We start from the raw sequence: 144,179 nt of genomic DNA on the forward strand, positions 1-144,179 counted from the left end.
TGATGCTAGCTTGGTTAAGGACGAGATTTTTCTTTATTCTCGCGAGCTCACCTGCCATAGAAAAAATTACTATGGGCTGTTCTTTTGCTATGGCTTTTAGCTGCAATAGTTGTTTTGCTACGGAGGCTAAAACTCTCTCAGGCCCATTCTCACTGAACTTCCTCTATGGTAGCTTCCTGTTGATGTGTCAAGAAAGCGATGGGGCCCCTACCGTCTTGGTTTGAAAGAGTTAACATTGCTTCCTCTCCTTGCTCTGAGACGTGTACATGCAAAGGGACTCGGTCGTTTCTTCTTTCTAGCTTGCCGCTATCCAAAGCCATTCTGATTAATTTTAATCTAGCTTTCTCCATCTGTTCAGTCCATTGCCATCTTCCTTCTTTTGTTCCCTGATATAGAACTTTAGCCTCCCTGGAATATTTAGGTATTAACTCTCTGATGTAGCAGCGACTGCAGCTGCATCCTGTTCTTCGGGGGCCCTGCTCTCTCCATTTCTTCCATCTTATCTCTGGTGTTAGTTGTCAGAGATTTCGTATCCTTTCCTAGTTTAAACCCTAGGAAATCCACTTCTCTTTTCCCAATCTCCATTTTCTTCAAGCTAGGTTTGAGTCCGGCCGCAGCTATTCTGTCTAGAGTCCGTTCTAAGAGCTCCAAATGCTCTTTTTCGTCAGACGTGGCTATCAAAATATCATCAATATATACAGTAACGGGTAATCCCTCCAAAATCTCCAGTAGGATCGATTGGAATTCGTTGGGAGCGTTTCGATAGCCCATAGGAAGACGATTATACAGGAATTGCCTACCTCCAAAGGTAAAGGCTGCTTTCCCCCGACTCTCTTTCGCCAGAGGAATACTCCAAAACCCGTTTGCTAAGTCAATCTTTGACAGCCAGGTTTTGTCTCTGCCTATGCTTCCGCATGTCTCATTACAGTTGATCAAATATCTTGTATCAGGCACTGTAACCTTATTTAATGCTTTATAATTAGTTACTAACCTCCAGGATCCATCCGGCTTCCTGATTAATAATGAGTGCTCCGCTCCTGTATCAATTTCAAATGACGTATTATCATACACTTTATACAATTTTTCGTCGATCTCTTCTGTTTTTAACAGGGCGCTTTGAAGGGGAGCCGCGCAGCCCTATGCGAGCCGCTCCTCGGCGCTCCGTTTCTGGTTTCGTTTTCTCTTCACTTTAACCTCCCCAGTATCTCTCTCGCCTGGTCTCTCATACTCTCTTTGGCTGTCAGTTATCACCTGCCCAATTCTTGGAGTGGATCTACCTTTATTCCTTTCGGCCACTACCTGTGCGCGTTCTTCCGCATTCATTTTATCCCACTTCTCCGGGCTAATGTAGCTGTTTCTGCCCTGATTACTTTCGGTTTGCCGCGCCCCCGGTTTGGACCGATCTCTGAAATTTTTCTGCCCCGGGGTCTGATTTCTAGAGTCGTTTCGCTCGGTCCTTGCACGCCCTTTATTCCATCTCTGTTCTAACTTACGATCTGGGCGCGGAGTGGGTCGGTTATCCCTTTCGTAACGATTATACGGCTTTCTTTCTCGGTCGGATCTCCTAGGCTGCTCTTTGGGGCGGGTAGATTTATTATTACTGGCCTTTTCCTTTTCTATTTGAATTATTTCTGTTTTTCTGTCATAACGTATCAGTGCTTTCTCTAACTCCTCTGGGGATGTTTCGGGGCCGTATAATAAAAATTCCCTCGCTCCGATCAGAGCGTTTTTCTTAACTCCCTGGAAAATATGTTTCAAAATTCCCTCGAACCCTTTCGAGGCCACCTCTTGGCAAGCTGATAATGCTCCCACTTTTTGCCACTGCGATTCAAAATTTTCTTGCTCTAATTCGTCTTTATTAGTTGGAATTAATCCTTCCAAAGTTTTAGCTAATTTCCTTCCCCCTTGGAGACCGAACTCAGCTAAAATATGGGCATCCACGGATTCTGCTGAAATTTTCATCTGCTCTGCGTAACGGACTAACTCCCTAACCTTTCCTTTCACGGTTACGTTTTTTAATTTAGCTTTCTTTAATAGCTTCATCTCGTGGTCTCTTCTCATTAATTCTTCTAATGACGCCTCAGCCCTTCTGCCGCTAGGCTCATATTGCCGAGGAGAAGGCGCCTGTCTAACAGAGACATTTGGCCGTTTCTGTCCTGGAGTCCCTAAGTGCAGCGCCTCTAGGTGCTGATCTATTTCATTAATCTCAACCGAGCGCGCCTCATCTTGACCCCTAGAGTAGTCTGTTTCTAAAACTTCATCCCTAAACCTCAATCTCCTCGGAACGGACTCGCTCCTGCTCGGTATGGGCGTCAGGTTACGGGGAGTACGCTCCTCTGGATATATTAATTCCTCATAATCAGATTCTTCGTCCTCATCCTCGTCCTGCTCATATTCTGAACCCTCACTTTCCGGTCCTGAATAATATTCCTCAAACACTCCTTCGCCAGCTCCCTCTCTCACTATTCTCTCCAAGGCGGCTCTATTTGTTAGTTCTTTCTGCGCTAATATTGCCTTTTTAGTGCGCTGAGTCAATTTGTCGTTGGAGAGAACCTCGGCAGCATCTCCCCCGTTTAACAGACACCAAACCTGTCCGCAACTGACTCCTGGAACGTATTCCACATTCCAGTGGTTCTTACGGGCTAAATTAGTTTCTTCCTTTTCTATCCTAGCGTGTGTCGGTCTATATAAACCTTTTCCTAATTGGAATGTCTCAAAGCCTTTATCACGCTTTAATTTGTTGAATGGATTTTCTACAGGATCTTTCTTGCCCCTAGATGTCGATGTTCGCTTTATTATGGGGTATTCGGGGAGAGGTTCTTCTTCTACGGCACCGCGCTGTGTTGCCGGCTGTTCCTGCCTACGAGTCGCCCCCTGGCCCAATCCAACCTTCACCAGCAGTCTGGTCTAGATTCACCCTCTCTGTTATAGCCTTTAACACGGAAGCGTCGGGGTGACAGATTATCCACATTCTTGGACATTCTGTTCTGTCTGTTTTCCTTCTCAACACATTCACTAGCGAAGCCCCCATTACTACTTCGTTAAATCCGAAAATCCCTCCTGATATGATCGGCATCGCTACCATTCTATAACTGTTTTCCCGGTCCAATAGACAGATTTTATCCACTATAACATCTAGAGTGAGCATCGCGGTCAACTCTTCCTCTAATTCGCTCTTACGTCCTTTCTCATGTCCTACAGCATGAAAAACGGGTTTTCCATTTGGTCCTCCTATTTTTTGTAATATCACATCGCCCGTCTGAATAGGATTCTTACGGCTTTGTACGATTCTATAGGATTCATCCTGGAATCTAGGACCTGCTCTTTCTCTTAGCGCGGCGGCTACTCCTCCGTTGTGACTGAGAAATTTATTAGCCGCATTAACTATAACGCATGCTTCCTCTTCGTCTTCTAAATGTCCCTCTTTAAGGACAACTATATTTTTTCCTTTAGCGAAATAGCCCCTATACTGTTCCTCTTCATCTGACGTGAACTCGCAGCTCGGGCTCTCGGGGTTGGGCGGAGGTGGAGCACTTGGATCCAGAGCGCTATCTTCCTCTCTACGGGGAAAAAAGCTCGGAGCCACGGATCCTCTCTCAGATCCGGCGTCTGGTTCATCATAGTCTAAAGAGTCCCAACTTCTCACGGGGATGTGTTTCACTTCTCCCCCGGATTCGTCAAAGACCCTCACTTTCGGAAATCCATCTCTACCTCCTTTACTCGAGTATATAAAAGGTGGACTTTACGCTCCTTCTAGAATTCTGATATTCACGACCGAGGCGAGATATCTTATCTCATTCCACGGTATCAGTCCCGACCCGCATTTCGCATGCGTGGGACTGATCCAAACCAGCCGTTCACCTAAATTTTCTGCCGTTAGTGATATCGTGGACATCTGGCCCATCTAATCACCCCAATTTAGGAACGGGTCTAGTTTTGGACTCACTAGCAATGCTCCTCGTCCGAGCCTTTTTGCTATTGTTTCACTTTTTATTCTCAGGTCTGTTCAAGCCTGCGCGCGCGTTTCATAAGTCCCTCAGGACTTTCACTTTCGAATGTAGGCTACCATGCAAATGCTTTCACTTTCTCGTTTCACTATGTTATCCCTGAGTTAATTAATCCTATATTAATCGAGCCCCACGTTGGGCGCCATGTTGTATTTCTATACCGATTTAAAGGCTGTACATCTAATATCACATCATTATCTCAGTTCCCGAAGGTATCATAATAGACATCTCCATATTTACCTGGTATCCTGAGAGATGTTCAACGATGATCAATAACCTTTACAACCCGGTTTCCGAACCGGCTCAGTCAGGTCCGGGCCTGTTGTAGCTCGATGATAGGATTTTTATTCAAGTTCTGATAACTGGTTATGATGTAATAAAATACTCAGAGTCTGTATATAAAAATATAACGAATCACCAACACCTTGGTTTCGTTTTATTAAAAACAGTAACTCATAAGCAAAATACAAAATAACAACGAGAAGTCTTCACCACGGAATGACGGCAACGTATGAAGAATGCATCAACCTTTTATAGCTTCTCATTCGACACCTTCAGTCTCATAACAATAACCTTCTGTCATTTTCCCTTCAGCCCCCCTTCTTTTCTCCACTCGTGCTCCGAACAGATGTACAACTTCTATCAAAAAAACACTCCGCAGACGGGGGCAAAAGTTCAAAAGAAAGGGTTAATCCCTTTAACTGCGAAGCGTGCCTATTGCTATTTTAATACATAGGATAAGATCATAACACCTTACATACCTTACACATATATGACTAAACCACTATTTCACACCTCCTAAGGTGTAACTAACACTTACGCTTTGGTTATAGATAGAAGGTCCATCCTGCATGCACATGCAAGATGCATCTCCTGATCTGCAACCTTGTTTTTGCAAAGCAAACATTTCTTAGCACGAAACACTAAAAACCTCAAACAAGTGATACCTGTGCTCTCACACTATACAGCACATTCTTTTAACATAACACCTGACCTTTATAGTCCTATAGCTGGAGACTGAAGCTCCATCACTTCTAACTCATTTGTTAACACTTGCAATTCATCTGAGAAATCACATAGTTTAATCATTCCCCTCATTAATTTCATTATTCTTTTATTCAACACTTCTTGTTTCCTCATTAACTTGAGAATTTCCTTCATCTTGAAGAGAATCTTCTGGCCCTGTATCTCCCTTCTTGGCCCCCTTGCGACGCTCCTTCCGTTCCTGTTTCTTGGCCTCCTTATCCTGGCGTCGCCGAGCTCCCTGTACTAAAAGATCATTCAAATCAATTTCTATGTTGTCCAGGTGCTTCTTGTGGGTTCCAGCAGAGGGTTGATCAGGAAATGTCATATTTAATAAGCCACATTCTTCTACAATGTTTATGTTCTGCAGTGTGTGCATGTTTTATTTTATTAATTGGTTTATTTGTACAGGCCATCATTCATCATTCAGCTGCAGGGCATTCTTGGCAGGAGGCTGAAGAGGTGTTCCTCCAGGGCCCCATTTATTACTCAAGGTATGTTTTCAATTTTTGTTTGTACAAAACCTTTTGGATTTTTGTGTTACACAACATTTCTGACAACAGCATTTATCTTTTCTTTTAGTGAAGTTGAGGAATTTGACAGAAGAATTGCTCGAGAAATGAAAAATCTCACCAACAAGAATGTAAAGCATTTATTTTATTTGATGTTATTTAATATGTAATATATAAATTATTAACCCAAATATTTTTTTCACCATTTTTCTCTGCTTTGTTTACAGCTCGATGACTTGTAGGACCTCATGAAAAAGAATACAAAAATAAAGTTTGGTGTGAGAAGACTGGAGAAGTTTCGTGTAAGCACTATAATTTATTGTATTTAAATATAGAGTTAATGTTCATCCCCTAACTCAATACTAAAGAATGTGATATATCCTTAATAATTATCCATAAACAATAAATGACTATGAAAATATTTAAGTAATTGAACAATTTCTATTTACAAATACAATTAATAAAAATAAACCAGATTTAATGCATTAAATCATAACCTAGTATGTGTAATATTTTATATAATAATGCATTCAGTCATAGCGTAATATTTTATAGTAGAAAAATAGTGTAAATTGCATTCTATCAGCAATTAAATTCAGGTTAGGCAATCTTATCTAATCTAATCAGGTTAGATTATCTTCCAAACAGCAGGTGGCACTGTCTGAAAAAACGATAGTTCTGGGAGTGCTGGTCTGAGCATGCAGGTCTGAGTATGCAGTTGGGCCTCCGGGCCTGCAGCTTCATAATGTTGTGAACTTCTTTCAATGGAAAGTAGCAAAAGCCAGTTTGAAAAGTCGCTAAATGTTGCTAGATGGCGTCATACACTAATTAGCATATTCATGATGTCATCGCATCGTATAGAGAATGTGAATTTATGTCACGCCGCGTTGCAAGCTGGGGTGCCGCCGCTATTTTGAGAGGATCACCCTCTGCTGCAAATTATGAAATTAATATGGATACTGCTTATCTATTGTTTTGTTTTTACCTTTAAGTTAAATATTCATTCTTCATTGGATCATTTGCAGGAAAGAGAAACTATATCGCTTTGCAGGAGAATTCAATTTTTTTCTCTTTTTGTAGAATTTCGTTTAACGGTACTTTGATCTGATTAGCGTGAAAACAGTGTCGCCCGCTGGACACGCGCTGCTGCTTCAGCCGTCATATGGTAGTTTATCCAAATAAAGTGTTTGTTCAACAAGGTAAGCTGACAGAAGTCGATCCATTTCTTTGTTGGAAACGTTTTAATGATGAAGTATAATTGTTGTCATTGTAAATATATTTTTTTCCATGGGCCACGAGAATCATAGATTGTGGGTCACATTCGTCAGATAGACACAAGCATACTATTATATTTATTTCAACAAATGACAACTAGAATTAAATCCCTGGAAGCATGAACAGTTTTGTAGCATTTTAAAATGCTGGTTTAATGTAGTAAGACAGCGATGCTGAAAGACATGCAGATGAGGCCAGAATTAACGCAACTTGTTTAATTACAAGTTTTCCTCCCTTTAGAAAATCGTAATGAAGAAAACGCTTATGCATTAAGACAGTATTTAAAGTTCATATTTTGGGTTCATCAGTTTTTCTGCAGATACGCTTTATTATTAAGGTGTGCACTGAATTTGGTCATTTAAAGGGGTCATGCTATTTTAAAGATCATTATTTTGTGTATTTGGTGTAACAGAATATGTTGACATGCTTTAATGTTCAAAAAAACACATTCTTTTTTAAATACTGTACATTATTGTAGTTCCTCTATGCCCCGCCTCTCTCAAACGTGTCGTTTTCTACAAAGCCTCTCCTTCCAACAAATGCAGTCTGCTCTGATTGGCCAACTCACCCAGTGCATTGTGATTGGCCGAACACCACAAGCACACGTCGGAAATGTAACGCCCCTTACTACTTAAACTTTCTCCATTGAACTATGTTTTTGTCAGCTGCCCCAGAAAGTCAAGGAAGAGTGCATCATCTTTCATATCAAATTTTTTAATTTTATTAATAGTGTCACTTAATATAATAAGATGATATAGGGCAAAAATCAATCTTTCCACTGCAGAAGAAACAGAAGTGACTGGAGCGGCATTCAGATGCATTTGCACTGTATGCAAAGTTATTACAGCATAAATAATGTTGTGAGCTCAGTGTTTTAAAATATATATATTTTTAATATACAAATATTAAATGTTGGAAAAAATGCAAAGATAGTCTACTATGAAAGTAAACCGCCAGTTGGTGGCAGCAATCTTAATGAGTCATTAAAGCATGCCTTCAAACGATTTGTTCAGACAGCTGATTCATTCAAGAATGAAGCATGTGCCTTTCCTTATGAATGGACCACTGAATCATTGCATCAGATGATTCAAAATTCAAAAACGTGAATCATTCATCAACAAAACACCGCTTTGGGGGTGGGGGTGCAGACAGGGGCCACTTGTGCTTTTAGGGGGCACAATTTTAAAATTCATCTTAACCTATTTTAAGTATTATTCATTCAGTTATTTTTCACCATGTCATGTATCACTGCTATCTCTAGAAGTAATATATAACAATTTCAAGTAAAATGAATGTTTCATCGTGTTTCATTTATTTGACAAATAATTTTGTATTGTGTCAGGGGCATCATGCACTCATTATTTTTGAGGGGGCATGAGGGAAGGGTTATACCACTGTATACCACTATATAACTGATATAGGCTTATGTCCTTACTGAAAAGATAACATAAAACATCACAGAACATTTTAATGGTTTCCACTACAAATACCATTACAAACATTACAAACCATCAACTTTTAACCATAAAAAAACGGTTTTCTGTAGTGTGTTTTGGGACATATTCCATTAGGATTTATTGGTTTTAACAAGTCACCAATAGAAGGTAACCAATTAGAGACCAACAGGGTCCATTACAGTTTCCAGTAAAACCAATACAAGTCCCATTATAACCCGTAAAACCATTACTAATTGTGTAATGGTGTCTATCGTTTTTTTTTTTTTTAAGCAGGGGTTTTATTATTTATTGATTTATTGATTTATTAATCGATTTATACCCAAAATTTATCATGAAATATCTTGCTTCTTAAATGTGTAAGTAAATGCATTTTGCACCATTATAGATTGATATATTATGGGCGATGGGCAAAGTAGCCTAATACTGTAATCTATAAACTATGCACAAAAGCCACAAAAGTCTTTTTTTCTTAAGTACCAGATATGGGTGTCATACCATAAAATACTCGTAATACAACTGACTTTGTATTTAATGTGAATTTACTAAAAACATTGTAAGCTACTAATTATCATATAACACATTCATTGTACAAAAAGAGAGCAAAGAACGTTCACATTATCAAAGAACACATTCACTTCAGTCCAGCGAGTTCAAGCACTCTCAAAAACTGCCATAATAATCTCTAAAACTGAGCGATGACTCATCTGAACGCCTCTGATTGGTCTTTGCATTCATAAGCTCAACAGAATCGTATGCGATTAGTTATAATGCGCAGTGCTTTAAAAACGTGTGTTTCTGGCTCTGTGCCAGCCAGCGACCACAGATTTGAATTTAGCAAACTGGGCATTTCACCCAAAATTGTTTACTGAGATATGATTCTAAATTTAGGGGGGCCAAAGGGGGGGGCCAAGCTTGTTGACAGAGGGGCACTGAACCGCCCCTGACAATTTGTAATGTAAAAATATGTTAGTATGACATTAAACAAGATTATGACTACATCCAGTATTATAAACCAAAACTTGCACACTGCACAGATGTGCCTGGTACTGGGATGGACACTAGAATTTTTTTTTTTTTTTTTTTTTTTTTTTTTAAACTCCATCATGTATTAATGTACCAACACCTTTAAATAAGTAGCCACAAAAAACAAATAACAACAACAAAAAACATATAGTTTATATTAGAAAATGGCACACTGCCCATGCTATGTTTGATGCTAAAGTAGTAGAAAAATAATTGGAAGTAGAAAAAAGAAAAAAACAAACAAACAAAAAAATAACTTCTTTGGTCAAAACCAACAAAAATGGTCCATTAGTCAAATAATGGGATCCTGGACATTTTTGTCAGTGTCTGAGAAAATTAGCAATGATGGATAGTATATGGCAGTATATCAATCACTATATTCATCACTATATCGAGCAACAAGGTAAAAGTGAACTACAGGGTTAAACTCTCTTCATTCATGTGTCCTGGTTGTCCATTAGATGCAGTACTCTCACCAGGGGTTCCTGCTGTATTTTGGTCACTGCTGACTGTAGTCAAATCAGCTTCACCAGCAGATGATAGTGCTGGGTTGTCTTGGTCATCAGTTGAAGCAGCTTTGAAAAAGCCCCTCTGGAAAATCCAGCAGTGCAAATAAAAAATAATTAAAACATAACAACAACAGATCCACAGGACAAAAAATTACCAGCAGTTCAAGATGAAGTGTGTACTTTCTGTGGCAAAAGCATCACAGAATAGAATTGTAAAACTATAAATACTTGAAACAGGTTTCCTAGATCACCAACATCACACTACTGGTAGAGACTGCGTTACTGTGTTGAGTTGGGGTGCGTTTCCCATACAACCATGTAACTCCCTGATTAACCACCATAGTACGATGCATTGTTGTAGAAACAAACTAGCTAGTCACGACCGTTTCCCGAACACTGTCGCATCTCCATCGTTTGAACCACATTAGTTCAACAATTAAGGGCCATTGTTAATGACGTTCCATGCATGTGGTGGAGGAATAACTTCTGCTATTTAACTGATTAGAGAGCTCTAAGATGCTACTGTATTGAACATGGCACCTGATGACTAATTTAATATATTTTGCTCCCTGTCATTTTGCTTTATTTAATGTTTGATTCATAGCGGGTTCCCTCTTACATCATACTCCAGGGTTCCACGCACTCCTCAAAAACGGCGCTTATTGAGGACGCAGTAAATTTATATTTAGATAGAACTGAATATTTATATTTACATTTATGCATTTAGCAGATGCTTTTATCCAAAGCGACTTACATTGCATTCAAGTTACAGTTTTTACATTTTATCAGCTCTTGCTTTCCCTGGGAATCGAACCCATGAGCTTGGCGTTGCTAGCACCATGCTCTACTATTTGAGCTTAATTGTTGGCGATTTTAATATCATGTCGATAATGAAAAAGATGCATTAGGATCAGCATTCATAGAAATTCTCAACTCTATTGGGGTTAGACAACATGTTTCAGGACCTACTCATTGTCGAAATCATACTTTAGATTTAATACTGTCACATGGAAATGATGTTAGTGGTGTTGAAATTCTACAGCAAAGCGATGATATCTCAGATCATTATCTAGTCTTGTGTAAACTCCATATAGCTAAAATTGTAAATTCTACTCCTTGTTACAAGTATAGAACCATCACTTCTACCACAAAAGACTGCTTTGTAAGTAATCTTCCTGATTTATCTCAATTTCTCAGCATATCCAACAGCACAGAAAAACTTTATGATGTAACAGAAACTATGGACTCTCTCTTTTCTAGCACTTTAGATACAGTTGCTCCTTTACGCTTAAGGAAGATAAAAAACTGAACTGATTACATTTCGTCACTTCTAGAAGAAAACAAACATAATCCCCGGTATTTATTCAATACAGTCACTAAATTAACGAAAAATAAAGCATCAACAGCTGTTGGCATTTCCCAAGAGCACAACAGTAATGATTTTATGAACTACTTTACTTCGAAGATCGATACTATCAGAGATAAAATTGTAACCATGCAGCCGTCAGCTACAGTATCGCATCAGATGCACTATAGATCCCCTGAGGAACAATTCCACTCATTCTCTACTATAGGAGAGGAAGAATTGTATAAACTTGTTAAATCATCTAAACCAACTGCATGTATGTTAGACCCTATTCCATCTAAACTACTAAAAGAGCTACTTCCAGAAGTCATAGATCCTCTTTTGACTATTATTAATTCATCATTGTCATTAGGATATGTCCCAAAAACCTTCAAATTGGCTGTTATTAAGCCTCTCATTAAAATACCACAACTTGACCCCAAGGATCTAGTTAATTACAGACCGATCTCAAATCTCCCTTTTCTGTCAAAGATACTAGAAAAGGTAGTAACCTCACAATTATATTCCTTCTTAGAGAAAAATGGTATCTGTGAGGAATTCCAGTCAGGATTTAAACCGTATCATAGTACTGAGACTGCTCTCATTAGAGTTACAAATGACCTCCTTCTATCATCTGATTGTGGTTTGTATCTCTTTATTAGTTCTACTGGATCTTAGCGCTGCGTTCGACACTATCGACCACAACATTCTTTTAAATAGACTAGAACACTTTGTTGGCATTAGTGGAAGTGCCTTAGCATGGTTCAAATCGTACATATCTGACCGCCATCAGTTCGTAGCAGTGAATGAAGAGGTATCATATCGATCAAAGTGCAGTATGGAGTACCTCAAGGGTCAGTACTAGGGCCGTTACTTTTCACGCTTTACATGTTACCCTTGGGAGATATTATCAGGAGACATGGTGTTAGCTTTCACTGGCCACGTTTCTTGCATCTGTAAAACTGTGGATTTCCATCTCAAAAACATATCTAAAAACATATCTCTCAACGTCAAATGCAGAAATGCTAATTCATGCATTTATGACCTCAAGGTTAGACTATTGTAATGCTTTACTGGGTGGTTGTTCTGCACGCTTCAACAAACTACAGTTGGTCCAAAATGCAGCAGCTAGTGTCCTTACTAGAACCAGGAAGTATGACCATATTAACCCCGTTCTGTCAACACTGCGCTGGCTCCCTATCAAACGTATAGATTTTAAAATCTTGTTAATTACTTATAAAGCCCTGAATGGCTTAGCTCCTCAGTACTTGAGCGAGCTCTTATCACATTATAATCCTCCACGTCCGCTGCGTTCTCAAAACTCTGGCCGTTTGATAATACATAGAATATCAAAATCGACTGCGGTCGGCAGATCCTTTTCCTAATTAGCACCCAAAATCTGGAACAATCTACCTAACACTATTCGGGAGGCAGACACACTCTGTCAATTTAAATTAAGATTAAAGACACATTTCTTTAACCTGGCCTACACATAACACACTACTACATTTCTATTATTCCAATCCATTAAATGATTGTTAGGCTGAATTAATTAGATCAACCGGAACCGGGAACACTCCTCATAACACACGATGTACTCGTTACATCGTAAGAAGAATGGCATCTATGCTAATATTTTTCTGTTTCTTTCTTATTCTGTTTCTCAGTCCGTGTCCGGATCAGATGGTGGATCGGTACCGGGAGATGATGTCTGCGGCCTTGATCGTTGGCAAAGGCCGGACACCTGGATTAGCCCCGGGGACATATCTCCAGTGAAGACCTCAACTAAAAATACAATAAAAATAAAACAAAAATAAAAAAAAAAACTAAAAATATAATAAAATACCTAACTGCATAATACTATTATTGTTAGAAATTGCAACAATATAAAAATAGAAATATAATACATTTAAAATTTTAATTAAATCAATAATTAAACAATAAATAAACAATAATATCCTGGCCAGAGGAGAACTGGCCCCCCGACTGAGCCTGGTTTCTCCCAAGGTTTTTTTCTCCATTCTGTCACAGAGGGAGTTTTGGTTCCTTGCCACTGTCACCTTTGGCTTGCTCAGTTGGGGGACACTTGATTTCTAGCGATTATTGTCAATTTGATTTCACAGATACTATTTAAACTAAACTGAGCTAGACAATGACATCACTGAATTCAATAATGAAATGCTTAGTATTTATGTGAGTGTTTAATCTTATTATTATACATTAGTGACACTCTATCCTCCAATTTGATACTGTTAAGTGCTTTGACACAATCTGTATTGTTAAAAGCGCTATATAAATAAAGGTGACGAGCTACAGGAAAGCTTCAATATTAGTGCTGTCAATCGATTAAGTTCTGGAATGTGATTAATCACGATTAATCGCAAATTTAAAATACTAGGATTTACCTGTAAATGTGTTGAAATAAAGGAATGTAAAGTAAAAAGTAAAGTCGTGACGTATTGTCAAGTATGGTGACCCATACTCGAAATTGGTGCTTTGGCCGCGGTACATTATAAAAGTAGCCCAAAAAAACGCAACCCACGGCACTGTAATTTTTCCCGCGACTGTATTTTCAAAATAGCCCAATTGTGCGGAAAACCGCGACCCTGGCAACACTGGTTCGCTGTACCCTTATATCACATATGAGTATACATATCTCTCCCACAATGTCTCTCTCTCTCTCTCTCTCTCTCTGTCTCGGATACTCGCTCTCTCTCTCTGCGTTCACTTCCCTTTTGGCGAGCCCGGCGCCTTATAATCGCACAATCCCTGCGTCCCAATGTGCATACTACACACCCTATCTGCCCTAAATAGTATTGAAAATTACTAATATCACATAGAATTTAGGATGGATAGTGTGCACATTGGGACGCAGGCAATAATTTCCTTCCATGCTGCGATCACGGCAAAAAGTTGGGGTCAAACCTTATCAAACAATTAATTTCCATAAAAAAAACAAACCCGATTCCAAAAAAGTTGGGACACTGTACAAATTGTGAATAAAAACAGAATGCAATGATGTGGAAGTTTCAAATTTCAATATTTTATTCAGAATACAACATAGATGACATATCAAATGTTTAAACTGAGAAAATGTATAATTTTAAGGGAAAAATACGTTTATTTTAAATTTCATGGCATCAACACATCTCAAAAAAGTTGGGACAAGGCCATGTTTACCACTGTGTGGAATCCCCTCTTCTTTTTCGCCAAATGTTTTCTATGGGTGAAAGATCTGGACTGCAGGCTGGCCATTTCAGTACCCGGATCCTCCTTCTACGCAGCCATGATGTTGTAATTGATGCAGTATGTGCTCTGGCATTGTCATGTTGGAAAATGCAAGGTCTTCCCTGAAAGAGACAACGTCTGGATGGGAGCATATGTTGTTCTAGAACTTGGATATACCTTTCAGCATTGATGGTGCCTTTCCAGATGTGTAAGCTGCCCATGCCACACGCACTCATGCAACCCCATACCATCAGAGATGCAAGCTTCTGAACTGAGCGCTGATAACAACTTGGGTTGTCCTTGTCCTCTTTAGTCCGGATGACATGGCGTCCCAATTTTCCAAAAAGAACTTCAAATTTTGATTCGTCTGACCACAGAACAGTTTTCCACTTTGCCACAGTCCATTTTAAATAAGCCTTGGCCCAGAGAAAACGCCTGCGCTTCTGGATCATGTTTAAATATGGCTGTTTTTTTACCTATAGAGTTTTAGCCGGCAACGGCGAATGGCATGGTGGATTGTGTTCACCGACAATGTTTTCTGGAAATATTCCTGAGCCCATGTTGTGATTTCCATTACAGTAGCATTCCTGTATGTGATGCAGTGCCGTCTAAGGGCCCGAAGATCACGGGCATCCAGTATGGTTTTCCGGCCTTGACCCTTACGCACAGAGATTGTTCCAGATTCTCTGAATCTTTGGATGATATTATGCACTGTAGATGATGATAACTTCAAACTCTTTGCAATTTTTCTTTGAGAAACTTCTTTCTGATATTGCTCCACTATTTTTCGCCGCAGCATTGGGGGAATTGGTGATCCTCTTGCCATCTTGACTTCTGAGAGACACTGCCACTCTGAGAGGCTCTTTTTATACCCAATCATGTTGCCAATTGACCTAATAAGTTGTAAATTGGTCCTCCAGCTGTTCCTTATATGTACATTTAACTTTTCCGGCATCTTATTGCTACCTTTCCCAACTTTTTTGGAATGTGTAGCTCTCATGAAATCCAAAATGAGCCAATATTTGGCATGACATTTCAAAATGTCTCACTTTCAACATTTGTTATGTTATCTATATTCTATTGTGAATAAAATATAAGTTTATGAGATTTGTAAATTATTGCATTCCTTTTTTATTCGTAATTTGTACAGTGTCCCAACTTTTTTGGAATCGGGTTTGTATTAACGCATTCAAATTTTTAGATTAATCACATGCGTTAACACATTAACGTTGACAGCCCTATTCAATATATAGATTGTACTGCATGTTAGCTTGCTTATTGTGTCCAAGAGCATATATATTTCAGCCCATATGTCTGACTAAAAAGAAACTATGCTTCTAACCACAGGTCGAGAGCTGTAGTTCCAACCACATAAGTTTGCGATGCTGTTTGCGAATGCTCATTTGAACTATGGTTTCAGGAAACACAGAATCGTTGAACCATGTTAGTAATGACGGAACTTGCGACGATAGTTGTCTAACGATGCTTTAGGGAAGCGCACCCCTGGTCGGGTGCTTAAATAATTTTTGCAGCCCATAGACATTGTTTACAACAGGGGTAGTAACCAACCCTGCTCCTGGGGGGCTACTATCCCTAAACAAACAAACCTGAACCAGCTAATGTGTTCACGATTACTTGGAAATAACAAACACGTGTGGAGCAGAGTTGCAATTGAAGTCTGCAGTAATGAAGCAGTAAGTTGGAATGAACCTTACAGCAGGGCTCTTCAACTTCAGTCCTAAAGGGCCTGTGTCCTGGAGACCAAAACCAATTTAACCCATTAAGCCCCATATATAATATGTAAGTAATTTTGGACACCATAATTTTGGGTATGTTTTGTTCGGGTCAGAGATTCAGCTATCCAGAATCTCAGCAGGATTACTGGAGCTAGATTAAACTGGAGTTGAAGAGCTCTATATTACACTTTGTAATATTAGTACAGAATTATATTATTACATGTTACATGTTATTGTATATATTATATTAATACATATTACATGTTATGAACACTGACTTTATACAGCAGCACAAAGATGATCGTCATAGCGATGAGTCCAAAAATGACAGACAGTGAGGCAGTAAGCACTGTGAGAGCCTGAGACGTGACCTCCAGCTCTGTCACAATCTGCAGACACAGATAAACAGAGCAGATGAAAACTGACTCCCACAAGGTCAAACATGCCCCTCAAAAGGCCCTTTACAGTGGAAATATTTGTGTGTGTGTATAGTTCCTATTTTACAATGTCAGCAATGCTCATCCAATCAGAGTTTAGAGTCAGGACTTTTTTATAATAAAAAAAAAATAATTTTTATAATCAATGTTAGTAGAATGTTTTGTTTTTCTTACAGAGAGCTGGTGAGAGTCATCAGAGGGATACTGGATGTACCTCTCAATGTCAAATGAGAGAAACGCCCAGCTCATGATCCTAACCTGCAAACCAGATCCCTGAAAAACAAGATTAGATGTCAATCATGTAAAAGAAGCTACTTTGGAGACTATAGTGTATTTTTTATTCTTATCTTATTTTTATTGTCTGTGTGTCATTGTTGTCTCTGTGAACTGGAAGCTTATGGCACTAAAACAAATTCCTTGTATGCGCAAGCATACTTGGCAATAAAAGCTCTTTCTGATTCTGATAAGAAAATAGGTTAGTACTAATGCATTTGATATAGCATAATACAGTATTTTACCTGGTTGCCTGAACTGATATTCCCAGTAAACCTGAATCTGATTTGTTGATCAGGAAACAACTGGATGGAGCAAACAATGAGATGACATGTAGAAGCACTGTAATGCTGCTGAAGAGAAAGATACAACTCTAGTTAATTTAGCAGAAAAACTCCAACAGTGGAGTTACGGTCTTAAAAATAAGAAAAAAAGCTAATCTCACATTTGTCAGAAAGGACCTTTTGCCACTTGTGGAGCAAACTCTGTTTTCACAAGTTGTATTGGTTCCATTCTGGCTCACACACAAAAAAAGGGAAAATGGCAATGAGTCTTTCACAACACATACAATTATATTTTTTCTTTCAGTTTGACTTTCAAAGACTCATACAGTTCAGATAGCAGAATTTCTCCACTTGAATCCAAACATTTGGTTCTTTTAAAATTGAATGGCCAAAGGGAAGTTTAAAAAAAGTCTTTCAGGGGAGGTCAATGATTTCATCAAGAAGTCATCTGCTACTTGATGTTTGTAATGCTTTGTTTCCTGTCCCCTGATGGTTTCAAATAACATCTTGTGATGTTTTTGGCTGATCATGAGGGTATAGTCAAAGTTAGAACGATCTTACCCTACATATGAGCAACTCTGAGCTTCTCAAAATTTTTATTTCAGTGGCTATCTTTTGAAGTTAAAGAATCTTTAAATCTTTAAGATCCTTGTTTTTTTTCACAAACATTTGTGGGTAATTAGAGTATGCTGGGTAACACTTTAGAATACTGTTCCATCATTAATGAATAACTACACAAGAACATGAGAAACACAATATAAGAACTCTAGTAACTACTAGGATCTATCAAGTAACTCTGATTAATGAATTAGTGAATAATAGTGTTTAGTGGAATGTGGAAGTTGTAAACTTTTGAGGGTTTTGTAAAGTATTGGATAGTATTTATTCATGTGTTACTAATTCCTTCTAAAGGAATTAAAAATTTTTTTGGATCAGTATTCTAAAGTGAAGTTCATGATAACTCTCTATAATTACTGAAATCATTGTAAACTTTTGAGGATTCTGTAAGGTTCTAGCTAGTAATTCATGTTGCTAGATTTGGTAACACTTAAATCATTAATAGTGGGTTACCGTGATCTTCACTTTAGAATACTGATCCTAATAATTAGTAATTTCTTTAGAAGGATGAAGTAACACCTTACATATACCAACACCTTACATATACCTCAAAAGCTTACAATTATGTCAGCCAATATTAGGGAGTTGTCATAGTAGTTCCTACTAGTCGTTACTTTAGAAGGATTTGATAGTATTTGAGTCATTACTAGTGGGTTACCATGATCTTCACTTTAGAATTAATTATACATTATGCATAATTCACATTAATTATGAACCTGTATACAATAGTTATTAGCAGTTCTCCAGGATACATGAAAAAATAATAGTTATTCATTAGCTAATAGTGAACTACCAGTTTCAACTGAGCGCTATTACTTACTAAATCAGAGTTTTTTGTTCGCTAATAGTAGTTACTAGAATGGTAATAGTGCATTATTAATTTCTTTCTCTGTAGTTATTCGTTAATGATGGAACAGTATTCTAAAGTGTTACTGTGTGCTTGTCACGAATTCAGCCTCTGTGGCTCCCTCCGATCGCCACCAGAGAGAACCCTCACCTGAGTTCTAACTCTCATTCTGACTCCATTTCCCATGCACCCCGTACCTGAGAACTGATTACCTGCACAGGTGTCGCTCATTGACTCTGGACTATTTAACATGCTCTCCCACTCACCTCTGTGCGAAGTCTTGTTCTTGCCATGCAGACAATTCTGAGCGGTTATCCTGTGTTTGATTTCCTGTTGCCGACCTGGGCTGTTTATCCGTTGCTGAACGAACTCTGCCTGCCCTATCTGACCCTGCCTGTTTTGTTATCTGTCTGCCGCCTGCCCTGACTACTAGCCTGAATACTGTTGATGATTCTGCCTTATCTACGTTGATCCTGACACTGGAGTGTGATTTAAGCCTGTACGACCTGTTTGGTGATTTAATAAAGCTGCACATGGATCTTAACGACTCAGCCTCCGCGTTACAGTGCTGTTGTCCAGGATGCAGAAGGACACATTAGTGTTTATACTCCAAATTAGATGAATGAATCCCCATATGCATCCCTGACCACCTCTGAAGGTAGTATTAGTGTATGGAATTGCAATGCATTTAAAAGATGCAAATTAAACTTTTTAATGTTGTGCACTTGTGATCAAATCAACTTTGATACCAATTGTAAATTGAGTTAAATGCCTGTAAATGGCCTGTCACAAACTCACTATTTCAGGAAGAGATACACTCCATGAGAAACCTAAAGCCATCTTCACTGGAAACACAAAGGAAACATTCACAGGTACAGACAATTTTCCAATGTTCTCCACCTAGTTTTATTTTTTTGAGGATAGAGAGAAAAAGATTATCATTTATGAAAAGGCAAGAACTGGTTGTACAGAAAAAGGAAAAATTGAATGAGCTCAAATTTAAAAGTCAATATAAAACAACATCTGGCACCCATTCTATTTTCACAATGTGACATATTTTGCAGAGCGAAACAAGAAAAAATAAATAACGAATTTATTTGACAGCGAATGTAAATTTGGAGGAATGCCCACACACCCTATAACAGGCACCTACAACATTCTAAAACAAAGTATAAATAATGATGTGGTTCTGGTTAACATTATTTTCTCTGCCGGTGTGACCTGGTAAACAGGATAGTATAACTTTTCAACTATTCCTTAGGTAGAGTAGCTTATTTACTCTCTGGTGAAAAGTACAAAATTACAAAGACAATAACTTTTTTCTTTGGAATAATGTAGACTCATGAATAATGCACAATAAGACTTAAACACAGTCAATTTTCATTTTATGTTTCAAAAAGCACATATTGTGGAATTAATGATTTACCGTATACACATGCTCAAGTTGTGCACAGTTAGGATATTCAACAAACCGAGTTGACCCTCCACTGAAACATCAAAAAAGTAACATTATTAAGAACATGCACACTAAACTAAAACCAAAACCTCAAGTAACTAGACTAAACTTTTAATAACTGCAAAATGTTAACTAAGAATCACTTGCTGCACAGACTGTACAGTAAACACTCATTGTGAGAAAAGAAATTTGACACTTACTCATTTACCACAATATTAACAGGAATTTTAACCACCACAGATGTAGTTGCGCGATTATCTTGGGATGTGTCATTGTTCTCATTCTTACTGTGATGGGCAGAAAAATCTCTGGTTAGTTCAGAAGAATCACCCAAATGAAACAATATTTTTTTATTTAGGTAATCAAGGGTGAAGTGTATACATTTTAAAAGTTAAAACTTTTAAACTCTGTAGCACAATCAAAAAGTTGCTCTGTTTGAGCAGTCTGACTCCGCAACCAATGGCATCACTTTGATGTGGGATTGTGTGAATAATGTTGGAGAACAAATTTATTATTATTATTTTTTTTCAATTCAGTTCCTAGTCATGCAGAAACAATGCATTTCACCTTTAGAGTTTCACCCAATAGAATTTGTCTCTCTGACCTTGTGACTGATGCATTGACAACCAGATGCTCTTTCACAGCAAAGGGTGCAGACAGCATGAATGACGCCATCAGCGTGGTCTTAGAAAAAAAAATTGAAATATTATTATTAAGAAATATTAATATTATATTTATTATTATTAACTAAATATTATATAATTGAATAATATTGAATGATTATTTTGTCTGAAAATTGTACAATAGCTTGTCACTGCAGTGCCCTCAAAGCAACTTTGTATTTTATTAAATAAATAAGTAAATAAATAAATAAATAAATATATATATATATATATATATGGTTTGGGTGCCAACATTCTTCAAAATATCTTCTTTTGTCCCAGGTTAACAAAGTACACTTCCATAATGTGCTTTTAAATGCTCTATTTCCACACTCTAATTTTGTACTTAACATACTAAAAAATATTATTTAGTACTTCTTAAGATAAACTTAAGATCAACTAAGTATACTTAACCGTGCTATTTTGGGACACCATGAATATGAACTAAAATGTGCTTTTAACATAGTATCTCTTTATTTAAAAAAAAAATGTATTTAGTTACCACTTGTAGTACACTTGAACCAATCTTTCATACAGATTGTACACTCAAGTGTACTACATATTCATGGTGTCCCAAAATAGCACAGATGAGTACACTTAGTTGATCTTAAGTTTATCTTAAGAAGTACTAAAGAATCATTTTTAGTTTATTAGGTACAAAATTAGTTAGTGGAAATAGAACACTTTAAAGGGGCCATTTGATGCGATTTCAAGTTTTCCTTCCTCTTTGGAGTGTTACAAGCTGTTTGTGCATAGATAAGATCCCTGAAGTTGCAAAGACTAAAGTCTCAAAACCAAAGAGATAGTCTTTATAAAAGTGAAGACTCGACCACGTCACCCTAAAACAGCTCATTCAAACACGTCCCCACATGTCTACGTCATGGTATGGGAAGATTTGCATAACACCGCCCAAACGTATACGCAAAGAAAGAGGGCGTGATTTTTATTCTCTCTGTAGTATAGTTGCTGCAGCCGCCGCCATGTCCTGGAGACGCTGTGTTTCATTGTGAAAGCAAAAGTACTCTGTTTAGGCTTCCAAAAGAGGACACAACTAGAAATCAGTGGTTAAGTTGTATTTACAACACTGTTCCAGGACAATACAATGCAAATATTAGAGTGTGTGCAGCACATTTTACGGAGGACTGTTTCCTGAACCTGGAAGAGTAGCCGACAATGCTGCCTTGCACAAAGGCTGTTTCTATAAAGTGGGGTAAATCCAACTTTGCAAGGACAGTCTGGCTCTTCTGACTCACAGCCTGTAAGTATGTTTTCATATTGAAAGAATTTGCCACTGACGATTCAAATGCGAGTTTTGAGCTGTGTAGAGTAGTGCTTGTTGTTTGTCGTTTCTCCGATCACAAATGCAGACATGGTAATGTTGCAAATGTAAAGACAGTATAAGTCATTATAATCAGTAATTATGTCCCCACTTGATGCAACAAATGCCTCGTTTATAATAGGTTTATAATTGGCCAGCTATCTAGTGTGTTGTGATTGGCCGAATACTTCAAGCGTGAGACGGAAATGTTACACCCCTCACTGTATAGTGATGCCGTTTCCCACCACAACGACACAAAAACAATAAAACCTATTATAAACGAGGCATTTGTTGCATCAAGTGGGGACATAATTACTGATTATAGTGACTTATACTGTCTTTACATTTGCAACATTACCATGACGTAGACATGTGGGGACGTGTTTGAATGAGCTGTTTTAGGTTGACGTGGTCGAGTCTTCACTTTTATAATGTTTTTGAACATTACACCAAATACACAAAATAATGTTCTTTTTAGCAACATCATATGACCCCTTTAAAGGGGTCAACGGATGCCCATTTTGCACAAGTTGATATGATTCTTTAGGGTCTTAATTAAAAGTCTATAACATACTTTGGTTAAAATTTCTTAATGGTAGTGTAAAAAACAAATTTTTTACCCTGTCAAAATCAGCTCTGTTCCCTTTCAGTCGCTCACGTTCGACGTAACGTCGACGTGACGATGTAATTGGGATCACTTCAGAGAGCCCTATCTACTTCGAGTATCTACAGAACAAGCCAATGAACGTTGGCGTGCGTGAACGCGTCACGCGCCCCCGCCCCGCGGGTATAAACAGGAAGCGGGCGCACGCACACATTGTCTTTCACTTCGGAGCCGAGCTTTGCTTCATTCTACAAGAAGACTGCCTTAAAGAAGAGGACTCTCCTTGGTGTTGGTGTGACGGCGCGATCAGCGGTGGCTGCGAGCAGTGCAGCTCACAACTGCTGTTCTCACAGCACTATTGTCTGTGTGTGTGTGTGTGTGTGTCGGTCTGGTGGGCGTTCCCTGTGTGTTCAGTCACACCGCGGCTACCCCTGGGTGCCTCAACACTGAAAGAGTTATTTTCTTTTTTTGTTTTCTCTAAAAGAGCAACACAAGCGTGAACCTGCGTCTTTTTCAAGATGTCATTCCGCTTGTGCGTTTCTGGATGCAGTCGTTCCCTGGCGCCAGCAGATGGCCACAGTAGTTGCCTCTCGTGTTTGGGCATTCAACACGCTGAGGCGGCTTTTGTGGATAGTTCGTGTTCCCATTGCGGGAATATGATTATCTCAGCGCTTAGATCGAGACTCGCTTACCTCAAGGGAGGTGCAGTCCCCTCGCTTATGCCCCGATCTAGTGTTTATTCTGCCCCGCAGTATAGACCTACTTCGGTGCATGACCAGGGTGATCTGAGGATTACCGTGAGGGCTTCCCCGTCGAGTCAACGCCCCTCATGCCTCACAAGTGCTGCTGCCATTGGAGTCCCTTAGCGAGCGTCTTGGTCATTCTCCGGAACGACCGGCCGTTTCCTTTGGGGCTCCTCCTGACGACCAGATGTCGATCGCAGCATCGGAGGGGGAGCTTCAGTCCTCTGGAGATGATGACTCGGCTGCGTTACCCCCCTCGGGTCGTGTGGCGTCCGAGCCGGATCCAGAATGGGCGCTATGCTTTCCCGGGCCGCCGAGAAGGTTGGGCTTGTGTGGAACCCTCCACCATGTCCCGAACCTTCTCGGTTGGACGATTGGTTTCTCGGGGCGGGCCGTGCTGGTTCTCAGTGCGCCGCCCCGGTACCTTTCTTTCCGGAGGTGCATAAGGAGCTTTCTAGGACGTGGAAGGCACTGTATAGTGCCCGAATCCGTTCTAGTGGCTCCTCCCCCCTCGCCACCCTCGACGGCGGGGCAGCTGAGGGGTACGTGGATATCCCTCCAGTGGAGCGGGCCATCGCGATGCAACTGTGTCCAGCGTCCGCTTCCTCTTGGCGGGGTAATCCGCGCCTCCCGTCCAGGGCCTGTAGGTTCTCGTCCGGTCTAACGGCGAGGGCTTACAAGGCCTGTGGACAGGCTGCTTCCGCCCTCCATGCCATGGCGCTCTTGCAGGTCCACCAGGCCCAGGCGCTCATGGACATGAACGAGGGTGGTTCTGACCCAGAGCTCCTTCGGGAGCTCCGTGTGGCAACCGACCTCGCCCTCCGGGCGATGAAGGAAACTGCACGTTCAGTTGGTCAGGCGATGTCCACCTTGGTGGTCCAGGAGCGCCACCTTTGGCTCAACCTGGTGGATATGAGGGACGCCGATAAATATCGGTTCCTGGATGCCCCTCTTTCCCAGGTTGGGTTGTTCGGCGACGCGGTCGAGAGCTTTGCCCAGCAGTTCTCGGCCGCACAGAAGCAGACGGAGGCCATCCGGCACATCCTGCCCCGGCGGACCGCTGCTGCTTCCTCCCGTCCGCCGGCCGCAGATCCTCCGTCTACTCATCGCCGAGGTCGGCCTTCTGCGGCGTCCTCCGCTCCCGCTAAGCCCCAGCAGCAGCAACCATCCAGGCCTCAGCGCGGAGCAAGCCGTAGGAAGCCGACCCCGCCCGTCCAGGCCGCTGCCAAACCAGGGGGCAAGCGACGGTGCAAACGACCCTGAGACGGGCGGCCCAGAGGTGGATCAAGTTGCTCTTCAGGAGATGGCGAAGGCGCCACTCCTTCCCCCGGTGGAGGGCCAGGTGGAGAATCTTTTGTTTCCTTTTCCTTTGGTACCCACATTTTCAAAGAAAGAGCAATTTCTGAAACCTCTGGGCCCCAAGAGGGCGCGCTTGGCAGTCGACGACGCCACCATGCCTTGTCACTCCCGAGCCCCTCTTTCATCGCCAGCGGGCAGCAGTGGCTGTGTCCTGGACGCACTGACGCCTCCGCACACTCTCTCTGCCCTTCGACGGAAGCAGGTATGTGCTGCACCACACACTCAGACCCCACTTCGGGCCGCTGTGCCGTCCGAGTTGGGTCCCTGCATTCCGCCGCGCTGCCCCACCCCGGGTACGTCTGTGGTGCCCTTGGTCCCGCTTGCTCGGTCCCTGGGAGCGTGGGTAGCGCTTCCCAGCCCGTCTCGCTGGCTCATCCGTACCATCAGACTCGGCTATGCGATTCAGTTCGCCCGGCGCCCCCCTGCTTTCAGGGGTATTCTGTTCACCCGTGTTCTGACAGACAGTGCCCCTGTGCTCAGGGCAGAGATCACAGTCCTACTTGCGAAGGACGCGATCGAGCCGGTCCCTCCAGCCGATATGAAGACCGGCTTCTACAGCCCGTACTTCATTGTACCCAAGAAAGGTGGTGGTTTACGGCCAATCTTGGACCTGCGCGTCCTGAACCGGTCCCTTCACAGGCTACCGTTCAAGATGCTTACGCAGAAACGCATTTTCAAGTGCATCCGTCCCCAGGATTGGTTTGCAGCGATCGACCTGAAGGACGTGTACTTTCATGCCTCGATTCTCCCTCGACACAGACCGTTTCTTCGTTTTGCGTTCGAGGGACGGGCATATCAGTACAAGGTCTTACCCTTCGGGCTGGCCCTGTCGCCCCGCGTCTTCACGAAAGTCGCGGAGGCGGCCATTGCTCCCATGTGCGAGCGGGGTGTTCGCATTCTCAACTACCTCGACGACTGGCTTATTCTAGCCCAGTCGAGAGAGCAGTTGTGCGAACACAACTGGGCCAGTTGTCCTGGCCCATTCCTCTGAGAGAAGACCTGCTCTCTCAGAGACGGGGCACCCTGTGGCACCCGCGCCCAGACCTCTGGAAACTCCATGTCTGGTCCCTGGACGGGACGCAGAGGTTCTAGGTGACCTACCCCCTGCGGTAGTTGACACCATCACTTCCGCTAGAGCCCCCTCTACGAGGTGCCTCTATGCGTTGAAGTGGATCCTGTTCGTTGACTGGTGCTCCTCTCACGAGGAGAACCCCCGATCTTGCTCGATCAGAGCCGTGCTTTCCTTCCTGCAAGATGGACTGGAGCGAAGGCTGTCTCCCTCCACCCTTAAAGTGTATGTTGCCGCTATTGCTGCACATCACGATGCGGTTGATGGTAAGTCTCTTGGGAAGCACGACCTGATCGTCAGGTTCCTGAGGGGAGCGAGGAGACTGAATCCTCCTCGCCCACTCTCTATACCCTCTTGGGATTTGTCTCTGGTCCTTTCGGCACTTCAGAGACCACCCTTTGAGCCTCTGCAGTCAGCTGAGTTAAAAATTCTGTCCTGTAAGACAGTACTCCTGGTTGCATTGGCTTCTATCAAGAGGGTAGGGGACCTGCATGCATTTTCGGTCGATGAATCGTGCCTAGAATTCGGCCCGGGTAACTCTCACATCATCCTGAGACCCCGGCCCGGATACGTGCCCAAGGTTCCTACCACTCCCTTCCGGGACCAGGTAGTGAACCTACAAGCGCTGCCTTCGGAGGAGGCAGATCCAGCCCTGGCTTTTCTCTGTCCCGTTCGCGCTCTGCGTCTGTACGTGGACAGAACGCAAAGCCTCAGGACCTCAGAGCAGCTCTTCGTCTGTTACGGAGGCCTGGGAAGGCTGTCTCCAAGCAGAGGATGGCCCACTGGATAGTGGATGCCATCGCCTTGGCTTACGAAGTCCAAGAAGTGCCCTGCCCACCTGGGTTGAAAGCCCACTCCACTAGGGGTGTCGTTTCTTCCTGGGCGCTGGCACACGGTGCCTCTCTGACAGACATCTGTAGAGCTGCGGGCTGGACGACACCTAACACGTTCGCTAAGTTTTATAGCTTACGTGTTGCGCCGGTTTCTTCCTGTGTGCTCGCTTCTTCTAGCCGGTAACACCGAAGCTCCCGCTTAGTGTCGGCTTGCTGCGCCACTCCCTTCCTAGGAATGGATACGTGCGCTTTTTACTCCAGTCGAGTTCCCCACTTGGCGAACCCTGTGAGTTCCTCCGCACCCCTTCGGCAGTCGGACGTTGCGGAGCGTCCGGCGCCAGGCCTAGTGTTCGTATGCTTGTGTAACTTGGGCTAGGCCGGGTTCCATATGTGCGTTCCCTGCGGCGATCCCATATGTGTATTCCTCCACGACCAGCTCCCTGCGGTGAGCCCGTGTCTTCCGTTGGCAGAGTCTGCTCTGCCGTCACTGTCCGGTGTGTCTCCCCCCCCTTCGGGTGGAGCCACCCCGGTGACATTCCATATGTTGCACTGCCCCCTCGGCCAGTCCATATGTGTACTCTCCACATGTTACCTCCCTTCGGGCAGGATGTGGCTCCGCAGCGTCCTTTTCCCTGGAAAGGTATGCTTTCCCAGTGTTATTAAGAGTTCACTATGTGGGGGGTAATGGAACAGCAGTTGAGCTCCCTCTACGCAGGTCTTCCGCCCCAGCAGTTGGGGGGCTGAGAGTCTTGCGTAGGGCGCTGGATGTGGCAGCAACCGTGGCGTTTTCCATGCGATCCCAATTACGTCGTCACGTCGGCGTTACGTCGAACGTGAGCGACTGAAAGGGAACGTCTCGGTTACTGATGTAACCCTCGTTCCCTGAAGGAGGGAACGGGAGACGTAACGTCCCGTCGCCACTGTTGCTGACCATCGCTGCATGGCCGTCACAATCTCGGCTCCTCAGTGTGTGTGCGTGCGCCCGCTTCCTGTTTATACCCGCGCGGCGGGGTGGGGGCGCGTGACGCGTTCACGCACGCCAACGTTCATTGGCTTGTTCTGTAGATACTCGAAGTGGATAGGGCTCTCTGAAGTGATCCCAATTACGTCGTCACGTCGACGTTACGTCTCCCGTTCCCTCCTTCAGGGAACGAGGGTTACATCAGTAACCGAGACGTTTTCAGCAAGCTGTTTTTTAGTCCATGTTGCTTTAAATGCAAATGAGCTCTGCTGACCCCACCCCTCTCTTCTGTGGGGTGACGAGCAGTACTGTTTACTTTAGTGCGAAACTGGCTAACTATCACATTATTAGGAAAGGCGATTTGCAAAGATTCATAGAAAAAACGCTTATACTCACTTTTGTAGGTTATGCTGGATCACGAATGATTCGCGAGAACATAGACACATTTAGACAGATTGGGGATCGGCGCATTCCCTTCAAAGCAAAAGTAACGTTAATCCTCTGCGTCTTCAGCAGCTCCGATGTCGGGAGTAAATGACGACTGCTATATTCATTATTACATCCAACAACAAAACACCTCAATCGCTTAATCTGAGACATCTTGTCTTCCCCTGCACCGGAGTCGACACAATGGCGGACTGTTTACAGCTCACTCAGCTCACTCAGGACGGGTCTAAGGTAAGACGGCCTTGTCAATCAACTATCGTGGGAGCGGCCTGTACAGAGCTACGTCATTCTGACTGGGCTCTCAGAACAGCCTGATTTGAGAAAAAGGATTATAAAACAGGGATTTAAAACAAACCCCTGGGTGGATTTTTATAATTATAGGATGGATGTGTACACACACTTCCAACACACATTTATGTTCAAACAACTTGAAAAGTAAATTTTGCATCCAATGACCCCTTTAAGTACATTATGGAAGTGTACTTTTCTTAAAGTGTTTAACAGTTTGGAACAAGTGGAGGGTGACATATTACTATTATATCACTAATATACATATTACTGCTCTAAGGTACTAACCACCTTGGTGGGTAGGTAAGTTACAAAGTTGTTCCTCTAATGGTACTACCACAGTAATGTAAAAAGAAAATCTGATAATTAAGTGTAACCTTTTTGTATGAGCAATAGTAAAATTCATTTTAGCAGTAATTTATCACGTGTTGTGATGTATTCTGAGAATTACACCAAAATAGACATAGTAAAAGGTTCATGGTGGCTTCAGTGTTGACGAAGCTCTTCTGTATGTTTACCAACCTTTGCTTTCTGGCGGAAAAGTGTTGCCCCAAGCTTGCATGCTGTGCATGTAACGTTTGAGAGCTCTATGTGACTGGACTCGCACCAAACCTGTACACCGGACTAAATGACAAGAACAAGGTTTCAGTTATGGCACTGGAGCTTTTTTTTCTATAATGCATGTTACCAGAACATGGACTAGCCATCTATCCAGGGTCTTTCCCTGCCTTGGCCTGAAACGCTGGAACACACACACGGAGCAGTGCACACCACTTTTTGCTGCAGCACCAGGGGGCTTAGTGTGGAAGAGAGCTCTGTAACTGTTCATTCACTCCCTCCTGTCGATATAGACCATTTCAAGGATGTAAACAATAACAAAGGTGTTGGAACGCTACTGCGCATGTCTGGTCCTGAAGCATTTCCTGTAGCGCCATTTTTCAATCTCAGATCTATAAAAACCTACAGTGCATCCTTTTTAAGTCTAGCGAAAACGCAAGTTAGGTATTTAAAAAAAAAATAGAATTACCCTTTAAATATGACCGAGGTGCAAACTTACAAAGAACATTAAAAGTAGTGTTCCGGATGGCTCTGATTGATACTGTGTACATGTACACGACAGAGGGCGGTAAACGTGTATCGCAGTCGGGATACTTACAATTAACTCCTTAGCGGAAAAGATGGGATCATTTGTTTGTACAATGGATGACATCAGTCTTACGTTCGGTTAAACTGAAGCAAGACAAACAGTGTTACTTACAATCTTATCATGGTTTGTGCTAAGATGTCCGGGGAGGTTTTTGGTGGACATTTCACTTGCATTGCTGGGTCAGTCTGTATGTCTACACATTCATTTTTATTTGTACAGCGCTTTTCACAATACATATCGTTTTACAGAACATGCATGTTTATTAAAATGCTAAATGAATGCTAGTAAGCTAATCACTTCATGCCATTATTACTGATTTCATTAGTTTTATAATGTGTGCTTAGTTTGGTCAAGTTTGTTGTCTCTAACAGACAGAGAGACGCCACGTTGGGCTCAAGTATCTAAAAAGGACAAAATTATACTAGTTTCTGCTATTGGACCAATATACTGGAAAAACACTATATATATTATATTCACAACATATATTAAGGTTGTCACGACATGTATAAACTTTACTGTGTCATTGGAAAGTATGATATTGTTGTAATCTTCTGATGCATAACTTCACCTGATGCCTAGTGTTCAGTTCACATGCTGGATGTGTTTATGTAGAATTTAGGATCGTTTAATCGATGCATTAACCGTGTAATGAATACCAAGGATATATGTATTTTTGAGCATGTCAAATACGTGGTGTTTAGTTTGAGATGAAAGCTGATTTCATTAATAGTAAGCTGGTGTGGATGAAATTTGTTTGTTCTCATCAATGCATGATTACAATACGAATAGAAATCTGCTGTCAATAAGTTTTTCATGTCATAAATAACTGAACAAATAATGTATGCACGGAAAAGGGGCTGTGCAGGGCGGGGCTCCGCCCTACAGGAAGAATCCGATTGGGTCAGTCGCCCGGGGGGCAGATCCCAAATCGGCCCGTTAAAAACAGATACTCAACTGTGTCTTAAGTTACGCCCCGCTCAGATGACGGCTGCGTCACAGCTGGCAGGAGAGAGCGCCAAATTCAAATAAACTATATTCCGCTTTTCGGAGACTTTTTTTTTCCGTGGACGGTCTCATTCTGTTTGTAAAACTGTATGCTACAACACTGTGTTGTTTTTTACCACCAAGACGCTGTTTTTGAGCGTAATTTATTCCATAACAGACGCGAACAATAACTCTCCCGAAGAAATGAAATGTAAACAAAGGAAGATTAATGATATTCTTTCACGTTAAATTAATTCATAAACATTAAACTAGTGGGGAAAAAACACTTTAGTGCGCCGTAGCTCTGGTAAACGTTAACAGGTTAATTGAATCTTAAGAGTGATTCCCTAAAATCTAAAGTTAGAACAATGATTCTAATGATTACTACATATTTATGGTGGAGGATTTTAAGCTGGCATTAGTTTGATTTGAAAATTCATAGCACATTCATAAATAATACATTTGTGTGTTTTTCTATTTTTAACCGGAAAGAAATAGTGGATACACAGAAAGTCAAAGTTGTTTTCACTATACTGTACACGTACTTGTGGCAATGTGTTTTGAATGAAAGTGCAATGTGTGTTGTTGTTGTTTAAGAAAATAGGAAACTGCAGTAAAATTAAAAGGTGTCCGTGAGACATAATAAGTCGCTCCGAGCGCAGAGAAAAAATAAAAGGAGAGAATTTAAGCATGTTCCTTTGTTCTCTTTCCATAAGGCCTTCATAGTGTTGTTATAGTTTGTGCGTGTTCCACTTCTATTCACCTATGGTTAATAAATCTCCCTGGCCAGAACATTAACTTAGCTACTTAATGATTGTCTGCCATTTGTGATTCACTAAAGAGTGAACTCAGCGCGCGGTGCAAAGAAGGAGCGGCCGAAACACGTCTGTAAAGGAGTACTGCATTGTTGAAAGACAAATAGTGTGATAGGAAATCCACTGTGTTTTGTCTGTGAAGTTACACAGAGAACTACGGCCCGCTGCGGCCAAAGTGTTAGATTGAAAATTAATCTGTGGGTTAATTTAATTCGGTCTAAATGAGTTGAGATTATTAGTGCTATAAGAAAGAAACGAATCTAAATAGTGCTTTTGTGGCTGTTTAAACCTGAGACACCCTTAGACTGGGTGTGTCACCATGGTAACGGCCTGACCGGAAGTCGTCAGAGACTCTCTCGGAAATTTTCTTGCAGCCTGCGAGCGCCATTTTGAAGCTGTTTGTAAACAAATAGCATAGCACGGAGCTAACTGAAGCTAGTAAGTAGCATTGAAGCTTAGCCAAAGCTGGTAGCATTGAAGGCTAGCGATTAGCACCTAGCATTTTGTAGCCTGTGGGTTGAATGCAGTGTATGCTGTGCAGTGTGTGTGTTAAACGGTTAACTCTTTTACTGCTGAACTTTAACTCACACTAAGAGTGTTCACATAATTTCTCTCTCTCTCCTTTGCATTTACTCATGCTATACCTCTCCCCCCATTTGAAAGGACAAATGCAGACTTAGATAAACCATTGCTAAGCAAGGCAGCTAATTTCTATAAGAATAAAGGCATTTAACGTTAGTCAGGATTGGTCTTTCCCCCTTTGAGTTAGACAGTTAATGTTGGACCTTAGCCTCATTGCTTTGATAGGAAGATAATTAATTTAATTATAATTGCGCTCGATTTTTAAGGATATCAGCGGGTGAATCGCTACAAAATATTTGAAACTGATCATTTGATTTCATAACTAATCCCAGATGTGAAATTAAACTCATTTCATTAAAATAATTTCAGCTCCAGATTCCATATAGACTGATTGAGATAATTATGCGTGCTTTGATAATTTAACAATAACATTAAGATCTTAATTATCAACTATCAATGTGTTTGATTGTCGGTCCGGGAAAATTTTAGAATTTCGTTTACAAATTGAGATAGTAAAGATTAATTTGTTCTGAAGGTTCTAATGACACAAGGAATTAGTAACCTGTGAGATTTAGGGATGTGGAATTTGTAATTTAATTTAATAATTAATTACGAATTTGAAAATTCTAATTCAATTTAATAATTAATTACAGTTCCTGTTTCATGCGCTTGTAATTTTAATGACAAACATCATTAAGATCTTAATACTTAACTGCCAATAATACTCTGCGACTAGGAAGACCATTATAATATTATAATAAAATTATATCCCTCTGAAAAGTTAATCTGAATCAATCCTATCAATTTTAATGATGACATCATGAAGAATTTAATTAGGAATCACAATTTATAATTTGAAATTCTAAATTCCATTGGCAATTAAGTTGGTTCCATCTGCCTTATTTTAAATCTGTTAGTTACTTAATTAACACAGAAGTTAATTTAAGTATACTTTTGCTTAGGCCTAATAGTCAATAGGGCATAAGAACTTAAACTTCTAATTAGCCAAACTCCAAAAGAAAATGAGGTTTTTCTCAAAACTTAGACCAGTGCTTTTTACCCCACTAAAATTAGCAAAGCCAAACCCCTAGGGGTATCGACTCAACAGCGCCACCGCGCTGCCATACTTAATACTAATCCTGACATTGGGAGGAAATCCTCACTCTTCTTCTTCTCTTTTCTCCCTGCCACTATCTGCTAAATTGACTACTGCTACTGGTTGCTGGGATTTTGCCTGAGGGAAAGCAAAAGCAGAGAACTTTCGCTATTGAACAGGTATTTGTGAAACTTGAGAACAACGTTTCAAAATTGTTTTCCATTTACCTTCCTCTTTGGGAAATCCTACCCCACCAGGCTGAAGCAGGTCAACAAAAAGGTAGGCGTCGGCAAGATTTCCAACACGCACGAGGAACACGCTAACAAGCGTTGTGGTGTCAATCTTGTCATTACGGGACCAGTACTGTCATTGTTATTATTTTCCTTCACCCCGGAGGAAAATATTAGCAATCACAGACTTACATAAAAAAAACATTTCCTTTTACAATCCTCTGACTAAGAAGAAACCTTCTGATATCAGACTTAACAAAAAAAAAAAAGGGGAAATCTAATATCAGAAAGAGATATTTTGTTTGTGTCCCTCTCCCTCACTTTGGCTGAGCCTAACATTCGCCCTTGAAAAAAAAAGAGAAGGGTTTTCCTTTACAGGAAAAAGGTGAAGCATCCAATTATTACCCTGTTCCTTGCTCTGTTGGTGTTTTTCCTTTCTTTGTCTGTTCTCTAGCTGTGTTACCTGTGTGTGTGCTCAATTTCTCACCACAGAGGCCACGAATTAGAAGCACACCCCCCAGAGGATCACAGTCACAGAGAACCACACTCAACACTAGTACACACTCAACAGTGCATATCTACACCCCTTGTTTGTTTGATTTGTTTTGTTTGGTTTGTTTTGTTTTGTTTTTCTCTTCAAGGTCTGTGTCAGTTGCGGTTTGAGACCTCCCTAACCCTTCAGAACATGTCTCGCACGACAGAACATGTCGGTCACTGGGAGGATCTGGAAACATGGCTAAGTGTTGCGACAGATAGCCTCCTCCCTAAAGCCGCTGAAGCACTGAAACACCAGACACAGGACCAGCTGAATGAAAACATCACAAGTCTCATGGCACAAGACCCAAGTCAAAGCTACAGTCACAAAGAATTAGCCAAGATCACAGGCTCCTTAAGCCACACACTCATCGCGACCTTCAAGTTGAGCGACAAGCACGCTGCACAGCTCCAGCAGGAGTTGAAGAGGAGATCAAAAGGCTTCAAGAAACCCTAGTAGCTACTAACCAAGAAATACGACAAGTCAAAGCAGACTACGCTGATCGGTCCGACAAGCTTACAGTATGCAGAACAGCTGCTAGAAAAAGCAAAGGCCGACTTCAGAGACAAGAACGGCAGAATCAAAGCCCTTGGAGCTCACTTGCATGAGTCAAGAAACGAGATTAGCCGTCTAACACTACAGCTAGACTACGTCAAAGAAGAAGCTGATAGTTTCCAAGAGGAACTCAAGCACGCTTATGAACTGCGCCGTGAGCCATCAAGGACACGAGACGCACCGACCTCACCCTTGCCAAGCAGGACTGGGTCACCTGTTCTGGGTCTGACACGTGAGAAAAAGGTGGAGGGCGTGGTACTGAAACATTCACCACCTCCCTCTGGAGAACTTTACCTCACTCTACCTCAGCCAAAAGAATCTGCGGCAGCCAGCCACAGCTCATCGCACGGCTTGGACCTAAAAGACCTCGACAAGCTCGCTAGGAACATTGGCAAATTCACCCCGAGCGTGCCAACTAGCCAAAATGTCCAAGCGTATCTCCAAGACCTCGATTTCCATCTGGAAATGCGACCTAACGTTACGGACAAAGATAGACTCAAAGATAGACAAAGATTTACTCCGAACGACATCCAGTTCTGAAGTTCGCAGCTTCCTGGACAGGCAGCCTGCTTACACAAAGACTGACTACCAACTGCTCCGAGAAGACCTCATTAAAGAGTTCTCCGACCCTGAGTCCGAACAAGGCGTAGTGGCTGCCCTGGAGACAAGACAAGGACGTCACGAACCTCCTCAAGCCTACTACAGCCAACTCAGGCGAGCATACTTTGGAACTCGTAACCAACCCGACATGGAAGACGAACTAAACTTCAAAACTCTCTTCCTAAGGAACCTTCACCCCGGCGTAAGCCACCATCTTGGTGTTTTCGCATGCCCACAAACAATGAATACTCAGCAGTTAGGCGATCTCATTGAGAAAGGTATAGCAAAAAGGTTTTACCTCTCCATCATCATTGAACAACACATCAGAGTCGAAGCCCTTCTGGACACAGGAGCCGACATCACTCTAATGTCCACCGAGCTCCTCGAAAAGGTCCAAGAAAGAACAAAGAGTACTAACAGAACCCTCAGACTCCAGAGGTGTGAGCTGAACCTCCAAGCATATTCGCACACGGGCCTCCAATTGAAACATGTGGCCCCAATCCACCTAACGGTGGGATCAATGGATCTCGTCCATCCAATATACGTCTCACCACTCAAGACGTATCCACTTCTCATTGGGAAAGATCTACTTAATCGCTTCAAACCGCTGATAGATTTCAAGCACCTAAAGATGTGGATACAAGTCCGCGAGCCTCTGTGCTGCCAGTCATTAGACTCCAACGAGTCGCAGTGTCAAGTCACAGACACAGACCCTAATGCACTGACTGATGATGCAGAAGCAAAGCCTGTACCTGGATCAAGCACAAGCAGCAAAGACCAGGACCCTTTCCTCTGCTCACTGCAGGAGCCTGAATGAAACACAGGCCCCCTTCAAATCACGACGGCAATAGATGTCCAAGGCACATCAGTGTGCGACGCGGCACTAGCCCTGTGGGCAGAGAACTCAGCCATCAGCCTGAATCAATTCAGAACACTGAAGCAAAAACATCCGAGTCTACCACATGTCGCTAAGCATAGCCGCTTCCCTCTCAGTCCCTGGTTGACAACCATGGCCACCTCCAAGATCATCTGCGCTCTGGACATGCGATGGAACAACAGACATCTGAGTCACTACTTCCTCGTCATCCCAGACCTGCCTCATGACATCTACATTGGAGCGGATATCATGGTCCGGCTCAATGCTTGCATTGATACCGTGAACAACATCATATGGGCTCCTCTGTCACACCAACTAACTATGTCAGTCAACCTCAAGAACCTCCAATCTGGTCAAACCATGCCCGACGCATGCGCAATGACCACGGAGCAAGAAGCCACAATACCTGCCTACAGTAAGAGTGTCAGAGTCCGCCTCAACATACGACCTGGCCAAACTCTCAACAGTAAGCTAGGCTTCTTCCAACCTTCCAGGACCTGCCTAAAACTAGGACTGACCCTGGAAGCCACACTTCTCATCGAAGTGTCATCTCGTGCTGTGTATGTGTTGTTCAACAACTGTACGGCCCAAGACATCCACGTTCCCAAAGCCAATCACCTGGGATGGCTCATCAGCCAGGCATTCCACGACTTTGAACTGATGGTACTTGTCATAGGCCCTATACCAGCACAGCTAATGCCAGACGAATACGACGACACCGTAGCATTCAAAAAACCTCATGAACTCATCGCCATCACTTCCATCCTGCGAAAGATCTGTCCAGAGAAAGCATCTGCCGTTCAGAACTAACAGATGACACTCACCTCACTGTCTACGCTGTCTCAACACAGCCTGCGACAGAAGCACCTACACAGGTGAACACCGGGGCCCAAAGCCCCTCAAATGACTTAACTGCAGAAGAACCCTACGCCGGATTCAACGCACAAATTCAGCAGATCTTGAGTGAGGCGGATGCCCTCCACGACGAAGTGGATCGCCAAGGACTCAAAGCGGTTCTGCATAAGTACAAGGACTCCTTCGCAAAGGATTCCCTGGATTGTGGGCTGACCAACATCCACACGGTGCGCATCCCAACAAATCCAGATGCACCACCCACATTTGTGCGACAGTACAAGATTCCAATAGCGTCATATGAACCAGTGCAAGAAATTGTTGACTCCATGCTGGAAAAGGGGGCCATCCGGCCCTGTAACAGCACATACTCTGCCCCGATATGGCCAGTCCTAAAACCCAACGGAAAATGGCGGCCTACCATCGACTATCGCAAGTTGAATCAGCAAGTACCATTGTCACGATGGCCTATGACCCAATTGGATCAAGAAATTCCAAAAATCATAGGCTCAACGATCCTGTCAACACTGGACGTCGCCTCCGGGTTCTGGACGATCCCTGTCCACCCCGATGACCAACACAAGCTAGCATTCACCTTTGGCAATCGACAATACACCTTCACACGGTGTCCCTTCGGCTATGCCAACTCACCAGCTGAATTCAACATCTTTCTAAACAAAGCATGCCCTGACGCCAGAGCCAGAGGCAACCTCTGGACTACGTAGATGATGTTTTGATGAAAAGCTCAAGTGTGGAAGACCACCTCAAGGAAATTGATCACGTCCTAAACCAGCTGACAACGGCAGGAGCCAAAATCGCCCATCACAAAGGACAGTGGTGCAAAACCAAGGTGAACTATGTCGGACTGCTTGTCGGAAGAAACGGCATCGAGCCACAGTCTAACCGCACCCAAGCAATCCAAAGCATAAAAGTGCCGACTAACATCTCTGAGCTGCGAAGCTTTCTGGGAGTGTGCAATTACTCGCGACAGTTTATCGAAAACTATGCTGACATCGCCCGACCACTAACCTCCCTCCTGAAAAAGGATGAACCCTTCGTTTGGACGGAAGCCCAGGACACCGCGATGAGCCAGCTCAAACAGCGCCTGTGCTCTGCTCCATGCCTGGCCTACCCAGACCCTGGAAAAGAATTCTTCCTGGACGCTGGTTTCTCCAATCATTGCCTTAGCGCAGGCCTATATCAGCTCCATGACAAAGACAAGCGATTGGTCGCTTATGCCAGCAAAACGCTGCTTTCCCCAGAATGCAAGTACTCAGACTGCGAAAAAGCTTTACTTTGCACTGTGTGGGCTATCCAGCGTTTCTCTAATTACATCGGTGCACAGAAAGTCATCATCGAGACTTGTCACCAACCTGTCACCTTCCTCAACAGTCAACGCATCCGAGATGGCGTGGTGACCAACGCACGCATAGCTACATGGCTAATGACTCTCCAAGGACGGGACGTTGAGGCAAGATAAGCCCAAAACTACAAATCATCATTGGGCAACGGGCTAGCAGCCTGCCAAAACTGTTCAACGGACACGCTGCACACACCAGCGGAACCTAAAGAACCACCACAACTTCAACTGACGAATTACAGGTACTTCGAGGAGAATGCGTGTGAAGGAATGCCCACAGCACGTCGATGGCTGCTCCTACAACCACAAGGGCAAATTACAAGCTGGAGCGGGAGTGGTCTGGCTCAACAACGACCCTTGCCCACTGCAACAATTCAACTTAGGCCCTCGCTCATCACAATATGCTGAAATAGCAGCCATCCTCATTACACTGCAAATGGCCGCATCCCACAACATCAAAGAACTCCTCATCTGTACCGATTCAAACTACGCCCGTCTCAGATTCCAACCTGTGTCGAGCCTTTTTAGTGAAATGCTCAATGTTTTTTTCCCTGCAACCGCAGACTTTCACCACAGAGGAGTCCAAGGTGGAGTTAGTTCTCACCCTGCTGTCTGGGAAGGCTGCTTTATGGGGAACGGTGGTGTGGGAAAATCATCATTCCTGCTGTTCCTCGTTCCACGCACTCTCTGAGGAGATGAAGAGAGTCTTCAATCGTGCGGTGGTTGGATGAGAAGCAGCGCGCAAGCTGGCCGATCTCCGTCAGTGTGAAAGATCTGTCTCGGACTTCTCCATTGAGTTCCGAACCCCGGCGGCCGAGTGCAAGTGGAACGAGGAGGCGCAGTGAGACATGTTCCTGCATGGGTTGGCTGACCGGGTCCAGAAGGAAATATTCATTGTGGAATTGCTCACCAGCTTGGATGGATTGATTGACTTAGCTCTCCGTGTAGATTCACGTTTACATCAACGTGACCAGCAAGCTCATCATCAGTTGTTACCAGCATTTCCTGATTATTCTCCTGTCGAGTCTGGACGTACGGTCAACCAACTGTCTGACAGCGAACCCATGCAGGTTGGTAGAGCTCGGCTTTCTCGGGAGGAGAGAGAGCGTCGACGGACTAGAGGATTGTGTTTATACTGTGGTGCGTCGGGGCATTTCCTGGCAAAATACCCAGTAAAAGCTCAAGCCCGACAGTAGAATTGAGGTTACTGTCGGGTGGAGTATCATTTAACCAATCCTCAACCACCACGCTCCTCCCGATAAAACTGCAATGGGCTGTCGGAAGACATGACGGTTCGGCTTTGCTGGATTCAGGGGCTGAGGGAAATCTTATGGACCGAAAACTGGCGCACCAGCTTCATATTCCCACAACCTCACTCCATCACAAGATTGTTGCCATTGCACTTAATGGACAATCACTTCCCGACATCACTCACTCCACCATACCTGTTACACTCATTACGTCAGGCAACCATACAGAGACGATTGAGTTCCTATTGACTGATTCACCTACTACACCAGTGGTACTGGGACACCCTTGGCTCGTCCGACAGAACCCTACAGTAAATTGGGGCCAGAGTTCCGTCTCTGCGTGGAGCAAGAACTGTTACGCTTCTTGTCTTGTGTCTGCCTGTTCTCCTGTGTCTTGTGTTTCGTTGCAGGATGAGGTGGTGAGTCTGTCAAACGTGCCCGAGGAGTATCTTGACCTGAAGGAGGTGTTCAGTAAGTCCAGGGCTGCTTCTCTTCCTCCCCATTGTCCCTATGACTGTGCCATAGATCTAGTTCCAGGTACTTCTCCGCCTAAGGGCAGGTTATACTCGCTTTCATTTCCTGAAAGGGAGGCCATGGAGAAATATGTTTCTGATTCTCTAGCGGCCGGGTTCATTCACCCTTCTTCTTCTCCAGCGGGGGCAGGTTTTTTCTTTGTCGCGAAGAATCCTTTACCGTTGATGTCTTCTGCGTTCGAGAGGTTGCAGGGAGCATCCGTCTTCACCAAATTAGATTTACATAACGCCTATCATTTGGTTTGCATAAGGGAGGGAGAGGAGTGGAAAACTGCCTTTAATACAGGGGGCACTTTGAGTCTCGGGTCATGCCGTTTGGGTTATCCAACTGTCCCGCAGTTTTCCAAGCACTCGTCAATGACGTGCTGAGAGACATGTTAGATCAGTTCATATATGTTTACCAGGATGACATATTGATTCTTCGTCTCTCCAGGAAAATGTGCAGCACGTCAGGCGAGTGCTCCAGAGGCTGCTTGAGAATGGGCTTTTTGTCAAGGCGGAGAAGTGCACGTTTCATGCACAGTCGGTTCCCGTTTTAGGGTACATTGTCTCGGTTGAGGGAATTCGCATGGACCCCGATAAGGTTAAGGCTGTGGTGGATTGGCCAACCCCTGATTCCCGTAAGGCCCTGCAGAGGTTTCTGGGGTTCGCCAATTTCTACCGACGTTTCATTCGTAATTTCAGCCAACTAGCCGCTCCTCTGACGACCTTGACCTCCCCCAAGACGACGTTCAGGTTGTCCAGTGCAGCTGAGGCTGCATTTGCCAAACTGAAACGCTGCTTCGTTTTGGCGCCCATTCTTATCGCTCCTGATCCCACACATCAGTTTGTGGTGGAGGTCGATGCATCAGAGGTGGGGGTAGGCGCGGTGTTGTCACAGTGATCTCCCTCAGACGATAAAGTGCATCCCTGCGTGTTTTTCTCCCATCGATTATCTTCTGCCGAGTGCAACTACGACATTGGTAACAGAGAGTTGTTGGCGGTTAAGTTAGCATTGGAGTCACTGGTTAGAAGGGTCGGGGGTACCTTTTGTCGTCTGGACCGATCATAAGAACTTGGAATACATCAGATCCGTTAAACGCCTCAACTCCAGGCAGGCTCGGTGGGCACTTTTTTTCGGTCATTTTGATTTTTCACTGTTGTACCGCCCGGACTCCAAGAACATCAAGCCCGATGCGCTGTCTCGTATTTTTGATCGTTCCGAACGCCCGTTGTCTCCCGAGTGCATACTATCTGAGAGACTCTTTGTCTCTACGCTCACTTGGGAGATCGAGTTCGCACAGCCTTAGAGGGGATAACGCCTCCTCCTGGGTGCCCACCGAATCGGTTATTCGTGCCGGAGGGGTTATGGTTCGACGTTATTCGGTGGGGTCATGGTTCCAATGTGGCTTGCCATCCAGGAATTGGACGCACTAGGTTTCTAGTTAAACAACGGTTCTGGTGGCCCGCCATGGCTCGCGACATTCTGGATTTTGTTTTGGCCTGCTCAGTCTGTGCTCGTGGTAAGACTTCCAATCGAACCCCAGAGGGGTTACTTCAACCGCTGTCTGTCCCTTCGAGACCCTGGTCCCACATTGCGTTAGATTTCGTCACAGCCCTCCCGCCCTCCCTGGACAAGACGGTCGTTTTGACCGTGGTGGACCGGTTCTCGAAGATGGCTTATTTCATCCCCTTACCCAAATTACCGTCTGCTAAGGAGACAGCGCTTACTGTCGTTGATCACGTCTTTCGTATTCATGGCCTCCCGATGGACGTGGTTTCCAACAGGAGACCCCAATTTGTATAAAAATTTTGGACAGAGTTTTGTCGTCTGCTGGGGGCGAGTGTCAGTCTGTCCTCTGGGTTTCACCCTCAGAGCAACGGCCAGACGGAGCAGGCTAACCAGGATCTGGAGAGAGTGTTGCGATGTTTGGTTGCACAGAATCCCACTTCCTGGTGTCAACAACTCTCATGGGTTGAGAACGCACATAACTCATTACCAGTGTCGTCCACGGGCCTCTCACCATTCGAGTGTAGTCTAGGGTACCAGCCACCTATCTTTCCTGGTCTGGAATCCGAAGTCGCGGTTCCCTCTGCCCACGCCTTCGTCCAGAGGTGCCATCGCACCTGGATAAGAGCCCGAGAGACTCTTCTCCGGGTGGGAGCGCGCACTAAGGCTCAGGCTGATCGCCACCAGTCAAAGCCTCCCGTATACGTCGATGGTCAAAAAGTGTGGCTTTCTTCTAAGAACTTTCCACTCCGCTCCATCTGTAATAAACTTGCTCCTAAATTCATTGGTCCATTTCCTGTCACCAAAGTTCTTAGTCTGGTGGCAGTCCGCCTCAAACTTCCTCCAGCGTACAGTTCACCCCGTGTTTCATGTTTCTAAAATAAAACCCGTATTTCGTTCACCCCTTAATCCGCCTACCCCGGTTCCTCCACTGCCGCATCTCGTAGACGGGGAACCAACGTATTCTCCGGGTGGGAGCGCGCACTAAGGCTCAGGCTGATCGCCACCAGTCAAAGCCTCCCGTATACGTCGATGGTCAAAAAGTGTGGCTTTCTTCTAAGAACATTCCACTCCGCTCCATCTGTAATAAACTTGCTCCTAAATTCATTGGTCCATTTCCTGTCACCAAAGTTCTTAGTCTGGTGGCAGTCCGCCTCAAACTTCCTCCAGCGTACAGTTCACCCCGTGTTTCATGTTTCTAAAATAAAACCCGTATTTCGTTCACCCCTTAATCCGCCTACCCCGGTTCCTCCACTGCCGCATCTCGTAGACGGGGAACCAACGTATTCTCCGGGTGGGAGCGCGCACTAAGGCTCAGGCCGATCGCCACCAGTCAAAGCCTCCCGTATACGTCGATGGTCAAAAAGTGTGGCTTTCTTCTAAGAACATTCCACTCCGCTCCATCTGTAATAAACTTGCTCCTAAATTCATTGGTCCATTTCCTGTCACCAAAGTTCTTAGTCTGGTGGCAGTCCGCCTCAAACTTCCTCCAGCGTACAGTTCACCCCGTGTTTCATGTTTCTAAAATAAAACCCGTATTTCGTTCACCCCTTAATCCGCCTACCCCGGTTCCTCCACTGCCGCATCTCGTAGACGGGGAACCAACGTATTCTCCGGGTGGGAGCGCGCACTAAGGCTCAGGCCGATCGCCACCAGTCAAAGCCTCCCGTATACGTCGATGGTCAAAAAGTGTGGCTTTCTTCTAAGAACATTCCACTCCGCTCCATCTGTAATAAACTTGCTCCTAAATTCATTGGTCCATTTCCTGTCACCAAAGTTCTTAGTCTGGTGGCAGTCAGCCTCAAACTTCCTCCAGCGTACAGTTCACCCCGTGTTTCATGTTTCTAAAATAAAACCCGTATTTCGTTCAACCCTTAATCCGCCTACCCCGGTTCCTCCACTGCCGCATCTCGTAGACGGGGAACCAACATATTCGGTTAATCGTATTCTGGACTCAAGGCGGAGGGGACATGGATTCCAGTATTTGGTGGACTGGGAAGGTTATGGTCCGGAGGAGAGAAGTTGGGTTCCTGCCAGGGACATTCTGGATCACTCCCTTATTGATGATTACAATCTATGGGTAAGACTGGCTGGGAGCGCCAGGGGGCGCTTCTAGGGGGAGGGGTACTGTCACGGTTCATTAAATCACTGTCTCATCCTTGCTTGTCTGTTGTGTGTATGGTGTGAGTGGGTGTGTCCTAGCTCGTGATCACGGGCTGATCTGTCACAGCTGTGGATCATTACTGGGTCTATTTAAGATCTACTCACGCTCCTCTCATTGTCAGATCCTCAGAGTTTCTCGGTGTTCCTGTTTCTGCTTCCCGATCCGTCTTCTGGTCTCTCTGCCCTGTCTTCGGAGGATTCCTCGGCTGGTTGTGACTGCCCATTGTGTCCCTGCGTCCTATTCCATCCACGCTGTGCACAAGCTCCACCATTCTAGTGACTTTGTTTGTTCTCTCAATAAACTGTTGTTTATCTGCAGTTGAATCCTTCTCTTGATTATTCATAACAGTCACATGATCCTTCAGAAATCATTCTAATATGCTGATTTATTATCAGTCATGGAAAAAGTTGTGCTGCTTAATATTTCTTTATAAACTGAGATAATTTTAGTATTCTTTGAATAAAAGAACAGCATTTATTTGTAATAGAAATGTTTTGTAACGACATGCACTACTGTTCAAAAGTTTGGGGTCAGTATTTTTTTTTTTTTTTAAGAATATGAATACATTTATTCAGCAATTTTTAAAATTGATTTTAAAAAGTGATAGTAAAGACATACTGTTAGGAAAGATTTCTATAATTTTGAAAATTCCTGTCAGGATTCAATCAATCAATCCTGTATAAAGTATCTGTAATGTGACGTCTCTCCAAAGAACACAGGAATCGGGAATTGACCGACAGTGACTTTTAATAACAGAGAGCAGTTAGGCAATGTTTACAAATAACAGAAAGTTACTTTAAGACTGGACAAAGACTACAACGAAACTGAATGCTTATAAAGATCAGGAAACAAAGGAGTAAACAACATGATTAATACAAGAATTGGATGATAATTAACTAAACAAGGACAGGAAATACCAAATAAGAACAAAACGGAACTAAATGGAAACTGACACATGACAGATATCAGGGGGCGGGCGCCCTGGAGGCTGGAGCAAAGCCAGGACAGAGAGGAGACAAGCGTAGCCTCCAGGGTGGGTCAGGGCACTCCGGGAGCCATGGCGGATCCGGGGACTTGGGAGGCCGTGGCGGATCAGGAGACTCGGGGAGCCATGGCCATATTATTTTTTCAGGAGGCCATGGCGGATCAGGGAGCTCCGTGGCCTTGGCTCTTGGCCCGGCCACACAGGCAGTGACTATATGGCCCTCCCCAAAATTTTCTTGGGGAGGTTCCCCTCAGGGAACAATTTAGGAGAAGCGGGCTCTTGGGGTCGCTCTGGAAGCACGGAGCTGGACAGGACCAGCGGAGACATAGGAGGGCGCTCTGGCAGCACGGACACTTGGGGACGCTCTGGAAGCGCGGAGCTGGACGGGACCAGCGGAGACATAGGAGGGCACTCTGGAAGCACAAACACCTGGGGGCACTCGGGCAACGCGGAGCTGGACAGGACCAGCAGAGACATAGGAGGGCGCTCTGGAAGCGCAGACACTTGGGGGCGCTCGGGCAGCGCGAAGCTGGATGATTAATACAAGACAGGTGAACTGGATGATAATTCACTAAACAAGGACAGGAAATACCAAATAAGGACAAAACGGAACTAAATGGAAACCGACACGTGACAGTATCACAGCTTCCAGAAAAAATATTAAGCACAATTGTTTCCAACACTGACAATAACCAAATATCAAATCAGCACATGAGAATGATCTCTGAAGGATCATGTGACACTAAAAAATAGTAATGCGTCCAGACATTTGACCAGTACGGCATATAAACAAAAGATAGAGACCGTTTCCAGCATATTTATTAACATGTGATCAATATCAAAAGCAGCAGGCTGACCATAAGCAGCTTTGAGTACTACATTGCATTTCATACTCAAGTTCTCAAACACATCTGAGTGTTCATATGGTCACATGTGGTTTGGCACTGTCCTGTCTCCCTGTAGCACTCACTGTCTTAGGTGTCTTACATTACAGATGATGGCTTTGCTAAAGACAAAAGTAGACCAACAATTATTTTATTTAATGCACAATATTTACAAATAATACTATTATTGTTTAATGCATCAGTACATGTTGGAATTAACATTAGACAAGCATAAGTGATGAAAAATGTTTACCGTTAGCTTTTGTAAACTGCAGTTAACTGTTTCACTATACAAAATTCCTTTGTGCCGTCCTTTCAGAAATACCAATCTACAACTACAACACCAGTTTTCTGGAGGTCTTTTGCTGTTATCCTTGTTATACTGGTAACACTTTAATTACCATGAATTCATGCATAAATTAATGTGTGAATTATGCATTACTTCAGGCATTGATATCTCATGAATTATCAGGAACTAACAAGAGTTCAAAGTCTTTCATTCATGACTTCATGGATGAACAACACCTTAATTAAGACATTAACTAAGGTGAGTACATCATCATGATTTATGATTTATTACGCATGATCATGGTGTTTTCTTTGTTCACACAAAAAAAAACAAGGTCTTTACTATCCATTGTGGATAAAGCTATGCTTATGGTACATGATTCAAAAAAGCATTATTTCGTACATATAAGACTACTTGAATTATTAAAGGAATATACAAAAATCCACATTACCTCATGCATGCATACAGGCTAGAACAGTATATCAATTAATGTGAGAACTAATGTTTTCATTAAATATAATATGAGTTATCAAGCATGTTCATATCTTCTTCATAGTAGCCTGCAGGTAAATGGACAGACCCCAACATTGGCCAATCACAGCACATAGTATGTGAATTCTGTTGACATCCAAATACAGTAGTCATCATTAACTAAGCATTAACTTCTCATGACTTCATCATGTGTGTGGCCCCTCAACTAAAGTGGTGACCAGACCCCAACATTTGCCAATCACAGCACATAGTATGTGAATTCTGTTGACATCAAAATACAGTAGCTATCATTAACTAAGCATTAACTTCTCATGACTTCATTGTGTGTGTGGCCCCTCAACTAAAGTCAAGTGGCTTGCTGCAGCCCACAAGATCCAGGGAGCGTGGTTGGATCCACATCTAGGGGGTGGAGATGGATAGGTTTAGGTATATGTAAGGTGGGAGGAGTTGGATCTGGATCCACCACGTCCCCTGGATCTTGTGGGCTGCAGCGAGACGCTCCTCACTAAAGTGGTGACCAGACCCCAACATTGGCCAATCACAGCACATACAGTAGCTTGTAAACTCTGTTGACATCCAAATACAGTAGTCATCATTAACTAAGCATTAGCTTCTCATGACTTCATCATGTGTGTGGCCCCTCAACTAAAGTGGTGACTTGTTCCTTTGGAATACTGATAAACAGGGCGTTATTAATCATGGCATAATTGTGAAATGACATGAATATGAACATGAAATTTCAAGCTTTTGCACACAATGTACTGTGGGCACAAAGGGACTTTGATTATAACTTTCTGCTTTATTCTTAAACAGTATAACCCAGGTAAATCAACAGCAATGCCTGGGAAGAGCTGAGAAGGAATTCAGTACATATACTGTACCATGAACTTTAAGTGCCTGTATATCTTAAAACTCTTTACAAAACCATAAAGGATTTACAAAACAAAAAAAAAATATTTGAAAAAAATGAAAGATGAAACAAGGTTTCACAAACAGCTTGGTCTTTTTTAAGGTAAGGAGACACCTTTTAGTGTAACAAGCTACTGATGTGGACTCCTCATTAAAAATGTAATGTTCAATAAAAATAAACTGATCAAATAAATAGCACAAACATGGCAGTACATATACAAGCTTGTCCTTTGTAGGGTATAGAGTGCAGAAAACGGAATTATATGTTAGTTGCAGGGGGTTTTATAAGCAGGAGCCTACAGCTTCAGCTATCTTAAAGAAAAATTAAAGAAATCTTTTCACAAGAGTTTTCACATATAAATGCACTTAAAGTTCATGGTATATGAAGTCACCACTTTAGCTGAGGGGCCACACACATGATGAAGAAGATATGAACATGCTTGATAACTCATATCATATTTAATGAAAAACATTAGTTCTCACATTAATTGATATACTGTTCTAGCCTGTATGCATGAGGTAATGTGGATTTTTGTATATTCCTTTAATAATTAAAGTAATCTTACATGCACAAAATAATGCTTTTTTGAATAATTTACCATAAGCATAGCTTTATCCACAATGGATAGGAAAGGCCTTGTTTTTTGTGAACAAAGAAAACACCATGATCATGCGTAATAAATCATAAATCATAATGATGTACTCACCTTAGTTAATGTCTTAATTAAGGTGTTGTTTATCCATGAAGTAATGAATGAAAGACTTTGGACTCATGTTAGTTCCTGATAATTCATGAGATATTAATGCATGAAGTAATGCATAATTCACACATTCATTTATGCATGAATTCATGGTAATTCATGTACCCTTACCATAAAGTGTTACCGTTATACTTATTTTTTTTTTTTTATTTTTAACCTCTTTTAGAATTGGCTGATTTATTCTTAGAGTGATCTTTGCTGGACACCCACTCCTAGGGTGAGTGGCAACCAGTGGCGGCTACTGGTCTTTCAAAGAGGGGAAGCTCATTTTCGGCCTACATCATAAAAATTGTCCATTTATTTATACGTAAATTCTGCCATCGTGTGCAGTTTGCTAGCTGGCTAGTTCACCGCCTGGCCTACTGTATGAATGAATGAACAAACGATGTAAAAAAACATATTAAACTCGATGGAGGAAATGTGGGAGTTAGGTTAAACTGAAACAAGGAATGTGGTGTATAATTGTGTGAAATGTATAATGAAAATTGGCCAGCAATTTCGCCAAGCAAATATCAAGAAATAGTTGCAGCAGTTTGTCTTTTGACTACACTTGCAAAGTCCACTATGGGACTGAGCTCGAATCAGTGTTGCCAACTTCTTTCGATGGAAAGTAGCTAAAGCCAGTTTGAAAAGTCGCTAAATGTCGCCAGATGACGTCATGCGCTAATTAGCATATTTATGACGTCATCGCATCATATTGCCTTTTACATTTGTTTGTCTCTCTGTGCTCATACTGTATTTTGATGTAGCCAAATTCTCAATAAAACTGTTTTCCTTTATATATTTTACTGTTTATGTTGTCAGTCAACGGGATAAATATGAAATAGTGACTGAAACGCAGCCCTTTAAGAATACATAACCAGCTCTCCCTCCCAAGAAGTTAGTCTGCACAAAAATCCTAATTTATAATCGTGCCGTCGTCTGATGAAATCAAATATTACACACAAGATAAGACAATTCCTGTGCTGTGGTTTCGGCTATAAATTAGATGCATGTAAAATTAGAGAAGCAACATAATATCTGTTTGAACTGAACGCACTGCTCCTCTCAGCCGCTCACTGAACAGAGAAAGAGGTGCGTGCGCGCTCACCTCGTGCCGTTGCGGCAGTACCAGCGATCACAGACACTCACTAAGGTTTGTCAAAGAAGTCGTTAGATTTGTCGCTAGTCGCTTTTGGGGAAAAAGGTCGCTAGGGTGGTCTGAAAAGTCGCTAAGTTGGCAACACTGGCTCGAATAGCTTCAGCATCAGCGACTTCTTATAGGACACAATCGCTGTCAATCAAAAGGAGATGCAGTCTTTCGACAGACCCTCCAATCATCACGCAGAAGCCCGGAGTCCAGCCCCGCCCACTCCTCCATTCACCCCCAGAGACGCTGAGCGTCCGTATAATCGCAGCATTTATCCAATGACCGTCTAGTTTTGAAGCACTGAAAAAAACTGTTCAAAGCAGCCCCATAGAAGTCAATGGACGCCAGGCTTCAACAGGGAAATACACTGTGATGCTACGGGAATATACGAGAAGGAAATCGAGTCAGCTGCTATATGTAGCTGATTCTGAACGAACTCGTCTTCGAGATGAACGTGTTCTAACGCATTTTTAATCAATAAAATGTTAACACAATAGTACATATTTGACCATAATTTTTTTGACATTATAGGGGAAGCCGAGCTTCCCTTGCAGTCTTAAAGAAATCCCCACTGGTGGCAACAGTCCAGAGTTTTTGTAGACAGTATCTTAACATGGATTCATGCACACCCAAGTCATTAGCAATGCTTTGGTTCCCTTTTCCAGCTTTGTGTCACTCTGTAATTTGTTTTTATGGTACTGTGGAAGCTCTTGTGTTTGAGACATGTCTCACACTAAATAATCTTTCTTGAAAACCGATTTGTTTCCCCCAACTGCTCCCCGGGCGCCGCAGCATAAATGGCTGCCCACTGCTCCGGGTGTGTGTTCACGTTTCCAAACTTATCTCTTTAACTCCAGTAAATTAATTACTATGGAAGTCAGTGGAGACCAGCAACTGTTTGGGTACCCACATTCTTCAAAATATCTTTTTTTGTGTTCAGCAGAAGAGAGAAATTCATACAGGTTTGGACAACTTAAGGTTGAGTAAATGATCACAGAATTTTCATTCTTGAGTGAAATATCCCTTTAACTTACTTTTCCCAGCCTGCCTTGTCATTGGTCACTCAATGTCTTAAAATACAGTTTTGAAAAGTACAATTGTTGTGTGCTTTTAGTTAAGTCAGATTGTGCTTCACTCTAATTGTGTTAATATATGATCAAACCATGTTTTTTGAGGAATCAATACAGAAATCCAGATAACGCCAAAGAGTACAAAAACTTATTCTTGCCACTGTACCTGTGTAAAAGGTATGAAAAAGGTTGTAGCCTGGTTTTAAAGAAACTTGTTTAAAGGGTATCTGACCGTTTTGATGCGGGTGAAGGAGAGGATGGTGGGATGATGAAGGAAAAGCTCTGTGTCTGTGGAATCTTCTCCATTATTGGATACCTCCACTGAAAGATTCACTGGGTAACCAGCAGCACTCACTACAGTATCCCTGGTGATACAGAGACATATATGCATGTGACTCTGGACCACAAAACCAGTCTTAAGTAACACAGGTGTATTTGAAACAATAGCCAACAATACATTGTATGCGTCAAAATTACCAATTTTTCTTTTATGCCAAAAATAATTAGGATATTAAAGTAAAGATCATGTTCCATGAAGATATTTTGTAAATTTCCTACCATAAATATATCAAAACTTAATTTTTGATTAGTTATATGCTTTGCTGAGAACTTCATTTGGACAACTTTAAAGGCGATTTTCTCAATATTTAGATTTTTTGCACCCTCAGATTCCAGATTTTCAAATAGCTGTATCTCAGCCAAATATTGTCTTATCCTAACAAATGTCTCCATTAAGTATGTAAGCCTCGTTCCCTGAAGGAGGGAACGGAGACGTCACGTCAGTGACCGACAAATTGGGATCTCGCTTAGAGAGACCAATCCACTATGAGTGTATCTAAACGAGCCAATGTACATGGGCATGCGATTATTGCATCCAGCTGCCGCTGATCACAGCGTGAGTATAAGTAGGCAGCAGGTACAGCGCATGTTCAGGTTTTCGCTGAGGAGCCGAGCCGGTGACCCGGATGCTCAGCGGTGGGAATAACACTGGGAAATGTACCCGCTCCGCCACGTCTGACTGCCGAGGGAATGGAGGAGCTCAACAGGGTCTACAGTACAGACTCTCTTGAGCAGTTTTAGCAAGCCGACCCGAAACCGGAGCTTCTCAGTGCTTCTACCCGTTTGAGGTGAGAACACAGGAGGAAACCGGTTCCACACGAAGGCTATAGAACCTAGCGAACGTGTGGAATGCCGACACCAAGCAGAGGATGGCCCACTGGATAGTGGACGCCATCACCCTGGCTTATCAGGCACAGGGTGTGCCCTGCCCGTTCAGGTTGAGAGCCCACTCTACTAGAAGTGTTGCATCTTCCTGGTCGTTGGATCGTGGCACCTCGCTGGCAGATATTTGTAGAGCTGTGGGCGACCCAGCTCTACAAATATGCAACAGGAAGATGCAACACTTCTAGTAGAGTGGGCTCTCAACCTGAACGGGCAGGGCACACCCTGTGCCTGATAAGCCAGGGTGATGGCGTCCACTATCCAGTGGGCCATCCTCTGCTTGGTGTCGGCATTCCCCTTCTGCCGGCCTCCGTGACAGGCAAAGGTCTGAGTTCCTGAAGCTTTGCATCCTTTCAACGTAGCATCTCAATGCTCGGACGGGACAAAGCAAAGCTAGGGCTGGGTCTGCCTCCTCCGAGGGCAGCGCTTGCAGGCTTACCACCTGGTCCCTGAAGTGAGTAGTGGAAACCTTGGGCACATAGCCAGGCCGGGGCCTCAGGATTACCTCGGGGTCAGCCGCCCCAAACTCTAGGCACGAATCGTTGACAGAAAATGCGTGCAGGTCCCTTACCCTCTTGATGGAGGCCAATGCAAGCAGGAGCAGAGTCTTCATTGAAAGAAACTTCAGCTCAACTGTCTGCAAAGGTTCAAATGGTGTAGTGATGTAGTGCTCTGAGCACTAGAGACAGGTCCCAAGAGGGTATAGAGGGGGGCCGTGGAGGATTTAACCTTCTTGCCCACCTAAAGAACCTGATGACCAAGTCATGCTTACCCACCGACTTCCCTTCCACGGGGTCGTGGTTGGCAGCAATCGTAGCCACATAGACTTTAAGGGTGGAGGGAGACAGCCTTCGCTCCAACCCCTGCTGCAAAAAGGACAGTACGACTCTGATTGGGCACTTCCGGGGGTCTTCTTGGTGAGAAGAACACCACTCGATGAACAGGTTCCACTTCAAAGCGTAAGCATGTCTCGCAGACGGCGCTCTCGCCGAAGTGATGGTGTCAACTAGGGTAGGTCACCTAGAACCTCCGCGTCCCGTCCAGGGACCAGACATGAAGTTTCCAGAGGTCTGGATGCGGGTGCCATAAGGTGCCCCATCTCCATAAGGAGTCAGTAGATCCTTCCTCAGAGGAATCTGCCAAGGAGGGGCTGTCACGAGGAGCATAAGTTCTGGGAACCAAGTCCGAGTGGACCAGTACAGTGCCACGAGCAGGACCTGCTCTTCGTCCTCCCTGATCTTGCACAGTGTCTGTGCGAGAAGGCTCACGGGGGGAACGCATGCTTGCGAAGGCCCCGCGGCCAGCTGTGTGCCAGTGCGTCCGTGCCGAGTTGCGACATGAGACGGGAGCGTAGACCACCTTGTCGGTTGATGTACGCAACGGTCGCAGTGTTGTCTGTGCGGACCAGTACGTGCTTGCCTCGTAAGCACCTCCTGAGAAGGATCAAGGCCAGGCGTACTGCTAGCAACTCTAGGCAATTGATGTGCCAGCGCAGTTGAGGGCCTGTCCAAACCCCCGACACTGCAAGCCCGTCGAACATGGCGCCCCAGCCGGTGGTGGAGGCATCCGTGTAAACCACAGCATGCCTGGAGACCTGTTCCAGGGGCACCCCCGCCCGAAGAAACAAGAGGTCTGACCATAGGGTGAGGGTTCGGCGGCACGCCGGTGTGACTTGGACCCGGTGAGTGCCGCGTTTCCACCTTGGGACTCAGCCACGGAGCCAGTGTTGAAGCGGTCTCATATAAAGCAGCTCCAGAGGCGTGACTGCCGCTGCAGCTGCCATATGCCCCAGGAGCCTCTGAAATTGTTTCAGTGGGACCGCTGTCCTGTTCTTGAAGGCATTCAAGCAGTTCAACACTGACTGAGCACGTTCCTGCGTGAGGCGTGCTGTCTGATTGACCGAATCCAACTCCATAACGAGAAAAGAGGAGCGTCGGGGAGAGTTTGCTCTTTTCTCAGTTGACCCGAAGGCCCAACTGGCTGAGGTGTGAGAGCCCCAAGTCCATGTGTTCGCACAACTGGTCCTGAGACTGAGACAGTATGAGCCAGTCGTCGAGGTAGTTGAGAATGAAAATGCCCTGTTCTCTCATGGGAACAAGGGCTGCCTCCACAACTTTCGTGAAGACACGGGGCGACACGGACAGCCTGAAGGGCAGGACCTTGTGCTGATATGCCCGTCTTTCGAACGCAAACCGCAGGAATGGCCTGTGATGTGGAAGGATCGACACATGGAAGTATGTGTCCTTCAGGTCGATCGCTGCAAATCAATCTCGGGGACGGATGCACCCGAAGATGCGTTTCTGCGTGAGCATCTTGAAAGTAAGCTTGTGAAGGGCCCGGTTCAAGACGCGTATATCCAAGATTGGTCTCAACCCACCGCCTTTCTCCTAAGTTCTTTCTGAACTTGGGAGGACGCCGGGTGAACTGAATCGCATAGCCGAGTCTGATGGTCTGACGGATCCAACGAGACAGACTGGGAAGCGCTAGCCAGGCTCCCAGAAACCGTACAAGTGGCACCAGCGGATCCACCGACGTACTCGCAGTGGGGCAGCGAGGGGGAATGCAGGGACCCTGCTCGGGCGTCTCCTTGCGGGTCCAAAGCGGGGTCAGCGTGTGTGCAACACCAACCTGCGTTCTGGCTGAGTAGTACGATTGACTGTTCACTCGAACCACCCACAGCTGCTCACAGGCGAGAGAGGAGGGTGAGTGTGAATCAAGACTGGTAAGACCAGTCCGGCTATTGTCAGAAGCAGCGCTACCCCGGCTGCCGCCAGGTGGAGCCCTAGATCTAGGCAGATCTATGGCCGCTTGCAACACAATCAGGGGGTAGTGCAATCCGATGTGTGCAATCCACTTGAAAGGAAGGAACCACCGCTGCTGAAGCGCTGTGACACCAGCACAAGAGACCTCCGGAGAGTGTGCTTGACTCGAAAGGCTTTGTCAGGAGCAGAACGATGAACCGCTTGGCTCCGAAGCGAGAAGCTGAATATGCGCTGCACCTGCTGCCTACTTATACTCACGCTCTGATCAGCGGCAGCTGGATGCAATAATCGCATGCCAATGTGCATTGGCTCGTTTAGATACACTCGTAGTGGATTGGTCACTCTTATTATTCTGTCACTGACGTGACACGGAGTGACCGACTGATAGGGAATGCATAAATCAATGGAATGCCTAGTTATTCAGCTTTCAGATGATGTAAACATATCAATTAAAAAAAAATTACACATATACCATATTGTTTTTGTTTTTTTGGAGGTGGAGGAATGGCCTACTGCCAGTAAATATTGTTTTGATGCCTTAACTTCATTTGCATGTAATATGCCAGATTGTAGCTTTATTGCTATAATTTAATATTGTTAATAACTTTATTGTATTTTTTGTATTTTATAATTGTCTTACTGTATGGCTGCTACCTTAGCCAGGTCTCTCTTGTAAAAGAGATTTTAAATCTCAATGAGACTTCCTGGTTAAAGGTTAAATAAAAATAAAAAATAAAATATTGTGAATACTGTATTTAAATTTTTTTTTACTTCCATATGTTTGGCAAAGTATAGACATACAATACTGAACATTGTATTTATCACACATAACATGTAAATAATGATTTGTATTGGCCAATTATTGGCATTTTATTGGTATTGGCCATATGTGCCCATACATATGTCCATATTTGTATATTGGTCTCTTGAAGGCATCTATAACAAATATGAAATCTAATTGGGTTACACTTTATTTTTATAGTCCACTTTAGACATTGTACTAACTATAAGTAACTTTGTAACTACATGTCAACTACATGTAAATTATTTCTCAGTAGAGTAGGTGTAGGGTTAGTAGAATAAGTTGACATATACTTGCAAAGGTTCTCATACTCAGTATGCTGTATGTTGTAGATCCATCAAAATAAAGTATTAGAGGATATTAAGCAGACAGTTTACAAATACTCTAATGCTAGTTGACATGTGGTTGCAAAGTTACTTAATGTTAGTACAATGTCTAAAGTGGACTATCGAAATAAAGTGTTACTGTTACGGGGCTGACGAGACGTGAGACGTGCGGATCCATGTGCAAAGCTTTATTACTAAACATGGTCAGAAAGCAGGCAGGGTCAGACAGTGGCAAACAGGTATGGCAAGGGCAAGACAAAGCAGTCCGTGGAGCAAGCGTGGGTCAACGATCAGCGAACAGAATCCAAAGGGGCAAGGCAGAGAGATAATCCAGAGTCGAGAGCAATAATCCAAACGGGGAGCGAACAGAGTCCAAACGGCAAGGCAAAGGGTAAATCCAGGAAACACGGGCAGGGTCAGACACGGCAGGAAAACAAGGCAAGACTAAGGCTAAGACAATGGCTATATGGCTCTGTAAAGTTGCTATCTCTAGATGAGTGATATACGCTAACAATACTCGGCCCTGAGCTAGAGCAAGTCCCAGGTTAAATAGTGTGTGTGATGGGGTGATCAGTGAATTCAGCTGTGTGATCAGTGTAATCAGCTGCGTGTCGTCAGTGCAATGGATTGTGGGTATTGCAGTCCAGAGAAGTGTGGTGTGAGAGTCAATGTGGTGAGTGAGTGACATCTGGTGGTGATTGTCCGGAAGAGCATGGACCAGATTCGTGACATAGCCCCCCCCCAAGGAGCGGCTTCCAGACGCTTCCAAATAATCCAGGAGGGCGGTGGAGCGGAGGCGGAACAGGGGGAGGGACGGAGGGCCAGGTCCGTGAGGAAGTGGGAAGACCGGGGACTGAGGCAGAACCGGCAGAGCAGGACACCCCGGCGGAACCGGAGACCAGGACAGAGCAAGAGCCCACCAGGGCGGAGCAGACGGACCAGGAGCCCACCAGGGCGGAGTAGATGACCACCAGACCGGAGTAGAAGACCACCACGGCGGAGCAGACGACCACCAGACCCGAGCAGAAGACCCCCACGGCGGAGCAGACGACCACCAGACCCGAGCAGAAGACCACCATGGCGGGGCAGACGACCACCAGACCCGAGCAAGAGCCCACCAGGGCGGAGTAGATGGACCAGGAGCCCACCAGACCGGAGTAGAAGACCACCACGGCGGAGCAGACGACCACCAGACCCGAGCAGAAGACCACCATGGCGGGGCAGAGGACCACCAGACCTGAGCAGAAGACACTCGCCAGGAAGCAGACTGGGCAGGAAACCATGGCAGAGTCTGAGATCTGGGGGAAACGGAGACAGACAACACCGGGAGAGCAGAGACAGATAATACAGGGAGAGCATTCATGATCTCAGGGGGCGTGGCAGGGCAGGACGAGGATTCATAGACTGCGTTTTTAGCCGTGACAGGACAAGGCGTGAGCTCACAGACGGCATCTTTAGCCGTGACAGGACAGGGCGAGAGCTCACAGACGGCCTCTTTAGCCGTGACAGGACAGGGCGAGAGCTCACAGACGGCCTCTTTAGCCCTGACAGGACAGGGCGAGAGCTCACAGACGGCCTCTTTAGCCGTGACAGGACAGGGCGAGAGCTCACAGACGGCCTCTTTGGCCGTGACAGAACAGGGCGTGAGCTCACAGACGGCCTCTTTGGCCGTGACAGGACAGACAGTGAGTTCAGGGGCGGCCTTCATGACCGTGACAGGGCAGACAGTGAGTTCAGAAACGGTCTCCATGGCCGTGACAGGGCAGACAGTGAGTTCAGGAACGGCCTCCATGGCCGTGACAGGGCAGACCATGAGGTCAGGAACGGCCTCCGTGGCCGTGACAAGGCAGACCGTGAGTTCAGGAACAGCCTCCGTGGCCATGACAGGGTAGACAGTGACGTCAGGAACGGCCTCCGTGGCCATGACAGGGCAGACAGTGAGTTCAGGAACGGCCTCCATGGCCGTGACGGGGCAGACAGGGAGTACAGGAACGGCCTCCGTGGCCGTGACAGGGCAAACAGCGAGTTCAGGGACGGCCTCCGTGGCCGTGACAGGGCAAACAGTGAGTTCATGAGTGGGCGCCACCACCTCGGGAGGTTCTGCAGCGGAAGCTGCCACCTCTGGTGGTTCTGCAGTGGACGCCGCCTCCTCTGGAAGTTCTGGGGCAGACTCGTGGACTGAAGAGGCCTCAGGAGCAGACTCGTGGACAGGAGAGGCCTCAGGAGCACAGTGTGCAGCCCACACACTCAAAATGGCAACCGCCATAACGGGAAGTACTGAGGTCAGGGGAACAGTCTCTGTAACAGACAGGGTTGAGGCCCTGGGAATGCCAGCTACTCGCACTGACATCAGTGGTGGGTCCATCACACTGGATATCAGACAGGGAACTTGAAGGACTGACCTTAAATCCTTGGGTGTGACAGACTCTGGCTGGAGCACTGTGATGTGGTGTGACTCTGGCTTGACAGCGGAGACGTGAGCAGACTCTGGCTTGACAGTGACGACGTGAGCAGACTCTGGCTTGACAGCGACGACGTGAGCAGACTCTGGCTTGACAGCGGAGACGTGAGCAGACTCTGGCTTGACAGCGACGACGTGAGCAGACTCTGGCTTGACAGCGACGACGTGAGCAGACTCTGGCTTGACAGCGACGACGTGAGCAGACTCTGGCTTGACAGCGACGACGTGAGCAGACTCTGGCTTGACAGCGACGACGTGAGCAGACTCTGGCTTGACAGCGACGACGTGAGCAGACTCTGGCTTGACAGCGACGACGTGAGCAGACTCTGGCTTGACAGCGACGACGTGAGCAGACTCTGGCTTGACAGCGACGACGTGAGCAGACTCTGGCTTGACAGCGACGACGTGAGCAGACTCTGGCTTGACAGCGACGACGTGAGCAGACTCTGGCTTGACAGCGACGACGTGAGCAGACTCTGGCTTGACAGCGACGACGTGAGCAGACTCTGGCTTGACAGCGACGACGTGAGCAGACTCTGGCTTGGCAGGCACGACGTGAGCAGACTCTGGCTTGACAGCGACGACGTGAGCAGACTCTGGCTTGACAGCGACGACGTGAGCAGACTCTGGCTTGACAGCGATGACGTGAAGGGGTGCTGTTGCTGCCGCCATTTTGTGAGTGAGTGCGGTGCCGCGTTCCTCCGCGACACCCACAGTGAACGGAGAGCCCACACACCTCAAAGCATAATCCATGAACTGACTAAGAGATGAACGGGGACCCTCGCGGATTAACTGAGCCTTGAGCGGCTGATTAATGCCCTCACAGAAAAAGTCTATGAGTGCGTAGTCCGGCAGATCAGAAAAATAGGCGAGGTCTAAATACTCCTGAATATAATCCTCGAGCGGTCGCGAGCCCTGCTCGAGGGTTAATAACAGTCGTGCACAGTCCATACCTGGCCAATGTCCTCTTGAAAAGCCGCTGGATCCTTGTGTGGCCGAGTATTCTGTTACGGGGCTGACGAGACGTGAGACGTGCGGATCCATGTGCAAAGCTTTATTACTAAACATGGTCAGAAAGCAGGCAGGGTCAGACAGTGGCAAACAGGTATGGCAAGGGCAAGACAAAGCAGTCCGTGGAGCAAGCGTGGGTCAACGATCAGCGAACAGAATCCAAAGGGGCAAGGCAGAGAGATAATCCAGAGTCGAGAGCAATAATCCAAACGGGGAGCGAACAGAGTCCAAACGGCAAGGCAAAGGGTAAATCCAGGAAACACGGGCAGGGTCAGACACGGCAGGAAAACAAGGCAAGACTAAGGCTAAGACAATGGCTATATGGCTCTGTAAAGTTGCTATCTCTAGATGAGTGATATACGCTAACAATACTCGGCCCTGAGCTAGAGCAAGTCCCAGGTTAAATAGTGTGTGTGATGGGGTGATCAGTGAATTCAGCTGTGTGATCAGTGTAATCAGCTGCGTGTCGTCAGTGCAATGGATTGTGGGTATTGCAGTCCAGAGAAGTGTGGTGTGAGAGTCAATGTGGTGAGTGAGTGACATCTGGTGGTGATTGTCCGGAAGAGCATGGACCAGATTCGTGACAGTTACCTGTAATTGTACACTAACCTCATAAAAGATAGAGACACATTTAAATCCGATGTACACACATGATCTTCCCCGCACACTTTTTCCAGGACCACCTGAAAAACACAAACATGTTCCTTAATAAGGTAACACAGTATACCATTGGGGTAAGATAATGATGATGCATCAGCCAATGTGTTATTAAATGAAATAAATAGAAACGTTTGTTATTTTATTTGTTATAGCACAAAATGTAAAATATTAAATGAGGGGTAAGATGCTTTGATAAACTTTGATATTCAACATACTACAATGTCATACATCACTATTTTCTACAGAAAGAAGAAAAAAAAACTCAATTAACATTAAAATTTATTTGACTGATTAAAATCACAAACGTTGATATTCAGATGAAATTACAAAATTAAAAACAGTGTAGAGCTTGGTAGACCAGGACACACAGATAATTTGGGACATTCCTGAGCAGGGATCAAAGCTCCCACTCCCAGCATTTGACTGGCTGGCCGATTTCCTGCCCTAAATCTCCTTATCTCAGGAGAAACAGGAGATATCTGAGAGGAACATCTGGATGTCTTTAAAGAACAGAACCTTCAATGTTCGTGACTGCTTTACTGTGGCTTTCTTACCACTTAAACATAATTCAACCAGCAACAGGGCAAAGACCTTGTCATCTGGAAAGGATCCAGCACAGACCAGTCTTGATAACTCCTGATCCTGTAATGCAGTAATTCAATGATGTGTTTACGACACACGTCCGAGCTAAGAAGATGTCCAGATGTAAAGTTCCTTGCTTGCCTCAGGTTGAAGTTAGAGCATTCTTGAAAACCAGCATTAGAACCTAAAACTCTCTTCAGATCAAAACAATTAATTGCCTGCAATTTGTGTGTGTGTGTTTACGTATTCTGTTTTGTGTTATTTAGCTTAGTATTGTGGAAGAGTAGTGAAATAAACTTTGATTCTATTAAGAAATCTCTTGTCTGTAACTATTTGCCAAAGATCGCGTTACCTATGCTAATTTTACCTATGCTAAAATTACCTAATATCAACATTACCTAATCAATTCAGTAGTACTGTGGCCACAGAAATAATCTGAATTGTGAATAATCGCATACTGGTTTAATGCTTGCTGGACAAGTCGTTAATGAGGTATCATTAATAAGGTATAAGTTGGACATTTTGATTAATATCAATTAAACATATAAATATCGAATCTTAAGAATGATTCCCTAAAAGCTAAAATTAGAACAATAGTTCTAAAGTTACTACAACAGTGTAGTCACTCATCAAAAGTTCTGGAATGAGATTTTGAGACATCTATGGTTAAGAGAATAAAATTATAATATTCCACACACCATCTCTGTAAATGCAGGCCAGCAGTCAGGGCTCAGCACTGGCCTCAGACCTTCTGTTCCTGGAATAACTTCTGTTGTTACTTTCATTTTCCCAGAGAGAGGGACTTCATGGTAGTCTGAAATACACTCCTGTAGTGAACACACAACATATACACAAAAAGGAAATATAGTTTTCCCATAATGCATAACACACTGTTCTGTATGTATTACATTTCTGTACATTTTTTTATATTTTACATTAAAAAGCCCTTACTAATACGATTTTTTTCATATCTTTTGATGAATTATTTTATGACATACAATTATATTTTGTCTGTTTCACACTGACCGGGATGCTGATATACAGAGTAGTGCAGACAGGAGAAATGCTGCTCAGCTTGCCATTGAGGGTCCAGAGAAATGAGGCTGATTTGGGACCAAATAACAGCCGAGGAGCTCTGACCCAAGGGTCTAGCTCCAGCTCCAGAGCCATTGACACCACAGAACCAAAGGGACCTGAACCAATGATATGTACAGTATATATATACTGTCAAAAATGTATAGGCACTGTATACAGTACATGCAGAACAGTGTTATGCTTTGTGGAACAACAAAGATTATTCATGAAGTTCAATATTTTTTCTCTTTCTCTGAATAACTTACCTTGTATATCACCCTTGACAATCTCTTTTACAGTGACACAGATTGTAACTGTGGCAACAGGGGTGTTGCGATCAATCGGGGCAGAGCAATGAAAGAATTTCTGACTGATGATTGGTGGGTCAACAGTAACATTTATAGGCAAACACATGACAGGCTGAGACCTGTTAAAATGTAATAGAAAAATTAGATTCATTTATAAATTCGTACTATTTGATTTATTGTGTGGAGCAAGGAAGAGTAGAGGTGAGGATCTATTCACAGCACTCACTGCATGAAAAGGGTAAAATCTGTTAATATCTGGTCATGGTAAACTGCAGTGTTATTTCAGGTTTGCTGGATGTAAAATACCTGAGCCAAGTTATACAGAATTGCACAAATGACACATTTCCACAAACAAACAAACAGATACTTGGCGTATACAGACATTTATAAGAATCCATGAAGTTTCATGGACATACACAACTGAAACACTGCTGGTTGTGAGTGCTAAAGGCTGTCAGGTGTAAAGACATTTCATATGTTAATGACCGGCAATTAAGGCGTGTCATTAAATCCGGTTAGTGATCTCAAGTCCACTCACCATCAGAGGTCGCTCTTCCATCATATTGACTCTCACACCACACAGACTGTTACATATTACCCTGGACTGCATTTCCCATCATTCATTGCACTAAGTACACACAGCTGTCTCAATCACACGCTCACACCTGAGAACTATAGCACAATCACACACCCTACATAAACCATGGACTTCCTTTCACAGATCGCCGAGTATTGTTCTGCGTATAGCACTCCCCTAGTGTTAGGTGCCTTACCGAGCCATTCTGTGTTTCTGTTTAGTCTCATGTACTGTTCTGAGTTTATCACTCACCTAGTGATAGCTGCTTTACTGAGTCTAGTGTACAGCCCTAGTTAGTCTTGTCATTCTGTGTTTCCTTGTTTCCTGTTTCCTTATTCCTGCCAGTGTATCTTGGATTAACCCTTGCCTCACCGTTCGGACACTGATTGTACCTCGGATTATTGCTGACGTTATTGGATTACCCCTCTTCTCAAGCCCGCTGGATATTGTTTGCCGATCAAAGACCCACGCTTGTCCTAGGATTACTCTTCGTCTTGTCTGTGTTATACTTGTTTGCCGATGTTTTGAACCTGCCTGTATTTTTGACCATGTAACATTTGGACCAATCAGACACACAACAATTTTTTATATTTAAGAAATAATCTCTTATGCCCCCTCACCTAACCAAAAGGCCAACTATGAGGGTCTGTGGACCCTTCCCCCCGAAATGCATCTAACACCTAAGAAGATAGAACAGGCCTCTGGTTCCATGGCAACCCATCCGATAACACTTGCTTTATTGCTCAAAAGAATGCGGGAACTCACTTCTTTTCCCCTTAAGAAAGAGACATGGCCTCTTCTCTAATTAATTCATAGAAAAACCTTTCTTTGAATGAACACACATATCTTCAGGTCACTGTGTATATTATTACAGTTCTTGTATATGTTTTTGCGTATTGTATCCTCTTTTATGCATGATTATGATAGAACACTAGTTAATATTACCTCATGTATATCATGTTTGGTCTCTATCAGTTCGTCTTTGGGTGATCTAATTGAGAGTGTATACTATATGTCGATACCCATGCAACATATAAGTGTTCTAAGAATCTTTAATAGTTTGTATATCAACGTCCAATCCGGTTCATATGCAAATTACCATGCATGGAGACAAAGAGATGTAAACTTTCCCTCCAAAAGTTCAAGTCACCATAGGCCCTTTGACTCCAAGAGGTGTGACCTCTATAGCAGATAAAGCTCTCACGTAAGTGAGGCCCCGGCAGTCTGTGGTTCTGTTAGATCCCAGGAGGATGTGAACTAAAACTCTTCTGGACACTTAAGTTTTGTGCCAGGCCTTGCGGCCTTGTCTTTTCATTCAACCAAGATCCTTGGACCTCAGCAGATCTCTTTCTTAGCTCTTTTTCCACTCACTACTTGGAAGAACATTTCTACCTCTGAACATCTTTGGAATTCATCACTCTTCAACCCAGAAGAACGTGATCGGGAGTCCAAAACTTTGATACCATTAAGACTTTCATCTGAGACTGCATTCCGGACACTCGACCCGACCAAAGGCAGTGCAAGTAAATGTAACTAAACGAAACAGAGGTTTAGTATAAGTTATAGACCCCATTATAAATGGTGCTGATGGTTTTACTCAGGTGGTTAAATGACTTTCTCCATAACTGCATTCTCTGGTTTTCCTAATGGTTTCATCCATCAACTCTCATTAGCCCTTTCCCATGTATGAGTGATTGTATGTTTGTTTGTTAGACTAGTCTGCATTAGTGTTTAGTTAATAAACGTTGTGTGCACAAATTACACGAGTTTCTGATTCTGCCTTGCATATTAAATGTCTCTTTATGATTTTGACCCTCGCTACATGCTCTAATGCATTAATAGGAAAGTATTTTTTGTGGCCAAGGAAATATCCTTTCTTAGCGTTGATACAAACTTACACTGAATGTTCGCTGGACGGACAGATCAGCTGATGGCAATTTAATTCTGCGACGTTATTACTGTCAGCCGATATAAATAATTGTAATTAATCATAATTAATTGTAATTATTTATATACAATTCCCTTTTGAGGCTATAAATTGTTACAACCACGTCTGGAATTAAAGCTTGCACATGGATTCGTACGCCTCACGTCTCGTTGGCTTTGTTACAAGGCGCTAGCTGTGTTCTCAAAGTGTGGGAGCGAATGAGGGAAGTTTCACAAAACAGCTTCACAATAATCTTAAAATTATTGAACTGAAACATAGATAACATTTTAATTTTTTTGGGCAATTAGCCTTTAGAGAACAATCTATGTATGATTTATAATTTGAATACAAAAAATTAATAATATACCATTGATGAAATCACAAAGCTGCTGCGGAGGTATGTATAATTACAATGTAAAGTCATTATGATTGTTATTGTTATTAATATTTAGGGTGACCACCTGGTTATTACTCTGTTACAGGATGTAGATGTGATTTTGCAGGACATTATTTGAAAAGTGTGTTAGCGATATATTTACTAATATTATACTACGTATATATTGATTTACATTAGTTGGAAGGCAGAGGGTAAATTAATGGCAGGGCAAAGCTAAAAGAATCCTAATGTTAGTGCAATCTAGCATATCCTAAACCCGTCTTTTTAGGCAAGGTGCCTACCAGATATGGGTGGTATACCATAAAATATTTTTAAAATGACTGAATTTGTAATTAACGTGAACACATTTTAATGAAAACATTGTAAGTTGCTAATTATAATGCTTTCATTTCCGTGGTTATTCAAACATCGAGTAAATTATATACAGAAAGAGAGTAAAGAACATGATTAAATAACATTATCACTGACTTCAGGCTAACGCAAGTTTAAGCATTTTCAATATAACTCTATATAATTAATGAAGTTGTCTACACTGTTAAATGAATCTCTTATTATATCATACGTACATCTGCATTTTGTTGTTTATTATGTGAGAACTCATGAGAGTGTATAATTCCATCAGCGAGCATGCACACTGAACAGAACTCTGATGTTTCAGCCATAGATATGTATAGCTAGATGCGCTATTAGTGGCTGTTGCTATGGGCCGCTATAAGTAAGCCATGTGCCAAATTGGATGATTGTGCACTGCAACTGTAGTTCAGTCATGACAACTCTTGGAATAGTTTGTGAAACATTTAATTAATGTAAATGAAAAATGTACATAGGTTTGGTATTGGTGGACTAGATCTGCTACACTGCTGCTGCTCGAACGACTCATCATAAAAGAAAGAAACACCATTCCAGTTGTTAAGCACGTGGTTCCAAAAGCGTAGATCGGACTGGCATCCTTCATCTAAATAAATAATTGCATGAAGGCTAGTGGCTGATTTTGACAGCTGCAATAATCTGGAAATGAATGCGTGACTATGGGGAATGTTGCGCATAGTGGAATTAAGATGCCCTAATAAAGACAAAATATCACGCAAAAGGTTTCTGCTATTTGAAAAGATGACATAATTTGCTGAATGCGGTTAAGCTTAACTTCGGGAAGAGAAGCTTTCATGGCTTGACTATCGAGTGAAAAGCCCAAAAATTCAATAGAGGTTGAAGGACCTATTGTTTTCGCTTCTGACAGAGGAACATTGTGGTTTGAGAAGAGAGCTTTTAATGTGGAGATACAGCGATCGGAAGGAGAATCTAGTAAATGAAGAATGAATGGAAGTTTATTTTCCAGCATAGCGCTTCTGAGAGAGAATCAAAGATTTTTGGACTACTATGGCAGCCAAAAGTTAGTCGCACAGAAAATTACAAATTTGACCTCCACCTGATGCCAAAAAGATGCCACTGGGAGGGGTGAAGCGGCATGATTTTAAAAGCGCCAGTGATGTCGGCTTTGCCCATCCATGCACCAATCCCCGCTGATTTAATGAACTGAAAAGTGTGGTCAACTGAGGCATAAGCTAAAGAAAACACGTCATCAGGGATTAAACTATTAATGCTAGGAATTTTTCCATTATGGGGAGAAGATTAGTCTATAATTAATCTTTTCTTCCCTGAGTATTTTCTGGTGGCTACCCCTATGGGATTGACATGGTATGCGTTAAACAGGGAGGTTTGGAAAGGACCAATTAAATAGCCCTTGTCCAGTTCTTTTTGAATTAAAGAGTCAAGTACCTCAGGTTCTCTTATTGCGGACAACAGGTTTTTGCATACCTGAACACCTGGGGGAATTTAACTTTAACCTGCCAAAAAACCTTGTATAAGTCCAGTAATAAGAAAGTTAACGAAGCATGGGTTAGGGTGTAGAGATAAATGCTTAGATAGCTCGTGGACGTTGATAGGCGTAGATGGATGTTAATTCATCTTTTCGAAGACTGGGTTGGAGGTAGAGGTCTTCATGGAGGACCCCAGACCCAAGGACCCGGGAACCGTACAGGTTCGGGTCTATATTTTAAAATGGTCAGCTGGGTCCGGGTCGGGTCCCAATCTATTACTTCAGGTCCCGGGTCTGTTTAACATTATGTGTAATTCCCGAGTCGATCGGAGAATACCGCACCCGCCAGAAGCAGAGCGCGGGCGGAGTTAATGTAGTAGCCTGCAAGCGGACAGTGATCATGGATTCCTTCATGAGTGACATGAAAAAAAAAAGCTGAAACAAAACTGAAGAGATGCACCTGTTATCGAACACGCACGCAGTAAAACACTTCTTGTTCTGTGCATTTTTTTTTTGTTGTTGTTGGGGTTTTTTTGCAAAAAAATAATTGCTCCGAGTCTTTATTACAACCAACAAAAAGTTATTGTAGGTTAGATGAAAAAAAAAAAATAAAACTGCGAAGTTGCATTAGTCATCCGTCACCGACCGTAACAGCAAGTAAAGAATCTTAGGGTGTATTCACACCAGGAAAGTCCGTTAGTTCACTTGCTTTGGTCCGGACCAAATAGAATGTTTTTGTTTTTGTTTGGTGCGGTTCGCTTTCACACTGCCCTTTTTTCAAGTGAACCAGTAATTGTAAACAAAACCACACGTGTGCCAAAAGGTCATCAATTCATTGGACAGAAATTCTCAAGCAGGGAAAAGCAGGAAGTTCGAAAACAGGCTAATCATGGAGATTTTTCATAGTGCAATTGTTATTATTGTACTGATTTTCTTTTATCAGCTACAAACGCAATATGCAGACACCTATGAACATCAGATGAGACAATGTCATCTATACCATGTTGTAACAAGGATTTTGCGAAGACGAAGAAGTGCTGCAAGACGGTTCCGACGGAGAGAGCATGCTTTTATGTGCGCCTACCATGGCATACTGACAGTAGCACTGCGCAGAACACGGATCAGGTATAAAGAAAGCGAAAGTGAAACCTAAAAAAAAAACGCGCATAGGAAAGCGATTGCAGGCTTTCGCACGTGTAAGCTAACTGCACGATCGCCCGAAAACACCACCCCCTGCTCAACGTGATTTGTGGCCCCTAGAAATTTAAATTGTTCATATAATTACAATCACTGCTATTATTATTGCATACTAATATATAGGCATTTCATCAACCCTAATTAAATAGTAAAAATCATGTTGCACTCTGCTTAGGCACACAGTGCTTTTTCACCATATTTGGTTCGTTTGGAACCGAACCGAGACTACCTCTTCAGCTGGGTCTCGGTTTGGTTGTTTGACCAGAGTGCAATTGCTGTATTCACACCTGCCCAAAAGATCCGCACCAAAGGGGGAAACGAACCAGAGTTCGTTTTAATCTAACCAAACAAGACAGGTGTGAATACACCCTTAATAGTTCTTTAAAGCTAGAATAATGAGTGGATTAAGAAGGCTCTTTCCATCAAAAAGAGAGAGAAACAACCTAACATGGATGGAAATTTATTGGCAAGGAGGATTGTAGCCATTCCAGTCAGGGAGAAGGCTAACGGTTAAGGGATTTTTTTTTTTCGCTAATATTTTATTGACTTAATAGCAGTTTGCTGTGCAGTATGTGCCGATCGGGTCTGTCTTCCCAGCCGGGTTCGGGTCCAACTTTCGAGTAATGGTCGGGTCCACGTCGGGTCCAGGTAGTACATTAAAGGCATTTCTCGGGTCTGCACGGGTTCGGGTCCCACTTTCAAATAAAATACGGGTCCGGGTCAGTTCTGTGCAGCACATTTACGGGTCTCTTCGGGTTCGGGTATGAAATTTTGGACCCGTGAAGACCTCTAGTTGGAGGTGCTTTGAACCTGCGAGGACTAACAGCTCTTGGGTGACTGTCACCACAGATAGCACAGCAATGTAAAAATTTACACTTGAGGTAAGGACACACAGACTCATTGAAATTGATACATACAGGAAAACCAGAGCCTTTAAGATTTCTTGCTTGCTTTGAAAGCGTGCAGAGAACTTCTGGTTTGAAAGGCAGATCAACTTTCCCTTGAGATTTTTCATAGGCAGTTCGTAGGCACAGGTTTGCAGAATGAGAAAAGGAGCCACAATCAGAGCAAGAAATTGATTTGCGACCGGTAAAATGTTGACTATGGACCAAGCCACTTTCAGACTGAAACGCTGGATGTACATAGCGGCTTTTGCAGAAAAGAATTTGTGGTACTCAAAAAATAGAGAACCACCATAGATAATAGCCAAATCTGAAATTAGCGAGGTAGGTGTCTCAGATCTCCTATTTGTAAAAACCTCGCAAATAATGTCTCTGTGAACCCCGAAAGCGACATTGAATTCTGCAAGTGACAGGCTTTTATAAAGTCTAGGGTCACATTCTTTCAAAATAACGGAAATGTCCCCACAGTCAACAATTCTTTTATCAATAACTCCTGAAGAGCATAGCAGGATTTTAACGAGACTGATATTACCTGCCAAAATCTTGTTTCTTAAGTTCACCGGAATCTCGGCTGCCGGAGGAATGAAGGAGGTTAAGCTTGGTGATGCGTAATCGCTGAAGCCAATGTATGACGTGGGGACACGTCATTCTGGGGAACCGAAGAAGTGGCCGAAGAAGAAGACTTTTCTAGCAGTGACACTCTGGCGTATATTTTATTTACTTTTTATTAAACTTTAATGTCGAGGAGGGCTGCAAGCACAGGGTCTTGAGTATCTTGAGGGATGTTGTAAGGCTTATTGGCTGAAGGAGCAGATGGAGTCGTGTGCTTGCTCTTAGCTTTAGATTTAGCTGTGGCTGGGTTGGACTGAGAAGGCGGATTCTGATCTGTGTCAGAAGAGGCGAGGAAGAGAGAAAACAGGTCTTTCCGCTGTCACAACCCGAGGCAGAGGCTATGAAATCCTACATTCAGGAGGAGCTCGCCAAAGGTTTCATCCGTCCCTCCACGTCACCCGCATCGGCAGGATTCTTCTTTGTCAAGAAGAAAGATGGAGGTCTTTGTCCTTGTATCGACTACCGATCTCTCAACAACCTCACAACCAAGTTCCGTTATCCTCTACCACTCGTCCCCGCAGCTCTCGAACAACTCAGGCGAGCAAGATATTTCACCAAACTGGACCTTCACTATGCTTACAATCTCATTTGCATTCGCGAGGGGGATGAGTGGAAAACGGCATTCTCCACCACAACGGGGCAATATGAATATCTTGTTATGCCATTCGGCCTGTCCAATAGTCCTTCAGTGTTTCAGGCATTCATTAACGATGTTTTCAGAGACATGCTGAACCAATGGGTAATTGTATACATCGATGACATCCTGATTTACTCCGAAACTTGTCAACATGGAACATGTCAAACACGTCAGAGCAGTCCTACAACGCCTCATTCAACACCAACTGTACGCCAAAGCAGAGAAATGCAAGTTCCATCAAGAGACCATCTCCTTCCTTGGGTATGTGATCAGTTCTGGAGGGGTCGCCATGGATGAGCAGAAGGTACGAGCAGTAGTCCGCTGGCCTCAGCCTACCACTCTCAAGGAACTACAACGCTTCTTAGGATGCGCTAACTTCTATCGACGGTTCATCCGTAACTTCAGTACAATCGCTACCCCCATGACGTCCATGATAAAGAAGGGAACCCAACGTCTCACCTGGTCTTTGGCGGCTATAGCAGTGTTCCGTTCACTGAGAGAGAGATTCACAGAACTATGACGTGGGCAACCGCAAACTCCTCGCGATGAAGGCAGCATTTGAGGAGTGGCGTCACTGGCTGGAGGGGGCAAAACATCCATTCACTGTTCTCACTGACCACCGTAACCTAGAATATCTGAAATCAGCCAAGAGACTCAACCACCGACAAGCTAGATGGTCACTCTTCTTCACCAGATTCAACTTCAATGTTACTTATCATCCTGGCTTTCAAAATACCAAGGCGGATACTCTCTCGATTCCATGAGTCCGACCTTCAATCCCCAGATCAGGAACCCATTATTCCATCCACCATTATTCTCGCACCCGTGCAGTGGGACATAATGACCGAAATCACCAAAGCCCAGGTCACTGATCCACCACCGGCTGAAACTCCACCTAACCTCACGTACGTTCCGCAGGCCTTAAGACAGAGAGTAATTCAACTAGTCCACTCCAATCCTAGTTCCGGCCATCCAGGTATTGCGGCTACACTACAGCTCCTCAACAACAAGTTCTGGTGGTCCTCTCTATGATCTGACACCATCACGTTCATCCAGAACTGCACCATCTGCAATACATCCAAATCTGCAATACATCCAATTACCTGCTGGCCTACTTCATCCATTACCCATCCCACAACGGCCGTGGTCACACATCGCCATAGACTTTGTGACTGACTTACCATCCTCTCAGGGCCACACTACCATCCTAATTGATCGTTTCTTCAAAGCCTGCAGGCTGATACCACTTCCCAAACTCCCCACTGCCCTAGAAACTGCTGAAGTTCTCTGCAATTATTATTTTGGTTCTACGGACTACCGGAGGATGTGGTTTCTGATCAGGGTCCGCAGTTCACCTCCCGCGTCTGGTCCACCTTCTGTCAACAACTGAACATTAATGTCAGCCTCACCTCCGGATACCATCCTCAAGCCAACGGACAAGTGGAAAGATTAAACCAAGAACTCACCCGTTTCCTTCGCTCATACTGCTATAAAAATCAGTCCGACTGGAGTCGCTATCTGCTATGGGCCGAGTATGCTCAAAATTCACTCAGCAAGCCATCTACAGGTCTCACCTCCTTCCAATGCATCCTAGGCTTCTAACCCTCATTGTTTCCGTGGTCAGGCGAACCCTCAGACTTACCTGCAGTTAACTCATGGTTACAACGCAGTGAGGAGACGTGGAACAATGCTCATGTCCATCTACAAAGAGCAGTTCGTCGCACCAGAGAACAGGCCAATCGTCATCGAAGAGCCAATCCCAACTACCAGCCAGGTTAATGGGTTTGGCTATCCACCCGTGACATGTGGCTCCGGTTACCCTGCAAGAAGCTCAATCCCAGATACGTGGGCCCTTTCAAAATAATCACCACAGTTTTTTTTAGATTAGCCTTACCTGCCCATTATCGTATCTCACTCACTTTTCATGTCTCTTTGCTCAAGCCCGCTGGTGGTCCGAGAGGAGAGGAGGTCCTAGACGAGGCTGGTGACCAGAGGGCTCCTCCCCTCATCATCGACGGCCAGGAGGCATACCAGGTCCATGAAATCCTGGACTCTCGTCGTCGGGGCAGGTTCCTCCAGTATCTCGTGGACTGGGAGGGATACGGTCCGGAGGAGCGGTCCTGGATCAATGCTGATGACATTCTATACCCTTCACTTTCACACCCTGATTTTCATAGAGACCACCCGGACAGACCTGCCCCAAGACCTCGAGGAAGACCCCGGCGCCGTTTGCCTCCTCGCGTCAGGAGGGGAGGGACTCTGTCACGAACTCAGCCTCTATGGCTCCCTCCAATCACCACCAGAGGGCGCCGTCACCTGAGTATTAACCGTCATTAAACTCCATTTCCCACATACCCCGTACCTGTGGCTGATTACACTCACAGGTGTTTTCCATTGACTCAACTTGTCTTGCCATGCAAACATTTCCGAGCGTTTATTCCGTGTATGATTCCCTGTGTATGACCTGAACTGTTTATTGGACTCTGATTCTCTGCCGCCTGCCTATTCTGATTCAACCTGCCTTGTTATTCGTTTTCCCTGTGTGTTTGCCGCCAGCCCTGATCTTCAGCCTGAACTCTAACTTTGATTTCAAAGTCTGATTTGATTTGAACGTCACTGACTCCTCCTTACAACTTGCTTGCAGCAGCAGAAATAATCTACAACTAGAGCAATAACCAACAGCAGCAGCAATTCAGAAGCAGCAGCGTAGCAGATCTAATCCGCCAAGACCAAACATTGACATTAACATTGTCATAACCATTATCATGCTAAAATCTTACGAGAGTTGTCATAATTGAAATGAACAATATGCAATATCACACAAGTAGCCTAGTCACAGCCATACTGATATACGTAGAGTGATATCACATGACGAGTGTGATATCAGATTTGAGGAGCAGAAAGAACTGTTGTATAACAATACATATGCAATGAAAAAGTTTGTGTGACAGCTCTCCAAAACACAGTATATGTCAGTGTCTGAACTGCTCACTTCATTTCGTTCACTCCTTTCTGATATAATGCACTCAAATGTTATACACTATATAGGAATTAGTGAATGAGTGAGTAATTTTGGACACAGCAATTGACTCCCTTTCTGCACATTCTTTTTCATGAATTGGAATGAGTACAAAAGATTTTGAGTGATTGTAGGATGTAAATGTTTCACTGGATGCATCCTTCAAACTATGCCAAATAAAGTACACAAAATGAAGGCTGCCTTCCCAGCATCCTTCATATTGAGACACCCACAGAAACACCCACTGTCTGATGCATGATGTTGACAGAAATGGGAGGGAGGTGCTTGACAATATCACAAGCTCCAATCAGACTGTCTGATGCATGTTTTGGAAGTCAATGATAAGAGGTTTTTCCTCAGTCAGCCAGAATGACTAATAATGGCATCCTCTACTTACCCACCACTGAACATCACTTAAAACCAAAATAAACTGTGACTAGTCACTATACATGTTAGTATGGCCTTTTGTTGACTAAGTTGGCAAGAATAATCTAAAAAATACACAGAAACATGTAAACACACATACACACACACACACTTGCCTTAGTACTGTAACTGCACCTCTCGAGCCCACCACTACATCAGTAAGAGCGTCTGAGGTCAGATCTCCCGCAGAGTGGAGAGCAACTCCAAAATACTGCAGCCCACTTCCCACAGCTGCTCCACTCACTCTCTAAATATGAATGAGAGAAAAGGTGTGAAAGAGAGGTGTGCTCTGCTATATGGTCATAATCATCAATAATTGCTGGATGATCTAGATAAAATCTAGATTTCCCTGCTGAAAAAATTGATAGCACTTTATTTTACAGTCCTGTTCTGCAAGTACAGAATATTGTATGCACTTATTATAGTAATTACAGCAACTGGGTAATAACTAGGTCCTAACCCTAAACCTAACCTTAACCCATGTAGATACCTTATTTACCCAGTTATTTTTTAGTTAAGCGCACTACATATAAGTAATGTAAAAATGTGCAACCAGGAAATCTTTATAAAACAAGATTAAGTTGTTATTTTTCATGGTTTATATGGTCTATTTGTCATCTGTGGTCCACAAAGGGGCCATTCCCATAGAATGTATTTATATGTATCGCCTGTAATATCTTTTTTTTTTTTTAAATGTTTGTCAATGTACAACTAGTAGACAGACATCTCGTCAATTCTGGTCTAGATAGTTGACCAGTTGTTAGTGGGGACATGTATGGATTTGTAGACCATCTTATTCAACCTGGTTTGAGTGTGCAGACCATTTTGGAATAGCAACAAAACAGCTTGCCCACCTTAAGATGCTATTACAGCAGGGGTTGCATAACTACAAATTATTTAAAACTACAAATGATCTCTTACCTGACTGTATTCTGTTCTGATACCACCTGGTTGTCCCAAAAATATGTAAATGGCACCCTTGCCCTTCTCCTCTTGAGGTGCCCCCACTGCCAACTCTTTAAAGCCATCTCCATTCAGGTCCTGTATGGCTGCCAGAGAAGTACCAAACCGGCCAAACTCATTCCCCATCACCCCACGCAAAATCGCTGAACAGTTGAGTTCTTGGATCTGGGGAGTTTTATGTAATCATATTAAATAAATGAAAAGTTATTAGTTCTGATTATGAGGTTAAATTTGCTAAAGCACATGTAAAAAAAAATTGCATTAGCTATGTTTTTTTTGTAATGTGCGCCACACAGTAACTAGTGGATATTGATCAACTTCTGTATTTATATATCTGTATTGTTTGTGCTTTGATCTTACTGTAGTGTTTAGTGAGCATATCCGGACCTCTCCTCCCACTCCATGAGCATGATAGAACGGAGCTCCGACTGCTAACAACTCAGAAACGCCAACCACACATAATTCTGCCCCAAAATATGAGCCCAGCTACAAAGAGACAAACAAATTAGGAAAAAGAATTGATGAAAAAGAGAAAAGATGAAAGAAAGCAAGTATGAAAGATTTTAAAGATGGGGGAGAGAACTGTCATAAATGTGTTGGTATATATAAATAAAAGTACTGAAGGAGTCTCACACACACACACACACACACACACACACACACACACACTGTGTCAGCCCTAATTAATGTATGTTATGTATAATGTGTATACTGTATATTATGTATTGTGTATAATTAACTTTACACCTGTGATCCGTATATCCTATGACTGATGGTCCAACTGTGGTTCCGTTTGTTCTGTGTAAACCCCAGCACCAGCCCTGTGTGTCTATGCCTTGGTGCTCCCGCAAAGTACACAACATGACCATTTACTGGCGCCACAGCAACTGAGTAACCTGCAGCACACAGTGTAATTACTTCACCATTACAACTTATTTAAAAACAAAAACAAAAAAACTATTATTAAAAAATACTTTCTTTTTTTCTTTTTTTAGTGTTTGTAGCATGTTGCAATATATTCAGGGTTCAACAGTGCACTGCTGACCCAGGGACTGTGTTATTTGGTTTCAGCCATTACAAAAAATATATATTTCTAAAATACTTTTCACAACGCACATTGTTTCAAATCAGATTTGCAGAAAATCATGATGCTAACATTTTAACATCTTATTGTTGCATTTAGCAGATTTAGATTATGTTTATTATATCTAAATGTTTTCATGTCTTATAGTCACATCTAGCAGATCAGAATTGTTTTCTGTGATTTGTTAGATTATTCTATTATTATCCGCTAGGGCTGGGCGATTTTCCCGATTTTATCGATTAATTTGAATTTAATGTGCCACGATTTTATTTTTTAGAAATCGAGGAATCGCGATTTTGAATAGAAATATTACCAAACGTTAGAATTAGACACTTTGACAATATGCCAGTGGTAACAGTAAAGAGAAAAGAACGATCCAACCACATGTCGGTGCATGTGATTAACCGCTCACTTGTGACTCGCTCATATTGCTAGGCGCCATTCACACAGAATGCACTTTTGTGTTGACGAAAATGTGACGCAGGGAGTGGAATAGGAAAAACATGCAAGAAGATTAGAGTTGAACTTTTAACATTTACATCATGTTGACAACTTCATGTATGGTGCACTTGGAATAGAATTTCTTTAATTAGAGGGTTAATAAAGAAAAAGTTACTCATGTTGAAGGTACATTTTAAAGCTGACTAGTTAAAAAAAAAAATCTTAAAAAAACAGATTTAAATCGCCCACCCCATATCACCCAGCCCTATGATCCACACATGGGTAGTTAAATAAAAATCGGACTGTGTCCTATGGTGTGACATGTAGAAAAAACAAAAACACTTAACATACAAATAACATGAGAAAAATGTATCTTCATTCTTACAATTACAAATAGCATGAGAGAGGTTTATCTTCAATGTTAGATTTTTTTTTTTTTTCTGCATGTCACACCATAGATAGAACACATTGATACATCAACTACCAACATGCTGATATCTGGTTTTGTCAAGCTGTGAAACAGAATAGCACTGGTTGCAGCACGTGTGATATCTGTGGTGATATCTGCAGTACATATATAACTGCTCACAAATGCATTTCAGGATATGGAAACATCTGCTGTTAGCTGAGAAACAAAAGACTTACCACAAACAGTCTCCAAAATGAGACCACTAAACAGAAATAAGACGTGTAATGACTAGAATGAATATATAATCAAAAATCCATGCTGAACTATTTAAAGTAATTTGGTAAATTTAAAACTAAAATGTGTGGCTAAGTGAACAACCTTTGTTATGAAGTTTCATATTAAAGAGCACCATTGTTAATGTAAATTCCAGTAATACACAAATATATTGACTTGTGCTTAGCACACTCTGATACACAGTGGATACAATGTCATCTGACTTATATTTACACTTTCACTACATTCCTTTCTCTTTTCTCCTACTGTAACTTTCAACTACATTCTTACATTTTCTGCAGTTGCTTTGTTTTTTTTCTACAAGTTGAAGTATCATGCATGTCCTTAGCTTTACTGTGCAGCCCATGTTACCCACAAAAGGTTAACAATGAACATTAGGGTTTGTTTGAATGTCAGTTTCGAAAGTATGTGCAGTAGTACACCATAAGTAATGATTAAAAAAGGGAAGAAAGAAGTATTTAAAAAAAAAATCAAATAAAGAATGGCACCATACCCAAATAGGAATCTTTAATGTCCTCCTCCATATTTGTGGCATTAATGAATGATGAATTGAGCATTTGATGAGTGAGATCCTGCAGTATTCCTCCTGACCAGGAGTATGCCCCAACCACTCCAAACATCCTTGAACCCTACAGTAACAAAGAGAAATTACACTTTATTTATTTATAATTTGTTATTGCTATAACTAGGAAATAACTCTCATGAAAATGCTCAAATCTGCTTGTGAAAGTAGCTGCTTTTACATGGTTTCCAAGATAGTCCAAGTTTTATGAGAATTAAAATGTATTTTATTTATAGTCATTAGTGAATACAGAGTGGTCTAGCCCTTATGCAGTGTTTGGGATATTTCAGAACCACAAATTACATTTGCTTAAATTAAAACAATTTTCATTTAAATGGCATTAGACTTGATGACTTTTCTCATACTTAATATATCTACAAAAAAACTGGTTGTTTATTAAAAAAAAAAAAAAAAAAAATCACACTCAGGATGTTCTGGGGGTTTTGACCCAACACAGGAAATAGTGTGGGAGGGGGTATTGATAAAAGTGACACTTTAAAAGAAATGCTCACATGCTCACACACACCGCACCCAAACACCATTTGTCAATTGAGCTGAAATCTAGAACACAGAAAATGAAGGAAATGAAGGAGTGACACCATAACACATCCATGATGGAGAACAAACACACACACACACATTTTTTTAATTGTTATAATCAGTGTTGGGGAAAGTTACTTTTAAAAGTAATGCATTACAATATTGCATTACTCCCTAAAAAAGTAACTAATTATGTTACTTAGTTACTTTTTATGGAAAGTAATGCATTACGTTACTTTTGAGTTACTTTTTAAATCTGGGCAGGGCTTGCTTGTTTGTTTTTAATATAAAAAATATCTTCTTTTACAAATGTAAAAGAACTAAAGTGAAATGAATACACCCCAGGCAGAAGGAAATGTAAATTCATGTCCGTACAGTAGTGCAGCTCAAACAAATTGCATGAAGAATATGACGCAGGAGAAAAAAATTCAAAACTATTCAGCAAAACCACGCTGCTGAAGCTCGGGGGTCTTTGAGCAAATTTAAGTGAGTAACCTCATTTTATTATCCCCAAAACCCATTTTGACATTCCGGGGATAGCCTGCCAGGTCTCGGCCCATGTGGCAAGGGGTTGAATTGATTTGAGTGGCTGGCCGCTGTGAGGGGACCTGACGCTCATGATAAGTGTGGAAAGAGCAAAATTGCTCTCTTTTTGAGTGTGTTTGATACTCAAGACTTAGCCCCTTCCTCTTCCTGTCTACTAAATCAGGAGGTGCAGGAGCCAGCGCTATCTTGGAAACACAAATGTGTCATTTTTGCTTAGTATGGTTGAATTGGATAATCGATGGTTAGTAGCAAAGACATTGGTTAATAAAATGGGATTAAATACATAAACATTATTTGTCTTATTTAACATATCTAATTATTGCAGGTTTACATAATATTCTGAGTTTGAACTCAGTGCTCGGATGCAAGTGAGCTCACAGCGGCGCAGGCCCCACGTGCCTCACTCTCTCCACACAGAGAGGCTTCTCCCATTCTTTTCACCCTTCCAGGCCAATGTCCCTCTGCCATCGCGAGTGACTTGGTCTTGTTCGGGGGATCTGAAGATCCCCTAGATGACAGCATGTCATTGGCGGCATCAGATGTGGAGGATTGGACAGGTTCAACGATTGACCCTGCCCCCTTGCTGTCTCTGGAACCCATCGACGCTAAACCTGGGATGGACGTTGATCTTTACTTCCAAGGAGTAACTTTACTCTTTACTCGAGGAGCTGGGTTTAAAGTGGTCTCCCCCGGAGAAACCTACTTTATCAACTCACAGTCACAGTCTGTCAGAACTCACAGTCATCTGGATGAATGGTTCCTGCCGGGGCGCCATCAGACCCCTCGCCAGCGAGCTGCTCCATTCTTCTCAGAAGTCCAGGACTTCTCGGAGTCCTTAACTCCCTGTTTTCCCCTACTGGTCTTTTTGGACCTGTCATCGAGGGCTTTGAGGAACTTCCTACCCAAGTGTTCTAGCTTTGCAGCTGCTTCTAGTTGCCCCAGGCTTGGGCCGACTCAGCAGCCAGCGAAGCCTGTGCCTTCGATTGCTCAGCCTACTCCACAGCCTGAGCCTCAAGATAGCACTGGATCCTGCACCTCCTGATTTAGTAGACAGGCAGAGGAAGGGGCTAAGTCTTGAGTATCAAACATACTCCGCACTTATCATGAGCGTCAGGTCCCCTCACAGCGACCTGCCACTCAAACAAATTCAACCCCTTCCCACACGAGCTGAGACCTGGCAGGCTATCCCCGGAGTGTCAAAATGGGTTTTGGGGATAATAAAACGAGGTTACTCACTTCAGTTCGCTCTAAGACTCCCGAGCTTCAGTGGCGTGGTTCCCACCTCAGCTCACTGCTGTGCCCCGGGGTGATGAATTTAATGGCAAAAGTAGCCATAGAGACAGTTCCCCCATTTCAGAGCGAGTCAGGATTCTACAGCCATTACTTCCTCGTCCCCAAGAAGGATGGTGGCCTCCGACCTATCCTCGACCTCAGGCACCTGAATCATGACCACATGAGATGGTCGTTCAGGATGACTACTTTGAAGCAGATCCTCTCGCAATTATGCCCAAGGGACTGGTTCTTCTCTCTGGACATGAAAGATGCTTACTTTCCCATCCAGATAGCCCCCCCATCACATTCGGTTCTTGTGATTCGCCTTCAAGGGAGTGGCATATTAATACACGGAAGGCAGACCGACCTCTGGCTCCTGGTCAGATGAGGAAGGTCGGCTACACATCAACTGCCTGGAAATGTTTGCAGTTTCTCAAGCCCTTCAGATTTCCTGCCAGACCTAGGGGGACACCACGTTCTGGTCCACTCAGACAGCATGACAGTGGTGTCCTATTTAACCCTCTGGGGTCGACAAATGCACCGGAGCATTTTGTGCTATTTCTTCCTCTTAAACCCTAAAGGAACTTAAATTATTCAATAAAGTTTAATCATACAGATAGGAGCAATAAATCATTTGAATTTGTAAAGGGTCTACTTTTATTTGTATACACTCATAATTAGAGCCCTGCATTTCAGCCCGGGCCCGATGGACCCCGACTTTTTTTTATGCCTCTAGGGCCGGGCCTCGAGCCTGTTTTAGGCTTCTCCTTATTTTTATATCTTAGACATCCATAAATTAGTGATGAAAAAAATACCGCGCTGGTGGAAATAACACGAGACCGTGCCGTGCCTGTCAAGAGCGGCTCAATAGTGTTTAGAGTCCAGCAGCAGCATGCGTGCCGTCAGAGCAGCTGAAGAGTTCTGTGTTCAAATGCATGCAATAGGCTAAAGCTTGCCGCAAAGGAGATATTTGAATTATTTACTAACAAACCAGATGAACCGGATGAAGTTGCTGATCCTGACTCGCAGGATCCTCATTAGATGCGCCTTTAGAGAGAAATGCATTTTTGGATTATAATGAAAGAGTTTTTGTTTTTGAGTTGTTTTATTTCATTAAGTAGTAATTTAAAGCTTTCTATAGATATATTTATCATGTCTGAGGTATGTGACCTTGGCGGCTGGTCTCGTTTGCTCTCGCGGTAGTTTGATGGCACATGTGATTGTAAGGTGGCTGCAGCGCCGATCAAAGTCGGACAAATGTTCTAACCAGAATGCATTGCTTTTGTCAGGTGGCAGCCAATCATTGTGGCGCCGCTTCAAGTCGAACACACCTAGTAGGTGCATTCGACTTCATGCAGCACTTAGCAGACCGATCGGCTGCTGACCTGAAGCAGTGCATGCCGGTTAGAAATTTAGTCCGACTTGAGCCGGCGCCGACCACACGTCACTGTCACGTGTGGCATCAAAGTACCGCGATAGCGTTTCGAGAGCAGCCGGCTGACTCAGCCGGCGCAATTTCTCCAGAGCGACTGCGGGAGCGCTGATGACGACACAGCTGTTTCACGATTGGCCAAATTCACCACATGACAACAATGACGTGTGTTTCTAACGTCTTCAAATCCAATACAGCTCACAAATCTGTTTTTAGAGCAGTAAAAGCTTTTTTACTGTAGTCGCAATGTTATATTGAGTCACGTTTATCATAAAACACTGATGAAAGCATACATACCCCCACTTTATTAGTATTTAAATAGTTTATGTTGAACTTTATTCTTGAGCAGATGGCACTGTATTAAGCAGTATATAAAAAGTGTTTCTGTTGCTCATGAAAACGTTTCTGAAACGTCTGTGTATTTGACAAATATTGCATTTTATTCACTTCATCTTTGATAGAGTATGCAAACACCACGTGAGTGTCACTAACGGGAGCAGAAAGTGTCCAGCTTGACACATCCGTTTTCAACTCTGCCCCTGACTGCAAGCGGCTACTCTCGTTGATCGCCGTCTGTAGCCATGCTTCAAGTCGAACGCACCTAATGTCTTGTCATGTGATTATTAGTTCTGTCTGCTCATTGGTTTCTTTAGTTATGTGTCTTGTCTCTCATTGGTTGGTTCTTGTCACGTGACCCTCATTGTTTGATATATATAGCCCTCATGTAGCCTCTGTCTTTCGTCGTGTATTAATGTTTTAACCTGCTGTTGGTGAGTCTAGTTTGTTTATGCCAAGTCAAGTCTGTTCATGTCAAGTCTGTTCATGCTCAGTCAAATCTGTTCAAATCAAGTCTCTGTTTGGATTTTAAATTTCACTTTGTTTAAATAAAACTGCACTTGGGCTCTTCAACTTGCCATCAGTGGACTTATCATTACAGATTCTCATCTGAGAAGACAAAGGCCCACATAATGAGCTGCATAATGAGCCTTTCAGTCAGGTATGTTGTTACAAGAAAGAACGTGAGGACAAAATAAATTGATATATTTTTTGTTCGTAGTTTATTTAGAATATATTTAACTATCACACAATATAACTTAAGATTCACTTGCGAGTGGAGGTAAACAGTTCATTAGGAACAATCAAAGCTGAATTTTTAGCATCATTACTCCAGTCATATGATCCTTCAGAAATCATTCTAATATTCTGATTTGCTGATCAAAAAACAATTATTATTATTGTTATTATGTTGAAAACAGCTGAATATAATTTTTTCAGGTTTCTTTGATGAATAGAAAGTTCAGAAGAACAGCATCTTTATATATGTATATATATCTTTATATATACTTTTACTTAGGTACTGTGGGCGACGCTCCTCTCGTTACTTTATCTTATTGCAATACGTAATAATAAAGTTAAAAATGCTTCAGTTTATTCCAAACGCGCCGTCTACTTTTCTCTGGGCAATGAACGATGCCAATTCGCGAATGATTCATTCTTTTGAGTCAATTCTGTTCGAAGGCTCGAACAAACCTGTTCGCAAACCAGTGAATCGGTTCGTGAATTAGTTTGAATGATTCGTTCAGTGTCGTCTGAAGCGGTTCTCTCTCAGATAACAGAAAGTTTAAGAACATCAAGAGTGATGAAGACGTGGCTTTGGATCTACAGTCAGGTGAAAGCAAATCTGAAAAGGCTATGGTTTGCTAGCTATGAAGATCTTTATTAGATGAACAGTGCTGTCGGTTCCACAGGTATAGATTCGATTGGACTGACTACACGACCACTATGACATTACCAGTTAGTTATAAATGTACCTTATACATTAAATACAATCCAGAATTTATTCATTAAATAAGCTGTCACAGAGTATGAAATGAACACCCGCCAACCCACATGGAAAGAACCTATATGAGGATATATGCGCATATATGAAACCTATATGCTGTATATATGCACATATATGATAACATATATGCTGCATATATGCGTATATATGCCACATATAGGCAAAATTGAGGTGCATATATGTGCATATAAAGGCCATATAAGTCTCCTGTATTGCTTCTTTATATCCACATATAAGCCCTATATGTACATGTAAATGTAAATTTCGACATTTTGGGCTTTTATTTATGTTGTCTAGCAGCTATGGATTTGAATAATTTTACTAATATATAGGTAAACATATAGGTGCATATATGCACACATATATATACATGCATATATGTACCTATATAGGTACATGTATGCACGTATATGTGTACATATATGTATGCATATATGTGTACATATATGTGTGCATATATGTACATATATGTACATATATTATAGGAAAACGGCCAATTTTATATATGTCACATATATTAAAAACATATATCAAAACCTATATGTTTATATAGGTTATTTCCGTGTGGGAAACCCGCGTTAGTTCCAGGAGGAATGCCTTTGCTTAGACACAATTATTATTGATATTTTCACAATATTTATGTCACGTTCCCTCTCGGGACACAAGGAGCGAGGAGACGTAGGAGTTCCAATAATCACATTTATTTGGAGAGACACACACAAGGAGACGAGGAGCTTGGGGAGAGACGAACATCAATGACGTTAGACCGGACACAGGGGCTAGGAAACACAGGGCTTATAAACACAGGGAAATTGGCAAGGAAGAACAGAAACAGGTGTGGGGCAATCACATGCAGGGCTGGGGACACATTAACTATTAATTAAAGGAACGAGGATGGCCAGATAGGGACACGAGAGGGGAAACACAAGACAAGGACTGACATTACGCCCCCCTCCGGAAGGCGTGTCCTCACGCCTAACACCATCCAATGGGGAGGGCGGGTGGGCGCTCTGGAGGCCTCCAGGGCGGTGCCCGTTCCAGGGGCCATGGCGGGTCAGGGGACTCGGGAGGCCATGGCGGGTCAGGAGACTCGGGAGGCCAGGGCGGATCTGGAGACTCGGGAGGCCAGGGCGGATCTGGAGATTCGGGAGGCCAGGGCGGATCTGGAGACTCGGGAGGCCAGGGCGGACTCTGTCGGGCGCTCTTGCAGCGCGGACTCTGTCGGGCGCTCTTGCAGCGCGGACTCTGTCGGGCGCTCTTGCAGCGCGGACTCTGTCGGGCGCTCTTGCAGCGCGGACTCTGTCGGGCGCTCTTGCAGCGCGGACTCTGTCGGGCGCTCTTGCAGCGCGGACTCTGTCGGGCGCTCTTGACGAGTTGGGCTGGACGGAACCAGCGGGAACTCAGGAGGGCTGGACGGAACCAGCGGGAACTCAGGAGGGCTGGACGGAACCAGCGGGAACTCAGGAGGGCTGGACGGAACCAGCGGGAACTCAGGAGGGCTGGACGGAACCAGCGGGAACTCAGGAGGGCTGGACGGAACCAGCGGGAACTCAGGAGGGCTGGACGGAACCAGCGGGAACTCAGGAGGGCTGGACGGAACCAGCGGGAACTCAGGAGGGCTGGACGGAACCAGCGGGACTTCAGGACGGCTGGGCGGAACCAGCGGGACTTCAGGACGGCTGGGCGGAACCAGCGGGACTTCAGGACGGCTGGGCGGAACCAGCGGGACTTCAGGACGGCTGGGCGGAACCAGCGGGCACTCAGGAGGGCTGGATGGAGCCGGCACGGGAGGGCACGTGCGTGGAGCCGGCACTGGAGGGCACGTGCGTGGAGCCGGCACTGGAGGGCACGTGCGTGGAGCCGGCACTGGAGGGCGCTCTGGAAGCGCGGACACTTGGGGGCGCTCGGGAAGAGCTGAGCTGGACGGGACCAGCGGAGACGCAGGAGAGCTGGGCGGGACCCGCGGGGACGCAGGAGAGCTGGGCGGGACCAGCGGGGACGCAGGAGTCCACCTGCGAGGAGCAGGCACTGGAGGGCGCTCTGGAAGCGAGAGTTCGCGGGGGCGCTCTGGAAGCGCGAGCGGCGGCGGGCTCGGGAGAGCCGCGGACGACGGCGGGCTAGCTCCGACTCGGACCCGGAAGTCTCCCAGACACCGGTATATTCCTACCCTCCAGGTCAATCCTGTGGTGTCTGGGAGGTCCATGGGGTAGTTGTAACAGGCTCCGAGCCGGAACAGGTGGAGGATGGCCGCGTCGTGCAGATCCGTCACCGCGGCGAGCCGGTAGAACTCCCCGGTGTACTCCACGAATGGGAGATCCCGCATAACGAGTGCGCCGAGGCGGGCGGTAAACTCCATCGCCATGGAGGGAGCGGGAAAAAAGGAGCTAACAAAAAACTTTCAAAAACGGAAAAAAAAGGCGGGGGTGGAAAAGCGCCGCTTACTTCTGTGTCGGTCCGGTCTTCTGTCACGTTCCCTCTCGGGACACAAGGAGCGCGGAGACGTGGAGGTATCAATAAGCCTGTTTTATTGAAACACACACAAAGAGACGAGGAGCTTGGGGAGAGACGAACATCAATGACGTTAGACCGGACACAGGGGCTAGGAAACACAGGGCTTATAAACACAGGGAAATTGGCAAGGAAGAACAGAAACAGGTGTGGGGCAATCACATGCAGGGCTGGGGACACATTAACTATTAATTAAAGGAACGAGGATGGCCAGATAGGGACACGAGAGGGGAAACACAAGACAAGGACTGACAATTTACACTTGCAGAAATAAAGGCCACATTTGTTTACATTTTGCGGAACAGACGGAAGAAGATCCATCATATGCATTTATTTCGTTATGTTCAGATGTTTTGTAGCGGTCTTGTGAGAAGATTTCTCTCTTCTCCGTGTCAGAGGTTATATACATATATAAATAATACATAATTAATAATTCATTAATAACAATTAATATACTTTAAAATATAATTTAATTCATCTTTATCAAATCTGAATCTTTATCAGCTGTTACTCCAGTTTTCAGAGTCATATAATCCTTCAGCAATCATTCTAATATATTGATTTATTATCAGTGTTGTTGAAAAAAACAGCATATGCTAGTTAGGTATGTTTTGAAGCTGGGATGCTGGTTCTTGCTGGTCATGTGCTGGTCTTAAGCTGGTCGGACCATTAAACCAGCTCAAACCAGCATCCCATGCTTCAAAACATACCTATACCAGCATATGCTGGTTTTTTCAACAGGGATTTGCAGTTTTTTTTGGAACGTGACATTTTGTTAAGGATTTTTTTTTATGAAAAGAAGGTTAAAAGAACAGCATTGATAATAAATCAACATATTGGAATAATTTCTGAAGGATTATGTGACACTGAAGACTGGCGTAAAGGCTAATAAAAATTAAGATTTGCATCACTGAAATAAACTACATTAAAAAAAAATATTTTGAACGGCAGTGTATATGTATATATATATATATATATATATATATATATATATATATATATATATATATGTGTGTGTGTGTGTGTGTGTGTGTGTGTGTGTGTGTAAATTGTATCTAAATATCTATATATCTAAATAAAAATAGACTATATTCAGTATATGATCCAAAGTAACTAGTAACTAACTACTTACTTTTTTACTCTTACTCAAGTAACTATTCAGACTATTACTTTTACTTTTACTTGAGTAAATATTTCTACTAGGGATGTAACGGTATGGAAATTTCTTATCACGATTATAGTGACCAAAATTATCACGGTTATCAGTATTATCACGGTATTGTTAAAATGTGCTGGAAATGTTCAAAAAGTACCGACACATAAATCACTTCAAGTTTTATACTTAAAAATCAACAAACAGCAAATAAAATGACTGATCTTAAGCCAACTTAATGACTTTTTGTTTGCATAATCACTAAAACAATAACATTACCAATGAGGTCTGGATTTTAAATGACAACTTGACTGACACCAGTTTAATAGCATGTTCAAATAAATAATGTAAATGTTCAAATAAAGCTTTGAAAAAATTTCATATAAAGGTAAACCTCACATTTTAGCCTTTAAAGGAAATAGTTAAGTCAAAATGATAATTGATTAATAAGGGGAAAGGGAGGGGGGAAGTGGTGTGTGGCCAAGTATGGTGACCCATACTCAGAATTTGTGCTCTGCATTTAACCCATCGAAGTGTACACACAATAGTGAACATACACCCGGAGCAGTGGGCAGCCAATGCTGCGGTGCCCAGGGAGCAGTTGGGGGTTCAGTGCCTTGCTCAAGGGTCTCACCTCAGTCGTGGTATTGAGGGTGGAGAGAGTGTTGGTTATTCAGGTTACAAGTCCAACTCTCTATCCACTTATCTGCTCCATAAATAATTCTATATAGCTTAACTGAATTCTTTAAATGTGTAGAATCCACATAAGCTTGTTTTTCATCAACCGGTTAAAATTTACAGCAGGTCATGCAAATTTGGTCCGTTTTTTGGCCAGACAGAAACTGCACACAGGCTGAATGTAAATAAGTGTCTGTAAATCCACTCTCTAACAGCAGGTGGCGCTTTGTATGGAAAAGCTGAATTACAGCTGATTCCCGTGAACTCCGCGAACAAAGCAGTATTGTGTTTAAGAACACTTTCTTTAGGTATTACATGGAGCTGAGATGAAAACAAAATGCCATCGAATCGTTATTAAATCATAAGAAAAAGGATCAGTCAGATCCTTCAGAGATACATTCATATAATTAATTCACTGATATATTCATTTGTATAATTCCCTCAGCACTCTTTTAAAACCTCCCAGCTTTTCCGCCCTGTTTTCACTCATAAAGAAACTACTCTGCTGCCGTGCGCACGTGAGACTATTACACTCTGCTTTATGCTGGACAGTATTTATTTATCGTGAGTTGTTCAGATCGCGGTAATCGAATATGGTTTTAATGATAATTAAAATATGAAATGGTAATACTAACCGTGGGGAATTTTATCATGATTTATCGTCAAACCGGTAATCGTTACATCCCTAATTTCTACAAGTACTTTTACTTTTACTTGAGTACAGTTTTTGGCTACTCTACCCACCTCTGACCATAGTAGCCTGGTTCTGTCAACTCTGCACTGGCTCCCTATGAAACATTGTATATGTTACGTCCTGAGTTGTATTTTATTTATGATTGTTCTGTGTGTCTTGTGGTGTGCTTTCTTTTGTTATTGTTTTTTTTTTTTTTTTCATGTCTACTGCTGTCACTGTCGTGGAGGTGATTGGATTCACCTGTTGCTGATTTGCTACCCATTCAACTCAGGTCCACTGATTGGTTGCACTCAGGATGAAGCCAGCATATAAAGCCAGCACTGTCTCAGAGCAGACTGAGAGGGAGGGTGTTGCAGATTGTAACTTGTCACATGGACTTTGTGTTGCTGGCTTCAGATAGCGTTATTATTTTTGTTTCTACTGAGTGCTAACCATTGGTGCTACTGTGGATTTAGTTGGAGACTTGTAAATTTGTTTAGAATTTAAGTGTTTTGTAAGGAAACTTGTAGGGAGGTGGGTGCCTTTTTCTTTAATTGCTTTTCTCCTTCTCTGCGTAGTCAAGGAGATCGGGAAGTTCATTTTGTTATTCAGTTGCTTTTGGTTTATGTATAGGTAAGTTATGGTTAAAACGGAGTTAGAAATCTTTTTGTTTATGTTGGCCTTTGCCCCCTCCTGAAGCTTATGTTTCCCTTTTATCTTTTTCTTATGATTTAATAAAAACCTAAGTTCTTTTGTTTGGAGGTGTGTTATTGGGGCTGGAGACCAGAGGTCCCTGTGCTTTTTCTCTCCAAAATTTGTTACTGCTAAGCCCATTACCTCTAGACTAAAAGAGGGCTAGCACGTAACGTATACAATTCAAAATCTTGCTAATTATAACCTTAAATGGTTTAGCTTCTCAGTACATGATTGAGCTCTTATCGCACTATAGTCCTTCACGTCCAGTGCATTCTCAAAACTGGCCATTTGATAATACCTAGAATATTAAAATCAACTGCGGGCGGCAGATCCTTTTCCTATTTAGTGCCCAAACTCTGAAACAATCTACCTAACATTGTTTCGGAGGCAGACACATTTTGTCAGTTTAAATCTAGATTAAACCCCCATCTCTTTAACCTGGCTTACACATAACACATTAAACCTAAAAGGATTGTTAGGTTGCATTCATTTGGTCAACTGGAACAGGGAAGCCTGGAATTAAACTGCTGGTTTCGTCTGGCCAGAGGAGAACTGGCCACCCGACTGAGCCTGGTTTCTCACAAGGTTTTTTCCATTCTGTCACCAATTGAGCTTTGGTTCCTTGCCACTCTCACCTCTGGCTTGCTTAGTTAGGGACACTTAATTTCCAGTGATATCGTCAACTTGCTTGCACAGGTACTATTTGAACTGAATCAATGATGAACTGACTTTAACAGAACAGTAATTGAGTGTTTACTGTTGTCCTTTTGTATTATTACACACTTTTTCCTATTTAATATGGTAAAGCTGCTTTGACACTATCTGTATTCAGTGTATTGTTAAAAGCGCTATACAGTGGTGGCCAAAAATATTAGAACACTAGTATTTTCACCAGCTAAAACAATGTTTTTCTTTAATAGCTAAAAAAGTCAGTTATTTATATATTTTGCTGCAGTTTGTTCTGTTCATGTCATTCCAGACAGACTGGATGATAATGAGATCAGATCTCTGTGTGGAGCACTAGCTGTTGTCAGACTCCTTGTGCAAACAAAAATCTCACTGTATAACTACAATTAATGGTAACATGCATGTTTGGAAATGTAAACTGATATTTCCTACTCACAAACTACAGCAAAAGATAGAAATAACTGACTTAAAACCATTTTTAGCTGGTGAAAATACTAGTGTTCTAATAATTTTGGCCACCACTGTATAAATAAGGGTGACTTGACTGTGTTTCAGCGCGTTATGGGAAGAGTGCATTCACCACAGAAGTAACACGTTATGGTTAGCACACAAGTTAGTTCAAGTTCACTTCTGCCTTTGTGTCATTTTGTACATCCTGCAATAATATAGAGAAAAAACAATATAGGGAAATGCTGCTGACCTCTGAAAGCGCCACACTGAAACCCCCCTGTGATAATTCCATCTGAAAAGAGCTGAAGTTCCCTGTGTCAGTTCCTACAGCAACAGAAAGAGCATGTAGAATTTCATTCAGTGGGAAATTTATTTAGATATTTTAGATCTCTACTATTGCCCAGTACCTTCAATAGAAAATATTTTTTCCCTTAGCTGGTTTAGTATCAAGGTGAGAGCACTGAAACTCTCTGTCTCAAAAACAAAGTGAGGAGATGAAGCGATCAGCTCCAGCTCAGGATGAGAATACTCCTTACCAACCTGACAGACAAAAAAAAATAATAAAAAAATCACTCATTAAAAATATCCAACACTTAGTAAACAGAATGATGTTAAATGTTTTATGAAATCTATTCAAAGGAATATTTTAGGTTAAATTCACAAGCCATTTTCAGACAATAAACCCAGAAAAATAACTGGAAAATTACTGGACTGACTTTTTCTGTAAATACACACAAGCTTTCAGTCTTATTTTTTTTAAATACTCTTCACACATCAGAACTAAAATACCAAGTCTGTGATGTCAATAATTGGAAATGACATTTTAAAATCTGCGCCATTTTCTTCATCTACCCACATAAAGACAAGTACTTAGTTTCAGTGAGTGCTTCTCAAATGTAAGGCTCCATCATAGAGTGGTCATTTCAATTCAAAGGATCCTTGGAAGGCAGCCTTCGCTACATGTCATTCATTATGTGTATTTTGAATGGTGTATCAACTATATTCTTCCGGTCTTCTAATCATAATTACAATCCTTTGCACACATTACAATTAATGAAAACAGAGCTGTTTTCGGCAAGGTAAAAAGGGTGTTGTTTTACACTACCATTGAGAAATTTTAACCAAAGCATGTTATAGACTTTTCATTAAGACCCTAAAGAATCATATCAACTTGTGGAAAATGGGCATCTGAAATGACCTCCAAATGGTCTCCAAAATGTCAATTCTAGAAAACAAAAAATGTATGTGTGAAAGCTCTAAGAGACGAGTTCTGTACTGACAGCACAATACAGTTCCAGCTGTATTTAAGCTGGAATATTACTTTTATTTTATTTTATTATTTGTGTTTACCCCAATGGCAAATCGTGTGATGTCTCGTTCATTGGCTTTCAGGATGACATTCTTAAATTCCTCTTTGGGGTCATTTGATTTTCCATCAGTGATCACCAACAATAATTTCTGAGAGTTGCTTCGCATGCCCACCTTCTCAGAAAACATCTCTTCTCTGAGGGGGGAATAAAAGAGCAATACAAAGAAATAAACTGAAAAACTGGTGTTTGGCTGAAGTTCATATCATAGCAGAACTCATATATCTATACAGTGTGTAAGCAATCAAATTAATATACATGATTACAATTACTGTTGCACTCACATTACAAAACGTATTGCAGAAGGTGTGTATGTATCTCCCTGTGCCTGGGTCACATCTTTCATTAGTTGTTCGGGGTCTTGATTCACTGCAAAGTTCTCAAAGTGAAAGACAGCTGAAACTCTTGTGGAGAATTTGGCCACTGCCACCTGAGACATAGAAACAATGTGAATATAATATTATATTAATATAACAAATGAAAGCTTTTTTTTTTTGTTTGTTATGAAATATTTTTATTCAAACTACATAACATTTAAAATCTGAACAGATTTGAAATCATTAATAGGCATCATTCACTTGCATTCACAAGTTTTTAAATAGCTACAGAGAAATAATGGCATGAGCACATACACACCTGTGCTCGTGTATCCAAAAACATGGCAATTAAGTTCTTGATGAATCTGATCATTGTTTCAAAATTTTCTGAGGTGATACTGCCAGAGTCATCAAACAGAATAACTGTATCCAGAGGGGGAATAACATGACACTCTGAAATACATGAAAACAAAATCTATAGGTTGACATAAAACTGCATTGCAGTAGTGTAATAAGTAATGCATAATGTGTAATCTACCAGAAAAAAAACTAAAAAAACCCTCATACTAGTTGCAACATAATATGATTTGGCCACTAATTGTAATCCTGCACTTATTTAGAGTTGTATTTATATAGAATGGATAATATAAGGATAATAGGACACAGGGTTTGTCTATGAAAGGGTATGTCAATAAATGACAAATTCAATGTCAAGGGGATAAAAGAACACAAATTAAAATACACATTTTAATTGAAAATAAAGTAATAATATTACATATTGTAACAACATAATATAATATTATGACATAATAATATTATATAATAACATAGTATTATAACATAATATAATTATACATATTTGTTGCTTAATGGATAAATAATAATTCTATTTTTATTAGGTACTGTATATAGACAATGTAATGCATAATTTTACTAGAACACAGCATTAGAAGGTTAATATTGTGAATGTTGTAAGGTTGCCTTATCAATAAAGTTTTGTAATACCCTGGAAAGCTGGCTTCAGTGTGTCATCAGCAGTGAAGTGTGGGTTGATCTCCACACACTGACCATTTAGATAGTTAAACCCCTCACATTTATGCTTCAGACGAGGACCACACACCTGGAAGAGGGACAGAGATTTAAAGAAGAGTTTGAGCTTTTCAATTAAGAAAATAATTAATTTTATAATTTTAAAAATTCATTTAATTTACATTAGAGTTTATATAACTAATATCAGTTAATTAGAGCCCTGCATTTCAGCCTGGGCCCCGAATTTATTACGCCCCTAGGGCCAGGCTTCGGGCCAATTTTCACATCATAGTTCAGACACAGGCCGGGCTTCAGGCCTGTTTTAGGCTTCTCGTTATTTTTATATTTTAGACATCCATGAATTATAGTGATGAAAAAAATTGCTGCGCTGAGGTAAACAACACTAGACTGTGCTACCGCGACTGTCAAGACAGTGTTTAGTGTCCCGCCAGCAGCAGCAGCGAGTGCGAGTGCCTTCAGCACAGCTGGACGAGTTCCATGTTTAAACACGATAGGCTTGCCGCAAAGACCCAGCAAAAGTAGTTTCCATGAATGTGTCGGGGGAAAATAGCAAACAGATATTTGAATTACTTATTAAAACTAGTGTTTTCTGAGTCAGTGTCGCAAAGATGAAGTTGCCGATCCTGACTTGTCATCTCTTCATTGGACGCGCCTTTAGAGAGAAATGCATCTTTATGGATTACATAGTGAAAAAGTTTTGTTTTCTATTTGTTTTATTTTGTTAAGCAGTAATTTAAAGCTTTATATAGATAGGCCTATATTTATCATGTCTGTGAGGCATGTATTCGCTCAGTTTCGGTTAATTTTTGTGAAGCACTCCTGTTAAAGACCGAATTACTCTTACCTTTATGAGCAAAAATGGTGGCATATTTACTCAGGAACCGCACTCCAGTGGTTTGAGTCTTACCTCTCTGATAGGTCCTTCAAAGTATCTTGGAGAGGTGAGGTATCCAAGTCGCAACATCTAGCTACTGGGGTGCCTCAGGGCTCAGTTCTTGGACCACTTCTCTTTTCTGTCTACATGGCATCACTAGGTTCTGTCATTCAGAAACATGGCTTTTCATATCACTGCTATGCTGGTGACACTCAACTCTACCTCTCATTCCATCCTGATGATCCGACGATGGCTGCTCGCATCTCAGCGTGTCTAATAGACATTTCTTGCTGGATGATGGACCATCACCTTCAACTCAACCTAGCTAAGACAGAACTGCTTGTAGTTTCAGCTAACCCATCACTTCATCACAATCTCACCATCCAGTTAGGCTCATCTACCATAACTCCTTCAAAAACAGCCAGAAACCTTGGAGTTGTGATTGATGATAAGCTGAATTTCTCAGACCACATTGCTAAAACTGCCCGGTCCTGCAGATTTGCATTATACAATATTAAGAAGATCAGGCCCTTTTTTCTCGGAACATGCAACACAACTCCTTGTTCAGGCTCTTGTTCTGTCCAGACTTGACTATTGCAATGCTCTCTTGGCAGGTCTTCCAGCCAATTCTATTAAACCTCTACAATTAATCCAAAATGCCGCTGCAAGATTAATCTTTAATGAGCTGAAAAGAACGCATGTCACGCCTCTGTTCATCAGTTTGCACTGCCTACCAATAGCTGCTCGCATTAAATTTAAGGCATTAATGTTTGCCTACAGAACCACCACTGGCTCTGCACCCCTTTACCTAAATTCATTACTTCAGACTTATGTGCCCTCTAGAAGCTTGCGTTCTTCAAGTGAACGACGCATTATTGTACCATCCCAAAGACACACAAAAACACTTTCACAGACTTTTTCATTAACTGTTCCCATCTGGTGGAATGACCTGCCCAACTCAATCCGAGCAGCCGAATCCTTAGCCTTCTTCAAGAAATGGCTAAAAACTCATTAATTCCATCTTTACTTGACCCTCTAACTCTAGCACTCTCTATTCTAATTTTATTTTCTCTATATGTCTATTTATAAAAAAAAATAAAAAATAATAAAATAATAATAATAATAATAATTATCTGTACTGCGTTAGGCTAACCAAGACTTGTAATAGCACTTGCATGTTGTTGCTCTTTTGTTGGTTTTGATTGCTTCTTATGTCCTCATTTGTAAGTCGCTTTGGATAAAAGCGTCTGCTAAATGACTAAATCAATAAATCAATATTTTAAGTTGTTTCCACTAAAAAAATGCAAGTGATCACGTTTGTGCCTCCATGTCCTGCAACGTGCGCTTGAGCTTCCACTCTCTGCACAAACGATTGAATATGCGTCTAACAGCGCAAATTTATCTAGGTTTAAAGTTTAAACTAACATTGTTATATGCTTGAACTGTATTTATATCTATAGCCTACATTTTATTTTAGGCAAGTCGTGATGATTTGAGAAGGCTAACTTGATCAAACATAGGCTATGATGAACTCACTGTCTGCCGCTGGCCGCTTGGTCGTTACTTTAAAAAACAAAAACTTATATTTAACGAACCAAAATGCTCCAAACTTAATAAAAAATAAAAATAAAAAAATAAACTAAATATAATCACTTTGCCATTACATACAAAACTGAACTATTAATAGCTGAAACGGTAGTATAAGCTGCTTTGTGAGAAAAAAAAAGACGGGCTCGGGTCGGACTCGGCCCAAGAATTCTAAATTGTCGGACAAGGGCCGGGCTAGGGCCTGTATTTGAGGCCCGTGCAGGGCTCTACAGTTAATAACAAATAATCTCTCGATTTATTTGTTAAATCTATAAGGTTTACCTTATTACTTCGAGGAAATTTCAGTTTTATATTTCCATAAGATAGCATTCGTAGTAACATCTAACTCAGTCACTTGGATCTATCAATCTTTTGCATTTTATCCATTTATTGTACCCATTTAGTAGATGTTAATTACTCTTGTATATCTTTTGTTAATAAAACCCCTTTTATTACACGTGTCTTTCTTGTGTTGATAATACTAGTTAACAATATCTCTCAAATCCTTCAGGTTGGTCAGACTATAACTTCATCCAAATTATGTAATTCTTAGATCTAAAACATCACATTTAGAGGTGCCCCGTGTGAGGCTATCTTACGTTGAAATCACTACACATGTATGCTTTATGATATAACCACTAGTTAATGGAACCTCATCTATACCAAGTTTGGTATCTGCAAATTCATATTTTGATGATGTAAATCAGGGGTCTCCAACCTTTTTTACACCACAGACCGGTTACGATTTTTACGGACCGGAGGAGGGGGGAATGAAGGGCATATATATATATATAATTAAAGAAATATATATAATTAAAGAAAGAGAACTCAATTCGTTACTCAGGCACGCACAAGCATAGAGACATGTTTCAGACAGCGTGGAAATACCGAGTTGCATTACCAAGTTGCGAAATACCATCTCCCTGCATTTAAGATACATAGGATACACATAAATTATAAAGAGCACCTTAGGTATGTAACCATGCCTCGGTTTCAGGACGACCTTAGAGTCACCAGGCCTGAACTCCAGGCAATTAGGGTTCACAGAGTGTGCCTGTAATGGTGCTTTTCCACTGCATGGTACAGCACGGTACGGTTCAGTACAGCTCACTTTTGGGGGGGTTTCCACTGGGAACAGTACCTGGTACTTTTTTTAGTACCACCTCGGCCGAGGTTCCAAGAGAGCCGTACCGTTACCAAGACATGACGTGTAAACTCTGCTGATCACTGATTGGCCGGAGAAAATAGTCACTGCCTGCGTCATTGAACTTTCGGCACGAGACCCACTAGATTTCAATCAGCACAGCCAGCGAAGGTTCGAACGCAACTATTTTGAATGAGCGCACCTTTTTTAACAACCAAAAATGGCTGTTTCGTTGTCTGTTGAGGAAGTACAGACGATCCTCTCGTTGATAGCTGAGGAGTGGATCCAGCAAGAGCGTGATGGAGCGACGCAGAATTAAAAAGTTTTTCAGGAGTCATGGCAGTAGAGGCGGCGCAACTATAATGACACGTGAATAATCCTGCCTACTCTAAAGTGGTACTAAACTGCAGTGGAGTACCACGCAGTGGAAAAGCGCCCTAAGTCTCCCATTCGTTTTATTAATGCTAACGCTAGTAGTAGAGCCAACAGACCGCAGTGGCTCAAAGGGAGGACCCTTCAGGGCCCTCAGAACAGTAGGCAGGTCCCATGTAGGGACAGTGAGGGGAACAGGGCGGATTCAGCCTCCTGGCCCCCCTCAAAAAACAAACAACAAGGTTGTGTCTGCCCACCGACTGGTACGCTATAGGGGCGTGAGAAGCCGCTATCACTGCTACATAGACTTTGAGCGTGGATGGGGAGCGCCCCTTATCCAACAGCTCCTGCAGGAAGGACCATATCACTGATATGTCATAAACGAACAGGTCCTCAGAACACCAGGCTGGACAACACAGACCACTTAATGGCGTAGAGGCGTCTTGTAGCCGGAGCTCTAGCCTGAGAAATGGTGTTCATAGCACACTCCGGGAGGCCTGCAGGCTCCCATCAAGTGGCTGAAGATGCAGAGCCCACAGCTCTGGCCAGGGGTGCCATATCGTTCTTTTCGCCTGAGAGAGGAGATCCAGTGGAATCGGCCACGGGCTGCTATGAGCAGCTGCAGCAGCTCTGCTAACCAATGCTGGTTTCTCCAGAGTGGGGCTACTAACAGAACCTTGTGTTTCTGTTCCCTGATTTACCTGCGGGATCAGGGCAATCGGGGGAAAAGTATAAAGGAGGACGTTGGGCCATTCGTGGGCCAACACATCCCTGTCCTTCGAAAAATAAGTTGGGCATTGAGAGTTGTCTTCTGAGGCGAAGAGGTCGACAGATTTGTTGGAGCGTTTGTGGGTGGAGCATCCACTCGTCTGAGGGGACATTGCTCCGAGATAGCATGTCTGTTCCTTGGTTCAGCCTGCCCGGCACATGCGCTGCTCTCAGCGAACACAAGTTGAGCTGAGCACATTCTAAGAGGCGCTCTATCAGAAGGAAGAAGCGCTTTGAGGAGAGACCACCCTGGTGATTTATATAGGACATCACCGTCATGCTGTCCAAGTGGACTAAAACGTGGTGTCCCCTTAGGTCCGGCATAAAAGATGTGAAGGCCCCAACACACCGCCAGCATTTGCAGGCAGTTGATGTGAAGCCGACCTTCCTCTTTCGACCAGTGGCCGAAAACCGGTGTTGGAAGCATCTTTCGAGACCACCTTCCTTCTGCAGACCATTCCCAGTGGAACGCCCTGTTCCATCCACTGAGGGTCTTTCCAAGGGGCCAGAGATGCCACGCAGAGGTGTCCGAGACGCCAGGTGTGGGACGGAACTCGTGGTTTCAGTCAGTACTGAATGGGCCGCATACGAAGCAGTCCCATCTGAAGTACTGGAGACATGGAGGCCATGAGGCCCAGCATCCTCTGAAATGCTTTGAGAAGGCGAGAGGCTCCAACTTTGAATGAGGCCGTGAGCTGCTGAATGGCCAGTGCATGTTCTGGCATGACTACCGCCCTCATTTGGGTCGAGTCGAGAACTGTTCCCAGGAATGATATCTGTTAGCTGGGGGACAGCGCACTCTTGGCGAAATTGACACTGAGTCTTAGACATTCTAAGTGGCTGAGGAGGAAGGATCTGCGAGTTGTCGAAGTAATTCAGAATGTGGATTCCCATCTATCTCAGTGGGGAAAGAGCTGCATCCATGCACTTCGTAAAAGTGTGAGGAGCTACAGACAGTCTGAAGGACCATGTATTAATATGCCACTCCCTCCAAGGCGAATCTCAAGAATCGTCTGTGGTGGGGGGCTACTGGCGTCTTTCAGATCCACCGAAAAGAACCAGTCATAACCAGGGATAGGAACCATAGGATATCAGAACCAGGGCATATTTGCGAGAGGATCTGTTTCAATGCAATCATTCTGAACAGCCATCTCATGAGGGCACGATTCAGGTGCCTGAGGTCGAGGATGGGCCTTAGGCTGCCATCCTTTGGAGACGAGGAAGTAAAGGCTGTAGAAGCCTGACTCACTCTGACCTGGCGGAACCTCAGCCCGTGGGGCAAGGGGTTGGACTGGTTCGAGTGGTGGGACCTGACACTCGCGATGAGTGGAAGAGGAAATTTGCTCTCTTTTTTGAAGATGTTTGGGTTTTATTTTTCTGTTATAACAGCGGTTGGTTGTGTGGGCACTATTGAACGGGCCCAGTGTTCACAAACGTAATTACAACAAACACACTGACATCAGCACACGGAATTGAACGGGGTGCTTGGAGACATGAGAGAGGCTGTAGTGTTTTTCTGGACTCAATGCTCTTGCAGCTAGAGCAGTCAGAACAGGTGCGGGCCAGACGTGTCCAACCCTGAAGCTGTCAGTGATAATACAATCACTAGAGACAGCATTCTCATTAAATCCCCCTAAAAAGATCAAACCATTGGTAGCAGAGGGGCACTGAAGATCCTTATGTGTACACACGCTGGCAGATCAAAGGTGCTGCGCACATCCTCTCAGATCCGTTCGTAGCAGACGAGGAGAGGGGCAGGGCCGCCTTCATTGAAGGTGAACCACGAGCAAAGCAGAGTGAGACACAGACTCTCGTAATGAAAGCTGTCTGTCTAGTGAGCACAGCCTCAGCACGTGCGTGGCCCAAGCACACTCAGATAGAAGCTGTCAGCATTTTTGTAATCATAGGTGACAGCATTTCCGATCCGCTTTGAAGAATTAAGCTGCTCCACAAACAAGAGGCACCAATCTTTGGGGTGAACACATTGGCAGATCAAAGCGCTGTGAGAAGAGTGAAACACACGGGTCTATACCGGCACAAAAAATCACTCAACCCTGATCGCTCAGCCCCGCGATTTTTACCATCTTTTTCTCCGAGGTGACTGGGAGAAGAGATTCTACGATCCACCTAGAAGGATTAAGCCACTTGATGTAATGAGGGGCGCTAATCCTCACGTGTTAACACACGGTGGCAGATCAAAGTGAGTGCACGGGACATGCTAGCATGCAATCGCTCAAGCCTGATCTCTCAGCCTCGCAAGTTCACCATTCCTTTCTCCGAGGTGACTGGGAGAAGAGAAACATGAGAGAGGGGGAGATGGGGCTGCCTTCGTAGAGGATACGTAAGCAGATCAGGGACAGACTGATCGAAGACTGTCTGTGTGAGCGCAGCTTCAGCGATGCACACACAAATGCTACTCCGCTCAATGTAACGAGGGGCGCTAATTCTCACATGTAAAAACACCAGCAGATCAGAGCATGCGGGCTCTGGCCAGCGTGGGATTACTCAAACCCGGTCGCTCAGCTCCGTGGCTTTGTTGTTTCATTCTCTAAGCTTTGCTGAGAGAGGAGAAATGGGAGAGCGGAGCTGCCTTGGTGGTCAGCGAGTGGAGAAAAGTGAGACTCGTGAGAGCATTCCGTCTCTGTTAGCATGCAGTCTCTGTGTGGGCGTACCCAGACAGGTGACATGCTCACTGCCCTTCTGCATCGTGCACACTAGCAGTGTGACATTTGCAACAACGTCGCTGGAAATTTGCTCTTTAGAAATGTGCTATTTTAGAACTCACCGGAGAGCAGCAGGGGACGAGCTGAGAGCTGCGCGGGAACTGAAAGCGGCTCGGGTTGGAAGCATGGAGCGAGAACAGCAGAGCAGCGCAGGTCTCTGAATCAGCTTCTGTCTGCGGCGAGGCGTGTCATCGGCGATTGGCTTCAAGTCTCGTAGATCAGCGAAAGAGAAGATCGTCGCTGAAGGAGAAGAAATCTGAATGCTAAGGCAAAGGCCGCTTATATAGCCAGATGGCCCTGCCCATTCTGGCAGGCTTTGGCGTGCCTCGTGGCCATAGGTTCGTGCAGCACTGCTGTCGAGCTATTGGTTCGTCTTTAAATGTACTGCATGAACCGATGGGTGCGCAGTTACACTGCGTGATTGAAAAAAGGTTTAATAAAAAATAGCGTTCCATAGCGTCTTAGCAGATGCAGTACGAGTATATCGATAGGGAACCCGTTTTAAAGGGTTACTCCACCACAAAATAAAAATTTTCACTTACTCCCATGTTGTTCCAACTCGTAAAAGCTTAATTCGGCCTCGGAACACAATTTAAGATATTTTGGATGAAAACTGGGAGGCTTGTGACTGTCCCATTGACTGCCAAACAATTAACACTTTTCTGTGCCTTGACAGTGTTAATGCCATGAGTGTCATGCCATAAAATATATTTTAATACGACTGACTTTGTATTTAATAGAAACATATTAATTTACTAATAACTCTTTCATCGTACAAAAAGCATTTGTAAGCACTCTCAAAAACTTTCATTATATTCACTGAAGCTGTTTACACTGTGAAACAGTAAAAGACATGGAATAAATTTGTCTGATTCGGTCTCTGATATCCTACATAGGTGTGCCAATAATTGTGTCCAACATGTATTTGAGAAAAACATTTATTTCATAATGATATTTCCCCCCATTTTAAATTCTTATTATCCAATGAAAGGTTAGATTTTTCAAAATCAAAAGGATTAACAATGCAGATTAATTTTCACAGCCTTCTTTGATCATATTTACCAAGGGTGCCAATATTTTTGGCCATGAGTGTACATGTTTGTTGATTTCTACATCGCAATGCTAATCAGAGTTGTTTAGGTTGAAATCCACCCACTCACCGCTCCTGTTACGGAGCGAACAAGACGTGAGGCGTGCGGATCCATGTGCAAGCTTTTATGAAAAGGCGAGGTCACAAAACAAACAAGGTTCATACAATGGCAAACAGGAACATCACAGGCAAGTAATCCTAGAGCAAGCGTGGGTCGACGATCAACAAACAATATCCAACAGGGCAAGGCAGAGAGATAATCCAGGTACACGACCAGTAGTCCAAGAGAGGTGCAAACTCAGTCCGAACGGTAAGGCTAAGGGTTAATCCAGGAAACACGGGCAAGAATTAAAACACTAGAAAAGGCACGGCTATGATAACTGAGAGGCTCCGTAGAGTAGCTATCACAAGGATATGCGCTATACAATACTCGGCAATGACAGAGAGGAAGTCCAAGGCTTATAAAGCGTGTGTGATTGTGTGATCAGTGAAATCAGCTGTGTGTGTCGTCGGTGCAATGGATCATGGGAACTGTAGTCCAATGGTGACGTGCCAGTAGTGTAGTGTAGTGCAATGGTCTATGTGGTGAGCGGGTGACCTCTGGTGGTGAACGAATGGAAGTTCGTGACAGGATTCGTGACAGCTCCAGTCACCGCTTTTTGTCCAGAGCTGAATTCTATCATGCTCGTAAATTCTTTCTAATAAATCACATTAGTCACATTCATTGGTTAAAACTAAATTTTGTGAGATCGTGATGAATGAGTGACAGTTTTTAATAAATTTAAAGGGAGCGCTCTTTGCATGCCGTATATGATAATATATTCAAAATTTAAATAAAACTTGCATTTTTCATGCTTGACAAGTGGCCACCTACGACACAGAAGATAGCTAACTATTAGACTAAATAGATAAAGATAATATTTTCAGAAGCACAGAGTGATGTGATTCTGCAACAGAGCCTGGTCCAAACGCAGGATTTTGGTAAGGAAACTAAATCATGCACACCTGCTTGCTTTTCTGTTTAATTTAACAGTGTTTTATGAACATATATGCTTTAATAACAAATAATTTGTATTATTATATTGTAAAACACTTTACAATAAGTTTCCATTAGTAATTGTTAATGTATTAAAGTGTATTAAACTGTTAGTTTTATGTTAAGGCCATATGCTTTGATGTAAAAATGTTTGCACTTGCAGTACTTGCTTTGTTAGGATGAATAAGTAACAACTGTGAAAGTTAGATATCTGAGTTTGATAGTGGTGAATAAAGCATGTTGCAGTTGCAACTTCAAGCGGACATGAGCCAGATGAAGACTAAGAGGAAGAGGAAGAGGAAGAGTGCTAGACAGACAGAACGTAAGCAACAAAGGAAGGACATTCATCATGAGTCACAGACATTGATGTGTAATTGTAATTACCCAAAAAAATTGTATATAAGGTCTGAGGAGCAACCACTCTTCACATGCTGCCTGCATTAAGTGCGAAGGACACCTGATACCCTAACGAGGAGCGCTTAACAGCATCTCCAGTATTGCTGCTTAGAGTTTGATTATAGAACTTGTAACTTCTAGCTGAATTTTGTTTTATTTTTGCATTAACTGCTTTTTATTGTAACCAATAAAATAAGAGATTTTATTGTTACTGTTGTCTCTCATGATACTTTTAACTATAAACTGAGCCTCAAACAAGAACAACCACAAAGGGGGTCTTCTACATCATTCCTGAAGCACTTAAACCTGCGGGCGGGTGAGTACTTTATGGAGCTGTTTACACCTGGTCACTTCATGCGTTTTTTCTGATCGGATAGCTATCCGATCCTGAAAAGACCAGGTGTAAATGCCCTCCGAAACACATTCGAGACGGATATAAATCCAATCACTCAAACCACTTTAGGAGGTGGTCTGGCGGCGCATTCCAGACGAAACTGGACAAGTGTAAATGCATCTGGTTGTTGAAACCACATATGCTAGTTTTACTCCTCCCGAAATATTAAAAAAATAAATGTGTGAAACTGTTTTATAGGCTATATGGTATGTTATAGTCTGATATGACAGCGATAATGCAACAAGCATCACCGCAGATGAGTAGCTGAGTATATCAAACTGCTGCGAATGAAACTGAAAATAAGACGCAGACGGTCAACACACAATCATCTTCATTAAACGTAGTGAGACTAACCTATCTTTCCAATGCTGACGCCTTGCTCTCTCGTTGCGGTCTCTGATATTGAAATGATCTGATAACGAATAAAATGCAGTGCATATCAATTGCTTTCATTGACGTGAACTCCGTTAAATTTGCATATAGCGCGGGAACGGATTTATGTCCGTTTTGCGAAGACACGTTTATGTGGCTAAGTGTAAATGGAAACGTTTTAACAAATCAGATAGATATCCGAGCAGAGAAAACGCAAGAAGTGACCAGGTGTAAACAGGAACAATGGTTTAGGCTAGATTTGACTATCTGTACCCTACCTGAATAATCATAGGGTTAAAGGTGTAAGATAAAAGGACACACTAACAAGATCAATGTCACTTAAACGATTCCTGATCTTGCTACATGCTCTAATGTATTAGTACTGTAAGAAAGATATTTTCTGTGGACACGAAAATATAATTTCTTAGAGTTGATATGAAATTACACACGCTCTACCCTGGACAAACAGATTAGTTAATGGTAATATTAATTCTGCAACAGTTGCTACTGGCAGCTGATATAAATAATTGTCATCATTACATTTCCCTTTTGAACTAATTTGCAACACTTTTTTTTTCTTTTTTCTTTCTATGTGCTCTGCTGTCATTGTCTCAACCCCACCCTACATGTTACATGAATGGGTTCATTTGCACCACCTGTTCTCCCTCGTTACCCTCCTCATTTCCTTCCTTATTTATTACCCTTGTATCCCTAGTAAAAAAGAAAAAAAAAATCACACAATTTATTTTAAATACATTAATTTCATACAAAGCATACTTCAAATCATGTAAGGTCTGTTTGTGGTTCTGTTTCATGTTCTTGTTTTCATGTTTTTTATTTTGAAGTTTAGCTATGGTTCCTGTTTGTGTCTTGCTTCCCTTGCCCTCATGTCTCTTTGCTATTGGTTCCCTTGTTCAATGTGTCATGTTCTGATTGGTTGTCCAAGTCATGTGTCTTGTCCCCATTTGGTTTGTTCATGTATTGTGACCCTCTCTGTTTGCTATAAGTAGCCAGGTCCTTGCCTTTATTTCTTGTTGTGTATCGATGTTGTAACCTGCTGTTGGTGAGTCTAGTCTGTTCATGCCACGTCTGTTTCATGTCAAGTCAAGTCTTCGTCTGTTTGGATTATGTTTGGATTTTAGATTTCACCTTGTAAATAAACTGCACTTGGGTTCATCACTACGCTCGCCTTCAGTGGAATCATTACAGAATACACGACCGCTACCATGAACCCAGCAGATTCTCACCTCCTCTGCCTTCGTCAAAGTAACTGGGCCATAGAGGAATATGTTGAGGATTTTTGTGGATTGTGCCATTTAGTGGGTTTTAATGATGTGGTGTTGAAAGACATTTTTTCGAGTGGGTTTAAATGAATCCATTTGCTCAAGACTGCCAGGGGGTAAGATTCATTGGTCTCTGGAACAATATATTGATCATGCTCTGCTGTTGTCTGGTTCATCGTATACTGTGGGGGTTGCAGAGGAGGAACACAACAATCCTCCAGTATCCACCAAGCCAGAACATTTTTATATGACAACCGTCAAGTCAGCACCTGCTAACGTCATGTTTGCTACGCCAAAGCCTGCTAATGTCAAGCTTGCTACTCCAGGACCTGCTCACATCCTGCCAGTTAAGTCAAAATTTACTTAAATCATGTCTACTAAGTCAAAGCCTGATCACATCATGTCTGCCAAGCCAGAGTCTGCTAACGTCATGTCTGCTACCCCAGGGCCTGCTCATGTCATACTGGCTACTCAAGAGATTCTTCACAACATTGCTGCCATTCAAGAGCTTCATTGCAAGATGACCGCCACTCAAGAGTCTCTTTGGAAAATGGCCGCTGTTCTAGAGTCTCATCTGATCTTCCAGCGTCTCATCATAACATGGCCACCATTCCAGAGTCTGCTCACGTCACGCCTGTCAAGCCAGAGTCTGCTCGCGTCACGCCTGTCAAGCCAGAGTCTACTCGCGTCACGCCTGTCAAGCCAGAGTCTGCTCGCGTCACGCCTGTCAAGCCAGAGTCTGCTCGCGTCACGCCTGTCAAGCCAGAGTCTGCTCGCGTCACGCCTGTCAAGCCAGAGTCTGCTCGCGTCACGCCTGTCAAGCCAGAGTCTGCTCGCGTCACGCCTGTCAAGCCAAGAGTCTGCTCGCGTCACGCCTGTCAAGCCAGAGTCTGCTCACCTCATGCCTGTCAAGCCAGAGTCTGCCAGAGTCCCTGGCCAAGATGGTTGCCACATCAGAGCCTTGTCATGCCACAGCTATCACCAAAATTTATTATTTTTATTTTTTATTTTAATTATTTTTTTGGGGTGGGGGCTATAATACCCAAGCTCCTGCAAATTTGAAGCTTGGGCCTGGACTTAAAAGACTCATAGCTAGCGTGTTGGACCCACCACTGATGTCAGTGCGAGTGGCTGACATCCCAGTAGTCTCTATGCTCACAAGATAAGCAGACATCCCACTGTCTACCGCACTGCCCGTAATGGCGGTCTCCATTTTGAGCATGTGGGCTGCACACTGCACTCCTGAGGCCTCTCCTGTCCACGAGTCTGCTCCTGAGGCCTCTCCTGTCCATGAATCCACTCCAGTGCCTCCAGAGGTTGCGGCGTCCACTGCAGAACCTCCCGAGGTGGTGGTGCCCACTTTGGAACTCAATGTCTGTCCTGTCACGGCCAAGGAAGCCACTCATGAACTCCCAGTCTGCCCTGTCACAGCCACAGAGGCTGTCCATGAACTCACGGTCTGTCCTGCCACGGAGGCCGCTCCTGAACTCACTGCCTGTCCTGTCACGGCCACGGAGGCTGTTCCTGAACTCACTGTCTGTCCTGTCACGGCCACGGAGGCTGTTCCTGAACTCACTGCCTGTCCTGTCACGGCCACTGAGGCCCCTGCTCTGCTTGCTCCGCCATGGCTCCCTGCTCTGTCTGCTCCACCATTACTCCACGCTCCAGGTCCTGTTCCCCTTCGTGGGCCTGGCCCTCCATCCCTCCCCCCATTCTGCCTCTGCTCCACCACCCTCCTGGACTTTTTGGGCTCTGTTTTTGGTTTTGTTAGGGCGTCAGCAGCCGCCTTTATTTACCTTGTAAATACATTTGGGTTCATCACTATGCTCGCCTTCAGTGGAATAATTACAAATCCAATAACATTTAATAACAAATCACTTAAGAATGAGTTTTTTTTTTCTTTATTGTACAATGCACATTTCTTAAAAGTATGCATAAAAGGTGTTTTAATATCACTATGAATAAGGATTGTATGATCTCCGTATAGTGTCAGTCTTGAAATGCAAGATTAAAACTGTAACTGTATTTCCAATAGTTCCACTTTAGCACAATCAAATATACTTGAGTATAGCTTTACTTGGACCTCAGCACTACTTCTGCACAAATAAAGTGCATTAAGCACAAAATTAGTTGTTCCAATTTAGAAGACTTTAAGTCAGGTGCGTCAAACTCAATTCCTGGAGGGCCACACCACAGCCCTGCTGAGTTTGGCTCCAACCCTAATTAAAGACACCTGATCCAGCGAATTAAGTCCTTCAGGCTCAATTGACAACTACATGGTTTGTGTGTTGGAGCAGGGTTGGAACTAAATTCTGCAGGGCTGCGGCCCTCCAGGAACTGAGTTTGACACCCCTGCTTTAAGTATACAGTTTAATACATCAAAAGTACAATTTCAGGATATTATTATTAAAAACATAAATGTGTATATTTATCTTTAGTATACTTAGCACAAAATAAATGGATTTCATATACATTTTAGTATATTTATTTATGTTCACAAGGAGTTCCATTCCTGTGCTAGATTATTGTCAATGGTTTTCTGGTAGGTGTTGATGTGTATTTTGTCCTGTCATGACTTGCTTTACCGTGTATTCATTAAAATCTTATTTTACATACATTTGATCTTTATATATAAAATTATATGGACATTAATATTTACATATGAGACATAAATGTCAACATACTGTGTCGGGTCTCTGGTCTGATCACTTGTTCTTTCCTGTCTCTGTGTTCAGGTGTTTTGTACGTGGCGTTGTTTTGACAGCTCGCCACGTGCGCATTGTCAGCGTGATTGTTTCCCTTCCCTCCTTGTTTCTCTGCTCGTTAGCTCATCTTGTATTCACACCAGGTTCTAGTCATCTCATTAGCTTCCCCTTTATAGCTCTCTTTGTTACTCTGTCTTTTGTCAGACTGTTATGGTAGTTCCCATTGCTCTGACTGTCTTTAGTGTGTATCGCTTACCTCTACGTCTTGTCTTGTCCCGTTCAGGCTCCAGTGCTCGTAGCTGCTAGTGTGTTATCCTGCTTCTATCTGTGCGTTCAAGTTTCCCGTGGACTCTCTCCGGCTTCCGCCGTACCTGGGTCTCTGCCGACTCAGTTGAGGCACGCTCCAGCCGCCACTATCCAGCCTTCTGTGCGGTAGGAATTCCTGATCCACGCAAGCTGTCTCCGGAAGCGCTCCTCGCTTGTTGTTATTTTCTGTTCAATAAAGCCTCTGTTGTACCCGCATCTGAATCCAGCCTATTCCCTGACAGAACAGTCTGACCAACGATGGATTCAGCGGGATCGGATCCGCTTCGTTCCGCCCTCGTGCAGCAAGGAGTTTTACTGGGGCAACATGCTACCCAGCTCAACGCCACAGCGCAGGAGGTTGACGCCCTCAATGCCCGAGTCGCTGAGCTCCTCACGCGGGTCGATGATCTTCAGCAAGAGGCGGTTGACCGGGGTCCCGTACTCTGCGCTGTTACTCCTCTGGAGCCTGAACCCCATGCCAATAATCCACCGGTTTACGATGGCGATTCCAACGCCTGCCAAGCCTTTCTCTCCCAGTGTTCACTGGTATTTTCACTGCAGCCTCGCCATTACGCCACTGAAGAGGCTAAGGTCACTTACGTCCTCACTCTTCTCTCGGGTCGCACCCGTGAATGGGGAATTGCCGTGTGGAGATTGCGGGCTTCCTGCTGTGCTTCTTTTGCGGAGTTTCGCCAGGAGATGGCGAAGCTGTTCGACCGATCTACCCAGGGAGATGAGGCGGTGGCTCAGTTATCTTCATTGTCTCAGAGGAAATGCTCTGTCACCGACTATGCCATACAGTTTCAGACTCTAGCGGCGGCGTGCGGCTGGAATGAGGGCACGCCGCACGCGCGTTTCCTCGAGGGACTGGATTTTGCCATCGCCAACGAACTAGCTGCTGTGGATCTCCCTCAAGGGCTGGATAACTTCATTAATCTCGCGCTCCGTGTGGAGTCCCGTCTCGACCGTCGCCGCCAACGTCGTCTATCCACCACACCGTGGCGCCACCTGGAATCCTCTTCGTCTGATGCGGCGAGTCCTCAGTCAGCTGAGGTTGAGCCCATGCAACTAGGTCGCCTCCGGCTTACGCCGCAGCAGAGGCAGGAGCGTCTTGCTCAAGGATTATGCCTGTACTGCGGCAAGGCTGGCCACTTCGTACTTCAATGCCCGTTAAAAGTCAAGGCCCACCAGTGAAGCGGAGAGTCCTGGTGGGCGCCTTTCCCTGTTCAAACTCTCCCAATACACACACTCAGCTTCCATTTCAACTCTCATTCCAGGGAGGTTCACACTCCGTCCACGCCCTTCTGGATTCAGGAGCTGAGGGGAATTTCCTGGATTCTGCCTCGGCTCACAAGTGGAACATCCCGACCATTCCCCTGACCAAGCCCATTACGGCGTGGTCATTAGCGGGCAGTCCCCTCACCACTATCACCCATGTCACACCATGCGCAAGCTTTTCCCTCTCTGGCAACCATTATGAACAGATTGAACTGTTAATTATTGACTCCCCCAGGGCCCGTTAATTTTAGGACATCCATGGTTGCTGAGACACAACCCACATATTGATTGGGTCAGTAACTCTATTTTAGCCTGGAGTCAGTCTTGTCATGTTTGGGTGCTGCTTTTCCTGCTGTTTCTGTGTCTTGTGTTTCACAGGTGGATCCCTCTGACTTGACCGGCGTCCCGGCGGAGTATGGTGATCTTCGTGCGGTTTTCAGTAGATCCCGGGCCACCTCGCTACCTCCGCATCGTCCCTACGACTGTGCCATAGACCTTCTCCCGGGCACTTCTCCGCCTAAGGGTCGTCTATATTCCCTTTCTGGTCCTGAAAGAGAGGCCATGGACAGGTATATTCATGAATCACTACAGGCTGGGCTCATCCGCCATTCCTCCTCTCCCGCCGGTGCTGGATTTTTCTTCGTTCAGAAGAAAGACGACTCCCTATGCCCTTGTATCGATTACAGAGGTTTGAATGACATTACGGTAAAGAATAGGTACCCCCTACCCCTTATGTCTTCTGCCTTTTAATTGTTGCAGGGAGCCCGGGTCTTCACCAAATTAGACCTCCGCAACGCCTACCATCTGGTGCGCATTCGGGAGGGGGATAAGTAGAAGACTGCATTCAACTCCCCCTCGGGGCACTACGAGTATTTGGTTCTTTTGTTTGGTCTTACCAATGCTCCAGCCGTTTTCCAGGGTCTCATCAATAGCGTTCTGGGTGACATTATTAATCAATTCGTCTTTGTGTATTTGAATGATATTCTGATTTTCTCCCCTTCTCTCCAATTACACACTCAGCATGTTAGACGGGTCCTCCAGCGTCTGTTAGAGAACCTGTTGTTCGTCAAGGCGGAGAAGTGCGAATTCCACGCCGAGTCCGTTATGTTCCTTGGCCATATCATTTCTACCAGGGGGATCAAACCTGACCCTGCTAAGATAGAGGCTGTCGCCAAGTGGCTAGTCCCCGACTCCCGTAAGGCTCTGCAGCGTTTCTTGGGTTTTGCCAACTTCTATCGGCGCTACATCAGGAACTTTGGGCAGATTGCTTCACCTCTCACGGCCTTGACCTCCACCAAGGCTTCCTTCAGGTGGAACCAGGATGCGCAGGTAGCCTTTGACACATTAAGGTCCCGTTTTATCTCTGCACCTGTTCTGTTGGTTCCAGATCCTGAATCCCAGTTCATTGTCGAGGTTGACGCATCAGACATCGGGGTTGGCGCAGTTCTGTCTCAGTGCTCCCTCCGTGATGGGAACGTGCACCCGTGTGCATTCTTCTCTCTCCGCCTCAGCCCTGCAGAACGTAACTACGACATCGGCAATAGAAAACTGCTGGCGGTGCAATTGGCCTTGGGTGAATGGCATCACTGGTTGGAGGGGTCGGCGCAGCCCTTCTTGGTCTGGACAGATCACAAGAATCTTGAATACATCCGTTCGGCCAAGAGGCTGAGCTCGCATCAGGCCCGCTGGGCGCTCTTCTTTGGCCGATTTAACTTCACCCTCTCATACCGGCTGGGGTCCAAGAATGTCAAGCCCGACGCTCTCTCGCGCCTGTTCGGGCCCCCAGAGGGGGAGCTTACGGCCGAAGCCATCCTTCCTGATGGGGTGGTGGTCGGGGCTCTTTCTTGGGGTATCGAGCGGCGAGTAGAGGAGGCCGGTCGAGGGGTGCAAGTGCCAGGAGGGTGCCCGGTGGGTAGGTTGCCGGTGCCGGTTGCCGGTGCCGGTTGCCGGTGCGGGTAGGTTAACTTCACCCTCTCATACCGGCTGGGGTCCAAGAATGTCAAGCCCGACGCTCTCTCGCGCCTGTTCGGGCCCCCAGAGGGGGAGCTTACGGCCGAAGCCATCCTTCCTGATGGGGTGGTGGTCGGGGCTCTTTCTTGGGGTATCGAGCGGCGAGTAGAGGAGGCCGGTCGAGGGGTGCAAGTGCCAGGAGGGTGCCCGGCGGGTAGGTTGCCGGTGCCGGCTGCGCCCTGAGGTCCTTCAGTGGGGTAATGCGTCCAGGCTGGTCTGCCATCCAGGGATTCGGAGAACGTTGTTTGCCATCCGTCAACGCTTCTGGTGGCCCACACTGGCCGCAGATGTCAGACAGTTTGTGTTGGCCTGCCCCACATGCGCCCAATGTAAGCCAGTGAATCGCCCTCCTGATGGTCTGCTCCATCCCCTTCCCGCCCATGGTCACACATTGCCCTTGATTTTGTCTCTGGGCTTCCCCCATCGAAGGGTAACACTGTGATTTTCACTGTGGTGGATCGCTTTTCCAAGGTGGTTGATTTCATTCCCCTGCCCAAATTGCCCTCTGCCCGGGAGACCGCCCAACTGATCATGGACCACGTCTTCCGTCTCCATGGATTGCCGGTTGACGTGGTTTCAGATAGGGGGCCTCAGTTCGCCTCCCGGTTTTGGAGAGAGTTTTGTAGACAGATCGGGGCCTCTGCAAGTCTGTCTTCTGGGTTCCATCCTCAGACCAATGAGCAATGCGAGCGGGCCAACCAGGATCTCGAAAGAATGCTCCGCTGTCTGATATCAAACAATCTGAGTTCCTGGTGCCAACAGCTCTCCTGGATAGAATACACTCGTAACTCCCTTCCAGTGGCGGCTTCAGGTATGTCCCCTTTTGAGTGTTCCCATCACAGGAACCCGATGCTGCGGTTCCATCCGCTCTGGCTTTCGTTCAGCGCTGCCGCCGCACCTGGGAGAAAGTCAGAAGGGTTTTGGTCCGAACCTCTGGAGGAACCAAGGCAGCAGCTGATCGCCGCCGGTCCTCTCCTCCTACCTATGTGTGCGGTCAACGGGTATGGCTTTCTACCAAGGATCTGCCTCTCCGGGCAGCTTCTCGCAAGCTGGCGCCCAGATTCATTGGGCCGTACCGAATCACCAAAGTGGTTAATCCGGTGGCTATCAGGCTCAAGCTCCCTCCTGCACTTGGTCGGGTTCACCCTGTGTTTCATGTCTCTAGGGTTAAACCTGTGCTTTCTTCCCCCCTTAACCCTGCCGGCGATCGCTCCGCCCCCTCGTCTTGTGGATGGCTCCCCTACATATACTGTTAGGAGATTACTAGACGAGCGGCGCCGCAGAAGAGGGTTTCAGTATCTCGTGGACTGGGAGGGTTATGGTCCAGAGGAGAGATGCTGGGTGCCGTCCCGGGACGTTTTGGACCGTTTGTTGATCGAGGACTTCCGTCGGTGACGAGGTAGGCCTCCTCCTGGGGCGCCTGGTGGCGCTCCTGGGAGGGGGGGTACTGTCGGGTCTCGGGTCTGATCACCTGTTCTTTGCTGTCTCTGTGTTCAGGTGTTGTGTACGTGGCGTTGTTTTGACAGCTCGCCACGTGCGCATTGTCAGCGTGATTGTTTCCCCGCCCTCCTTGTTTCTCTGCTCGTTAGCTCATCTTGTATTCACACTAGGTTCTAGTCATCTCATTAGCTTCCCCTTTATAGCTCCCTTTGTTACTCTGTCTTTTGTCAGACTGTTATGGTAGTTCCCATTGCTCTGACTGTCTTTAGTGTGTATCGCTTACCTCTACGGCTTGTCTTGTCCTGTTCAGGCTCCAGTGCTCGTAGCTGCTAGTGTGTTATCCTGCTTCTATCTGTGCGTTCAAGTTTCCCGTGGACTCTCTCCGGCTTCCGCCGTACCTGGGTCTCTGCCGACTCAGTTGAGGCACGCTCCTGCCGCCACTATCCACCCTTCTGTGCGGTAGGAATTCCTGATCCACGCAAGCTGTCTCCGGAAGCGCTCCTCGCTTGTTGTTATTTTCTGTTCAATAAAGCCTCTGTTGTACCCGCATCTGAATCCAGCCTATTCCCTGACATACTGTATGTATTATACATAAATAAAAATACATTATAAGGTATACATTTTTTAGGTCAATACATGAAATTGTTCTAATTTCTTAGGTTTCACGTATAGCTGTGCATTTCATATAGAGCTTTGCATACATGAACATTTATGTTTTTACTCTATATAAGCATGTATTTCTCATATATTGATATTTCATATATGTACATGTATTTTCATTTCATTTGTGTATGGGGCTCCCTGTGGCTAGAAGCTTGATTTTATTCCTCTTTTGCTCCTGATGGCTGTTTGTGCATACTTCACTCTCCAGAACGATTTAGGTTGATTCAGGATGTCAGGTTGTTTGTTCTTTTTGAGCCTCCCTGTATTTCTGAAGTTTGGCTTGTTAGCAGTTGGCTGAGTTGTTATGCTCTTTTCTAAATCTCTTCACCAGACTACTACCTCCAAAAATGTTCAGTTTACTTATGGCTTTTTCAATTGTTAAAGCACTTATTAATCCCTCTGATTAAGAGGAATTAATAAGAGCCACTAAGGTCAGCAGGGGTGTGAAGTAATGAATTACAAATACTCACGTCACAGTAATTAAGTAGTTTTTATCATTAATTGTACTTTTTTGAGTAGTTAAAAAATTGTGTACTTTTACTTTTGCTTGAGTACTTTTTAAGTGATGTATGGGTACTTTTACTCCTCTATTTTCCTCTGTTTGTGGTCGTTACATGCTTATTTTAATTTTATTTTTATCCATTAATGTGATTGGATAGAGAGATGGTAATCGGTCTCGTGACTTTCGTCAAATCAAATTGTGCATAGAAAACTTTAACCGCCAACTGCTGTTTATCATGGCTGCTGGACGTGCATTCTTCAAGCATAAATTCAGTCACATCTTCCTCTAATATGTTAAGGTAAATTTCGGATTTCTGCTTACTAAATGATTTGTATATATGCTTGCCTATCTACACGACCTGAAATTTGGTGTGAGGTTTCGGGTATTGCGTACAGTGTTAACTCCCGCAAGTGCCACGTTCGGTAAATTCCCACTCACATACGAGACGCGCGATCTGCGCTGCCTGGTCTCTCTCGCGTGCGTTCTGCTGCAGTCACTTGGATAAGTCGTTGTTGCTTGTTTTTATGCGTTTTAAAGAGTTGGCAGTCAAAATTAAAACTGTTGGATGATAGATATTGTTCATTCTTTATGACAAACAAGATAATGTGAATTACAGAATGTACAACGTTTTTTTAAATGTGACCATGGACCACAAAACCAGTCATAAGTGTCAATTTTTCAAAATTGAGATCTATACATCATCTGAAAGCTGAGTAAATAAGCTTTCCATTGCTGTATGGTTTGTCAGGATAGGACAATATTATGCCGAGAGACAACTATTTGAAAATCTGGAATCTGAGGGTGCAAAAAAAATCTAAATATTGAGAAAATCGTCTATAAATTTCTTATAAGTTATAAGTCTTATAAGTTCTTAGCAATGCATATTACTAATCAAAAATTCAGTTTTGATATATTTACAGTAGGAAATTTACAAAATATCTTCATGGAACATGATCTTTACTTAATGTCCTAATGATTTTTGGCATAAAAGAAAAATCAATAATTTTGACACATACAATGTATATTTTTGGCTATTGCTACAAATATACCCCAGCGACTTAAGGTTTTGTGGTCCCGGGTCACAAATGTATAAATTGCAGTGTAGAGCGGTTATTATGAAGGGGTAGAATCCACAGCTCAGTACTCACTACTCAATACTCATGAGTACTTTTAAATAGGCTACTCTTTTACTCTTACTCAAGTAGTTTTTTGGACAAGTAATTTTACTCTACTCAAACTACATTTTTTCAGAATCTTCCGGCCATTTAGTGAAATAATCCATAGCCATCAGCGCAAGCCTGTTGCCCCTCTTCAAACATGGAAAATGACCTATTATGTCCAACCCCACCCTCTTCATTGGGCCCCCTATGGGGAACTGTTGAAAGGGAGCGAGGGACCAGCCAGACGGGCCTTTCCAGGCAGTGCAACCATCACACCACCAACAAAAATCCTCCACATCTCTTCTTACGTGTCCCCAGTAAAAACTCTGCCTAACACGTCTGAGTGTTTTTAAAACCCCAAAGTTTCCAGAAAACACTGTCCCGTGGTCAACCCTGATAACCTCCTCATACAGCGATCTCATACCTGATAACCTCCTCATACAGGGATCAAGTGCCACCTCTCCTGCCCAGTGGCGGGGTCCTTCCACTCCCTTTGTAAAAACCCGTCTTACAGGTGCAGGTCCTTAATTTGAAACTAATAAACTAATATTTCCCCCTAAGTTTTTCGTGGACAGTGAGAAAATGGCCACATTCCTCCCATGAAGATTGCTGCTGAGCTTTTCATTTAAAGGGCATCTATTATGCCCCATTTTACAAGATGTAATATTGGTCTTGGGTGTCCCCAGAATGTGTCTGTGAAGTTTAGGTGCAAAATTACGGTGGCCGAGAGAGCTCAATGCGCTGCAACTTCAGAAAACACATGCAAATAGAAAAAGCACCAGCAAATCAAAAAAGCTGTTTTTTTGGGGTTCTTTTGTGTATCATTTTAAATGTAAATGAACTGCATATTCCTGCCCTGTCTTTAGAAGAGGCGTGTATGTCTCTGCTTTGTATACCTACAGTAATAAACAGCCGGTAGAAGCAACATGACTGACCGGTGTTCAGCCGTACATATGGGAAGCCAAACACAACAAAAGTGGGCTGAAACAGTGCAATGTTACAGAGCTTGCGCCACGCTGACCTGTCATCAACGTGGTTGAATGGGCCGAGCTGCATGACTGACTCGACAGAGCAGGGAGGATGTGTTTGCGAACACTACTGAACAGACAGTGCAACACGAACTAATCTCACCAGCTGATCGCTGATCATTTAAAACCAACACAACTCACCGAGTGTGGAAACTACGTTAATGCAGGACTGTCAGTCAATGGCAATGGGTGGGCCTAAACAATGTGACATCATATTGCTCAGAGAATCAAAACGGCAGGCCTATTGAGACTTTGGTTTAATGGGGATTAAAAAATAAGGCATGGGTTTTTATCATTGCAGTGTGGTTGTGTTCACACTGCCAACACACATTTATGTCCAAACATAATGGATTTTGCATAATAGGTGCACTTTAAAAAATTTACTACAATGCGATTATAATGAGATTTTGACAACATTGCGATTAAACTGTACCTTATGTAAACGGAATACTTCGATCTAAATAATGCGATTAAACTCATAATCGCAGCAAGCATAATCCTATCAACATACGCCGATTAAATCGAAATATACAGGCATGTAAACACCTTAATCGCAGTATTGCCACTCTGACTAAAGTGCGCATGTGCTCGTGACATACATGAATGATGTGACGCTCACCTGTAACAATACGGAGATTAGAAACGATGGCGGGGAAGAAAGCATCGCATACTAGCTGTCACCAGTCTCTGTTCCTTGCCCTCATCAAGAAACGGCCAGTAGAACGCGACGGCAGTGTATAGGCAAAAATTCCATCACATTTCTATGGCGCTGAAAAAGCATTGAATACAGATATACAAAATCATTATGCATTAGACGTAAATAAATTTAAATAGCGGCCAGTAACACACCTGCTCTTTCTGAGTCCATCATATGTGCTGTGCAGTGGGGTATGTGAATAATGGCAGTAAAAAAATGAACCACAATTCTTAGCGAATTATAAGAATATGGAAATTGCATGTAAACGGGAGTGAAGAGCTTTGCTCTTGACATGTAAACATCATAATACGATTAAGTCCTTTATTATTGGAAATAATCGCATTATTCGTGCGCATGTAAACATAGTCATGACTACATAGTCAATTCTTATTATTCGCTAAGAATTGTGGTTCATTTTTTACTGTCATTACATACCCCACGGCACAGCACAAATGATGGACTCAGAAAGAGCAGGTGTGTTATTGGCCGCTAATTTATTTACGTCTAATGCATAATGATTTTGTATGACTGTATTCTACGCTTTTTCGGCACCATAAAAATGTGATGGAATTTGTTTTGAACCCTGCCCAAAACACAATAGAAAATGTAATGGATTTAATGGTTATAATGGGAATTGTATTGGTTTTAATGGAAACTATAATGGTGTCTACTGGTATGTGATGGATTCTATTGGTGGGATGTTAAATCCTATTGGGAAAATGCCCAAAACACATTACAAAAAGGAATTTTGTAATGGTTTTACTGGAAAAAGCTAATGGTATATAATGGTATTTTAATGGAAATTATCAGAATTTCTGTAATGGTTTCTATTGGGCTTCTATTGTTTTTTTTTAGCAGGGTGCCTGTATATTGCGATTAAAATCAGCGTACGCCACCTATGTTAATACGATTATGCTTGCTGCGATTATGAGCTTAATCGCATTATTTAGAACGCATATTATTGCGTTTACATGAAGTAAAGTTTAATCGCAATTTTGTCAAAATCTCATTATAATCTCATTAAGAGGGTCAATGTAAACGCACCCATTGACTGCCTCAATAATAAACCTCTGGATATATTTATGCATTTAACCATGCATCAGGACTAACACATTGCATCAGCTTCTTCCAAGGTAGACAAGAAAGAAGGGAGAAAACTGGCGACACCCTAACTTGTTTTTACCACTGCAATCATAATCAACACTACTTACCAAAGCCTGATTATCATCACAGGCAAGAGCCAAACCAAACGCAATGCCTGGATTAACTGAAAGAGAAATCAAATTTTAGCAGCTAATTTATTTAGCATCTTTCACAATACATTACAACATGTTCGAAAGCAGCTTGACAAGAAGTAGTGCAAATGTTAAGTGGCATGTGTAAGCACTGTTCTGTCCTTGTGTTTAAACTTTCACACAAAAGTTGATGATTTACTTCCTCTTTTTGAGTGAGGAAACAATCCATTTCTCATAGTTCTGGTTGTCAAAGCTGTTAATAGCAACAAAAAATAATAGATAATTTTACCATCAACAGCTGTATTAAAATGAGCATAATAAACCTACACTGAAGAGCATTGTCGGGACATGGCTATTGTTCATAAATGTCAAGCTGGGGTCAGTTGTATTTGGCCAAACGTTACAAGTTGTAGTTGGCAGAGAAAATAAAAAAAAGGTACATTTTACATACGTGACCTTTTCCATTTTGACAAGGAGAGCAAAAAAATTTAAAAACTGGATTGTAGGAACCTGTAGGATTCATTGTATGACACTTGTCATTTATTGTTGGAAAACAGCTTTGAAGCATACTACAGTATTAGCATGTGTCTAAAAATGCATTTTTGTTAGTTTTTTTATGTTCTGTAATAGTGTTGTGGAGTCTAACCTGTCAGTGGGAGCAGCATACACTGATTACCACTGTAAGAACACCTATAAAGACCACCAGTTCCATTATAAAGGGTAGGGGCTGTCACTAACACACTAAAAGAGAACAAAACATTTATGAGAAAAGGAAGGATATGCAGTGGCGAAACAGGACATTAACAAAACATTATTGCAACTGTGTTAACGTCTGTATACGATGATTCAGATATGTACTTGGGGAGAAGGACTTTTAATTAATGTATTTTTATATTTCCTTACAGTGGATTACGAAGCACAACCTCATAATTTTCCAGTCAACAGACACAAACTTTTTTATGGTTATTTATATAGAGTTAGGAATTTGTGTTTTTGGTCACAATATAAAACAATAGCATAATATACTCTCTGAAACAAATTGAGTTATTTCTACCTGATTAAAATGCAGGCCTCACCTGTCTCCTTGCGTTGGTCCAAAATGACAAACCTGATGGCCGAAATGAGAGCCTACCACGGGCGCAGTAAAAACTCTTGGATGCAGTGTCTCTAAACTGAACCCCAAGGAATGACACGCCACTGGAAGATACAGAAGTCATATATATATATATATATATATATATATATATGTGTGTGTGTGTATGTATGTGTGTGTCCATTGTGACAACTTAATCTATAATATATTCATAAAATAATGCACTGCTGTGTTTAAAATAACTACAATAAAGAAAAATTGAGTTCTAGAAAGTATCTGGGGTAGGCTATACAAACACTTGCTACACATAGAGAAACCTAAAGCAGATTAACCACAGTTGTAGTTCTGATTATTCACTAACGTACATTATGATAATGTCATTCATACAATTTTAAGTGTGGAATAATTTTGCATAAAAACTTAGGAACATAGTATTTCAAAAAGATAATATTAAAAATTACTTACGCAGGAGAAACCCAAAGAACATATAAAGAAAACAGTCTTGACATAGGTGAAAGATACAGCATGAGATCGGTTTAGAATGAATGGTGGATTTAAATGAATAAATATTCATATTCAACAGATGATAGAAAATAAAGAGATGATAGAAAATAAAGAAAAATTATCTAAATGCAAGCAAACACGTTCACTGTACGTAAGGTCCGCAATGAAAGTGAAGTGAAACAAAGCTGCGATGTTATATTTTAACGTGAGACATCATGTGGTATGGCAAGCCATTTTAACATTTAATTTATAAGACAGTACTAAGTAAAAAGTTCAAGTGTGGTAAGGTTGTGGGGGGGTGTTTGGGGTGGGGGGTGGTCCATGTTTCAGGAGGTAGGGGTTTGCATGGGGTTTCAGAGGGGGGCGGGGTGATTTGAGTTCAGGGCTCTCACAGCCTGGGGGAAAAAAGCTGTTGAGCAGTCTGGCGGAGCGGGCTCTGATTCTCCGGTACCGTCTTCCTGATGGTAGGAGCTGGAAGAGACTGTAGGAGGGATGGGTGGAGTCCTTCACGATGCTGTTGGTTTTGCTGGAGCATCGTGTAAGGAAAATGTCCAGAATGGAGGGGAGAGGGGCACCGATGATCTTTGCAGCTGTGTTCACTGTCCGCTGGAGGGTCTTGCGGTCAGCAGCACTGCAGTTCCCGTACCAGACAGTGATGCAGCTGGTCAGCACACTCTCAATGGTGCCTCTGTAGCATCTGGTGAGGATGGGTGGAGGGAGACTTGCTCTTTTCAGCCGGCGGAGAAAGTGTAGGCACTGTTGTGCCTTTTTGGAGAGTGACATGGTGCTGGTGGTCCAGGTGAGATCCTCTGTGATGTGTACCCCCAGGAATTTAGTGCTGCTGACTCTCTCCACAGTCGAGCTATCGATGGTCAGTGGGGGGTGGTCAACGGAGTTTCTCCTGAAGTCCATCACAACCTCCTTTGTCTTCTCCACATTGAGGGACAGATTGTTAGTGCCACACCATTCAGCCAGCTGTGCCACTTCCTCTCTGTAGTGCGTTTCATCGTTGTTGCTGATGAGACCTACCACTGTTGTGTCATCAGCAAACTTGATGATGTGGTTGGAGCTGAACTTGGCAGTGCAGTCGTGGGTCAGCAGTGTGGAGAGCAGCGGGCTAAGCAAACAGCCTTGTGGGGAACCTGTGCTCAGTGTGGTAGTGCTCGAGGTGTTGTGGCCGACACGGACTGACTGAGGTCTTCCGGTTAGAAAGTCCAGGATCCAATTACAAAGGGAATTGTTAAGGCCCAGCAGGTTTAGTTTATTTATGAGCTGTTGTGGGATTATTGTGTTGAATGCCGAGCTGAAGTCAATTAACAGCATTCTAACATAGGAGTCTTTATTTTCTAGGTGGGTTAGAGCCAGGTGGAGGGTGGAGGAAATTGCATCGTCCATAGAGTGGTTTGGACGGTATGCAAACTGGAGCAGGTCGATTGTGTTGGGGAGGCTGGTTTTGATGTTGTGCATGACTAGCCTCTCAAAGCACTTCATCATGATTGGAGTCAGTGCTATGGGACGGTAGTCATTTAGACAGGACACAGGTGATTTCTTTGGTACCGGTATGATTGTTGTGGATTTGAGACATGTGGGGACGACTGCCTGGCTCAGCGAGGTGTTGAAGATATCTGTTAGGACATCTATCAGCTGTGCAGCACAGTCTCTCAGTACACGGCCAGGTATGTTGTCAGGACCCGCAGCCTTGCGTGGGTTAATCCTAGATAGGGAAGTCGTGGCCTAATGGTTAGAGAGTTGGACTCGTAATCCAAAGGTTGCGGGTTCGAGTCTTGGGCCGGCAGGGATTGTAGGTGGGGGGAGTGAATGTCCAACGCTCTCTCCACCCTCAATACCACGACTGAGGTGCCCTTGAGCAAGGCACCGAACCCCCAACTGCTCCCCGGGCGCCGCAGCATAAATGGCTGCCTACTGCTCCGGATGTGTGTTCATGGTGTGTGTGTGTTCACTGCTGTGTGTGTGCACGTTGGATGGGTTAAATGCAGAGCACGAATTCCGAGTATGGGTCACCATACTTGGCAGTATGTCACTTCACTTCATAGTGTCTTCCTTACGTCGGCTGGAGACAGACAGAGTGCCCGGTCGTTGGGAGGTGTGGGCAGTTTTTGTGCAGGTGTGTCATTCTGCATTTCAAACCATGAATAAAAGTGGTTGAGTGCATCGGGGAGGGATGTGTGTCCTCATCACAGGCCTGTGGCGGAGGCTTGAAGTCAGTGATGGTCTGAATGGCTTGCCACAGGCTCCGTGTGTCTCTGCTGTCTGTGAAGTGATTGTTGATTTTTTGAGCATATGACCGTTTTGCATTTTTGATGCCACATGACAGATTGGCTCTTGCTGTTTTGAGGGCTGCTTTATCTCCTGATCTGAATGCTTCATCTCTGGTCTTTAGCAGCCCACGAACCTCTGCTGTCATCCATGGCTTCTGGTTTGGACATGTGGTGATGGTCTTGGTGACTGTCACATCATCAGTGCACTTTTTGATGTAAGCAGTCACAGTTTCAGTGTACTCATGCAGGTCTGTGTGGTTGTTGTAGGTGGCTGCCTCTTTAAACATGTTCCAGTCTGTGCACTGAAAGCAGTCCTGTAGTGCTGAGGTGGCATTGTCTGGCCATACTGTGATGTGCTTTTGAACCGGTTTGACAAGTTTGAGAAGTGGTCTATATGCTGGGATTAGCATAACAGAGATGTGGTCCGAGTACCCGAGGTGGGGGCGGGGTACAGCCTCCCATGCCTCTTTCATGCCAAGTCTAGTCTGTTCATGCCATGCCAAGTCTGTTCCATGTCAAATCTGTTCAAGTCAAGTCTTCGTTTGGATTATGTTTGTATTTTGGATTTCACTTTTGTAAATAAACTGCACTTGGGTTCATCACTATGCTTGCCTTCAGTAGACTCTTTACAGTTGATGTCCCCACACATTTCAGGGGCCACATACTATATCTGGTCATTTCAAACCCCTATTAGTAACCTTCTGGTGTATGAACTGGGTGTATCTGACCACAAGGCCATCTCAATGGAGCTGCCACTCCCCTCTTCCTACACTAAAGATAAGCATCAGATCTGTTTCAGGGACCAACTTAGATCAAAAAGATCCACTTAGTCACTTTGACCATAGACCTCCAGCATCTCTCTTCTGTTGATTTCTCCTCAGTCAGTTGATTTCTACAACCAATCTCTGAGCAGTCTCTTGGATTTCCAAGCCCTTATCAAAAAAACGGGAAACGCGCTGGAATTCGAGAGAGACTCAGGAAAAGGGCTCACTGTCCTCCTCTCCCGAGCATTCTACTCGCAAATGTCCAATCCTTGGAAAATAAGATGGACGATTTTAGAGCCAGGATTAGTTTCCAACAGGACATAAGGGACTGCAACATCCTTTGTTTGTCCAAAACGTGGCTTTCGTCCTCGGTCCCGGACACTGCTGTAATGCCCAGAGTGAGAACTTCTCTGTTTTTCGGACGGACAGAACAGCAGAGGCCGGTAAATGCAGGGGTGGAGGTGTGTGTTTCAGAATCAGAATCAGAATCAGAATGAGCTTTATTGGCCAAGTATGTTTACACATACAAGGAATTTGTTGTAGTGACAGAAGCTCCACAGTGCAACAAAGACAGCAACAGGACAGGACACAGGTAATAAAAACAAAATAACAAGAAATAGCCAATAACCAATGTACAAAGCAGCAAAAAAAAAAATACACAATATATAATATATAATATAGGCGACTATGTATGTACAGGTCAAGTATGTGCAATTAGAAATGAGAAAAATAAAAATAAAATAAGTGAGTGTGGTGAATGGATAATGTATTAGTTGTGTGTTCCACGTTTATTATTGAGTGTTCATGAGATGTATTGACTGAGGGAAGAAACTGTTTCTGTGTCTGGTCGTTCTGGTGCTCAGAGCGCTGTAGAGTCGACCAGACGGTAACAGTTCAAAGAGGTCGTGTGCTGGATGTGAGGGGTCCAGAGTGATTTTGCCAGCCCTTTTGCTCACTCTGGATAAGTACAGTTCTTGGAGAGTGGGGAGGGTTGTACCAATGATTCGCTCAGCAGTCCACCGTAGTCTTCTGAGGTCAGATTTGGTAGCTGAGCTGAACCAGACAGTTATTGAGTGAAGTGACATTCTGTCAAGTATGGTGACCCATACTCGGAATTCGTGCTCTGCATTTAACCCATCCAACGTGCACACACACAGCAGTGAAAACACACACACCGTGAACATACACCCGGAGCAGTGGGCAGCCATTTTATGCTGCAGCGCCCGGGGAGCAGTTGGGGGTTCGGTGCCTTGCTCAAGGGCACCTCAGTCGTGGTATTGAGGGTGGAGCGAGCGCTGGACATTCACTCCCCCCACCTACAATTCCTGCCGGCCGGAGACTCGAACCCGCAACCTTCGGATTACAAGTCCGACTCTCTAACCATTAGGCCACGACTTCCCCTGCATCCATCCTCTGTATTGAGGTGCAGAGGATGCATTCGATGATGGCGGAGTAGAACTGTTTCAATAAGTCCTGTGGCAGGTTGAACTTCCTCAGCTGGCGAAGAAAGTACAACCTCTGCTGGTCCTTCCTGACAATGGAGTCAATGTGAATGTCCCACTTCAGGTCCTGAGAGATGGTGGTGCCCAGGAATCTGAATGACTCCACTGCAGTCACAGTGCTGTTCATGATGGTGAGTGGGGGGAGAGCAGGGGGGTTTCTCCTGAAGTCCACAATCATCTCCACAGTTTTGAGCGTGTTAAGCTCCAGGTTGTTGAGACTGCACCAGACAGCCAGCTCCTTAACCTCCTGTCTGTAAGCAGACTCGTCACCGTCCTGGATGAGGCCAATCAGTGTGGTGTCGTCTGCGAACTTCAGGAGCTTGACAGAGGGGTCTTTAGATGTGCAGTCGTTGGTGTAGAGGGAGAAGAGCAGTGGGGAGAGAACGCAGCCCTGAGGAGCTTTCAGTGCTGATGGTTCGAGTGCTGGATGTGAATTTACCAAGCTTTACTAACTGCTGTCTGTCTGTCAGGAAGCTGTTGATCCACTGGCAGACGGAGGTGGGGACGGAGAGCTGAGTTAGTTTATTTTGAAGGGTTTCCGTGATAATGGTGTTAAAAGCAGAGCTGAAGTCCACAAACAGGATCCTCACATAAGTCCCTGGTCTGTCCAGATGCTGCAGGATGAACTGCAGTCCCATGTTGACTGCATCATCCACAGACCTGTTTGCTCTGTAGGCAAACTGCAGGGGGTCCAGTGATGTCCTTCAGATAAGCCAAAACCAGTCTTTCAAATGATTTCATGGCCACAGACGTTAGAGCCACAGGTCTGTAGTCATTAAGTCCAGTAATTTGAGGTTTCTTTGGGACGGGGATGATGGTGGAGCGTTTGAAGCATGAGGGGACTTCACACAGCTCCAGTGATCTATTGAAGATCTGTGTGAAGATGGTTCATGATTAACAAGAAATGCTGTGATCCCAGGAATATCTCCATTGTGTCGCGTTCCTGCTCGCCTCATCTGGAACATATTTCCATTATTTGCCGCCCATTTTATCTGCCCCGGGAGCTTTCATCAATCATAGTTACTGCTGTGTACATTCCACCACAGGCGGGCACCGGCCTGGCTTTGTCTAAGCTTCACGATGTGCTCAGCGGCTACATTAACAAACATCCTGACGCTGCCTTCATCATCGCGGGGGACTTTAACAAAGCCAACCTCAAGCAGGTCATGCCGAACTTTCATCAACATGTATCCTGTCCAACTAGAGGACCAAACACAGTGGATCATTGCTACACTCAGTTCAAGAATGCCTACAAAGCCCGCTCACTACCGGCTTTTGGCAAATCGGACCATGCCGCCATTTTTCTAACACCGGGATACAAACAAAGGCTCGTTCAGGAACCTCCGGTGCAGAGAGTAGTGACGCGCTGGTCCTCCCACTCAGAGGCTATGCTGCAGGCGGCTCTTGATGACGTCGACTGGGACATGTTCCGGGCGAGTTCTTCTGACGTCAGCGAGTTCACGGATGTAGCATTGAGCTTTGTAAACACGCTAACCGAGCAAGCTCCAGAAACAATAACGATAAGGACATTCTCCAACCAGAAACCGTGGGTGGACAGAACAATCCGTGCTGCGGTTAACACACGCACTGCCGCTTACAATGAGGCTCTTCTGACCGGAGGTGAGAGCAGATCCGTTGCTGGCCGACGAGTTAAATACCTTCTTCGGCCGCTTCGATGGCAACGGCGGCGGCGCGTCTCTGCTGCCCAAGGCAGGCAAGGCAGGCAAGGCAAGTTTATTTATATAGCACATTTCATACACAGTGGTAATTCAAAGTGCTTTACATAAAAGAAAGTGAAATAGACATTAAAAATCAATAAAAACATGGGAATAAAGATAATAAAAACAAGGAATTTTAAAATGATATAGAATTTATTTAAAATAAATTTAAAGAAAATGATTATACATAAAATTCATTGCAGTCAGTTCGGACATATAGCACAGTGCTCATTCAACAAATGCACAGTTAAACAGATGAGTTTTGAGTCTTGATTTAAATGTGGCTAATGTTTTAGCACATCTGATCTCTTCTGGAAGCTGGTTCCAACTGCAGGCCGCATAATAGCTAAAAGCAGACTCCCCTTGTTTTGTGTGAACCCTTGGTATTTCTAACTGACTCGATCCTAATGATCTGAGTGGTCTGTTCGGTTTATATTCAGTGAGCATATCAGCAATATATTTAGGTCCTGGGCCATTGAGTGACTTATAAACAAGTAAAAGTACTTTAAAATCAATCCTAAATGTAACTGGAAGCCAGTGTAAAGACCTGAGGACTGGTGTGATATGCTCAGATTTTCTGGTTCTAGTCAGAATCCTGGCAGCAGAATTCTGGATGAGCTGCAGTTGTCTAATGGTCTTCTTGGGAAGGCCGGTGAGGAGACCATTACAGTAACCCACCCTGAGTTGTGTGAGTTGTGAGTTGTGAAGTGACATTCAGCCAAGTATGGTGACCCATACTCGGAATTCGTGCTCTGCATTTAACCCATCCAACGTGCACACACACAGCAGTGAACACACACACCGTGAACATACACCCGAAGCAGTGGGCAGCCATTTTATGCTGCGGCGCCCGGGGAGCAGTTGGGGGTTCGGTGCCTTGCTCAAGGGCACCTCAGTCGTGGTATTGAGGGTGGAGAGAGCGCTGGACATTCACTCCCCCCACCTACAATTCCTGCCGGCCGGAGACTCGAACCCGCAACCTTCGGATTACAAGTCCGACTCTCTAACCATTAGGCCACGACTTCCCCTTCCCCTTGTATTCACCCTGCTGGTGATAAAGGCATGAACAAGTTTCTCCAAGTCTTGACTGGAAACAAAACATCTTGCAATGTTTTTGAGATGATAGTATGCTGATTTTGTTACTGCTTTGACATGACTACTGAAACTAAGGTCTGTCTCCAGAATCACCCCAAGATTTCTGACTTGATTTTTAGTTTTTTGACCCCAAGAGTCAAGGTATGCATTCATCTTGAGAACTTCATCTTTGTTTCCAAATGCAATGACTTCAGTTTTCTCCTTGTTTAACTGAAGGAAGTTCTGGCACATCCAACTGTTAATTTCATCAATGCATTGGCAGAGGGATTCAATGGGGCTGTAGTCATATGGAGATAAGGCTAGGTAAATCTGGGTATCATCAGCATAGCTGTGATAGGCAATTTGGTGTTCCTCATTATCTGACTTAGTGGGAGCATATACAGGCTAAACAAGAGCGGTGCAAGAATTGAGCCTTGTGAGACTCCACATGTCATGGCCGTCCACTTAGACTTATGCTCTCCTATACTCACATATTAACCTCTCCCTTCTAAGTATGATCTGAACCATTTGAGTGCCATCCCAGAAAGCCCGACCCAGTTTTCCAGTCTCTCTAGAAGTATGTTATGATGAACAGTGTCAAACGCAGCACTAAGATCTAGTAGTACCAGCACTGATATTTTGCCAGAATCAGAATTGAGGCGAATATCATTTATTATCTTAATGAGTGCTGTCTCTGTGCTGTGATGTGCTCGGAAACCAGATTGAAAATTGTCCAGGTATCCATTTGAGTTTAAGTAGTTGATCAGCTGATTAAAAATGACCTTTTCAATAATCTTACCTATGAAAGGAAGATTTGATATGGGTCTGTAGTTGCTCAACATGGTGTTATCAAGATTGCGCTTTTTCAGAAAGGTCTTAACAACTGCAGTTTTAAGGGAGTTTGGAAAAGTCCCAGAAAGAAGTGAGGCGTTCACCACTTCTAAGAGATCAGCTTCTAAACAGTTAAGCACATTTTTGAAAAAGGATGTGGGAAGTGTGTCAAGATAGCAGGTTGAAGATTTAAGGTGCTGTACTATTTCTTCCAAACTTTTGAATCAATTTTTTTTAAAACACACAGTCACTTCTTTTTGAAATTGCGGTCGAATCTGTGTGACCTCTGCATAACTTGAGGATGTGCCAATCTCCTTTCTGATCTTCTCAGAAAAGGAGGAAGCAAACTCATTGCATTTGCTGTCGGAGAGCATTTCACTGGGAATCTGACTTGGGGGGTTTGTCAGTCTCTCAACAGTCGCAAAAAGAGTGCGAGTGTTGTTTAAGTTACTGTTTATAAGGTTTGAAAAGAAAGTCTGTCTAGCTGTGGCTAGTTCCACATTCAATCAATCAATCAACTTTTATTCAAGACACAGAGGTCCATAGAGACAACACAGTACAAATATATACATAAATATAAAACATTTAACAATGATGCAAATAAGGCATCATTTAAAACATATAGTCCTTCTCAAAAAATTTGCATATTGTGATAAAGTTCATTATTTTCTGTAATGTACTGATAAACATTAGACTTTCATACATTTTAGATTCATTACAACACAACTGAAGTAGTTCAAGCCTTTTGTTTTAATATTGATGATTTTGGCATACAGCTCATGAAAACCCAAAATTTCTATCTCAAAATTAGCATATTTCATCCGACCAATAAAAGAAAAGTGTTTTTAATACAAAAAAAAAGTCAACCTTCAAATAATTATGTTCAGTTATGCACTCAATACTTGGTCGGAAATCCTTTTGCAGAAATGACTGCTTCAATGCGGCGTGGCATGGAGGCAATCAGCCTGTGGCACTGCTGAGGTGTTATGGAGGCCCAGGATGCTTCGATAGCGGCCTTAAGCTCATCCAGAGTGTTGGGTCTTGCGTCTCAACTTTCTCTTCACAATATCCCACAGATTATCTATGGGGTTCAGGTCAGGAGAGTTGGCAGGCCAATTGAGCACAGTAATACCATGGTCAGTAAACCATTTACCAGTGGTTTTGGCACTGTGAGCAGGTGCCAGGTCGTGCTGAAAAATGAAATCTTCATCTCCATAAAGCTTTTCAGCAGATGGAAGCATGAAGTGCTCCAAAATCTCCTGATAGCTAGCTGCATTGACCCTGCCCTTGATAAAACACAGTGGACCAACACCAGCATCACTGACTGTGGGTACTTGACACTGGACTTCAGGCATTTTGGCATTTCCCTCTCCCCAGTCTTCCTCCAGACTCTGGCACCTTGATTTCCGAATGACATGCAAAATTTGCTTTCATCTGAAAAAAGTACTTTGGATCACTGAGCAACAGTCCAGTGCTGCTTCTCTGTAGCCCAGGTCAGGCGCTTCTGCCGCTGTTTCTGGTTCAAAAGTGGCTTGACCTGGGGAATGCGGCACCTGTAGCCCATTTCCTGCACACGCCTGTACACGGTGGCTCTGGATGTTTCTACTCCAGACTCAGTCCACTGCTTCCGCAGGTCCCCCAAGGTCTGGAATCGGTCCTTCTCCACAATCTTCCTCAGGGTCCGGTCACCTCTTCTCGTTGTGCTGCGTTTTCTGCCACACTTTTTCCTTCCCACAGACTTCCCACTGAGGTGCCTTGATACAGCACTCTGGGAATAGCCTATTCGTTCAGAAATTTCTTTCTGTGTCTTACCCTCTTGCTTGAGGGTGTCAATGATGGCCTTCTGGACAGCAGTCAGGTCGGCAGTCTTACCCATGATTGCGGTTTTGAGTAATGAACCAGGCTGGGAGTTTTTAAAAGCCTCAGGAATCTCCTTGCAGGTGTTTAGAGTTAATTAGTTGATTCAGATGATTAGGTTAACAGCTCGTTTAGAGAACCTTTTCATGATATGCTAATTTTTTGAGATAGGAATTTTGGGTTTTCATGAGCTGTATGCCAAAATCATCAATATTAAAACAATAAAAGGCTTGAACTACTTCAGTTGTGTTGTAATGAATCTAAAATATATGAAAGTCTAATGGTTATCAGTACATTACAGAAAATAATGAACTTTATCACAATATGCTAATTTTTTGAGAAGGACCTGTACAGGCTTCGGGTCCAATGTTTCCAAAAGCAAGATGTGTACCTTGTGTCACTCTTAGAATATATAATTTTACATAATAATCATATTCTTAGACCCTGTCAGTCTGCACATGAATCCATACATAAAATTTCTTAAGACAGCGTTAAAAGTGGGCACATTATTAGACACAAACATTTCACTGGCACTACTCCACCTAGGAATTTTAAGCACAATTCTCAAAGCATCATTATAAGCCACTTTAAGTTTTTTCATTTTCGACTCACTAAAATTACACCACAGGTGGGCAGTATACAGTGGAGTGCAATAGGTTTTGAAGAGTGAGATTTTAACATCTGTGCACTTGTGGAATTTGCGTGCCAGCATGTTTGCCTGCCCATACAATTTTCCACACTGCCGCTGCACATCATCATCATCACAGAGGTCATCTCTTATCACATGTCCCAGATACTTAACTTTCTTTACAACCTCTAGTGGTTCACCTGCCAATGAGAAAGAAGGATAGACACACTTCATATCCTCCTTGGTTCTAGCGATCAGTACCACACTCTTCATTGAGTTAAATTTTATATCAAACATTAGTCCATATTGAGAGCATATTCTAAGAAGTTGTTGCAGGCCAGCACTGGAGGGAGACAGTACCACCAAATCATCAGCATAAAGCATATGATTAATGAGACTATCCCCCACCAAGCAGCCAGTTCTACAGCCCTTTAGCTCCCTAGATAAATCATCCATGTACATATTAAACAGCAGCGGAGACAGAATTCCGCCCTGCCGCACTCCATTGGAGACATAGAAGGGTGTTGACAAACTCATCCCCCACCTAACTTGCATAGTTTGGTGAGAGTACCAGAACTGCAGTCTCCTAATTAGATAAGAGGGGACACCACGCTCATGTAGTTTACCAAACAGTTTCCCATGATTGATACGATCAAAAGCCTTTGACGCATCCAGGAAACACATGAACACTGTGCTATTGCGTAATCTGTACCTATGGACAATTTCTTTAAGTGCATAAATACACAGATCAGTTCCATGCTTGTTCTTAAAACCAAACTGATTATCTGTTGACGCTATGTATTCTGCAAGCCTATCCATAAGGATCCCTTCTAATACCTTGGATAGTATACTTGCAAGTGCAATAGGTCTATAGTTATCTATACTAGTTAGTTTACCAGTCTTATTTTTAACTACAGGTACCAACAAGACAGATAACATGGATCCAGGAAGTATGCCATGCTTAATTAACCCAGAAAAGCATAGAGCAAGTAAAACTGAAATACTTTGACTAGCGTATTTCAGATGTTCAGCTGTTATTCTATCCCGCCCACAGGCTTTGTTCATTTTAAGTTTGTCAATAGCATAACATACTTCCTCCAGCCCAATGACTACACCATCACTGTGAGCTCTCTCCTATGTTAAACACATCACTCTTCACACAGTTAAAAATGTTCTCATAGTGTCTCCTCCATAGCTCTGCAATGTTTTCAGGTTCAGTAATACCATCAATACTAGAAGGCAGTGGCATTTTGCTGTTGTTAACCACTTTCACCTCCTTCCAGAACTCATAAAAATTATTAGTTTGTAACTTTCTCGCCATAGAGTTCGCCCTCATAGTCTGCTCATTTCTTTTTATAAAGCGCACAGCATATTTGAATCTAGCATTAGACCGTACCTTGTGCTCACAGACTGGGCCATACCTAGGTTTGCCTGCTAAGACCCATCCTCTAAATGCATCTCTTGCCTCCATATGAACATCATGGACATAGTCATTCCACCCTGGTCTTACAATATATTGTTTCAGCACTTTACTTCACTTCCATCAACTAAACAATTCACAATTCTATCATACATTACATATAGGTCATTATTGTGACTTACATTCTTACAGCTGCTATCCACACACATAATTGCATCAACAGGTAACTCAATATTTCTCAAGTGCACATCAGTGTTACATGTCTGGTTTTCTGTTTTCCCCTGTGACCTAGTTTTCCCCATTCAGTTTAATTAGTCATTCAGTTCACCTGTGTTTGCAATTATCTCCTTAGTCTCCTATGTTTGGTCCATCCTTTATAAGTCTTCAGTTCTCCCTGTGTATTCGTCCGTTCTCGTCTATGTAAGCTTGATTTATTGTCTACCTTTTGATATTCTAATTAAAATACCTTTTGTTTGTATCACCGTCGCCTGCCTGCAGTTGTGCCTCATCAGCCCGTGACAGAAGAACGGACCTATACAGTTTTTTTGCGGCATTTTTTGTTCCCCTATTTTTTCCTCCCCGTTTCCTATGGATAATCCCAACATTGCCCTGCTATGCCTGGAGCAGAGGGACCGCTCCCTAGAAGATTACACCAGGGATTTTGTGGAATTGGCGTGCCTAACGCACTATCTTGACCGCTCGCTTTGTGTATTTTACATCGCCAGCCTTAGCGAGCGGTCTAAGGCACGCCTCCCCGGGAGCGGTCCTCGGAACAACTTTGCCGCATGTGTGGAGTGGGTGCTGGAGAACAATGGACTATTCTTCTCCGTCTGCCCCGCTGATGAGGACTTCTCCAGCCTCACTCCCAAACCAGTGACCAGCCAGCCTTTCTCCTACTGGACGGAGATTTCGCCGGAGCCCACTCCAGATGGAGAGCCTGTGCCTGCCGTGACACGTGAGCCAGATCCGAGACCCGTGATCGAGCCTATCGTCACCCCGGAGCCTGAGCCCCAGGAGTGGTCTGACCAAGTGCGTGAGCCGGCAACATCGTCCGTCCCCGAGGGAATCCTAGTGGAGATCGAGGGCTTGGAGGGAAGCCCCGCCCAAGCTGAGGGTGAGCTGCAACTGGCCACTGGCAATTATTCCGAAGAACTTAAGGACATCTTCATGTGGGATCTTATTGACTGGTTTGGGGAGGCATTACCCAGCCCTGCATCTCCTGTGTCTCCGCTGGTTCCGTCCAGCCCTGAATCTCCTGTGCCTCCGCTGGTTCCGTCCAGCCCTAAATCTCCTGTGCCTCCGCTGGTTCCGTCCAGCCTGGAATCTCCTGTGTCTCCGCTGGTTCCGTCCAGCTCGAATCCTCTTGTGTTCCCTCCCAGCCTCCCTCTCCCGCCTCCTCTCAAGCCAGTCAGTTCCTCTACCCTAGTCCCGCTGGTGCCTGTCAGCCCCTCAGCTCACCCTCAGTCTGCGCCAGCTGGGCGCCCTGAGCCATCGCCTCGGGACTTTCACCTGCCAGCTCTGCCAAGGTGTGAGGATTCCCTGTCTCCACCTCCAGCCTCCGAACCCCGGACTCCATCTCGGCCCTCCGAACCATCGGCTCCACCTTGGCTCATAGCTCCATCACCTCCACCGGGGCCTGTCCTCCCACCTGCTCCACCGGGCTCCCTCGTCCCTCCGGCTCCGCCTTGGTCAGTTGTCAACCATCCGCCGCCTTGGGGCTCCATTCCTGCGGCTACACCTAGTCACTCCTCCCCTTCGGCGCTGTCAGGCTCCTCCTTCCCGTCAGCGTCACCTTCATCCTCCGTCACTCCGGCTCCGCCGCGGCATTCCGGTTCCCCGCCTCCACCTCAGTCGCCTGAGCCTCGGACTCCGCCTTGGCCCTCCGGATCCTTAATGTCACCCTGGCTCTCCATCTGCTCGGTTCCATCCTGGGCTCCCCTTCCATCGGCTCCATCTCCGTTAGTCGTCCCCAGGGTGTCGTCAAGGCCTTCTCCACCCTGGCTCCTCCCTCCCTCGACTCCGCCCTGGGGCCTCTTCCTGGCTGGTCTCTGGATTTTCATCGGACTCCTCCTGCTCCTGGCTTCCCCTTGGCTCCTCCCACCCTCCACTCCCCCATGGACTTCTTTTTTGGACTCGTTTTTTTTTTTTTTTTTTTTTTTTCTGCCACCCTCCTGCTCCACATCCTCCTCCAGAGCCCCTACCCTCCCTCCTCAGTTATTATATTACGGCGTGGGGTCACGCCTTGCCGGGAGGGGGCGAACTGTTACATGTCTGGTTTTCTGTTTTCCCCTGTGACCTAGTTTTCCCCATTCAGTTTAATTAGTCATTCAGTTCACCTGTGTTTGCAATTATCTCATTAGTGTCCTATATTTGGTCCATCCTTTATAAGTCTTCAGTTCTCCCTGTGTATTCGTCCGTTCTCGTCTATGTAAGCTTGATTTATTGTCTACCTTTTGATATTCTAATTAAAATACCTTTTGTTTGTATCACCGTCGTCTGCCTGCAGTTGTGCCTCATCAGCCCGTGACAATCAGTCAGTAACTTGTAATATTGCAGGTCATTTTCTGTGAGCCTTGTCCAGTATCTCACCTGGTTTATGGCTGTCACTACAGACAAGCTCAGGTAGACCCTTAATATTTATGAACATAGAGACAGGAATATGGTCTCAACCTCCTTTATACAATCATGTGCATCAGCTGTAGATATACAATGGTCCAACCAGGATGTAGTATGCCAAGCTTCACTCACATGTGTATAGCTATCAGCTGGCAATAATTCCTTAGTGGACAAAATAACCTTGTTATCTTTGCAGAATTGTGTCAAATGTTGACCAAAAAGTGAATTAGTATCTGATATATCAGAATTCAGATCGCCCAAGACAAATATGGATGTATATACACTTTCCCTTATGTAAGACCCAATAAAAGCAAGTTTATTCAAGTACTCATTTTCCTTTTTGTGACATTCATATGGAGTATATACATTTAAGATTATAAAGACATTCTTATTATGCATCCTTAATTCCTATGCACCAGTCCACATCTAACCTCATCACAGTGACCAAAGGGTCAAGTTTCTTGTGCCAGAATATAGCCACACCTCCTGGGATCCTGCCACGCAGAATTCTGGTGTTTAGGTCTGTCGTGGATTCCCCTGCCCCATGGAAATCATTATGCACAGTGTTAAGTTTATCCAGATCTTGACTAGCTAGAAAAGTCTCTTGCAAACACACCACATCAGCATTCTCAAAGAGCTTGTCAATAACAGTGCGTTGGGCTCTCGCTCCACCATCCTGTCCAAGCTGCAAACCACGGGAGTTATAAGACACAACTCTCATAGCAGTTTATCATTATTTAACATGCATGGAACGCCCTTGGCTCAGGCGCACTCATCTCTGTGTCAAGTGGTGCTTTAATACCTGCCCTAACTGCAGACCTAGGCTTGCGATTCTCATAGAATCGCCTTACATAGATCCCTTCTGGCCACAGCTGCGGCACATCTCTGCTACTTCCTTACATTCAGCTGTAACTTTGAAAGAGCTGTAGCGAGTATACTCAGTGCCAATCTTCTGACAAGTCACATCTCTGGAAAGTTGTTCTTTTAAATAACTAGCCAGAGTCTCTGAGTCTAGGTCAGGAGCAAGCTTTGTCACGAACACACTCACCAGCTTAGTCGTTACTGCATGTAGGTTCTCCACAGCACCTGTTCCAACTGTTCCATAGGTCTTCTTCTCTCTGGGAGGATTCATACTAGTCTTGTTCTGTACTGTAGCAATAAATCGTTTTCCAGAACGTTGCTTGCTCTTGCCATGCTTTAATACATGGTTCCATGCAGGGGACATCGCCATCTCAAACCCCCCGCCAGCTGTCTCCTCAATGACGGGCAACGCAGAGGGTGCGAGTGCAGGCTCCCTGTGACTTCCTCCATGAAGCTGGGCCTCCTCACTGGCCATGGTTGTGGCTACAATCCCCTTGCTGGCACTGGGTTGCTCAATCACACTCAGTCGTTTGCTAATGTCTGTAGTTATTCCACGAAGGTTCTCACATTCAGTCGACTGCTTACTCACAGTATTTTTCATGGAGACCAACTCTACACTTAGGCGATCAATCTTACTAACCAGACAAGAAACATCGAGGCTATTAAAAGTCACTGATGGTAAATCATCCAAGTGATAGGACACAAAGCGAGGAACATTCTCACCAACCTCATTCAGTAGCTTCAGACAGCTCTTAACATTGTTAACATCTTTCAGTTGTCCTTTGTGAACTACAAAACGCTGCCCCGTGCCAGGACACAGTTCAAACAGGACCTTCTTGAAGTATAGTTCTTTTGCACTGTGTTGGCATTCATTGTGGACAGCAAAGTAATAATTGCTCAGGAAAATCTGCTTTCCTCACTGGGTGTATGACAATAAATGCTTTAAATCTCGAATAATATATATATTCATCAAACCTCTGACAGTGAAATGAACAGCAGTTTTCAATAATAACTAAAATAACAGTACGCATGCTTAGATGAATGACAGTATATCTAGTATTTTAATGCAGGACCATGAAGTGACTAAAACACATTAATATCTAGTAGGATTTAGGGAGGAACTAGCCGATAAATCACTAGGATTAATTTTAGCCTGGATGTTAGCCTGCTCCGGAGCAGGCTAGCTGCAAAGTGTAAATCTCCATAGTAACTTAATGTAGATTAATTTAGCCTCCCTTCATGCAACCGAGTCAGGGCTAAATTCAGACAGGATAACTTGAAAATCCCAGCTTAATCCCTTATCTTGCTTTTGTGCAATACCCCCCTGATCTGTTGGTTTTATGTGGTGCTCAATACATTTTAAATTACATGATAAAATATTTCAACTGTGAAGAAAATGACAACTCAATCTCTAAATCACATTTTTTTATTGGCTAAAACATAAAACAAAACTACAGGTGCTGGTCATAAAATTAGAATATCATGAAAAAGTTGATTTATTTCAGTAATACCATTCAAAAAGTGAAACTTGTATATTAGATTCATTCATTACACAGACTGATATATTTCAAATGTTTATTTCCTTTAATTTTGATGATTATAACTAATGAAAGTCCCAAATTCAGTATCTCAGAAAATAGAATATCAATTAAGACCAATGCAAAAAAAATGATTTTTAGAAATGTTGGCCAACTGAAAAATATGAACATGAAAAGTATGAGCATGTACAGCACTCAATATTTAGTTGGGGCTCCTTTGGCCTGGATTGCTGCAGCAATGCCGCGTGGCATGGAGTCGATCAGTCTGTGGCACTGCTCAGGTGTTATGAGAGCCCATGTTGCTCTGATAGTGGCCTTTAGCTCTTCTGAATTGTTGGGTCTGGCGTATTGCATCTTCCTCTTCACAATACCCCATAGGTTTTCTATGGGGTTAAGGCCAGGCGAGTTTGCTGTCCAATCAAGAACAGGGATACCATGGTCCTTAAACCAGGTACTGGTAGCTTTGGCAGTGTGTGCAGGTGCCAAGTCCTGTTGGAAAATGAAATGTGCATCTCCATAAAGTTGGTCAGCAGCATGAAGCATGAAGTGCTCTAAAACTTCCTGGTAGATGGCTGCGTTGACCTTGGACCTCAGAAAACACAATGGACCAACACCACCAGATGACATGGCACCCCAAACCATCAATGACTGTGGAAACTTTACACTGGACCTCAAGCAACGTGGATTATGTGCCTCTCCTCTCTTCCTCCAGACTCTGGGATCTTGATTTCCAAAGGAAATGCAAAATTTACTTTCATCAGAGAACATAACTTTGGACCACTCAGCAGCAGTCCAGTCAAGACGCTTCTGACACTGTCTCTTGTTCAAGAGTGGCTTGACACAAGGAATGCGACAGCTGAAACCCATGTCTTGCATACATCAGTGCGTGGTGGTTCTTGAAGCACTGACTCCAGCTGCAGTCCACTCTTTGTGAATCTCCCCCACATTTTTGAATGGGTTTTGTTTCTGTGAACCTAAGTACAGTAGTTTTAAGCACACTATAAAATGAAGTACAGAGTTATACTGTTATTTATTTTATTTTTATTTTATTCTGTTATATTCAATAACACAAGTTATTGCTTCACACCAACAGCTTTATTTATGATTCATCTTTTATATTTCATATCTGAACTTCAATCACACAGAATTACCAGCATATTAACCATATTTCACCAGTTAACATACCAGTCAAAAGTTTTTGAACAGTAAGATTTCTATTTGTTTTTTTTTTAAGAATTCTGTTCTGCTCACCAAGCCTGCATTTATTTGATCCAAAATACAGCAAAATCAGTAATATTGTGAAATATTTTTACTATTTAAAATAACTACTTTCTATTTGAACATGTTAAAATGTAATTTATTCCTGTGTCTCCAGTGTCACATGATCCTTCAGAAATCATTCTAATATGCTGATTTGCTATTCAATAGCCCAGATAAATCCCACGTGGGGCCCACATGGACATGTTGGCTGGGCTTTGAGGATCACATCAAACACCTATGCAAGACCTCTTTTTTCCACCTGAGGAACATCGCCAAAATTCAACCTATGCTTACTTTTGGAGATGCAGAAAAGCTTGTCCACGCCTTTGTCTTCTCCAGGCTGCACTATTGTAATGCGCTCCTCATCGGGATCCCTGGCAAAAGCCTTCAGAATCTGCAGAACATTCAGAAAAGTTCTGATAGGATCCTGATGAGGGTGTGCAAATATGATCATATCACTCCCATCCTTAAATTGCTCCGTTGGCTCCCTGTCTCATTCGGGATTGAGTATAAGGTTTAATTTTATTTTGTGGGGACATCGTGAAATGAATGAATGAATGAATGAATGAATGCCTTTATTGTCACTGCACACACATACAATATGCATGTACGGTGAGATTTTTTAAGAGCATCTCCCCACTCAGTGCAAAACATGTAAAAATATATTTCCATTACAAAAAACAATAAGTAAGTTCAGTAAATAACTTTGGATAATGATAAATAATAATACAAATAAGGGATAAGAAGGGTATTGTCACAACTCTCGGGAAGCACGGAACACGGAAGCCAGGAGACGAGGAATTCACTAAGCGAGAGTCTTTAATATCCAGAAGATCACAGATCACAGGCAGGGTAGACAATTCAAGGACCGACAAACACTAACTGAACGGACTGGGGCTTTTAAAAGACAGGATAACGAGGGAAGTAAGGAGACACACCTGGGATCAAATTAACAATGAATATGAGGGAAAAACTGGGTCACAGAACACATGGTGAGCAAAACACAACAAAAACAGGTCCATGATCCTGACATGTCGCCCCCCTCCCAGAAGGTTCGTCCTCGCACCGTTGAAACAGCCTGGATGTTGACGGACATCCAGGAGGGGCCTGGCAGACAGAGACCAATGCGGTGACGAAGGAGGGAGGAGCCAGGGAAGAGACAGGAGGGACCCGGAGCAGGAGGCACGCAGCTGGACCCAGGCCACAGCCATGAAGATGGCCCACAGTGGAGCTGACGGAGAGAGGAGCCATGGAGGAGCGATGGCCACCAATTCCAGGGGGCCGACCAACGGCGGCGGAGCAGGTGGTGGAGGAGGTCAAGGCGGAGACGGAGAGCCAACGAGCCAGGGGGGTGCCGAGGATCCGGGGTGACAGGGTGGAGCCGAGGGCTCTGGCGACCGAGGCGGAGGCGGAGACCCGGAGATCCGCAGCGGAGCCGGAGCGACTGAGGACCCAGGTGGAGCTGAAGGGAGGAAGGAGCACAACGGAGCCGGTGGTATGGAGCGACGAGGCGCAGCCAGAGGAGAGGAGTCCTGAGGCGATGGCGGGTCAACGCCCGACCAAGGCGGAGCCGGAGGGACGAGGGAGCCCGGTGGAGCTGGTGGATCAAGGGGTGACGGTGGAGGTGAGGGAGCTCGGAGCCGAGGTGGAGCCACTGGGTCTACGGGCCGAGGCGGAGTCCGGGCCTCGGAGGCTGGAGGTGGAGGTGAGAGATACTCCAGCCCCGGCGACGCTGGAGGCTGGCAGACCCACGGGGCTCGCACCGTATAGATAGGGGGCTGAGGGCGAGCGGGGGAGGGTGGGCATTTTCGAGGAGCTGGCACTGGAGGATCGGACGCCCCCTCTCTGTCCAGCAGTCCCAGATCTATCCTCAGCTCACCCTCAGCCGCGGTGCAGGGGGCGGAGCTCCACCCCGCGCTCACACCGTCCACGGCTTGCCCCCCCGTGATGGGCACTGACGCCGGCTCTCGCACCTGGTCTGACGGGTTGGGCTCAACTTCCGGGGCGATCATCTGCTCAGTCGCTCGGCTTAGCGCTGGCTCGCACATCGGGAAATGGCTCTCCGTCATCGGTGGGCTCGGGTTGATGCTCCGCACCGCGGGGAGATGGTGGGCTGGGCTCTGGGTCTGGAGTGGATCTGGCGAGTTCATCCTCAGTGGATACTGTGAGGGGCGATCCATTTCTCGCCAGAATCCACTCCACAAAGGCGGTGAAATCCTCTCGAGGACCATCGTCGGACAACTGCGTTCTGCACACGGTGTTCAGGCTTCCATGAAAGAATGAGCAGAGCGCGTCATCCGGGTAGCTGGTGGTGTTAGCTAACATCAAGAACAGTCTTGTATGGTCCTCGAGAGATCGGTCCCCCTGCTCCAGCAGGAGGAGGAGGAATTCAGGCCGGACAAAGGGATCCATAGGGCACAACGGAAATAAAAAACACTGAGAAAAAACTGAAAACAAAACGGAGGGTACAAACGGAGGTAACGGTTTAGGTCTGGTCGCTGCTGTGCCTCCTGAAGTCAACAATGAGCTTTGGTTTTCTTGGTGTTCAGAGCTAGGTTATTCCCTGAACACCAGGTTGCCAGCTTCAGGACCTCCTCCCTGTATGCTGTTTCATCACCCCTTGAAACGAGTCCAACCACTGTGGTGTCATCGGCAAACTTCACAACGAGATTACTGTCATAGGACGGAGTACAGTCATGGGTGTAAAGACAGTACAGGAAGGGGCTCAGCACACAGCCCTGTGGGGAACCGATGCTCAGCGTACGGGTGGATGACAGATGTGGGCCAAGTCTCACAACTTGAGGCCGGTTAGTGAGGAAGTCTTTAATCCAGGCACATATAAGAGGGCCAAGGCCAAGAATGTCCAGTTTACTAATGAGTATGTCGGGAATAATTGTATTAAAAGCTGAGCTGTAGTCCACAAAGAGCATCCGAACATAGCTCTGCCGATGCTCCAGGTGGCCCAGCACAGCATAAAGGGCTAAAGCGATAGCGTCCTCTGTGGACCCATTCATACGATATGCGAACTGATAGGGGTCGAAGTCTAGGGGGAGGTAGTCCTTGATATAACGAACAACCAGTCTCTCAATGCACTTCATGATTACTGGAGTGAGGGCCACAGGACGATAATCGTTCAGGCTAGTAATGGGAGACTTCTTCGGTACTGGGATGATTGTGGCAGATTTTAGACAGGATGGGATAACTGCCTGAGCTAAGGAGAGTTTCAAGATTACAGTGAGAATGGGGGCAAGCTGGGGGGCACATGCCCTTAGCACCTTACCAGGTACTCCATCCGGACCAGCTGCTTTCCTGGGATTCACTGCTAGGAGCACCCGTCTGACATCTTGCTCCGTAATAGTGAGTGGAGTGGAACAGGAACCAGATGGAGGTGAGGGTGGGAGCAGGGCTAAAACGGAAGAGTGCTGCTGTTGTTCCTTCCCAAAGCGGGCAAAGAAGCTATTCAGCTCCTCTGCCAGCGGCGCACTCATGTCCCCTGCTGTCACATCACAGCCCCTGTAGTTAGTGATGTCACGAATGCCCTGCCACACCTCTTATGCATTTTTGCTGGACAAATGGGACTCTAATCTCCTTTTATAGTCCGTCTTGGCTTTTTTAATTCCTTTTTTCAAGTCGGCTCGGGCAGCACTGTACAGGGCTCTGTCGCCTGACCTGAAGGCAGCATCGCGGGCTTTGAGGAGTCTGCGAACCTGGCTAGTCATCCAGGGTTTCTGATTTGGAAAAACCCGGACGTTTTTGTTCACAGTCACATTCCCAATGCAAAACTTGATGTAATCTAACACCACTTCTGTGAATGTTTCCAGCTCCAGATGTTCAAACATGTCCCAGTCTGTCTGTTCGAAGCAATCCTTCAGTTTGAAGAGTGCATTGTCAGGCCAGATCGTTACAGATTTTGTTGTGGGCCGGGTGCTGCGAATAAGGGGAGTGTAAGCTGGGGAGAGCAAGAGGGAAAGATGATCTGACTGGCCAAGATGGGAGAGAGGTATAGCTCTGTACGCATGCTTGATGTTAGAATAAACATGATTTAGAGTGTTCTTTCCTCTGGTCGAACACTTCACATGCTGATAAAATTTCGGAAGTACAGACTTCAAATTAGCCTTATTAAAGTCTCCTGCAATTATATGAACTCCATCAGGATAAGCCCGCTGCTGTTCGTACATGGTGTTCAGCAGGAGAGAGAGGGCATGTTTACGTTGGCGTCGGGCGGGATGTACACAGCCGTAACGATCCCCACTGTTAATTCTCTTGGTAGAAAAAAAGGCCGGCATCTTACAGACATGTGCTCAAGGTCCGGGGAACAGTGTTTATCGATGATTGTCCCGTTGTTACACCAGTTATCATGTACATAAACACAAAGCCCCCCTCCTCTGCTCTTACCAGAGTCTTTTGTTCTATCCCAGCGTAGCAAAGTGCGACCTGCTAGCTGCATGCTAGCGTCGGGTATATCCAGATGTAGCCAGGTTTCTGTTATGATCAATAAGCAGCAGTCTCGAACATAACAATTTCCAGCGAGTTGTAATTCTAAATAATACATTTTATTTACCAGGGATCTGGCGTTAGCGAGATACAGACTCGGCAGAGGTGGCTTGTGCGGTTGTTTCCTCAGCCTTAGCATAACACCAGACCTGCAGTCTCTTCTCTCCCTCCTCCGTCTGCGCCGCCTTCTAGAGCCGACACCAATCCACGGAGAACTCAATTCTCGCTATCTCGTCAGGGATATTTTGTGCATGAAGAAAAACCCTGGATGTCGGTGTCTGATGTAGTTTTCCGATATCTATGAGATCCTGACGAGTGTAGTGTGCATTCACATAACCGGTGGTGCACAAACAAACAACAAAAACATACAAAAACAACAATAAAGAGCACCGAAAAGGAGAGCCGTGAGCCGCTGCAACCGACCGTCGCGCCGCCATTTTCAAATGCATCTATTCTTACGGTACTGTGGGAAGAATTACACAGATTGAGCAGAACAGTCATAAAACATGCAAATGAGGTGTCAAGTGAGACAAAGAAACACTTTTTTGGCGATTTAACTTCGGACCAATCAACCCATGGGTGGGATGACGAAGCTTTCACTCCTAAAGGAATTCATCAAGAATCTACGCATTATACATGCAGCAGGACACTTTACTCAGCATCAACAAACCAGTGCAAGTAACCGCTTGTTAACTATTTAGATGCACTTCTAGGCTTCGACCCCTTTTGATTAAGGTGATGTAATTCTTTGATGGTTCTAACAGGTTGTGTTTAGCTGATGTGCAAATCCTGCCATTATGCTCTCTCTTTGCGTGCGAGCGAGCTCTCTCGCTCTCTCTCTCTCTCTCTCCCTCCATGCCTTCCTTCTGTTGGTATCTACGTTTAATGTGTGTATGTTTGTGTTTAGTTACATGTTCCCCTGTAGTGTAGTTTAATAAACATCCGTATGTATTCACACTTGGTTGTCTGTGTCTGCGGCTCACAAAAGGTTACTTCAATGTTCCGGTTTTGGCACATGCTCTATGAGCGATTTATTAGTGAGAAAATTAATTTTTCATGGCCAGAGAAATAATTTTCCTTAGAGTCAATAGACGATTAAAACTGTCCGTACTGCGGACAAATTCAAATAATTTTATTGTACTATTAATGCTAAAGTTAATTCCTGAAGATGAATATATAATTGATAACAACCCGTTATGATTAATTATGTTCATCTCACTTTGAGCTAATTTGCTACAGTTTTGGCGGAGGACGCGAGGGCAACGTTTTAAACCTGGTTCTGTGAGCAGACTCAGTAACAATGATGTGTTTCTTATGTGTGTTTAATCAAACTATCCAACTGCATCTTTTTGTGAATGAATGTGTAGGCTACACGCCCATTTTCCGTGCCTTAACAGTTCTCGAGTTTCTTACTGAGAAACCAGTCACTGTTAATGACTTAAGTTAACTGCAGGTTTATAAATTTGACCCTATAAAACAACCAAACCCTTTTATAGCGCGTCTTAATGCTATTTTATCCACCCTAAACTGAGCGAAGAAAACCTCTTTTAGATTCAAGAGTTTTTATTTGTCACATACACAATTATACAGAGTATAACCAGCAGTGAAATATAGGTCAGGTCCGCTCCAAGGACAGTGCAATTATAAAGTATACAAATATTAAGAAAGAAAAGTAGAAAAAATAAAATAAAATAATAAAATAAAAGATAAGATAAGATGAAAAATATAAATATAAATGTGCAGGTCAGGATGTTGTTGACTTAAATAGTAATAAGAGGAATGTGCAAAAATAATGTGCAAAAAAGTTGTACAGGGTATTTAAATAGCAGCAATATGAGGTAGAGAAAAATTATGAATAGCTTATTGATATCGGATATTTACATGGAGAAAAATTATGAATAGCTTATTGATGGTGATATTTACATGGAGTCAAGTGATGTTATGACACAGAGTTAGAGTTTAGGAGCCTGATGGCCTGGGGGAAGAAGCTCCTCCTAAGTCTCTCAGTTTTTGCCATCAGGCTACGGAAGCGCTTTTAGTGTGAAGAAGATAGCAAGCGAGGCTCCTTGCTTATCTTAAAATTAAGGCCTTATTATGTATAGCTAGATTGATGCCATTATTCCAATGCCATACAACTAGACTATTACTACATTCTGTTACTGAGGGTAGCTCGGTGGGCTCGTCTGACCAGGGGAATAATGGTGGTTGGAAACCCAGAATACACTTGAACGGGGTCATACCTGTAGCGGGTTTAGTGAGGGAGTTCTGTGCGTATTCAGCCCAGAATAAGTATCTGCTCCACTCAGCTTGTCGTTGTTGACAGTAAGATCGCAGGAACCGTATGACTTCTTGATTAAGGCGTTTGTCCATTGGATTCTGGGTGATAACCGGATGTGAGGCTGACACTGACGTTGAGATGTTTGAAGAATGCTGTCCAGACTCGGGAGGTGAATTGTGGTCCTCGATCTGAAACGATATCACCGGGCAGGCCATAGAATCTGAATACATGTTTACAGAGAAGTTCGACGGTTTCAAAGGATGTGGGTAGTTTGGGCAGAGGAATCAGACGGCAGGCCTTGGAGAAGCGATCGATGATAGTGAGTATGGTGGTGTTACCTTGGGAATTGGGTAGGTCCGTGATGAAATCGAGGGCGATGTGTGACCAAGGCCGTTGTGGTGTGGGTAGTGGTGTCAGAAGGCCGGCTGGTAACTGTCGGGGCGTCTTTGAGGTGTTGCAGCTGGTGCAGTTGCGGATGTGTGTGGTGGTGTCAGTTAACAGAATGGGCCACCAGAAGCGGTCTCGAAGGAGTTGTGTTGTGGCTGTGATTCCGGGGTGACCTGAGCTGGGTGCTGTGTGTACCTGGGTGATGAGTTGTTTTCGGAGGGTTTCGGGGACATAAGTGAGATTGGCAGGGCATTCGGCTGGAGGTGGTTCTTGACCATTCATCTGTTCGATCTCCGTCATGATGTCCCACTGTACTGGAGCCACGAGCAGACTTTCAGGGATAATATTTGACTCGGTATTTGATGTGACTCGGTGGACCAACTCAGATGGGTTGTGTGACGTTTTGTCATGGCGGTTAATGGTGAGGC

General features: G+C 43.8%; 1 protein-coding gene across 2 annotated transcripts; it reads right to left on the minus strand.

Annotated features, from left to right (window-relative positions):
* Positions 1-8,776: 8,776 nt before the first annotated feature.
* On the minus strand, positions 8,777-118,465 carry LOC306871966 (integrin alpha-X-like). 2 transcript variants are annotated; one of them, XM_079420258.1, is made up of 30 exons: positions 118,206-118,465; positions 117,724-117,844; positions 117,294-117,388; positions 116,624-116,679; positions 91,540-91,654; positions 90,854-90,987; positions 90,502-90,647; positions 90,201-90,354; positions 89,258-89,390; positions 89,101-89,174; positions 76,304-76,439; positions 74,330-74,478; positions 73,943-74,068; positions 73,541-73,747; positions 72,736-72,866; positions 61,068-61,228; positions 60,754-60,920; positions 60,426-60,554; positions 59,095-59,168; positions 50,135-50,267; positions 28,837-28,938; positions 20,635-20,714; positions 20,231-20,317; positions 20,001-20,061; positions 19,373-19,474; positions 17,271-17,339; positions 17,071-17,175; positions 16,727-16,825; positions 16,394-16,504; positions 8,777-9,888 (listed from the first exon to the last, which is right to left on the minus strand). In XM_079420258.1, exons 1-30 carry the CDS (start codon positions 118,312-118,314, stop codon positions 9,712-9,714), a joined length of 3,543 nt encoding a protein of 1,180 aa, XP_079276384.1. In that variant the 5' UTR covers positions 118,315-118,465; the 3' UTR covers positions 8,777-9,711. The 2 variants fall into 2 exon arrangements, with proteins under 2 accessions (XP_079276384.1, XP_079276383.1); XM_079420257.1 differs by having other exon boundaries at positions 17,071-17,178; positions 118,206-118,420.
* Between the last annotated feature and the right edge of the window lie 25,714 nt (positions 118,466-144,179).

This window comes from Barbus barbus (assembly GCF_936440315.1).
Source record: "Barbus barbus genome assembly, chromosome: 6".
In the NCBI taxonomy this organism is placed as follows: domain Eukaryota; kingdom Metazoa; phylum Chordata; class Actinopteri; order Cypriniformes; family Cyprinidae; genus Barbus; species Barbus barbus.

Bases quoted from the DNA above. Each gene is read 5' to 3' on its own strand.
- LOC306871966 (XM_079420257.1), bottom strand. From the start codon at position 118,314: ATGAATATTTATTCATTTAAATCCACCATTCATTCTAAACCGATCTCA. The intron at 20,318-20,634 runs GTCAGAGAGACA...TGCCCATCACAG, and splicing joins GTCAATGCATCAGTCACAAG to TAAGAATGAGAACAATGACA. The intron at 19,475-20,000 runs GTAAATCATTAA...AAATAAAACTAG, and splicing joins AACTTGAGCATGTGTATACG to GTGGAGAACATTGGAAAATT.